The sequence below is a fragment of the Rhinatrema bivittatum genome, chromosome 8 (assembly GCF_901001135.1).
Source record: "Rhinatrema bivittatum chromosome 8, aRhiBiv1.1, whole genome shotgun sequence".
Classification (NCBI taxonomy): Eukaryota; Metazoa; Chordata; class Amphibia; order Gymnophiona; family Rhinatrematidae; genus Rhinatrema; species Rhinatrema bivittatum.
Genome location: NC_042622.1, coordinates 227053918 through 227195917, shown reverse-complemented (window position 1 = coordinate 227195917; position 142000 = coordinate 227053918). Strand labels below are relative to the sequence as shown.

Below are 142000 nucleotides of genomic sequence, written 5' to 3'. Positions count from 1 at the left end.
TGCATAGCCACACCCACTAGGTGTTTTGTTTGGGTTGATTGGCTCTTTAGTCGGGGTCTTTTGCATAGCCGCACGCACAAGGCGCTGAATGGAGAGCGCGGGGGCGGGAGAGGCGGGGCGGCCCCCTCGCTGCCCTCACCTGAGGGCGCGCTTCCTTTCACCTTTTGTCTGATCCGGGAGGAAAGAACGTGCAGGAGGCGGGGGCGGCAGATCCTTTCTTGGCCGCTGTAGTTCTGAATGGCCTTGCACAGTGACAATCCTCCTTCATCAGGCTGTTTGACTAGAGATACAGTACTACATATTATTGTTGCTCTTCTAAAGATCTTAAAACCGCTCTAGGTAAAATGAAAGTGCAGCGTCTGAGCCCTTTGGTGAGGATGGCCCCCTTCTTGGCCTTTTGGCTGAGATTGAGAATCTGCACAATATGTTGGGAGTGCGATTAATGCCCTACTTTCTGCCACTGCTGCCTATACTGTGATGAAAGGGCCAGGATTAAATCAGCTGCTTAACAAAAAAAAATCACCACCAAGAAACATCAATTTATGCACAATACTCATACTCTTCTAACTGTGGCTACTGTACATAAACCACTTAAGTAGATATCACAATAGTCACACTTCATCCTCAGCTGTGTCTTTTCTACACTATTTACAATCAGCAGCCCCTCATCTCCTCCTCCTTATCTATCAGTCATATTTCTTTTCATTGAGGAGCACACTTGGCAAAGTGGCCTCAGCAAGGTTCCACACCATGCAAGGGATGTTCTCAAGCAATGAGATACATTTTATAAATGTATAAATTTGAAAAATTTTGATAAACGAGATTAATTTGCATACATTGAGTCTCCATGACATGCAAATTATCTCATTCATATTCATTTTGGATATCCTGAAAACTCAACTGGTTGTGGGGTCCCCAGGACAGGTTTGAGAAGCCCTGCCTTAAATGTTTGGACACAATAAAACGTTTTCAGATCCTTCCTAAATTTTAAATAATTTTGCTCATGATGGCATGTTCTTGGAAGTTCGGTCCACAGAAAGGGAATGTCAAGGGAAAAGGCACAATTTTTATTCTGGATCCCCCTATAATCCTTAGACAAAAATTGGGACATAAGAGTAAAGCATGAATTGGAGTTTATCATTGAAAGGGAAACTACAATCTGTTGGGTAATTTTCAAAAGGATATATAGCAAGTTTCAAAAGCCCATTTACAAACTTACAGTGCACTTATGTGTGTAAAACTAGTGACAATTCAATAGCAGATATTGTAGCAATTTTCTAAAGTCCATTTATGCACATAAAACCCAGTTTTAAGTGCATAAATCCTTTTGAAAATGACCCCATGTGACAACATTCATCCATGCAACAAGACAACAGGATTATTATCTGAACAAGGTACAATTAGGTAAAGGCATAATGAGCACAGGGATACAGTAATTAAATATCTGAAATATAGCACTGAAAATTTAAGGCATAAAGATAGTTGAAATAATGGTGGGCAGTTCTGCTTTTTAGAGCCTGGGGGAGGGGAGAGTGGCTTGCAAAGATGACTCTATTGCAGCTTCCAGTCTGCATCAAAGAGCCATGTTTTTAGCAGTTTTCTGAAGACTTAGAAGGCTCAGGGCTAGTTTGATGTTTAGCGCCATTATGTACCATAAGCATTGGGACTGATCCCGAGAAGGTATTCCCTCCGGTGCTCGTAAGGCGCAGTTCCTTAGGTGTTGGCACCACTGGATGGGCTTGCGGCAAAGAAAACAGAGAGCGGGAAGGCAGTATGTTAATGTGAGTGAAGAAATTCCTTTTAAAATAATGAACATAGACAGGAGGGAGTCCCAGTCATTGTACAATGATGATACCTGGTGGTTGAATTCAGGACCCATGGTTGCAGTGGCTCTGAAAGGAGCCCTGGTGTGTGGCTCCTAGACTGTCACTGCAATGACCGGGATAAGCAAGTTAGTGTGAGAGGAAAATCTGTACATTCATTTTATTTTTCTTTGTGTCTTTATTTTTCTTAGCTCATTATACTGATGGCAAATTTCAATTAAAAGAAAGAAAAAAACTAGCAGAGCAGTACCACAGAATTCATATCAGTGTTAGTGGCTGAGCCAGAAAGCTTCTCCCAAACTATTAAACACCAGTAACACCTCATGAGTGAAACAAAACTTCAGAACAGGAAAGTATCTCACTAGCTTTTGTGGAAGGGCCGGGGGAGCCTGTCTCACTGGGCCCATGATAATATGGGCGCCAGCCGGGCTCCTCCGGTTGGATGCTGGAGGGAGGGGTGGGGGGGGCAAGGGGGAGAGCTGGGACGTGTGCCTTTGCGCTCTGCCCCCCTCCCCCCGGCGATGACGCGCCTGTGATGCAACGGGGCCGACATGGCCGACCTGAGGGCTGTAGTTGGTCAGCCTCGTTGTGTCACCGGGTTTTGAATGGGGCATAAAAAGGGGCGGAGCCGTTGGGCCCGCCCCTTTTTGATGCGAGCAGCCGGCCTGATCCCCTCCCTCCCTCCCCTGTTTTAGGTGTTATGGGGCTTGTTTGTCGCAGCTTGGGGGGGTTATGCGGAGTGACCTGAGCCAGGACTCAGTTGGGGTGGGGTTCAGAGCAAGGAACCTGCTAGGTGGTGGGCTTTCTTGTCTCTGGCTTCAGCTGCGTGTGACTGGGTTCAGTCTCATGTTGGGGACCCCTTGCTGGGGGCTGTGGTGGGGGTCCCGATTAGGGGCGGGATGCTGCTGGTTTGTGCAGGTTTGGTGGCCTGCGGAGGGATCATTGTGCTGGGATGCAGTAGATGACCCCGGGATGGGAATTTGGAGTGTTAAGTTGGTTCTGGTGGTTATTGTATCAATAAAGCTGCAGCCTTGTTTGAATTCCAGAAGGTTGTTTGAGTGTTATTTATATTATAAGATTGTAAGGAGCTGAGGGGAGGGGACCATCAGTGCTGGCTGCCCATATTATCTGTTGTAACAGCCAATCAAATTATCTCACATTTTGTGGCAAATATTACTGCTATAATTTCTGTCAGTGAAAAAAGCTCCATGTGCCCAAACCAGGAAACGTTCTTAGGCCTAGTGACATGCTCTTTGCATAAGAGGGCAGGATGAATTGTGTGGCCACATTTTTTGAAAGTAAAATAAATAGATTTGTTTTATGACGATCTTTGAGATTTGCTCCTGGGGGTTTTGTTTTTTTTTGTTTGTTTGTTTTGGTTTACTTTTTGCCTTTTGTGCTGCTAACTGGATTGATGGCACTGTCCATTAATTTTTGCTTGCGACGTAACTTCGTATGATTTCCGTGTTGGTTCACCTGAATGCATGGAAAGAAAGATCAATAAAGGTGATACGTTTTATTGGACTAATGTAATATATTTCTTGATTAATATTTAGGAATTAACACTCACTTTCCTGAGCTGATCTTTTACTCTGACCTGCTCATTCTGTTTGAAATAGATGATGGGTGGCATTAACTTCCGAAAGCTAGTCAAGAAATGTATCAAGTCAGTCCAATAAAAAGGACTCCCTGAGATTTTTCTGGTTATTGACCTTTATTCCCTGTGTGGTGAAAGTCTGTTATTTTTCCCTAGGAGAAATGTTGCAAGCATCTTATGGCCTAAAGAAATGGAGGCTATCTCCTCTGAGGCTGGTTCACATTTGCGGATCAGTGGCAAGTCTTCCAAGGGCCATTCTCCCTCTCTTGGTATATTTTTAGTGATCTTCTTGAAAGGCATCTCAAGAAAGGATGTCCGAGGCTCTGAATGGTAATGCAGCATAATAACATGGGCAGAGGAAGTTTTTGTGTTTGTCCAGTGAAAGATGCCTACAACAATAGCTCCTGGGGCTAATATTCTTATCTATTTATATTCTGCTTTTTGGCACTTCAAAGTGGATTCATTCAAGAACTGTAGGTATTTTCCTATCTCCAGAGGGTTTATAATCTAAGTTTGTACCTAAGGCAAAAGAGGGGAAAGTGACTTGCCAAAGGTCACAAGGAGTGACAGTGGGATTTAAAGCCTGGTCTCCCTGAGTTGTAGCTGCTGCGCTAAACACTAGGATACTCCTCCACATTCTCTGAGTGCCCTCTGGCTTTAGAAGCAGTTTTGCATTCCCGAGGAAGATCCAGTACTGTATCAAACACTTCATGTAAAGAAAGAAAAATGTATCATCTGTAACCTGTATTAGATCTATGTCTGACGTGTCAGTGACCTTCTCTGATCTCCCTGTGGTTTTAGATACAATTTTGCATTCACGATTAAGATGCAAATCAGGGCTGAAGTCTGAGCTGTGTGCAATGAAAGGCATGGCAGACTGTGACCCTTCCTAAATGCCCTGTATTTATAAATAAAATCACCGGTCTTGAAAATAAAATTTGTCTTCTCTGTATACCTGCTACTCAGACTTTCAGAAGCCTATTCCTCAGTAAGTCATCCTGGATTGTTTCAGAGCTTTAACAGTAAAGTCACTATTTTTGAACTTCTTTATCTTGTTTCCTTATATATTTCCTAAATTTTAGGAGGAGCTGTCCCTATTATCAAGAGATTTACAAGAACCTCACACTGGTGCCAGTGATTGGCCCATACTGGTAATGATGTCACAAACATCATCACACACATACTGCACCAACCAATCAGAGCCCCTTGCCATGGCATATACTGTAATTTTGGACACTGCTCCTCCAAACATGGTTGCTCCCAGGGGTCTGAAGGAACTGCAAAAGAGCGACTTGATGAATATACAAGATAACAACATGGCAGTAACAAATTTAATCAAAAGTGTGGATATTTTGATTTATTTATTTTGATTTATATTCTGTCTTTCAGGCATTTCAAGGTGGATTACATTCATTTCTCAGCCCAGAGGGCTCACAATCTAACAACGAGATTTATCAAATTGCTATAAATATAGCGGAAATAGCACCTGCGATTAAAAAAAAAAAAAATGGGCATGGTGAGGCTACTTTTCTGTCTACCGCATTGCATAGGCAAGTAATGCAAAGCACGTCGCGTCAGCCTGTCATTTTACATGGCTAGCATAGATTAGTGCGTGGCGAGTTATTTTTTCAGTTTATATATCCCGGCTTCCTGCAGCTGCCTCTTTGAGGGTGTGTCAGGTGTGGGAGAGAGAGGAGAGGAGGTGAGTTCTTAGATAGTGGTAGGAGTAGGAATTTAGCTAGTGATGTGTGAGTGCTGTGTCCTTTGTTTTGTTTTTCTCTGTTTCCCTGTTCCTTTTGCCTTTTTCTGTGTACAAAAGTTTTTGTTTGCCACGTTTGTCAGTATTTTTTGTGGAGGAGTGAGGAGGAGTGAGTGATGGTGGTAAAAGGAGTAGAGGAGTGGTAATGGTGGAGGAGTGAGGAGGCAGGAGGAAGAAGGGGATAGGCAGGCGAGGATGGAGGGAGGAGGACGGCAGGCTAAGGATAGAGAGGGCAGAGAGGAAGGGAGTTTGGAGGGCAGGAGGGGAGTGGGAGGGAGAGTGAGGAAAGAGAGGACACCTCTCTGGAAGCAGAAGTGGCACCTCCTTCTGGCAGCCAGGAAACAGGACAGGGCTCTGAAGTTCAGTGTGCAGGACAAGGAGACGGTGACTGCAGGGGTCCTGGAGCATTATGCTATGCTTCTTGGCAACCGTGCAGTCAAGACCTTGAAGGCAGCCAAGGGCCAGATCTGGCCCACCATAGCCCAGGCGATCTCCAGGTGCAGTGGTGTCCAATGCAGCAGGGAGCAGGTGGCCCGCAGGTATCGGGGCATCAAGGCGCAGTTGAAGGTAAAGGTGGTGAACCAAAATAAATACATACGCCAAACCGAAGGAGGAGCCCCTTGTCCCATCATCCTCACACCCATGGAGGGAGCACCTTGTGCAACAGCTGGGACCGGATGTGTTCAAGGGCATGGCTGAGCGGCTGGACACCACACGCGCCGTAGCTGGTAGGTCCATCTTACCTGTAAATGGCCAGGCTCCAGCGGTTATACATATCATTTGGCATATGATGCTCAGTGTGCCTCTGATGCCAAATGGAAAATGGCTACTTCCTGCCATTTGTACTTATGTCTTATTTTTTGTTTCCACAGCTCTCGCCCACGAAGTTGCCAGTCCCAGCCATCAAGCCCCAGGGACCAGCAGCACATAAGCCCTTCTGCAGAGGGCCTTGCTGATAGATGCCCAGACCCAGGTGAGCGAGGAGGAGAAGGAGGAGCATTAGCAACTACCTCAGGAGGCTATGCAGATCCTTGAACTCCTGGACTTAGCCAGCCCACTGAATGTGTTCCTGAACATCTTTGGCTTCATGGAGGAACCCAGCCTGGACTGGGAGCCAACTGATGCAGCACAACCTCAAGCCAGCACAGCATGGTGTCAGCCTGAAGCATCAGGCCCTTGGCAAGAGCAGCCTACCAAGTCCCTCATGCCACATTTGGAGGCCCAAATTTCAACACTCCACACTACCAGCAGAGCACTGCCAACAGCACCGGCACCAGCAACAGCACCAACAACATCCCCGTCACCAACAGAGGAGTCAATCCACGAGCAACTGGACCAGCTCGAAAAGAGGCACGGGGTATATCTCCACCAGATACAGGCCGAGCTAGTGCACCTCAGGAGGGCTATGAACAGGCAGAGCCAGGCCCTGTGGCATCAGACTGCCGCACACACAAGGTGTAACAATGCTGGCTACATCAATCAATACTATGACCAACATCCTCATGCAATCATTCAAAGGATGCCCGAGCCTCTACCCGTGTCTTCCTCAGCATCACAGGACTCCATGCCCCGGAACAGTCACTGGCTTCATAGATGCATGAGGGGTAGGCCCCCATAAGACATGCCCCTCCCAAGTGGCAAGCCATGCCGTGGCAAGGGGCCATAAGGCAGCAGAGGTGGTGGCATCAAATGCCAAATAAGAAGAGTTGTACCAACAAGCCTGGCCAGGCCTCTCTACAGAGTTCTTGTGCCAGCTAGATGCAAGAAGCCTGCTGGGCCCATTGTCCTTACTACAAAGTTCCTGTGCCGGCTAGATGGAAGAAGATTGCTGGGCCCATCCTCTCTACAGAGTTCTTGTGCCAGCTAGATGGAAGAAGCCTGCTAGGCCTGTCCTCACTACAGAGTTCCTGTGCTGGCTAGCAGAAGGATGGCCTACTGTCCGTCACTGTGGTCCTACTGCCTAGCTCTAAAGCCCTCCTAGATGCTCTGCCCATATTCCAGCCTCCTTGATGTAGCCTCCCATCACAGTTCAGCTGCTGCCTCTTCTCATCATGTCTCATCTCCTGCTTCTGATGCTGGTGCCTATCACATCTCATCTTAACTCAGCTCATGCTGCTGCTGCCTCCATGCTGCTGGGTCTTCTCTTCAGGCTCCTGCATCCATGCTGCTGTGACTTCACCTGGCCCTCTGTCTCCATGCTGCCCTTGCACATTCCAACTAGTCACTTATCTAGCAGACAAGACCATATGGGCTAGGCCCTTGGCCTGTGGACATTCTCTACCCTTGGCCCTTGGCCTGTGGACATTCTCTACACGACACTACTCCCTCACTCCTCCTCCTCAGTTGCCACACAGCAGCCGACACCTTGTTCCAGCAGTCAGCAAGTAAACAGCGGTGACGAATGGAAAGTTTGGTTAGTGGACAAGTGAAGCACAGAAAGTTTTAAGCTAATCCTGCCCCCTAGATTCTACAGCAGATATGTACCACCAGTAAACCTATTGAGCTACATATGAGAGAATGCAGGTAGCCCTACCCTGCCAGTGTATACAGATGGCAGAGTGAGTGACAAATGATGCAGCATTTATGTCAACTGTCCATGGTATGACCTACAGAGAGGAGGCTAAGGAGACCAGTGCCCGAAAAAAGGAAACCTCAACTAGGACTGTCGCCAGGACTCAGGCACCTGCCAGGCAAACCAATCCCCAAACTCCCTCCCCATACTGGGTATCTGCTACATGCTGGCACTCACCACTCCCTCAAACCATTTATCTGACTAACCCCAGCATACATGGCATTAGGGGGTCCTTGCCATTCGTGTTCCTGCCATCCCTGCATCCCCACATTCAGAGGACAGTTTCTAAAGACCCACAACCCCCCTCCCAAAACTGGAAACCCTCCCTGGCATCTGAAGCTCTGGGAACCATGCACACCCCCAATTAACTGGACTATTAGGCCTAGTCCAGGTACTAGGTGGAAAAGCCTCAGGGGTGTTCGATGACTCATAAGGCCTCATTGTACCTCATCTCTACAGGCATGTTGAGGATGGCAACGGGGGTGAGAAGCCAGGTACTGCAACCGTACCCAGAATCTCCTGCGACAGACAGATTTAGGGCATCAATCACAGCAAAGTCACTTGGAGATCTGGCTGGCAAACCACAGCATGCTATAAGATAGTAGAAGCTGGACTGTAGCTAAGCCTGAGCCTTAAAATCCTATTTCCCTACCCTAAGTGCCTGCCATGTTGTTCTGAGACAGTTTATGTTCAGGATAGCAATAGTCGAATCTAACTCAGATCTTCCGAACTTCTAAATCACGTCTGGGGGGATTCCAACAAATGCGTGCCGGGCCCTCACAACCAAGCTAAGGCTACTTGTTTGTAGCAGTAAGCAAACCTTGAAGCAGTACATAAGAGCTGCCCCACCTGTCCTAGCAGAAAAACCGCTACCTCCTGGTCTGATTGGGCAAGTCCCTGCCTGCTCTGCAATATGTCCTCCAGAGATACCAATTTTTGAGTCCTGACACAGGGAATATGCCTGGCCCCCAAAATGCCCAGGCCATTGCTTCTGGTCTAGCTGTATGACGGTCAAGACAAACTATGCCCAACATCCTGGCTGGCCCATGTGATCTGGCAGTACTAGCAGTGTGGACACTTCAAGCTTGTGATTAATCAGTGAGATTTCAACTGCTCTGAATGGGAGGATGGAAACAGGCCACTTTTGAAAGTGAACATGTAGAAAGTGTATGGTGCCTGCTCACATACCAAGCTTTATGGAAACTGCATTGTTTGCCCTCACAAGATTAGCAGGCCTCTGCAGCATGGGGAGAAAAAGGCAGGCCCTGGGGCAATGGCCTACAGACGTAAGTGTACAAGGCATTTGTCATGTCAGCGATGCTGTTACATCCCCTACAGCTCCCCCCATGTCCGTGCCGTTTGCCACAAACACATAGCCAGAGATGGAATAGAGAAAGAAGCATCTCTCTTACCTACGAAGCAACCGTCACCATACAGGCCGGCCTCAAAATGTTTACACAGGCCAAATAGCCTAAAGTATAAAGGAATCATGCGTGGCTCCCGGGTACCTGGCCACCACATCGAGGATGCACATTTGAGCGTCACAGACCACTTGCACATTGCTGGAGTGGAAGAGCTTTCTGTTGCGATACGTCTCCTCCCTCTCACGGGGGTAGGACAAGGGCCATGTGTGTGCAGTCGATAGCTCCCGGAACATTGGGAAAGTTCGCGAAGGCATAAAAGTCTCTCTTCAAGTCCATCAAGTCCTGCCTGTCCCGAGGAAATGCTATGTAGCCATTAATGTGGTCAGAGACAGCTGTGATGACCTGGTGCAGACAGTGGGAAAAAAGTGGCTTGGAACTTTCCCCCCACGACCCCTACTGTCGTTTGGAAGGATCCGGTTGCCATGAAACGCAAGGTGGGCAATAGTTTGGTGAGGCCCAGCACAGCGTGGGACCTTTCCGTGACTGGATCCAAATCCTCTCGGATTTCTTCATATAATTCCAGGATAGCTCGAGAACTGAGAGGATACCTGCTACCACGCAATCCTCTGGTATGCCCGGCAATGCGCCCCCCTGTATCTCCTCCACAATGGCCGCCTACACGCCAGGTGCTGCCATGGGCCCCAACCCTCTCCCTGCAGGGCCACTGGCTCGGCCTGTGGTGCAGGGACTTCCTCAGTGGAGGGGTTGGAACTACCCTTGCCTGTTCTTATGGCTGTTGTTGTTCCTCTTGTTGATATCTGTGGCGAACCTCCTGAAGCATCCAGTATCCCCCAACATGTAAACTTGCCACAAACATTATGGGGTTTAGGAAGACGGGGCAGGTAAGAACAGCTGTTTTTATTGGTCCAGGAGGGCCTGGTAAGTGTGTCTGACAGAATAACTCTTTTTATCGCTTGTGATCATCGCCGCAATAACAGTCGTGATAAAAGGGTCTAGTTATATCTGACGTTAAATCCCACGTTACTGTGCTTTACCACATTCCGTGCTAGCAGACCCTCATTTCCATTAACTCTTCCCTAACTCCTCCCGCTTGCATACTAAATGTAAAATTTACACACTAACAGGCACTGCGCTATTTATTGCCTGCGTTAGACCCACTTCACGTGCGTTCGGGTCCTTACGCATTTCGATGAATGGCCCGGCACGTTTGTTCCTATTTGGTGCTGTGGATCCTCGTGATATAGTGAGCGGCACATAAAGGCTATAATAATCTTTTAAAATAAGGGGTGGGGGAGGGTTGAAAATGTGGTGCTGAGCACTCACAGCCAAGACGGGCACTCAGAAAGGAGTGCATTTTGCACAAGGACCAGTGGTTCTCCAGGACTGGGTCCCATCTGCCTTAAGGACCGCCCACTCCCGTGCATTCCCAGAAGGAAACCTGCACATCACCAGTACAGTTGTTACTCCTCCAGCTGACTTCCATTTTGCATTCAGTGCTACACGCAGTGGTTTTGTAGCCATAGGGGAATTTGAACCTGGAACCTTCTGTTTCCAAACTACAGGCTCTACCGCTAAAGCAAAGCAGCTCTGCAGCCGAGCTGGTAGGAGAAACGTCTCCATTCACTCACGACATGCCCCCCCCTCCCTATTTAACAGTGCCTATGGTAGCAGATAAGGATTTAAGGCTCTTCTGGTCTGGTCAGTCTGCTCCTGTTTGCAGTGCAAGGAAAGCTAGAGTTGGTCTCTAGCTTTCCTTGCAGTTCCTGGCAGAGAGGGATTGCGACTTCCCCACAGCTTTAATTCCTGTGCAGGAGAAGCTCTGTTTTCTCTTCTTGTGCAATCGCCAAGGGGCATCCCTAGGAATTTCCCTCCGGGAGGGGAATGCTATGCTGTCATTTCAGAAGTCATATTAAAACCCCCTCTGTATGGTATTCATGACTTTTAGCAAAAATTGTGGCTTTTAAACAACAGATGGAACCTTTTATGTGACCCCCCTCCCCCATCATCCTCATCCCACATGAGAAATTACAATCTTAGAATGCCCCCTGTCCCCCAAGATCTTGCAAACAAAGTCTGAGCACAGAGGTTAAGTGGGGGAGAGGGGAATGCAAGAGAAAATTCCTGTGAGAAACCATGAGCTGCCATGAGAGTTACAAGACACACACATCTGACTTGAATGAGGGACAGGACAGAATCTGAAATCCTTCCTTTGATACATCAGAAGAAATTGGCCATTCTCCATCAAAACCGCGAGTGCTATCGACACATGTAACGTCCTAGTGAGGCAGCACCTGGACTGCAGGCTACAGTTCTGCACCTCCTGTGCTGAGACGAATAGCCAAACTAAAAAAGTTCTAGTGCGGAGAAGAGCAAGCAAGGGAAATATGGGGCTGGAAAGGTTTCCTCTCCAAGCAGGGACTAAGCTGTGATAAATGTGCAGCGGAAGCACCTGAAACACTCAAACCATGGGCCCAATTTTCAAAACAGCCTCTTCCTTTCCGTACCAAAGATAAAGATGCCCAGTATGATTACATCGAGTAACATGTAAAAGACAAGCAGCTTTAGATCTGAAACTAGGAAAAAAAAAAAATTGTGATTGCTGTGTTAGTCCACTTGGATATGGAGAATTAAGAGTCAACAAACATGTTGCAGGTGAGAACCTTTCACTGGACTAACTTAATAGCTACCTACAACTTATTTAAAATCATGAGAGGTCTAACACGGGTAAATGTAAATTGGTTATTTACTCTTTCAGATAATAGAAGGACTAGGGGGCATTCCATGAAGTTAGCAAGCAGCACATATAAAATTAATCGGAGAAAATTATTTTTCACTCAATGCACAATTAACCTCTGAAATTTGCTGCCAGAGGATGTGGTTAGTTGGGCTTAAAGGTTTGGATAAGTTCATGGAGGAAAAGTCCATTACCTGCTATTAATCAAGTTGACTTAGGGAATAGTCACTGCTATTACTGGCATCAGTAGCACAGGATATACTTAGGGCCGGATTTTAATAGCTACGCGCAGGCGTAGATTTGTGCGCGCAACCCGGCACGCACAAATCTACACCCGATTTTATAACATGCGTGCGCAGCCGCGCGCATGTTATAAAATCCAGGGTTGGCACGCAAGGGGGTGCACTGCACACTTGTGCACCTTGCGCGCGCCGAGCCCTAGGGGAGCCCCGATGGCTTTCCCTGTTCCCTCCGAGGCTGCTCCGAAATCGAAGCGGCCTCAGAGGGAACTTTCCTTTGGTGCCCCTCCACCTTCCCCTCCCGGCCCCTATCTAACCCACTCCCCAGCTCTACCTAAACCCCCCCCCCCCACCTTTATTTTATAAGTTGCACCTGACTCCGGGCAGGCGTAGGTTGCGTGCGCCGGCCGACAGCTGGTCTGCGATCCTGGGCTCAGCGGCAAATGGCCGCTGTGCCTGGAGGCTCCGGCTACGCCCCCGGACTGCCCCACCCCATCCACAGACTTCCCATTTTTTCAAGCCCCGGACTTACACACGTCCCGGGGCTTTACGCGCGCCACCGGACCTTTTGAAAATAGGCCCGGCGTGCGAATGCTTTGAAAATCTGCCCCTTACTGTTTGGGTACTTGCCAGGTACTTGTAGCCTGGATACTGGGTTTGATGGATCCTTGGTCTGACCCAGCATGGCAATTTCTTATGTTCTAACCCTTACTGAACAGTTTATGGATTTCTGTGGAATAGAAGCGTACTATATAAATAAATAAAACTAACTTGTTTGTTGATCCCTATTGCAATATAGGAAAAAAAAAAAAGGAAAATTCAGTTTAGTTTTAAAGAAGGAGATTACTGTTAGGGTGACTGCTTGTGGAATCTTCTGGCCTGTCAGTCTGTGTACTGAATCATCCTTCGACACTTGAAACGAAACTGAATAATTTCAAAAGCATTCATGGAGTATTAACAGAGAGAGATGCCACATCACTGACTACATACTATAAAAATCTAGTGTGATAATATTGCAAAAGCGTTTTATCGTATAGGAGTTTGAAACACAGAGATATGAAAAAGAGAGAGAGAGAGAGAGAGAGAGAGAGAGAGAGAGAGAGAGAGAGAGAGAGAGAGAGAGAGAGAGAGAGAGAGAGAGAGAGAGAGAGAGCACGAGAGAGTGTCCAATTGTCAGAATTAAGAAATTCAATGGGGACAGGCTGAGACCCCCTGGAGAGCCCCACTGTTTACTGCACTGAGATGGAACTCTGATGCAACATCCATCCTACAGTTACGTGATGGAGCAAGAAGGAGCTGAATACGAGACCAGGTGGGAGATCTGTACAGGAAGGGCTTGTTAGTTAATGGCTTGTAACTGAGAACAAACCCACAGCTAGAATTAATGATGGCATTGCTCTGGGAAGAGGGGAGGGGGGCCTTGCTGATGGGGGTAGGATAGCATTTATTCCCTTTTGGTTAGCAATCACACTGATGTTTCATCTGTCTCGAGAGTACTTCGTCAAAAATCGGGCCACAGCACTATCTGCCCCTCTGGTAGCAAAGCCTTTCTGTGCTGACATCAACCCATTCTGACCTTCTAATCTGAGCCAGCGTTCTCCAGCCATGCGCTCCTGGGCTCTAGAGAACTAGAAGGGAAGTGGCATGCTATTGTCCACCCTTTCAAGCCTGGCTCTAAACTAAACAACCCTTTTCACCAGAGGTGATATTAATCAGTCTTTGACTGCTGATGGACGATCATAATCAGCTTGCACCCCTTTAATTGCTGAGCCAATAACGAGGGGGATTTTATGAATATTTCCGAGAGAAAGACACTACTTCTAGGGTGAAATGGACCAGTTTTGATGTAATTTTGCAGGATTCTAGAGAGGCCTAAAGAAGGGAATGATGTAGGTAACAGGGAAAGGCTGCTTATAAATGATGGAGAAAGCAAGGAATTCTTTGGCTGAGGAAAGCTGGGAGTGCCTGCTGTGATTGCCCAAGGGAACAGCAGATTCCACTAGGGCACAAGATGGGAAAGCACTGGAAGTAAGAGCGAAGGAGTGTACTGAATGGCTTCTCCACCATCACTAGCAATAAGACATGCCCAGGTAAGTGGGACATATTTCCAGTCAAATTCTCCCCAAAGCTGTGTACAGTGCTACTGTCTGGCACACCGCACCATATTTTGAAAATTATCAATACTCTCTGCTATAACAATGTTCCTAATAAGCAGCTTCTTCTCTTACTTCCCACGCTGTACAAATCGGTCACAAAGCACCTGTTGCCTAAGTCCATCGATTAATGAATTGGTGAGTGCCGGCAACCCAGGTCCAGCAATCAGAAAGCACCCGCAGTCAATCAGCCAGCACCTGTAACTCCAGGCCCACAAATCAGGAAGCACCCGTAGTCCAGATTCACTAAACAGTAATGACAGCAAAAAAAAAAACAAACCAAGTGGTCCATCCAGTCTTCCCAGCAAGCTTCTTATGATAACATCTACCACACCATGTAGGTCACCCCCAAGCTTCTCTTAAGGGTAGTCCTAAGAGTTATCCCCAGTCCTTACGATAAGGGTAGTAATACTTACAATGAAAAATCAAGCAACTGTCAAACCGATAAAAAAAATTACTGCTAGCAACATTTTTACTGGGTGAGGAGCCTTCCTGAAAATTCCAGCAATGCTGACTTCGCTTTTTTTTGCATTTGGCGGTCCATGGGCTCTCCCCACAAACTGCCGCGCTTACCTCTCAGGCCGGGCCTCACCAGCTACTCCCCGATGCCACTGCACCTTTCTTCCCTCCCATGCAGCAGGGTGCCACTCCATGGCATGCTGGAATGCCGCCGAAAGTCTCCGTGGCGGGACACTGCTAAACCTTTGTTGGGCCTCCCTAAGGTGCATGCGCCCGACTTCCCTTCACTTAAAGGGCCTGTGGTGGGAAATGGCCACAGGCCCTTAAAGTGATGACCTCACAGGGAAGGGCCTATAAAAGGCCACTGCTGCATCCCTTCTTTGCCTTGGCAATAGGTCTACCTACTGCCCAGAAGTGTGAGTTACTTCAGCGTTCCTGTTTCTGCGTTCTCCAGTTCCTGAGTCCATGTCTTCAGTTCCAGCATCTTCATTTCCCTGTGGTCTTCATATAGTTTGTCAGTCCACAGGTTCAGTCTTCAGTTCTTCAGTGTGTTTTGCCTGCTGTGTTGTTCCTCGTCTTCCTGGCCTGCTTCTCCATCTCACCTTTCCCACTGATGGATACTCGATATTGTCTTTCTCCTTGGATACCACCTGCCACTGATTACTGCCTGACCACTGGATCTCCTAAATGCTGCCTGCCACTAACTGACCACTGGACCTCCTTGAACGCTGCCTGCCACTGACCATTGCCAGATTACTGGACCTCCTTGAACGCCACCTGCCACCAGCCCCAGCCTGCTTCTGATTTTGCCTGCACTATCCAGAGACCTTGACGGATCCTCTGACAATAGGAAGAGGCCTCCACCTAAGATCTGCTGGCCCAGGCAACCAAAGTCTCAATTTGAGGGGATTGTATAGGCAAAGCTCCACCTGGGCCTCTGCCTGCCAACGATGGGGACTTGTGGGGCTCCTCCCTGCAGGTTGCACCAACTCCACCTCAGTTCAAGGGTCCACATTTCCAATAGCTTTGCTTTTGGACTTGGCTGTAGAAGCAGTCCTGTGCTTTTTCCCCTATATCTGCATATCAGTACCCCCAGACCATAAAAGTTGGGGCCAGTGTTGGTTGCCATCTGAATCCAATTCACCTTTCCCCCCACCCCCTGCCGTCAAAGTGGAGAGTGATGTTGCAGTTGAAGTAAAAGTATCAAAGCTTATTGGTTGAGGGTAGTAATCCCTGTGTGTTATGAGTCCGGTACCAAATATGGACCCTTGGCCTGAGGCAGAGTTTGCGCTATCTAAGGAGGGAAAACCCCACACTGGTCTCCACCATCAGGAGGCGAGGCCGGAGAGGAGCAGGGGCCAGCTGGAGCTTCACCACTACCAGCCCACGTTCCCTGTGGGTTGAGCCCTTGGGTGCCGGGGTCGGCTGGACTTAGGTGGGTCCCTGTGAGGATGAGCCCGGAGGGCGAGGGTGGCAGGAGGTGAGGCAGTCTGATCTGAGGGTCAGAGGCAGGTGAAGGGAGGCAAGACGGAGTCTGGTCCAAAGGTCAGAGCCAGGCGGCAAGAGGCAAGGCGAAGTCCGGTCTAAAGGTCAGAGGCAGGTTGCAAGAGGCAAGGTGAAGTCCGGTGCTAAGGTCGGAGCCAGGGAGGTCCATCCGAAGAGAAGGAACAGGGGGCTGGAAGAGGAAGACAAAGGATGGATCAGAAATGCTGGTTCAGGAACATTGGAACCAACAATGAAGAGACCTGTTGTCAAGGCGTCCGCAGAGTGCCTGTCGCAGCCTTATATAGCGCAGGAGCCAAGACGTCATCCGAGGAGGCTGGCGGCGTTTTCCTGCCACAGGCCCATTAAATTCCAACTGAAGGTGCACGTGCATGCGTTGGAGAGGGCCTTGCTGAAGGAGCAATCGGTGGTGTCCAGTGGGCTGGTGGAGTTGGGACGGACCCGGCGGCGTGGGAGAGGATCCAACCGCAGCAGGAATAGCTGGGTGCTGTGGCCAGGAAGCCAGGCGCTGGTGCTGATGCTGGGAGGCATCTGAGGGTCAAAGACGCCAGCCGGGATGGCCCCCGGCTGTTAAGTGTAACAGTATCCTCTCTTTTAGGCCCCCTCCAGGGGGTTTAAGCTTGTTGGGATGGGTGGCATGGAACTGCTGTATCAGGTTTTTGTCTAGGATGTTGGCGGCGGGTTCCCAGGAATTCTCTTCTGGGCCAAAGCCTTCCCAGGTGAGCAGGTATTCCCATCTTTGGCCTCTTTTCCTGACATCCAACACATCGAGCACCTGGTAGGTGGTGTCATCTTTAGAAGCTAGTGGTTGTGGCTCCGGTAGCTTCTTGGAGGGCCAGGATAGTACTAGTGGCTTTAGAAGTGAGATGTGGAAGGAGCTGTGGATTTTTAGGGATGGTGGCAGATGCAGTTGGTAGGTCATGGGACCCAGTCGATGGAGCACCGGGAAGGGTCCAATGTAGAGTGGGGCCAAACGCACAGATGGGAGCTTGAGGCAAATGAAACGAGTGCTGAGCCAGACCCTTTCGCTGGGCCGGAATTACAGGGCCGCTCTCGGGTGGGCGTCTGTGGTTCTTTTGGCTTTGCACCCAGCCTCCTACAGTAGCTGCTGCGTACATTCCCAGAGCCGATGCAACGCTTGTGCTGTCAATTGCGCTGCTGGTGAGGGAACTGTCAGAGGTAGCAGCAGAAGAGGAAGCGGTTGCCTCCCATAGACTACTTGGAAGGGCGAGGAGTCCGTACTGGAGGATGGGTGAGAGTTGAGGGCGAACTCTGCCCAAGGAAGTAATGCGGCCCAGTCATTCTGTCAGACATTGACGTAGGCATGGAGAAATTGTTTTAATGTGCGGTTCTCTCCTCTTGACCATTTGCCTGTGGGTGGTAGGCGGTTGTGAAGTCCAGCGTGATGTCGAACTTCTTGCAGAGAGCTCTTCAAAATTTGGCCGTGAACTGGATTCCGCGGTCAGATACCAGATGTTTGAGGAGACTATGGAGGTGGAAGATGTGTTGGACGAAGAGTTGTGCTAGTTGAGGAGCAGAAGGGAGGCCCGGTAGCAGGACGAAATGTGCCATCTTGGAGAAGCGGTCAACTACTACCCAGATGGTGATCTTGCCTTCGGAGGGCTGTAGGTCCACAATGAAATTGGTGGAAATATATGTCCAGGGTTCTTTGGGTGCCGGTAGAGGCTGTAACAAGCCCCAAGGTCGGCCTGGCAGTGGTTTCTGCTGGGCACAAATGTGACACGTGTCCACGTGGAACTGGACATCTTTCCTCATGATGGGCCACCAGTAGAAGCGTTGGATGGAGGCTAAAGTGTGAATCTGCCCAGGGTGGCCCGCGATGTGGGAATTGTGGGCCCATCGGAGAACCTTGTCACAGAGTCTGTGTGGCACGACTGTCTTCCCAAGTAGAGTGGTCACGGTGGCGGTGAGGAAGACGTGTGCAGAGTCAATGATATGCCGTGGTGGCTTGAGAGAGTCGGGGATAAATGAATGTGAGAGGGTGTCAGCTTTGATGATCTTGGCCGCAGGTCAGTAGCGGAGGGTGAAGTCGAAGCGGGTGAAGAAGAGGGCCCATCGGGCCTGAAGTGGGTTCAGGTGCTGGGCTTGGTGCAAGTATTTGAGGTTTTTGTGGTGTGTACACGGTGATACAATGTTGCGCGCCCTTCAGCCAGGGGTGCCACTCTTCGAAGGTGAGTTTAATTGCCAGGAGTTCCTTGTTACCTGTCCCATAGTTTCTCTCTGCTGACGAGAATTGCTTCGAGAAGAAGGAGCAGGGGTGGAGAGTGCCGGCTCAGGATGGCTCCCAAGCCTTCGGAGGAGGCGTCAATCTCCACAATGAAGGGTCGTTGAAGGTCCGGATGCAAGGCTTGCAGAGGAATGCAGCCTTTAAGCATTGGAAAGCTGCTTGCGCTTCGGCCGGCCATTACTTGGGATTCATCCCCTTAAGGGTCAGGGCCATGAGGGGTGCAGTCAGGCTAGCGTAATTATGGATGAAGCTGCGGTAGTAATTGGCGAAGCTGAGAAATCCTTGTAGGGCCTTAAGGCCAAGCGGCTGTGGCCAATTTTGGTGTTTTTGAGTTTTTCTGGGTCCATCTGGAACCCCTGTCTGGAGACGATATAACCCAGGAAGGGCTGACTCTCCTTTTCAAAGGAACACTTCTCCAGCTTGGCAAATAACTGATGGTCCCGGAGGTGTTGGAGCACGTGGGCGACATCTCAGCGATGGGTCTCGATGTCCTTGGAGAAAACCAAGTATCGTCGAGGCAGACTTCGCAGTAGTACAGCATGTCTTGAAACACCTCGTTCATCATGTTTTGGAAGACGGCCGGCGCATTACAGAGTCCAAAGGGCATAAGCAGGTACTAGTAATGGCCATCTCGGGTGTTGAAGGCTGTCTTCCATTAGTCTTCCCAGATGCGAATCAGGTTGTAGGCCCCCTGAAGTTCTAACTTGGAGAAAATGCGGGCCCCCTGCAGGCGGTCAGAGTTCCGTGATGAGTGGCAATGGGTAGCGGTTCTTTTGGGTGATGGCGTTCAACCCCCGGTAGTTGATACATGGGCAAAGTGTCCCTTCCTTCTTCGCCACATAGAAGAAGCCCACCCCCGTGGAGGAGGTGGATCGGTGGATGAAGCCCTTGGCCAGGTTTTCTTGCACGTATTCAGACATGGCTCTGGTCTCAGACATCGATAAGGGGAGGCTCTGTGCGAGGCAGAAGGTTAATGGCACAGTCGTACTGGTGATGCAGTGGCAGAGTGTCTGCTCCCTTCTTTGAAAAGACGTAGTGGGGTGGAAGCCCAGGAGGGAGGGGCGCGGTGGCAAGATATGGTTGGCGACCGGCTTCAGGCAGGAAATGCGGCAGGACGGGCCCCATTGGGAGAGCTGCAGAGATGTCCAATCAAATTGATGGGAGTGCTGCTGGAACCAAGGCAGGCCAAGGACTATGGGTGAATGGCCTTGTCAATGATGTGGAAGGTCACGCTCTCCTCGTGGAGGGCGCCCGTGCGGAGCCTTACGGGAATGGTGGTATGGGTGACTTGGGCTGGTAAGGGCTCCCCTCGGATGGAAGAGAGCACGAGCGGCGCCGGAGAGAGGCAGGTGGGTATCTGGAGGTGCATTACTAGCTGCTTCATGATAAAGTTGCCCCCAGCTCTGGAGTCTATGAGAGCCAGGATATGAAAGTCCTGGTTCGTGCATCAGGAGGGTAATGGGAAGCGTGAGCAGGGGAGCTGGGAGAGTCAGGACTAGGGGCAATCCCCCACTGCGACCTAGGCCCGGGAGTTTACCGGCCGCACTGGACATTAGGCTAATACATGCCCAACCTCTCCACAGTATAGGCAGAGCCCCTAGTGTCGACACCGGAGGCGTTCCTCTGGGGATAGCTTGCCATGGCCCAGTTGCATGGGCTCCTCTGGAGTGGTCCTGGTTGGAGAAGAGCTCTGCTTGGGAGAGGGTGAACACCGGAGGTGCTGAGAAACAAATGAATGTCTCTTAGAAGACTATTCTTGAGACTGCTCCTGGAGGCGGCGATCTATGTTGGCGGCCAGGTCGATGAGGGCATCAAGAGAGGCAGGCAACTTGCGGGCAGCCAGCTTGTCCTTTATCTGGGCAGTTAGGCCATCAAGGAAGATGGAACATAAGCAATCTTCACCCCAATGAAGCTCCGAGGCCAGGGTCTGAAACTCGATAATGTAGTCTGCTAAGGAACGGGATCCCTGGCGTAGGTGAAGGAGAGAAGAGAACTATGTAGCCTGTCTCCCAGGATCGTCAAAGATGGTGCGGAAGAGGACTAGGAAGATGGCATGTCCCACAAGGGAGAGGGCCAGGCCAAGGCCTTGCCATTAAGGAGAGAGAGAGGATGTACGTAGTCTTGGTGATGTCGTCGGGGAAGAGTGAGGACTGGAGGCAGAAATGCATGTTGCACTGATTCAGGAAGCCCCAACAGTGCGCAGGGTCCCCAGAGAAGAGTGGAGGAGCCAGGAGTGGTATAACCAGCCGTGCCGCCGGTATGGGAGAGACGTAGCCCGGAGCCGATGGGCCAGCGGGAACTGAGGAATCCAGACAAGCGCCGAGCCGCTCTACTGCCGAAGCACTGGCCTGCAGGGCAGATGCCTCTGCTGGGTCCATGGACTAGGCAATCTGTTACAAGCCCGATGCCGAATGTGGACCCTTGGCCCGAGGCGGAGTTTGCACTACCTCAGGAGGGAAAACCTCCAACAGGTCTCCACCATCGGGAGGCAAGGCCGGAGAGAAGCAGGGGCCAGCTGGAGCTTTGCCACTACCAGCCAACGTTCCCTGCAGGTTGAGCCCTTGGGTACCAGGGCCGGCTGGACTTAGGTGGGCCCCTGAAAGGACAAGCCTGGAGGGCAAGGGTGGCAGGAGGTGATGTCCGGTCTGAGGGTCAGAGGCAGGCGGAGGGAGGCAAGACGGAGTCTGGTCCAAAGGTCAGAGCCAGGCGGCAAGAGGCAAGGCAAAGTCCGGTCCCAAAGGTCAGGGGCAGGGAGGTCTGTCCGAAGAGGAGAAGGAATAGGGGGCTGGAAGAGGAAGAGAAAGGCTGGATCAGGAACGCTGGAACCAACAATGAAGAGACCTGTTGCCAAGTCGTCCGCAGAGTGCCCGTCGCAGCCTTATACAGGGCAGGAGCCAAGACGTCATGCGAGGGGGCCGGTGGCGTTTTCCCGCTGCGGGCCCTTTAAATTCCTGCTGGAGGTGCGCGCGCACGTAGGACAGGGCCTTGTTGAAGGAGCAGTCGGCAGTGTCCCGTGTGCTGGCGGAGTCGGGACGGACCTAGCAGTGTGGGAGAGGAGCCGACCGCAGCGGGAGGAGCTGGGTGCTGCGGCCAGGGAGCCAGGCGCCGGTGCTGACGCTGGGAGGCGTCGGAGTGTCAGAGAGGCCAGCCAGGACGGCCCACGGCCGGTAAGTGTAACACTGTTGCATTGAGTAGGTTACCCTCATGCACTCTTTACTTCATTTCTGCCCTCTAGCCTTTAAGGACCCACAGTGTTTATTCCATACCCTTTAAATTCTTCCATTGTTTTTGCCTTCACCACCAACTCCCTCTCTGTGAAGAAATACTTCCTGACATTGGTTCTGAGTCGTCCCCTCTGGAGTGTAATTTTGTGGCCCCAGTTCTACTGTTCCTTTCCAATGGAAAAGATTAAAAGCACGTACATAGTTAAAACCTTTCAGGGTATCTGAAGGTCTGTATCATATCTCCCCTGCACCTCCTCTCTTCCTGGATAGATACATATTCAGCCTCTCCTCATAGGTCTTCCAATACAAACCCCACACCATTTTGGCCGCCCTTCTCTGGACCGCCTCCATCCTGTCTGTCCTTTTTGAGATACGGGCTCCAGAACTGAAGACAGTACTCCCAGGTGAGGCCTCATCATCTCCTTTTTCTTACTGGTGATTCCTCTCTCTATGCAGCTCAGCATTCTTCTGGCTTTAGCTATCGCCTTGTCACATTGCTTCGCTGTCTTTAGATTGCTAGACACTATCACCCCAAGGTCCCTCTCTTGATCTGTGCACAACAGTCTTTCACTAATCAGAAGGCCGTCCATATTTGCAGCTGTATTTTGGTCAGTTCACAGTTTTCCTTACTGAGGAGTGAGTAGCAGGAGAGAGAACAGAATATGTGACTCATTTCTTTTTTCTGTTGCACATTAGTTGTTTTTTTTTTTTTCCCCAATATATGAAAGACTCCTTTGAAGCAACATAATACAGTTACAGACCTTTAGCGAGTTTAACAAAAACAGCTAAGAAATGTGAACTTTCGCTTAAGAGAAAGGTGCATTCGAGTGTGCATGGATAAAAAAGCTAATCCCCAGTCACTATTCACTTCAGGAGATATTCTGTTTTGATCTGAAGAGAATCTATGAAGTCTAATTATCAGTAAGGTAATTAGCATTGCTCCTAATCCTGATCATTGAGAGCAAGGCGGACGAAGCTCAGCCTAGAGCAAATTCCAGTCAGCACTGAAAACTCTATTGTCTCTGTTTGCAAAATATCATCCTTCCACCTGCCCTCAGATACCTTTGGTGCCATGAAACCTGAAGGAAGGTGGTGGCAGTCACCCACAGTAGCTCTGTCCTCAGAGACAGCACTTGCACTTCATTAAAATGTGTGTCCTTGCAGCCTCTCTTTTCTGCACTATTGTTGGAAGAGTGGGATGGCCCAGATAAATAGAAGTGAGACTAGAAATAAGCTTTTACCTTTGATCTGTGAAATAATTCTGCCTCTCCCCATTCTGTCACCCCTTGCTGCCATCAGAACTGAAACTTTTCTGCCATGACTGTGCCTTGTTACTATTAGAGTTGACATTATGTAGTCAACACACTGGAAAACTCATGGAGCTTGTCACCTTTAACAGGTGTTTAGGTCACTTTATTTAACCAACACAGCATTATGGCTAAAACACATCCTACATCTCTCCTGTTGCGAGGGTGCCTGCAGGAAAACCATGTAATCCCATTTTGCATAAGAGAGACCTGAATCTCTGCTGCCTTTAGCACCTGCTTTCTACATTTTGCTGCTTCTATGCTTTGCCAGGATCTCCCTCACATGTCGCATCTGAGTGCGTTTATGTACCTGAGCCCCCGTGACATTCTCCTAAAATTCTTCCGTTATAGCACTGCTAGTTCTTGACAACTAAAATCTTTTACTGAACATCGTGCCTCTGGGAGAAACGCTGGATACATCGGGTCCTTCAGCCGAGTGTGATCCTTAGGGGACGCCATAAACCTGAGCCCCCAGCACTACTGAGTATGATAGCACATCACGTGGCACAGTCTGGTTAAATAAGCCTTGTCTTCCAGCCAAAATCATTTCCTCTCTTTTTTCATATTGAACACCAATTAGCACAAGCACTAATGTATTTCAGTCAATGCACAGGGGACTCATTTGTTTATTTATTTATTTCAACCAAGTTCCCCACAATAATGCTGAAAAAAGTCTTTATTTTCCCCCCCTCAACCTCACTGCCATACATGTACCTTTCGAGATTCTGTGAATGAGGATTTTTTTTTCCACCTGTGTCTATAGAACCATAACTAGGCATTCAGCATTTGGGGCAGGCAAACACATTTGTGTTCTCCAGGGCTGGACTTAGGGGTCCATGTCCTCTGTCTTAGAAGGGGCCCTGGTGACCCCAGTGTTCTGCTGAGGTTGGGGGAGGGTTGCTTTCCTCTTCTGGCCATGGAGGGCACTATTGTTGGTGCTCCGACGGGGCGCTTTTTCCCTATTTGCATTAGAAGCCAAAACATTTGGTATCAAAATACTATGAAAACAATTATGCAGAGTGTTTTCATTAACCTACAATAAAAACCAGCAAGGGCCAAGAAGAGATCAAAACTATGTAAATAACAACATTTTGAAGTTTAAGTACTTTTTTTTTTTTTTTTTTTAATGCTAAAAGACCCTTCTACTGTTCTTGGTAGGTTGTACAGAGAGTCCACTCAATCACGTTTTCCAGTACTGGCATTGAAATCCAAAATGTATATACAAAGAGATACAGTATCCCTGCAGCTTACAGCATGATATCCTTGAAGCTTAGCAGTAAAGTTGCATTTGACTGGAAATACAGGCTATGATGGCGGAAAGTGAGCACTAAGCCCAGCTTTCCACCCATTTCCAACTGAAGCACTGCAGAGACCACTCGTTCTTCAGCTCTGCCCTCACTAAGGATCCTTGGCATTCATCCCTTTTTCAAAAAAGCACTGTGAGCCCGATATTCAAAACGGTACTTAGCTGGATAGGTTCTACGTATCCAGCTGGGGTTAGCAGCTGGCACTTAGCCAGATAAGTCAGGGGCAGGTAATGGGTAGAATGGGGAGGGGTTACTCGGCTAACTCCAATATTCAAAGTTACCCGGATAACTTATCCCCTAACTCCGGGCAGGCCAAAGAGCTGTCTTAAAATTAGTTGGATAAGCTTATTTGGCTAACTTTAAGCTAGTCAAGTATATTCGGTGGCACTGCTGCGCAACTGAAATATCCCGGCAACTGGCCAAGCTGTACAGTGCTTGAATATGGATCTCCATCTGTCTCTGCTCACACTGCTGCACTTTTAACAGATCAGATACCCTGTGCTTGAACAGTGATTTTAAGCAAGGAACTGAACACGGCGGAATTCTGTCTGGGGGTCTCGGGGCAGATGTTTGCAAACCTGCTGGTCATTTTTGGGCAGCCTTGAATTTCCTCTTCCAGCACCTCCAGGATGACAGAGACACATTATAAACCATTAGCTATCTGATCCCTCTCATTAAAAAGGCGGGCTGGGTCTGCCACTTTCACTGAAGGACTAGAGAGGAGCTGGCTTCTGATCGTTAACGTGGGGAGAAGATCCCCATCCGTCCGACCTTGGCCTAGTCCCTGTGCCTCGGTCCAGCCAGCTATCATGGGCTAATCCCAATAACCAGGCTATTTTCCCTCTTGAGGCACTGGTAATGTGTACCCAAGCCCTCCCACCGCAGAAGTGACCAAGCACCCTTGTGTTTCAAAAATATGTTGGGATGAAAGTAGTGCAGAAATTCCAAGGATTATTCCTTTTACTACTTTTGCCTTTATGCCTAATAATAAGGATCCTGTTTCCTACTTGTTGCAAGACTGACAGACTGGTTACTGGTGGATTTTCTGTTGGAAAGCTTTTGGCTCCCTCTTGAGGACTTCCTCATAATATTTGTTTCCATTTTTGCCCCTCATCGGGGCGATGCAAAACTGAGAGTTAAAACTTTGCCCTGAAATTTAGTGCAGTTTAACATACAAGCTAAAAATGTTTAACTTCCAATGCAACAAGCTAATGGTATGCTAATGCATCTAGAGTTAAAAAGTGCACACAAATAGAAAAATGTGTGCATAGAAAAGGCTTAGGGCACAGAAACATGATTTGTGCACATAAACTGTGTTTTCTGCACAGTCAATTTGATTTATGAGCATAGATCATGCATTTTATGTGCAGAAACTTTTTTTTTTTTTTTTTTTACATAAAGTATGTTTTCTGTGTAGAAAAGCAAGTTTGCTTACTGTAAACGGTGTTTCCGTAGATAGCAGGATGAATTAGCCATGCTGTCCGGGAAGCATCGCAACCCGAAGTAGGCGGAGTCTCCTCAGCTAGTAACAGAGCTTTCACTCTCTGCGGCTGCGTGGTGGTGTTCCCGCGCAGTTCCCTCTTCTCAGTTTCTTTGTAGCCAAGCGAGAAGTAAGGTAGGTTAGTGTGTCCTGTAGTTGACTGTCTAGGGAGGAGGGAGAGAATGCATGCCTAATTCATCCTGCTATCTACGGAAACACCGTTTATGGTAAGCAAACTTGCTTTCCCCCCCCCCCATCGATAGCAGGGTCGAATTAGCCATGCTGTCTGGGAGTCCCAAGCTCCCTGGTTGTGTCCATGTGTAATTTTTTTTTTTTGAAGGTTTGGACAGCAACCCTTGAAGTGGTAGACAGCCTCATAGCTTTTGTATAGTTGATAAGACTGCTGTACCTAGTGCTGCATCAGAGGTCATTTGTTGTTGAAGGGAATAATGAGACGTAAAAGTGTGAATGGAGGACCATGTTGCTGCCTTGCAGATATCCAATAGTGGAACATTGTTCAAGTGAGCAACTGATGCTGCTATGGCACGTATCTGATGCGCTTTTGATCTACTGTCAAGTTTGATAGAACGTTTATTGTAGCAAAATAGAATGCATTGCGATAACCAACTGGCTTGGCTATAGTCCTTTTCGAGACGGGTTGGCCCGGATCGTTGGGGTTAAAGGAAAGGAATAGCTGAGTGTGCCTAGAAGTGGACTGAGTCCTCTGTTTGTAGTAGGCTAGAGCTCTTATACAGTCCAGAGTATGTAGAAGTTTTTCCCGGTCATTGGCATGCGGCTTTGGCATAAAAATGGGGAGAGTGATGGTTTGATTGAGATGAAAAGAGGAAACCATCTTAGGGAGAAAGGTAGGGTGAGGTCGGAGAGTCACTTTGTCATGGTAAAACTCTAGGTAAGGGGAGTAGTGAACCAATGCCTGGAGCTCACTGACCCTCCGTGCTGATGTAGGACTCCCGAATACAACATTAAGACCACTTCAAAATACAGCAGCTAGAATACTAACCGGAAAAAGGAGGAGGGACCATATAACAAACCCTGGCGGAACTACATTGGTTACCTATTGAACACAGAATTAAATACAAAACCCTATGTACCATACACAAACTAATACATGATGAGAAATCGGACTGGCTAAACACAGCATTACAGGTACATGTCCCACACAGAAACCTTCGATCAGCAAATAAAAGCACTCTTAACCATTCCTTCAGTAAAAACGGCAAGACTAACCCAAGTGAGAGAAAGGGCCTTATTAGCAGGCCCCACAATTTGGAACACAATGCCTCTAGAGATCAGATTACAAAGAGATCTCAAAACATTTAAGAAAAGTTTAAAAACATGGCTTTTTAAACAAGCATTTTATAAAGAGACAGGAGAATAGGAAATATTCAGGAATAGGCAGAAGAGCTCCAACATTCAGCACTTAGGAATGTGCAGTAGTCTATGAACTCTACATTATAAACATAATTGTAACCCTGTGTATAATGAATTTTACCTGTGAACAGTGCCTTATTGGTACACTCTGTCATGACCTACTTCACTAAACAATTGATTGTCTTTAATGATATATTGTAACTGAACCTTTGGCGGCACCTACATTTTACCTACATTAATTATGTGCATACATGTAAACCGTTGCGATGGTACAGAAACGATTTTGAATAAAATAAATAAATAAATAAATAAATGTAATAGCCACTAGAAAAACTGTTTTCCATGTCACATATTTTATGTGGCTGGTCTCTAATGGTTCAAAGGGTGATATCATGAGCTGTTCAAAAACTACGTTGAGATCCCATGGTACCGGTGGTTTGGTCACTGGCAGGCGAAGACGTAACATGCCTTTCATGAACCTAGATATTAGTGGGTGATTTGATATAGGCAGATCATTATATTGTTCATGAAACGCTGCTATAGCGCTAATGTGTACTCAGACTGAAGTGGTAGCTAAACTCGCTTCGTACGGTGTGTGTAGATATTGTAGTAATTGTGAGGCAGTAGCAGAGAAAGGATTTATGTTCCTAAGAGTGCACCAGGTTAGGTAGCGATGCCATTTGCCTGTATAGTTATGTCCGGTGGAAGGTTTCCTGGATGCAATGAGGATGTCTTCCACATTTGTGGGTAAATTAAGATGATTCAATACATGCCGTTCAATCTCCATGCTGTGAGATGAAGCGATTGATTCACTGGCTGAAGAAGAGAGCCTCTTTCTTGTGTTAGTAGATGTGGGCGTATGGAAAGCGCATCAGATACATATACCATGGCTGCCTTGGCCATGCTGGAGCGATGAGTATCATGTCTGCCACATCCTGTATACACTTTTGAACTGTCCGAGAAATTAGTGGAATGGGAGGATAAGCATACATCAAGCCTGTCGCCCATGGAATGAGGAAGGCATCGGGGGGCGAACCGTATGCTGCTGGGATAAATGGAGCAGGTGGTTTGAACTTGTCTGTTGCTTTCTGTGGCAAAAAGATCTATTGACGGAAAACCCCATTGCTGAGGAATGTTTTCCGCTACCTCTGGATTTAGGGTCTACTCGTGTGGATGAAAAACTTGGCTTAGACGATCTGCTGTGATATTGTCTAGGCCCGGAAGGTAAGTGGCTTGGAGTGAGATTTGAAACTTGAGAGTCCAAAGAAGTATTCGAAGTGCTTCCCGACACAGAATCCAAGAACCGGACCCTCTTTCTTTGTTTATATAGAACATTGCTACTTGGTTGTCTGTATACACCATGAGGTTTGAGTGTTGGATTTGAGTGGAGAAGGTTTGAAGTGCTTTCCAGATTGCCTGAAGCTCTAAGAGATTGATCTGGTACATAGACTCTTGGGGAGTCCAGAGACCTTGTGTTTTTAGGTCGCCTAGGTGGGCTCCCCAACCTTTCCTGAATGCGTCTGTAGTGAGCGTGAGCTGATGTGGAGGTAGACGAAAGGGGGCTCCCATTGATAGGTTGGAAGGAGAGATCCACCATCGAATGTCCTCCTTCATCGTGTTGGTAATGTGAATCTTGGAGTTGAGCGGTTGCCGAAACTGAGACCACTGTGTCTTTAGTCCCCACTGTAAGCGGCGCATGTGCAGTCTGGTGTGGGGAACTACATAAATGGCTTCCGCCATATGCCCTAGAAGTTAAAGAATTTAGCATGCAGATGCTTGATGTTTGTTGAGTAGGCTGTACGCTAAGGTCATAATAGTGCGCATCCTGTCTGATGGAAGATAGGCCCTCTCTATCGTATTGATGAGAGCTCCTATAAACTGAAGTATCTGTGTAGGTTGGAGTTGGGATTGACCTGAAATCCCAACGTTTGAAGGCAATTGATCGTACGTAATGTGTGCATCTTGAGAGTGGACGGATCAGAAGCTACTATTAACCAATCGTCCAGATAAGGAAATATTTGGATCAATAGTTTCCTGAGGTGAGCCACCACCACTGCTAGACATTTTGTGAATACCCTTGGGGCTGAAGACAGACCAAAAGGGGAGTACCTTGTATTGGTAGTGTGAACTCTGAACTTGAAAGCAGAGGTATTGCCAAAAGGAAGGGTGAATTGGTATATGGGAATAAGCATCCTTCAGGTTGATGGAACATAGCCAATCTTGGGGTTGTATCAGAGGTAGGATATTTTTGAGAGAGGTCATTTTGAACTTCTCTTTCTAAATATGTTGATTCAGGAGGCAGAGATCCAGTGTAGGCTGGAGGCCTCCCAGTTTCTTTGGAATGAGAAAATATGGGGAATAAAATCCCTGATTCTGATGTTGAAGAGGAATTGTTTGAATAGAATTCTGAAGTAGGAGGTTGGATATCTCCGCATGGAGGGATGATGAATGGGTAGGTGCATCTCGTGTTGGAGATAGATGAGGAAGGGGTGGAATTCCTTTGAAATTGAGATGATCAACATCATCAGGGAAAGTTATCACCCAATTGTCTGAAGTGATGGATTCCCAGTGGTTTAGAAAAAATTGGAGACACCCTCCTATGAAGTCTGGAGGTGGCGGTGGCTTGATGGTACTCAAAAAGACGATTGCTGTTTTTGCTGCGGCATCGTTGTTTGCTTCTGTTGTATTTGTTGTCTGGGTTTTCCCTTGGGTGTAGTCTGGGGCGTGGACCTTGGAGGTACATACGGATGTGGCCTATATTGTTTGTATGGTCTAGAATATGACCTTGGGTAATACCGACGATGGTAAGGTTGAAAATATCTCTGCTGAGATTTGTGAGATTCTGAGGGGAAGGTAAGAGATTGTACCACTGCACTTTGTTCTTTCAAACGGGAGACCGTATCTGTGAACTGGTCACCAAAAAGATTGTCTCCTCCGCATGGAATGTCTGCCAGCTTGTCATGGACATTGGTGCGAATAGTGCTTGCTTTAAGCCAAGCCAGATGCCTGGCGGCTATGGCTGAAGCGGAGGTTCTTGAAGAGGACTCAAATGACTCATAAACTGATCTGAGCAAATGTCTAAGTCCTTCCTCTAAATCCAGGAATGGTTGTGGAAGAATATCTTGTGAAAAACAAAGTGGGTGAAGTTTTTGAAGAGTCTCAAATAAGTATTGTGTATTATAAAATTGATGGTGTTGAATCCTAGATGTCAACATGGATGAGTGATAAACCTTCTTTGCGAAGTCGTCCAAACATTTATGTTCTTTGTTTGGAGGGGTGTTGGAGTGTAGTTTTGAGCATTTTGCAAGAGCTGACTCTACTACCACCGACTGATGAAGTTGAGGAGATTCGTAGATTGAAGAGTTACGAATCTTATATTTAATGTCAATCTTCCTAGAGGTTGCGGTCGTGGAAAATGGGGTTTTCCAATTTTTTAAAAGGAGGTTTTCCAATACCGAATGCAGTGGTAGGGCAGTTGGTTCAGCCGGGTTTTCAAAAATTTTTAGAATGCCCATCATTTCAGTTCTAGGATCTGGGATTTGTCCTGTTGGAACTTGGATGAGGGTACCTACTTTCTCAATGAATTTGGAATAGGTTAAGTCCTCAGGAGGAGAATAAGGCGCCTGTGCTCCCTCTGGTGGGTCCAATGGTAATCCGGTAGAAGAGTTGGACGAAACCGTAGAAACCTGTGAAACAGGGCTCGCTGGGTGGTGCTCGGGTTCTGAGCTGATGTCCCCTGGAAGAGGATCCGGTGAAGGGGGTGATGAAGTATGTGGAGAGACCACTAGTGGAACCTGTTTTCCTTGTTCTAGATCTTGAAAAAAATGGAGGATAGTACTTCTGATATTTTTGACATTGCAGATGCTGCAAGGGTTCCTTGCAGAGGGATGTGCAATTTTTGCCTTTTGTGTGGAGGATAGATGGTATGTAGTGATGTATCCTCCTGTGAAGTGTTCCCACTGTAAATGTTGGTAGTTGCGTGAACTTGCTTTGGTGTAGGCAGTGCTGATCCTGCTGAGAGGAGAATGCTGTGAGAGAACTGATTCTGCGGAGAGAAGTTCCACTTCAATTTCCCGGCTAGATGTGGAGGAAGTAGGAGAGTGTTCCAGATGCTTCCTCTTTGCTGTTCTTTTGGAAGGAGTATGTTCCATAGGTGTTTTCTTGGTGGCTGTTTCAAGTGTTGATGAAGGTCTTGAGCATATGGCCTGTTTTGCACCATGAGTCAAAGAGGTGTCGTCTTCTAACTGTATGGTGTGCTTTGTGATGGAGCATTGCATTGTAGCAACGTCCTGCTTCGAGGCGGCGCCGTGTGTCGTCGCTCCGTGCATCGTATCGGCGCTCTGCACATGTGCCAGATTTTGCATCATAGACGCTTGTTTTTTCAGCGCAGAAAAGTGAGGTTCAATTGGCTTTGATAGTCTAGAACTCTTTTCGACGCATCTCCCTTTTCTCGATTCTTTTCCGGAGCCCTGGTATGGATCGAGGGTAGCTGGGGCTTTTGAAACCCCGAGATAGAGCGTGGCTTGGTTCTTCCCATTTCGGAGGGGCCCAGGGAGGAAGCCCATTTTGTATGGGCCTTACCTGTCTTTGCTGGTCCCGGCAAAGAATGGGCCGATGTTGGTGGGGCATAGAAGCCCATCTTCAGACGCTCTATTTTTCCTGCTCAGTGGCTTTGGGCCCAAGGAGACATGCGGCCGCAGTCTTGACACGACATTTGGTTGTGATCTGGTAACGAACATAATTTTGCCACATTGGCAATATTTAAATCCTGACGGCTTGGGAGCCATCTGGAATTGAAAAAGATGAAAAAACCGGCGAAATTTGCTGAAAAACATTCTGTGTGGAGAAAAATTGTGAGGAGAGAAAAACCCCACGTGCAATCGGCTCGCGGAAAAAAAGAAACTGAGGAGAAGAGGGAACTGCGCAGGAACACCACTGTGCAGATGCACAGAGTCAAAGCTCTGTTACTAGCTGAGGAGACTCCACCTACTTTGGGTCGCGTTGCTTCCCGGACAGCTTGGCTAATTCAGCCCTGCTATCGATGGGAAAAATCCTGTCCATAGGTCCTGGCACTGGAACTCCAGCTTCCAGTGGTAGACTAATATTAGCATTGGAAACTTTACTCCACCTCTAACCAGGAGTATAATTTCCAGCTAAGAAAACATGTGATAAGTCAACGCACCTCTCTGCATTGGGGGTTTTAGCTAATGTCTTCATTAGCATGGGATTTCCATGTGAGCGCACAGTTTTATGTGAAAGACTCCTTACTGCATTGAAAAAACATAGTAACAGTATTGTTGGCAGAGAAAGACCAAATGGCCCATCCAGTCTGCCCAGCAAGCTTCCCACTGCAGCAACTGCTGCTCTGTGAAGGTTACCCCCAATTGTCCATCAAGGGTCGTAACTGCCACTCCGTGCAGGTTACCCCCATGCCTTATGCTAAGGATAATAATACTTATAAACAAAACCAAGCAACTGTCAAACTCATAACAAAATTACTGCAACATTTTTTACATGGTGAGCAGCCTTCCTGATAATTCAGACAATGCTGCTTGAACGCTCTTTGCTTTTGCACTTGGCCGTAGAAGCCTTATTGCCAATGTCAGTGTATCAGTACCCCAGACTGTAAAAGTCGGGGCCCACCGTTGGCTGTCTTCAGAATCCAAAACCCTTTTTTCCCTGCCCCACCGTCAAAGCAGAGAGCGATGTTGTAGTTGTGTCATAATCCTCAAGCCTAATTGGTCAAGGGTAGCAATTCCCCAAGCCTTCTGGTTAAGGATACTAACTGCTGGTCTGTGCAGGTTACTCCTATGCACCCTTCCTTATCTTTATTTAAGTGTTTTTATATACTGGGATACGTTGGGAACATCATCTCGGTTCACAGATAACTAAAATTGCAACAGGCTTTATCATCCTTAAGCCTTTAGGGATCCTCAGTGTTTATCCCATGCCCCTTTGAATTCATTTACTGTTTTCGCCCTTACCACCTCTTCTGGAAGGGCACGCCAGGCCTCTACCACCCTTCCGTGAAAAAAAACCATTTCCTTACGTCGGTTCTGAGTCTTTCCCCTGGGTTTTCATTTTGTGATCCCTAGTTCTACTGTTTCCTTTCCAACGGAAAAGGTTCAAAGTTTGCGCATCGTTAAATCCTTTCAGGTACCTGAAGGTCTGTATCATATCTCCCCTGAACCTCTTCTGTTATAGTATATATATATATTCAGTTTGTGCACAGAAAAAAGTGTGTACACAACTGCAGGTAAAACTGTGCATTCTCCTGAGCAACCTTTTTACATCAGGCCTCATGTGAGGGCAAACTGGAAGCCAAAAAAAAAGAGTCCCTAAGAAGATGTAAGCTTTCTGTCTGACCATTAGCAATAATCCAGCGCTCAAGTGGATCAGAACACACAGCAGATCCAGAGGGAAAACCATTACTGAAACAAAGAGTAAAGTCATGTTGTTCCTGTCTTACTTGTCTACTTGTGTTTGTAGAAATAAATGTTAACAAGCAAGCTGTAGGCATGATCTTTTAACAGTTTGTGACTGAGGGAAACTCCCTCAGAACACTACAGCTTTCTGGTCCGGTCCTTCCTAAGGACCAGCTCCACAATGGATTCTAGGTGAAGGGTGGCTCCCTGCAGAGAAAGGAAAAAGCCAGGGCCCAGCAGCAGCTGAGGGAGGGAAAGGCTGGGATGTGGGAAGGCACTGCCAGACACTAGGAGAGGGTCTAGTACAGGATTAACTTCTGGGAAAGACTGCCTGTGGGACAAGCTGGAGGGAGAGCAGACTGGTTCTGAGGACAGGGCGATCCTGAACTGCCAAGGTGTTTGGTGGCTGTACTGCATGAACTTTCTGTTACTGTCTACAATAAAGCACTCTAGTTAAGAGGGGTTTTGTGTCCAGCTGCTTCTGTTCCTGGCTCATGTTCACAGCCAGCCCGTCAGGTCTGTCACAGGGACGAGTTCTTAAGCTGTACTCCCTTTTGTTAGATCAGTGGATAGACCCTGACGGGTCTGTGTGGGAGCCATGAGAAATTCCTGCCTTCCACTAGTCCTGGGTCCCTGTCACCCAAAAGCTCCCTTATCAGAGATACAGTTTCCCTATTTTCATTTCCTTTATACCCTGGTTAGAGTGTATTTTTCTTCTGGTTTATGTGTGTTCTTTCAGTTGGACAAATATTATCCAATCTTAGTTAAAGATTGATTCTATGTGGTCCGCTTGGGATGAGGAGGGCCAATAGTGGTTTTCATGAGGCTGAGGCCACCTTTCCAGACCCCACAGCCTATTTTCAGCCTTAAACGAAGCAGATTGATTCTTACAAATAAATGCTCAAAGGCAGAGAAGCAAGTATTCCCTGCAGCTAGGAAAGCAGAACTGTCTGTAGGATTTAAATATGGGACTGGTCTTAATAAAAGCAAGAACATTATATGATCGACTGTTGCATTAGTCATATCCATCTGTTTCACAAGCGAGAGGAGTTGCAGAGTTCCGTTACCACTGCGGATGTCTTCTGCTCAGAAATAGTCAAGGATGAAGAACCTCAACAAAGACCACAGGCACTGCATCCTTCTGCTAGGATAGAAAAATCAAAGAGGGAAAGGTCAAGGTGACTACTCAAGTCAACAGCCAGAAGAAAATGAGACAGAGGCCGAGAGAGAAGGCAACTCATTGGCCATAGGCTCAAATGCTATCATGTGTCAGGGATGCCTAGGCTGAGAGACATGCAGCCACCATGGAAGGGGATCCCTGAGGCTCACTGCTGGCTTGTGCACTTAGTTTATTCTTTGCTACACCTTTATGGTGAACAGCCCAAGGCAAAAACAAGGTAGATAAGGTCAAGAAGGTTCAATTAGGTTCTTACCTGCTAACTGGCTTTCCTGTAGCCCTGACAGACCAGTCTGTACAAGTGGCTATAGACTGGTCTGGCAAGACAATCAGGAATCACAAAGTCCACAAAACAAGGCATAGGATCTCATGGCAAACAAGGTCTGATGCCGGGCTCCAGGAACTTAGGAGACAGGCAACAGAGCAACCATGGAATAAGCAATGAACCAGCAGGGAACACAGCCTTAGATGGAGCAGAAATATGCCAGCCAATATAAGCTGGTCTGTGCTAGGCCCATTAGAAGAGAGCAAAATGCTGCACATACACAAACCATAGTAACCAGGCTGCACAGCAATCCTCAGGAAGGCCTGCAGCTCCACCAGGTCAAGGCTGGCCCATGCCTGACACCATGTTGAAGAAGACTACAGATTATACAAGTTAACCCCAGTTCCTAAGGCAACCTCTTCAAAGAAGGTTCTCCAAGCTTAAAGCACTGAGAGATGCCCAGTTTGACAGCTTTGCAGTCCTTGACTCTTGGTGTAAACACTGCTGGCTTTTCTGAAGGCCGTCATTATGTTTAGCAAAGAGGTTTCAGTGAGTGTAGAAAATCCAACTGCCAGGCAGACCTCAAGCAAACATTTGGGGGGGCAGGAGCAAATGCATTTCTGCAGCTTTTACCCAGACAGCACGGTCAGCAAATTTCCTTGGGAATCTGTGGGCCAGGTTAGTGGATACTTACATCACTGACCGATAAGAAGGAAGATACTTTTGTTATTATATGTGTGCATTATTACAGAGCTTTTATTCAAAGTACTCTGCCATGTTTAACTAGAAATATACAACAAAGATTCACAATTTGTATCTGAGCCTAGTTAGGCAGTAGCTGACAGGGGAAAGCCTATTTCCTATCAGACACTTCTGGCCACCTTTGCTTCGCACAGCAAAAACCTCCTTGTTTTCATAAAATTATTTGTCAAGAGACTGCCCTCCATTTTCCCCAGCCCTACAGGTAGACGTTTACCGGCCGGGCTGTACTAAATGAGCTGGAATTTAGCAAAGATACTGGCATAAGCATCTCTATTTTAACAAAAAGTGCCTTGGGATCTTCACTGTCCACTTTTGCAAGACTGATTCAGCAGCACACAACCATGCAAGAACACTGCGTCAGAGTCGCTCGAAGAGAACAGTGACCCCCTACTGAATACCATCCAACCTTTCCAGGACATCTCAGGCAATTACTGATCAACACTAATCCCACATAGCTTCTGATCTCTCAGGACCAGAATCCAGTGCAATACTGATACAGGCATACAAAACAAATAACCCATCCCACTGGCCAGACAAAAACAGACTTAAAAGCCAAAAACGCTTGCTAGAAAGTAACCAAACATTAGGAGGACAATTTTCAAACAGTCCGTGTAAGTACCAGCAGACCTTCGTCAGAATTTTCAAACCAACTTATGCAAGTAAGACTGCCTTGAAGATTCCCGGGTTGTGCCAGAACACGCGGACACACGCACAGGAAGTTACACGTGCCCAATATACGCGTGCTCTTTCCAAAGTATGTGCATAAATACTTTCTCTCTGACTCCGCTTTCTGCAATACTTGCTGTGGGTGTGGGGAAAGCTAACACGTGTCACTTTCACCTGCACAATTCCTTTGTCGATTTCCAAAAGGCGATTTCCCGGGGTTTGTGCACACAAATCCCTCTGAAAATTAACAGTGTAGCTGGGTAATAGGGGCTGGGTCAAATTGCCCGCCCTTTACTTAGCTGGAAGCACCTGCAGGCCTCTGTGGCACAAGTACTTTTTAGTCATTCCCAGAGGCGAGCTTTGAGCAGGATTAGGAAACGGCACACATAGGTCGCGTTTTTTTTTGTCGAGTTTTATATACAGTCATTCGGTATCGCCATCACAACGGTCTACAAGCTTCGATCGGTATAGGATGTGTTACATATGCGAAGCATGGTTATAATGGTTTACAAGCTTCGTTCGTTATCGGATGGATTACGTACGAACGGTGTAGGGCGAGTTTACACATGAGAAATGTGATCATAGAGGTTTACAACATTCAATCGGTATAGGACGGGTTACATAAGCGGCGTATGTATTGTAACAGAGTCAATCGTATGTTGATGAATATATACATTAGGAGGAGGCTACATTCCGGGGTATAGACATAGTTGGGTAACAGAACGATATCTTGTTTGTGTTGCAGGTTGTTCATGTCAAGTGGTCTTGTTGTTGGTTGTTTGAGTGATGTGGGTTTGCTTGGGTTTAGTTCTGAGATCTGTTGTGATTTGGTTGTTTCGTTTAGTGAGTGTCATTATAGGCTTTGTAGAACAGCCATGTTTTTAGATCCTTCTTGAATGTTTTTAGGTTGGGTTGCATTCTTAATTCTTTCAAAAGGGTGTTCCAGATTTTGGGGCTGGCAATGGAGAATGCCCTTTCCCTGATTGTGCATCTGTGATGAGGTGGGGGTGGGGGTGGGGGGTTTCAAATGTACGCGTGTTATTTCCCAGCCAAATTTAGCCCGTACAGAATTCAGGTGCAAAGTTCACAGGCCACTTTCCAAGGGAAGGTAAGAGTGGCCCTTCATGCTGAAAATGTGTAAAGTCTGCAGGCTCTTCTCACAATCGCCCCCCCCCCCCGAAATATTAGAACCTCATGCAATTTACAGCAGGACTTAATTACAGAAATGACCTCTAATCCTGCAGCAGGAAGCAATTCCTAGTTAATAAGTAACCTGTGGAGGGCAAAGGCGGAATGCCATACAGCCTTCCAAACACATTTTGCTGGGTAATAATGATGTTTATTAACAGTTATCGAGTATCTCCTGGGCATAACTCTTCACCTGTCGAGCTCCTGCTGAGGGAGATTATGACTTTCTATAACCAGAGTGGAGTAATCCTAACGCTGATGAAGGGGATGCCATTAACAATTGTGGAGACGAATGAAGTGAGGCAGGCTACTACCACTACAGCTTCCCATCTCTACGGTGCTGCTAGATGCATGCACCGACACTCGCGAGAGACAGTAAAGCATGGAGGAGGAGTGGGAGAATAGAAAAAAGTTACCACAGAGAAGCCCCCCCTTTTTTTTTTTTTTAAACAGATCCTGCTTCACCAAGTAATTCTGCATTTAGAACAATGAAAAATGACAGAGACTGAAAAGCCTCGTGGAGGAAGATTGTGTGTGAAGTGTGTTGAGGCAGGGACCTCTAAAGGAGGAGGATGGTGATAGAAATGTTATCAGTTCTGGCCCAAAAAACCCGGAGATCCCTCCCCATCAACGGAGAGAGTACCGGCGCCTCTGCTACCCTTTAAGACCAGCATTCTTTTGGTACTAAACAGCACCCACTGACACCACAAGGGCCTCTCAGATATGCGAGTGCTGAGGCCCATCCATAAGAGGTATGCTAATCAGCCAGACCCAAGGCCCTTGGTAAACCAGACTCATTTTCCCACAGTGTGGGAAGTCAGGATAATCTGGGTTTCCATGGGAACAGTGGGAAAATAATGAAATTCCTAAGAGAGGCTTAACGGCAGCAGAAGAGCCTCGGAGAGAATCCGGGGGAAACAGGGTTTGAGAGAACAATGCTGGGCCTTTCTCAGAGGCTCTGGGCATGGAGTATACCAAGGCCTTAAACCAGCACTGCACCCACCTGCTCAGACTGGACTGCTAGCAGCTCAGTTTCTCTGTTTCCAAAATGATTGCCTATGGAGAGGTGGCCGGGGGACTCTAGGATTGTATCTGCTTAACACAAGATAAGGATTTTCACCATTTGTGCCTCAATGCCTGATGCCATGCAACCAAACAAAATGCAACTTCTCCATCCATGAACGAAGACTCATAATACAAAAATTATAACTAAAACTGGCTATCAATTATAACATTCAAAACATAAACAAAAAAGAATATATGAATATATTACAAAAATGTTATTAATTACATTCCACTATAAATACAAAATTGCAATCATCATCATAGGAGCAATACAAGAAACACATACAAACATGTAGACATTAACAACATACATGGCCTTATCTTTTTTTAAGGAAAAAGATACCAACAATGTGGCTCTCGTATGAACATTGTCCATGGAGTCCTCTAAAAAAGTGGAAACTCCAGGACTATTTAATAATAAGGACGTATTTTTCTCAAAGTACTTCCAAACTAAGGACTTTATTTTTTGCGGGCAAAAAATTCAAATATTTCCAGATGTTTCACGCGCCAAGCAAGCGCGTAGGAAACAATTTCTAAATTAAAAAAAAACAGGTTCTCGATCTGGGAACCAGTTATTTCTTAAAGTTTCCCTGCAAATGTCAAGTAACTTTTCAGAATAATAAGTTTATTTTCACTGATCCCTCTCACTTGGAGCAATTCTTGAAAGACAAGACTCCTAAATAGTAGGAAAAAATTAAGTTAAAGGAGTTAGGGTTGTATTAAATGTTAAAGACATGCATCAGTTAGGAAACTCCTCCTGTACCCCTAGATGTGGGCTAGGAAATGAAATGTTATGTATGTATAATTTGAATTGTTAAAAGTTTTTCTGATAATTCTTGATTACATTTGTAATTAAATGTTATAACTCAATAAAATAAAAACAAACAAACAAAAAAACCCAACAACAACATACATGGAAACTACTAGCATGCCTTCCACTTACAGCCATTGGTCACTGCCGGTGCTTGCCCTTTTGGGATTTTACATACATGTTGCTAATATCTATATGTTTTAAGTGTTTCTTATATGGTGATATTTGCAATTTTGTTTTTATAGTGGAATCTAATTATTAAAATGTTTTATAATATGTTCATAATACAAGACGACATCTGAATTAAACAAAAACCCCTTCCTCAGGAATCCAGTGTCTCTTTCTTTTCATGGCCTCTTGCTACTGACTCCAACTTCTTCCATTCTAATCAGAGACCCATCATGCGTGTCCTCAAATATTGCTTCCTCCCATGTTCTCATCCAAACACAGGCCCAACGCTTGCAGTGACCTCCTAAGGCGAACAGCAGCTACTTCAAATGCTGTTCTTTAGTCCACCACTAGATGTCACTATAAGGGCAGTACTTGGTTTTCCCTCCACATCACATCCTGGACACAGCCTAAAATGACTTGCTTTTTAGGCATGGTCTTTTTTCTTTATTTTCTGTGTGTTAAATTCCACTTGGAAAAAAAAAGATTTTCTTTTTGCTGTTTATTGCAAAAAAAAAAAAAAAAAAAAGTGCAACCATGCTTGTATATTTCCATTGGAATTGTATTCATCTCTTTCTCCAAGCACACATGTCGTTCAAGCATAGCGCTGACATTTGAGCCAGCCTGAAATGTATTGAACCTGTTTGCGGCAACAGATAAGAAACTGGCAGTTCTTTCAGGTTTGACAGTCCGGTTTTTGAAACCGTACGGCTGAGATACATACTTACAGGTACCAGGCCCACAGCTTTTAGGAAGCCTCCATCCTCTATTCCTACACTTCTGTCTGTTTGTTCACTCGCCTTGCACAGAGCTGGAGCCGCACTTGGTACATCGGTTTCTTCTTCATCTTGGGCAGGGTTTTTCCTGCTGGCTCATTCCTTGGGGGATGACCTGCAGCTCGGCCCCAGACCTTGTTTGCCTCAGAACCAAAAGTAGTACGGCCTAATGTGCCCAAAGGGAAGGGAAACTACTGAGAACGGAGAAGACTTCGGAGAACCTGCATTTGGACGCTTTGTTCTTCTAAATAAATCAATAAAAACATTTTTTTTATTTAAATCAGAGGGCAGAAGGATCTGACTGCTAACGTTGTTCCTTAAACTTTTTGGGGAAAAAAACAAAACAAAACTTTGCGAATATTTCTAAATGTGGATATATAAGGTTTTTGACTTTTGTACAACTTATAACATAACTGAACACTTGCCATGTGTGGCGGGGTCCTAGTAAGGCAGGAGAGCTTTCCCTCCCACGCCATGGAACAATAGCCAAGCAGCAGGGACCCGCCCGCTCCTCCCCTCCCCCAGGAGTCACATGTCCGCTAAGAGATGCCGGCCGTTACCAGGAAAGATGTCTCCGGCCCCCTCCCTTCCCTCGGTCTGCCACGGACGAACGTGGGAAGCAAAGTTTTGAAAAGTGCCCCGGGTGCACGCGCCGGCGCGAGGTAAGGCCCCCCGGAGAGGAACGCGGCCCCCGCCTCGCGAGCCGCCAGCCATGCCTTCCACCTACAGCCAGCGCTCCCTCACCGTGCTCGCCCTGCTGGGGATTTTGGCCGCGGTGCTGGCCGTGCTCTCCGTTACCCTCATCTTCCAGATCCAGGGGGGCCAGCTGCTGCTGAGACAGGGCTCCTCGCCGGCGGGCTTCTCGGCGGCTGTGGCCGGCGTCCTGCTGCCCGTGTCGGCGGTGCTGGCAGCCCTTTGCCTGTCCCTGAACGTCTGCTGCCTGATCCTCTGCCTCCTGCACAGCTACTTCATCACCGATGTCTGCAGGGGAGATTCAGACCCTGACAGGTGAGGGCTTGTAACTTCATTGCCAGGGACCTTAAATCACACTATAGGACTTCAAAGCTGCCAGGATCGGGGTGGGGCAATTAGTGATAGAACTGATGGATAAATAAACTGAGTCTGGATTTAAGGAATGAAAAAAAAGATGCTCGGTATCTAGAAAACTGATCACTGCATTTATGATAAACTCATTGTGGGGAGAGGAGCAGAGGTACTTTAATAGCAGGTGTGTCTGATTTTTCATTTCTGTTTCCCTACATTTACATTACAAATATCTTGGAAGAGTTGAAATGTCAAATGAGAGACTCAAATGATGTTGGCTAGGGAAAAATTAATTGGCAGCCCCGAAAGAAACATTTAATATTCCTAGCAGTGTATTTTATTACTCTCCAGGTTAGTGTAGTTAATGCATGCCCCTCCCCATCTGTCCATTCACTTACCTACATGGCAAACTTTCACCAGAAAGGGGTAAATGAATCATAGCCCTGCCTCAGTTTCCTTGTATCAGTCATTTCTGTTGTCATGTGCATTTTTATTTATATGCCCCATGCACTGAAAGGCAGGAAGTGTGCTTTTAGTGTTTTCACACATCTATAAAGCGTTTATACAGTGGTTGGTTCAATCTGTCCACAACACAAGTGGTACCAATTAGGGCCAAACTTTGTGTGAAGGTTGACCCAGAACCTGCACTTATCCTAGAGAAAATCATCAGAACTTGATCAGTGACCATTACAAAACATGCAAAGGTTTGCTGCCGAAAGCCCATGATCACTGCTCGGCCTCCCCCGTTTTATATTAAAAACAAAGGGGAAAAGTTGAAAAGCACTGAAGCGGGTACTAAGTCCCCCTTCTTTGGAACCAGCAAATTCTGAAACTGCCATGCTTGCCCTCTGAAATGCAACACTGCATGTTCTCAGCACAAAACTCTAGGTGAGTTTTGCATCTAAAATTTAGACCTCAAACCAAGTCTCTGCTGACACCGTGACTTGTGCTCTGTGCTGCTCAACCAGATGACTGACCCTCCACTAAATCTATAATGGCATTGCTGAGAACATGTAGCACCATCTCGAGGGAGTAACAGAGGCATTCTTGACGTACACCAGGCCCTGAATCACCTAAAATCTTATTTACTCCATTTTCTTATGCATAGCACTATACCGTAGCACTATATTTCTTCAGGAAACATTTTCAACAAGTGTTAGCAACATTGAAATGCCTTTAATTCTTTAAATGCCATTTCCAGCCCAAAACAGAGCACTGGCACTCTCTCCTAGTGAAATTAGGAACAGAAATATTTATGATTCTCATTTCTGTCCTACTTATGAAACACTCCTTTTAAACCTACAGAGATATCCCGTGTCAGGTAGTCTCATTATTATAGAAAGAAAGCGCTCCAAAGCCAAACACATCAAGGGCACAGTAGGATCTAGTTTGGAAAGTGAGCAAAACAAATCTTTAAGCAGTTGGCCAAGTTGTAAACTTATCTTGGACACTTGGAACTCCAGGATTTTGGGAAGTGCACAGTTTTATTAGTCCACGCATGCCTGTTTGAATTCATAATATTGCACGTATCCAGAAAGCAAGCATGCATATGGCCTAGCTAAGCAGACCATTGCCCCTGTGCTTTTGTTTACCTCGCTTTTGAAAGCAGAGCCCAATGCCCTGCATTTGTAAAAGTGAATTTTCTTTGGAACACCTTCCCCGATTGTATTTCCAGCTGGGTGCAGCTCCATGTTGTCACCAGGTACGCCACTGGTCAGTACCCCAAGCAATGAGCTGGCAATTGCTGGTGCTGAGGTATTTTATAGTACACACCCCTAGAAGCAGGGGGGAGGGGGAAAAAAGGGACTGGATGAAGTCAGTTTTTATCATCAGTCAGTCAGTGGCTGTTTTCCTGCTGTTTCACTCTCAGTGGATTCCACCACTAAACAATCTCAGCAAAGTCTCTCATTAGTAAATATCGATTGGTATTGGCAAAAAAGTGCTGAATGTCTTTTAATTTGTTTTGGGTGTGGGACTTTGTAATATTTTTCTATAACTATTCAGTATGAAGCTCTAGCATAGGCCCTTCCAGTTTCCACCATTGTTCTAGCTGTTTACTATGGGCACTGGCAGTGACCCTGGGTACAGCGAAATTATACAAATGGTTCCCAAAAGAAAATCCCTCAAATTCAAACACCCATGAATGTGACGCTTGGAAGAACTCCACAGTAAGACAGCTGTTCTGCAGGCAGTACCTCCTACTGTAACAAAAGTTAGTCTGTGCCAGGATTGCAGAGATATACGGCCTCCATCACTAGATACATCAGGCTGCTGAGAGAATATATCATTTGGTGTTTATTTAGAATTCTGCAATGTCACTTTCAATAAAGTGTATAATATAAACCAGGCATGCAAAATAGTTTCAGTGTCCCTCCTTTTTTCCCCTGTCCCAGACAAAATTCTGCTAAACTGTTTTACAGCAGCCAAGATCACGTAATGGTGGATAAATAAATACTAAAATTATCCATGATGATTGGTTCAAAGACTCATTGCTCTTTATTGCTCGTGAATCTCAGCCCAGCCTCAATCTGCTGGCGAGAGCTTGTACAGTTAAATGATTGTTAAAATTGTAAATCACAGGGCTAAAAAAAAAAAAGTAGCCTCATTTTTTTCTAAGTTGCCCAGTTACTGAAAAAAAATAATTAAAAGTTAATCTATGCAGACAAATGGCCATTATATAATTGAAGCACTGAGAAAGGAAACTCTGTAAATGGTCTCTGGTGAGAAAGTAGCACCCAGAAAAAGCCCACAGTGATGAGCTCTGGGTTGCAAATCGTCTTTATAAATGGCTGAATGCAGGATACCCAGCGCTATAACAAGATAATTCTGACAGTTTCCCTGTGCCAAAGCTCTACGGCTGGGCACAGGAAGGTGAGGGTGTGGGAATTATGAGCTTTGCCGGCAGGCCATGTCAGGGCACTTGTTCCAGGTCCCAGGCTGGGAGCCGAGAAAACTCCACAGTCCAGGACCCTGCCCATTGGCCAGTGTAAGAAGTTAGGATTTTGCTACCCCCCCCAAGGGTCTATGGCAGGGCAGCAGAGGGCCTGCTCTCTGCTGAATGAGACTCGGCAGAGCTGGAAGGCAGCAAAGCTCGGCCAGCCTGCCGCCCCAGGCACAGGCATAATGGGTGCCTACGGACAAATCCAGGGCTGGTAGGGACCAGTCGCAGGGGTCTATGTCACTTGCACTGAAGGGGGTTTCTGCTACAATGATTGGCCTCTGAATGGGATGCAGGGAAAAAAAAAGTCCATAGTATTACAGCCACCATCAGCAGCTGTGGAAGGAGTCTGAACCAGTTTCTAACTGGGCGTGAGCCCCCAAGAAGTGTCAGCAGATCACGGGGATAGCACCTGAATAGGGAACACATGGAATGATATTTATTTATGGGGGTCTTTCAAATGAAGTTTCTCACCTGACTTGAGGAACGTGAGTAGAAATATTCCTCCAGCTTAATGAACCGTTTAAACGTTCTCCCTCCCCTAATCTGCAGTGATTTTTCCTTTGCCACCTTATGACCCGGCCCGAGTGGCTACCAGACCTCTAGCTGCTTCAGCTTGCAAGGCATTTGGCTTCTCGCCCTGCACTCCCTGCTCCAGCAAGCAGAGGATCACCATGCCACCGCTTCATTAAGCTCCCCCTTCACGTAGCATCAATCTTTCCCACGTCTGTGGCTGTCACGCTGAATTACTGTCCCAGATTTTAGCTATGTGCTGAGCGCAGATCCAGACAAAAGTCCCTCATCCTTTTAATTATAAAACAAGACAGGCGGGGGGAGTCTCTCCCTGCTCCTGGCTGAATGAGTGGTCGCAAAAGCCCCAGTGCTCTCAATTCCTCCCTGAAAGGTTGAGCTTATGATTTTTTGCCTGGTGTAAACTTTACAAAAGCATTTAGGATGCCATCTTTCTCTCACCGCACACCTCTTTAAACTGCTAGGCTTCAGTTGTTTGTTTTGTTTTTTTTTATGCCAAAGTGGTTCACAGCTGTCCTGCTTTCCTACTGCTGGCCCATCTGTCTCACCATACCCCAGCACAGCTGGACAAAGAATAAAAAATGGAATCTTAAGTGGTTAGGCTTCTTTATTCTTGGATTTATATGAGGTGGTGGTGCAGTAATGTTTCTCTCGCTGCTCCTGCTAGGGAGCTGCACATTTCTAGCTGTCACCATTTGAGTTAAGGACATGGGCTCAACCTTTATCTTTGTGGAATAGGTGGGCTGGCAGCATGGGGTGCTCAGCACAAGGCCTTACTCACACCTGACCTCTGCATGCAGAGAGGGAGTAGGAGAGGCAGACAATGAGCTTTACACTGATGGGGAAAGAGTGACTGACAAATATATTTAGAAGCATTCGGGTAGATTTATCAAAAAGTTGCACGCCTGAAAAACAAGGTTTCACGTGGGACTGGGCCTTGTGCACGCATTTTCAAACAACCCAGCCACACGTGTAACCCCTGGTATGCACAGAACTGTCGAGAAGGGGCAGGCCGGCACGGCGTCATTCACTGCTGTCCTGCCTGCTGGCGGGCGCAACTTACTTCATATCAGGCCCTGAAATATTTGGGGGGGGGGGGGGGGTAGGCAAGTTCCCAATTGAGAGAACTGGGAGGGAACTGGGGTAGGCCAGGAGGCATTGCAGCGTGGAAATTGCATAATTCCTCCCCACTAGCACGCACATGAGCGCGTGGATTATAAAATTCAGCACGCATGGGAATGTGGCCCCCAGATTTTATAACATAAAATTGGTGCATCCATGTGCGCACGCTGGGAAGTGCACACGCATCGGTTTAAGAAGCTACGCCATTGAGAGCAGGAAAAGACCATTACAGTCTAGGTGGTCTTCCCATCCCTACCAACTATATGTCCCAAAGGTGCAGGCTTAGGCTGTTTTCCACCTAAAACAAAATTACACGGCCCTATTTGCTTTTTTGAGATCATTCCCAAGAATTCAGACTGTGCCATCTCAACCACTGCCTGACTCTATTAACTACGGCTTCTTAGGGGAAACCATCAACCCAAACCCAATTAACAAAAGGCACTCACTCCTAGCTGGTGAATGCACTAACTCTGGCCCTCCCCTCACTCACTCAATGCTGTTGTAAACGCAACCACCCGCGTTGCTTGGCTTTTCCTTGAAAGCGCCTGTCATTTTTCTTGTCTGTTTTTCAGAGGCGACTGGTTCTTACTGGACAGCCGGATCATCCGTCACGTGGCCATCGGCTTGTTCTGTTTCGGAGTCTCGGTGTATCTGGCAGGTAGCGACCGGTTCTCGACATGAGTTTAATAAGGCTGCAATTAATGACAGAGGAAGGTGGGGGAGGAGGGGAATACCTTGCACACAGGAGAAATCATACATTCAGCTCCAAGCACACAGAAAAACACAAAGCCATGATTTTGGGTCCCTGCTGGGGTTAAATGCTGCCTACAGACAAGCAGTTTTCCCCTCCCCATCTTGTCTTTTTTTTTTTTTCACCTTTCAAGCCTTTACCCACTACTTCCCTCCATAACCTGCTATAAGTCTTGTCTTCTGCCATTTCAGGCCTTCTCATCTTTAACAAGCATTCTTACAAGACCCATATTTAATCCAGCACCTCGGCCCTGTCCACCATTAAAGCACAGGCCCTCTCTGCACCCCCCCCCCCCCCCCCCTGGTTCCTGGCCCTCCTCTCTTACATTAGGGAGCCTCTGTGCTTATTATGCCAGGCTTTTTCAAAGGCTGTTCTGTTTTATTCCATCACTTCCTCTTGGCCTCTATTTCATGCAGACATCACCCTTTCCCCGTGTAGAAATATTTTTTCTGATGTTACTCCTAAATCCCTTGCAGCCTCATACTGTGATCTCTGAAAAAATGTTTGAGTCTTGTCTCTGAATTATACATTTGAGGTATTTCAAGTCTTCTAGCATAGTCCCGTCTCTTCTTTCCTCTAAAGTGTACCGATTTAGGTCCATAAGGCTCAGACCCTGCACCATGCAGGTAACTTTTCTCTGGCCCACCTCCAGTTTCTAGCTTTTTGGCCTCAATCTTTTAGTTGTGGTCTCATCAGGGACCTGTACAAAGGCATTATCACCTCTTTTTTTTTCTGCTGCGAATGCACCTTAGCATCGTGCTGGCTTTAGCCACAACCTTATCCTACAGTTTTACTACCTTGAGGTCATTAGACACTATTAGCCCAAGGTCTGTCTGCCGGGCAGTGAATATGAGCTTCTCACCTACCATTATATATTGCACCCTTGGATTTCTAAACCCCCAAGTACAGGATTCTATACTTTTTTTTTTTTTTACATTGAATCCTAACTACCAACATTTAGAACGCTTCTCAGATCCCTCTCATTTTGCCTGTTCCCTCAAGGGTCTCCAGTGTTATCTGCAAAAAATAAACTTTTTCCTTCTACTCCCTCTGTCATATCACTCACAAAGCCCAAGGGCAGTTCCCTGAGAAACTCCATTAATCACCTTTCTTTCTTCCACTTATCACAACTCTCTGTTTTCTATCCCTCAACCCGTTTCCAAAATAGTCCAGCACCTTGGCTCTCATCTCTAGGCTGCTCAGTTTATAAGTCTCTCATGTGGGACTGAAGCTTTGCTGGAATTCAGATAAACCGCAGCCCATGCCTGCCCTTGATCTAATTCTCCAGTCACCTAATTGCATAAATCAATCAGATTTGTGGGCTGTGATCTGCCTCTGGTAAAACCATGCTGCCTTGGGTCCTGCAAGCTGCTGGATTCTAGATACTTCACCGCCATTTCCTTCAGGGGTGCCTCCCTTCATTTTTCCAAACCACCAAGAGTAACACGCCTGTAATTTGCAGCCACCTCTCCTTTGCCACTTTCCTAAGGGACACAGGCCCTTCTCCAGTCCCACAGGGCCACGCCTGTCCCCACAGAGCTATTGCACATGTTTTTCAGCAGTCCCAGCCAGCACCATGGCTTTGTCCACATTCAGTTTTACTAGCTCCATCCACACCCTTCTCTCAACCACTTTCCCATATGTACCACTACCAACGCATGGCTCTTCTCCGCTCTCCTCTTCCAAGGATACCAAACAGAAGTATGTTTTGGATGTCTGCTTTTTTTTCCCTGTCCCCCTCCACACATCTCTTTTCATCTCTCAGTCTAACAATCTAACCCGAATGGGTGCTACAAGGGTTGCACTGCGTGAATCATTTGCTGGGGATGTCGCCTTTAATTCTGTCACCATGGCAACTGGCTACAATCTCCCACCACACTGCCACTTCACAGGGTCCTAGAGAGAGGAATGAGCCCTCGTACAAGCCCCTATACCCATGAGATATGCGCCTTCCATGGTACAAGAGCCCAGGCCTCCTCTGAATGCACAGAAACGTCAAATTATTTTTTATATTATACAGAAGGAAACCATACAAAAGAGGGCACAATTTAATGAGTGTTAATTCTAAATTCCTGCCAAAAATGAGTAAGCATCCCCTAAACAGCCATAAAATAATCATCATAAATCAAGAAATCACATTATCTTATAATTAAGTGATAAAAATACTGGCTTTTTTCTCACTGCAGAAATTGCTGAGCACAGACTGTTAGAAGTCTGCTGTACAAGATTCATGATTGATTATCCTTTGTCATATCTTCTGTTCACTCTTAAAACATAAGAGCTACAGCACATTAAGATTTTCACAGATAAGGGCTAATATAGCAGAATGGAAGAGGCTTGCTGCAGGGCGGGCATGACGTGCACTGGCAGAGCAGCGAGGGAGGGTTTCAGGAGTGGAATAAGTGTGCTGCATGGCAGAGCGGTGGGATGAGGGTTTCGTACTGGAATAGCAGAGGGTGATGCAGGGATGCAATGGGTGGGAGGCTTCATACTGGAATAGGAGCTGGGTACAGCTTGGAGTACTCTATAAAATGTTTAACAGTAGTAGGTGCTGCCTGGCAGGAGTGAGTGGCACTGGGCACAGCCCATCTGTAGTTACTACTTTACCTCCAAGCACCGCCAGATGCCTCACCCCCTCCAGCAGTGAAATAATGCAATTCAGACACACCAGGAGGCACTAGCCAAAATCTACAAATCTCTTCCCCCGTGAAAGTCTACCAAAATTTGTACAAAACCAAAAATCAGCAAAGCAGCTATATTCACTACTGTTCAGTGATTTTGAAAAACATGTTTAAAGACTGACAAAGGCCCACACTGCTGCAGTCAGCAGAGTCAGGAAAACATTTGCTAACTTATTACATCCATGAAACCACCAATGAATGGATTCCAAGTACTGGTGGAAACCTTTACCAAGGGCATGCAACAGCTGCAAGCCAGTCTTCTCACTATTTACTGTTTTCTATGGCGTGAATTTTTATTTAGAAACTAAGTGGTTACCTTGTGCCAGTACAATACTGAAATACATTAAAAAAAAAAAGTATTTAAAAAAAAAAAATCCTCCCAAAATAATAAATGTTCACAAAAATGCAAGCATGGAAAAAACACACACAAAAAAGGGAGTTACCATTTTGTGTCTTGAGGAAAGCTCTGTAAAAACCCAAGATGCTTGGGACTTTCCAGCAAAATAAACATCAATCAATCAAGTGGAAATAAGTCACAGCTCGGTCACTGATAATTTGTCAGCTGCAACATCCAAAGTTATGATGGCTTCTTTTTATTACGACTCCACCACACGACTGTTCAACGATAACTTATCTTCTCAGTGCGCATGACATGATCCTCCGTGACAAGGATGGGTGGCTTTCTCCGTTTTACTGGATGCAGCGTCCAGTGCTACAAGAGAACAGAAGTAAATAAAAAAAAAAATAAAAACCTTTCATTGGGAGCACTGATGATGGGATAAATAAGCATCAGCCTCTCTTTCTCTCTCACCAAACATTTAGCAGAGCTCACTGGGGGGTTGAGGCATTAAAACAAATCTTCGACACTGGAAGAGATCCAGCTCACGTCTACTCACTTTCAGGCCGATACAGTAAGGACGCGGTAGAAAAAGTGCGGCAGTGCCGGGCGCCCGCTCGTTTGCCGCGCTTATTTTGGATCACTTACCGCTCGATACAGTATTTTAATGGCATGCAAATGCAAGCCGCGTCCAAGAAGCGCAATCCATTTTACTGTATAGAGCGCTATACAGCGCCTATGCAGTATCCTGGGTGCACTGGTACCTGTCATTTCAAATGACAGGTACCAGGAAGTGGATCCCAACTTTAAGCAAAAGAAAAGGATCAGAGAAGTATCAGCCGGCCATTAACAGCAAGGGTCATGATTTAGCAAGACAATTCCCCTAGGGGAAAAAAATACAATCAAATCAGACCAAAAGAAAAACGTATTAGGAAGGACCTGTTGCTTCCAAGCATAACCTAAACTCTTGCCTGCCCAACCTAAAATCCAATGCACCGGGAAAGCCACTCTTCAGATCGCGACTAATCCCATCACTGGAAGGACGAAAGATTTATTTTAAGCATCCCAGTTCCTCTCTCCACTATGTCAATGCATTCTCCTTTCCACTGCAATGCGAACAGTATTCTGAAAAATAACTTTCAAACCCAGGCTGGTGAAGCATTGTTGTGCTTGATAAAACCTGCACTCAACAGGATCGGGCAAACTTTCCCCCAGCCCCCGCTCACCTGCCCTGGTCACATCCATGGGTGCCGGTCTCCGGAACAGCCCCAGTCCTCTCTCCCCTCCTCCCGGGGGCAGCCGGCGGCGAGAGCGGCTTCAGCAGCCCAGGGAGGATCGGGCACTCCCCATGCGAGGCGGCTTCCAGCAACGCACGCCGTGACCTGAGCGCCCGGCTGGACGTCCGAGGTCACGGTGTGCGCTCATTCACCATCGCCGTCGGGGGCTGCTGGAAGCCACCTCGCATGGGGAGTGCCCGATCCGCCCCGGGCTGCTGAAGCCACTCTCGCTGCCGGCTGCCCCCGGGAGGAGGGGAGAGAGGACTGGGGCTGTTCCGGAGACCGGCACCCATGGATGTGACCAGGGCAGGTGAGCGGGGGCTGGAGGAAAGTTTGCCCGATCCTGTTCGCATTGCAGTGGAAAGGAGAATGCATTGAAATAGCGGAGAGAGGAACTGGGACGCTTAAAAAAAATCTTTCGTCCTTCCAGTGATGGGATTAGTTGCGATCTGAAGAGTGGCTTTCCTGGTGCGTTGGATTTTAGGTTGGGCAGGCAAGAGTTTAGGTTATGCTTGGAAAAAACAGGTCCTTCCTTCCTGCTCCGGAGCTGTCAGCGCGCCCGCACGGGAGACCGGCACCCATGGACGCGGCCAGGGCAGGTGAGCCGGGGCTGGGGGAAAGTTTGCCCGATCCTGGCTCCTCTAAAGGTCTTGTCTCGGGGGGTGAGGGGGTCATTTGCCCTTGAAATTTCGTCTCTCTGACCTGACGCTCCACACTAACGCAGGGGTAAGGGTAGGCGGTAAGTTAGCAGGTTAAACGTGTGGCAAAACTGCAGGTTAAAAAGGCGATAGTCGGGGCGCACATGCTGTATGGGAGGGAATAGCTAATCGGATCGTTTACATATCATATACATGCTGCGGGCGGAAAGGGTTACCCGTTGATTTAAAGAGGCGGTAAGGATGGGTTAAAAGGGATAGCGAATCGCGGGTTGGACTTACGCGGCCAAATTGTGGGTACAAAGCGGGTTAGAAACGGTAACCGTGGCCGCGCTTTACCGTATCGGCCTGTTTATTAGTAAAACATACTGTTTCCTGCTCCAGAAAAACAGATTACATTTAATCATTGTAGCCCCTTTCGGGTCTAGCACACTGGAGGACACATGCACACAGCGAACAAAGTGGCCTTCAAACTCCACCTGCACAAGCTGTGCCGCCAGTTTAGGTTTGGCTCCATGTGGGGGGGGATCTGGCCTCCAGACTAAACCCTCTTCTGTTTCTTGGGATCACATGGTGTGGGGAGTGCAAACTAGAGAGCTACTGCGTTGTTAATATTTACTAACACTTCTTCCATTCTCTCTCCTCTCCCCCCCCCCAGCACTGTCCATCTACATGCTGCTCCTGTTTGACGTCGAGACAGGGATAACAAGTGCCTGCATCCTCTCCTCTGGCATCCTGGTGCTCCTGATCACCGTCACTCACTCCCTCCTCAAGGCCTCGCAGGCCACCCAGCGGACCCGGGCCGAGCTCACCCATACCATGTTTGAAAACGACCCTGCCCATGGAGGGGATGCCCCTGTCAACGATCTTAACAACTGCAAGGAGGCGGCCAGGCAAAAGCCACGGCCCGAGATCCACAGGGAGTTCTCCTATCCTCCCTACGTGGAGCAGAAAAAGCTGTCCCTTTCTCCAGCCATTAGCAACTTAATGTCAACAGCCAAATGCGGCACTGGAGTAAGTACAGCCACGGAGAAGGAAGACTTCAACATTCCCAGGATGCACAGGACCCTGTCCGCAGAGTCAGGGTTATTACAGTTGCACAGCAAGCCATGGAACGGAGTTACCCAGGAGATGAGGACTATTTTGGCACGGAAACCAGGAACTGCTGGAAAAGACTCAACTCTGGTATAATGCTGGATGGGGGAGAGCTGCTTCCTGGAACAGATCCTGATGTGCTGGCCAGATGTTTTGTGTCTATTCCCTGTTCCTTTGCAGCAATAAACAGTTGTAAAGTGGGAAGCCGCCTTTCGGCCACCACCAATTCTTAAATGAATGTGGACATCCAAGACATCCGGCACCTTACGTGCCACTGCAATCTCAGAACTGCCTTTGCAAAGGCAAGGCCCAAAGACAGTAAAAAGAGGTCAAGATCCAGAAAACTGGACAGTGGCAAGTTGATCCGGATGAAGCCGTGTGCGCAGCTTTTCCTGGATATTCAGCAGTCTCCCGCTGAGTACATGCGGATCAAGTTAGGACTGTGAGTTTTCAGACCAGACTTAGCTGTGTAACTTTAGTTGCAGCTCACTCGATGTGTGACTCACTGCACCCCCGAATGCCTGCACTGCTGCCTTTTTTTGGATTGGATACATTTTGTGCACACAAAATTATGTGCACCAAATTCATGCGGTCAGCAAGGAGAAAATGAAACATTTGGGGTTTTTTTTTTGTGTGGATAACTCAATTTATTACTGTACAAAGGCTTTAAATAAAGCCAAGGAGAAGTGAAACACAGGTGTCAAGAGCAGGAAGAAGGAAGCAAGTGGACCACATGGGGATTAGCATGAAGAAGAGTTAGGAATTTTGAAAGCGTTACTGCGATCCTACCAGAAATGCATCTTTCATAAGCACTGCTAGACTTGAGTGTCAAATCTCTCTACATAATAGATTTTATATCTTAAACTTAGAGAGATTCAGGCAAAATCCCACAATCCTTTAAAGTAGACCCAGAGTTCACACAGCAGGCAACACTCAACTTGATGACATTAGATTCATATTTTTCATAATGTGGCCAAAAATCAATGACTGATATCTGGTTAGAGGGATGTAGATTTGTTTTAAAATTAATGGAAATCTGAACCAAAGCAGGCATTTTCATTGTGGGTTGTTTTACCCCCACAAATCCCTAAAATTTTTAAATTCATTCATTTTGGAAAACAGCATGCATTATTTTCTAAAATGAATAAAAATAAAAACAAACAAGAAAACACAATACAAAGAAAAAAAAAATCAAATAAATGATCCAAAACAAGAAAAATGTCCCTGCACATCTCTATCAGATTAAGGCCCATAGTTGTCAAAGAAAGAAGCAATAAACTACTTGGTCTTACAATGATCACAGATTTGTACCTGTGGGGGATCATCTATTCCCATTCTTTTATTCACCCTCCCTCTTCACAAAGGGTTTGCCCTCCCTTCCACAGTCAGGAACTTACCCATCTGTTCCTAAGAGAATTAACAATACAGATTACTAGAGCTCTGTAGTATGAATTTTTATCCTTAAAATGGCACTAGTGCGGTTTTTATTGGCTAGCATTGATGTTGTATTTGCACATAATACACTGCTTTGGGCAGTGTTTACAGGCTAGGTTGGGGGTATCTGATTCGATCTGTTGATCTACAAGATTTTAAATTAATTAGCAAACACCAACAGTAATAGCAAGAGTAAAACAAAAACAATGGAATTTAATGTTAGTGGCTACAAATCATGCAGAAATAATCCAGAGAATATGCTAAAAATATTCTCTACCGTCCAATAATTCAAGAACTATTTTCTTTCTGGAAAACCAGGAGTTGATGCCCGCCACTCTGATACTCATTTCTTCCCAAAGAACGCCCTGGTTTGCCTGTTTGGTGCCAGTGATGAAAAACAGCACTGCCACTGAAGATGCAGGACAGGGAGAAATAGCAAGCGGAGAAAAAAAAAAAGGGGGTCATGTTAGGTGAAAGGATAGATTCTTAATTAAGCTTGGAGTTCAGTTTTTTACCTCTGCATTCAACCAAAGCCACCACTGACCTGAGGTGGACGGGCAGAGCACCAGCTATCGCGTCGGCTGTCAGGTGGAGGGTGGAGTGCACGGGGCCTGCAGGGCTAGCGTGCTGCAATAGACACTCGCGTCACATCTCATGCACCAAATAAATAACAATAGCTGAATTAAAACACATAGGGAAAGGTGAACCCGGCCTTCTCTCCTTAAGATGCTTATGCTTGAAAGAGATGTGCTAACTGAATTATCCCTGTGGCATACAATCGAATAAAACTCCAAGCTGTGAACCTAGAGATCCTAGTATGATTCCGTCACTCAGCAAAGAACCATGGGAAAGTCATGCAACCCACCCTTGTGTTTCCGGGCAGGGTCATGGTAGCCAATGTGAATTATCTTGTAGAGTGCTATGTACAATGTAGCATCATGTAAATAATAAAAGTTATTGTTCTATTACATCTAATCCTAAAACCTTAAGCACTGTCAATTCCTCAGAACACCACCACTAGGTCAAGATCCTAAGCTCAATGTTATGGGTTAAGGACACGCTGGGAATACCTTCTATTGCTGATCAGAGTGATCTTAAAAGAGCAAGCCCTCAAGCTGCATTAGTAAGACATCCCAATCAACCTTAACCTTGCTAGTCCCTATTCTAACCCAAATAACCTTTCACGTCACATTAAAAAAAAAAAAAAAAAAAAAAGAGGCAAGGAACATCACTGGTGGCCTGACAGCAAATTTTCAAGGCTTGTCACACAAGCTAATCGGTAAAGCTTTGTGTGAAGGCGTTTGTACTTTTGACAATATAAAACTGAAGCATACAGCAAAAGTCCTTATTCTGTTCGAAAAAAGTAGCTCCATCTAACATGTGCCATGAAAACACTGTCTTGATAGGAGGATGAATTGCTCGTCATTAAATTTACCTCTGGCATGCCCTGTACTCTCCAGGAAGGAGGTCATTTATTTTAAAAAAATATGTATGAGGCTTGCAGACCCATGGACCCGCATTTTTCAAAAGGAAAACCTCCCTGTGAAAATAATTCCAGAGCCGATGGCATTATGGGTGTTTTACTACTTGCAGACTTTACAGGTGTGAAGCCCATTCTGTAAAGCATGCAAGGGGATTTCAAAACAAAATCTCTGCATATTCCTTGTCAGCCCACTTTTCCCCTGACTCGAACCCCGTTGTGGCATTGGCAACAGTACCCACACTGCACTTTTACCTGCAGAGGAGAGCGGCAATTTTCAGCCCCGATTTTATCTGGGCAACGGTTTAATTACTCAGGTAAAATCTTTTGAAAATTTCCCTCAAAATACCTTGGCGAGGTTATTCAAAAAATTACTCGTACCCAGGTTTCTAAATACATTCTGAGAGTTAGGTTCTCAATTTTTTTTTTTTTTCGCAGGCAAAGAAGGTGAAATTTAAGCGTACCTGGTAATTTCCTTTCCTTGAGTCCTGACAGATCAGTCCAGATGAATGGGTTATCTGTTAAGGTACAGAAAGGGGCGATCAACACGATAAAGGGGATGGAACCATTCCCCTATGAGGAAAGGCTAAAGAGGTTAGGGCACTTCAGCTTAGAGAAGAGACGGCTGAGAAGAGATATGATAGAGGTTTATAAAATAATGAGTGGATTGGATAAGTGCAAATCAGTTTACTCTTTCAAAAAGTACAAAGATTTAGGGCCTTGCAATGAAGTAGTACATTTAACACAAATAAGAGAATTTTTTTTTTTTTCACTCAATGCATAATTAAGCTCTGGAACTCATTGTAGAGGATATGATAATGGAGAAATTACTTACCTGATAATTTTGTTTTTATTAGTGTAAATAGAAGGACTTAGGACCAATGGGTTATGCTCCCCTGCCAGCAAATGGAGAGTCAGATTTCAAAGCTGACGTCACCCTAGATCAGGGGTTAGGAACCTTTTTGGCTGAGAGAGCCATAAACGCCACATATTTTAAAATGTAATTCCATGAGAGCCATACAATATGTTTAAAACTAAATACAAGTAAATGTGTGCATTTTATGTAAGATCACACTTTTAAAGTACAATAAGTCTCTGAAAATATTACACCAGGCCTTAAGACACCAATACATCTCCTATTAGGAAAACGGACCAAGTCAGGCTGCTATAGAGTCCTACACAGAAACTACACGCCAGCAGAAAACCTCACCTGAATCACGTGCTGACCCTCACCTAACAGAATAAAGAGACCAAAACGCATAACTAGAAGCATGCAGAAAAAACTGAATTGGAAACTGCAACAAGCCAGAGTCTCTGTATGCAGTGTAACAAAGGAAAAAAGAAACATCACCCATCCTTATAAAACAAATCAAGAAATATAAAATCATCAGCAGTAAAACTGTACTAACAAAAAGAACATATTTCGAAACAGCTGATGAGTGGAATATCCAATAATTAAAAACTCATATAAAACATTTCCAGATACCAACAAAATATTTCAAAATAGCAGACACAAAGACCCAGTAATGAAAAATAAGGATACAAAAATTTTTTTGCTCTGCATACCTGGGAACGTTTGATATCAGGTGTCCTGAGATTGTTCTGAATTAGCAGGAGGTGGGGTGGTTTGCTTGGAACTTTCTCCTCTCTCAGTCACATACCAGCGCTCTCTCTCACACTGGCTCTCAATGACACACCTATACACACATGCTCTCAGTACTCACATATACCCATGTTTTTTCTCTCTCACTTCTCTCACTTATATAGGTTCTTAATTATGCATTTACACACATGCTATCTTTTCACGCTTACACACACAGGCTTTCAATCACATAAATACATGCTGTCTTTTTCTCTCACACACAGACTCTCATTCACATGCTTACAAACATGTCCTCTCTTTCTCTCATTTACACACAGGCTCTCAATCACATACTCACATGCTCCCTCACCTAAATCAGCTCTCAGTCACACACAGACACACATGATCTCTCTCTTACTTATACACACAGGCTCTTAATCATACATACACATGATTTCTCTCACACACAAAGGATCTCAATCATACACACATACTCTTTCACACAAACAGGTTTCAATCACAAACTTACACATACAGGTTCCCAATGGTAAACTTACATTCATGCTCTCTCTCTCTCTCACAGGCAGGATCTCAATCACAGACATACTCTCTTTCACATGTACAGGCTCTCAATCATTCACATACATGCAATCTCTCTCTCACACACACAGGGCCCCCCCCCCCGCGGCCCGGAAGAGGAAGTGGAGAGTATCGGGTGCGTGCGCAGCAAGAAGAGGCCACGCTAGTGCGCTCGGCATCGGCCCGAAGAAAAGAAGACTGCAGCGCGGCTCGGAGGAAAATGAAGAGCTTCAACCGCGGCCGATGGGACGACTCCTCCGCGAGGGCTGAAAATGAAGAGGTTAGCGTTGGGAGGAGGCTGCTGCTGCCGCGAGTTCCCGGGGTGGGGGAGAGAGAGAGTGAATGAGCGAGCAAGCATGTGTGTTTGCTCGCTCATTCACTCTCTCTCTCCCCCACTCCCACCCCGGGAACTCGCGGCAGCAGCAGCCTCCTCCCAACGCTAACCTCTTCATTTTCAGCCCTCGCGGAGGCGGAGTCCCATCGGCCTCGGTTGAAGCTCTTCATTTTCCTCCGAGCCGCGCTGCAGTCTTCTTTTCTTCGGGCCGATGCCGAGCGCACTAGCGTGGCCTCTTCTTGCTGCGCACGCACCCGATACTCTCCACTTCCTCTTCCGGGCCGCGGGGGGGCGGGAAGAAGAGAGCAGCCGGTGCCGCTGACTCCAGCTGTCCTGCCGCGTTCCGCCCGGGCTGACAGCATTTTAAGCCCGGGCGGAGGAGGACCGGGGAGCAGCTGGGTCAGCGGGAAAGTGTGGCGACACTTGTCTGCGAGCTAGATGCAGCCCTCAAAAGAGCCATATCTGGCTCGCGAGCCATGGGTTCCCGACCCCTGCCCTAGATACACTCCTGCAGTGACCTCAGCCCTTCAGTATTCTCTTCAAAAGCCACTGTGGACCCACTAATGAAAAAACTTGATTAAAAATATGATTAAAAACAGATAACCGTAACTGTACCCAACCAACCATAAACACTGAACCCCAGTAAGAATATTGGTGCCCTGATCTAGGGTCTGGATGATGGCTTACTCATAATCTCTTGGAATCAATACCCACTCCACGGGAAAATCCTTGGCACCATTCTTGGGCAGCGTGGGTGGGATGCTGAGTCCATCTATCTACACTAAGGAAAACAAAATTATCAGGTAAGTAATTTCTCCATTTCCTAGCGGGTAGCCAGATGGACTCAGGACTAATGGCATGTACAAAAAGCTACTCCCGATCAGGGTGGGAAGCTGTCTGCAGTCTGGTTAACACCGCCTTGCAAAGGCTGCATCTTCCCTGTACATCCAGGCGATAGAACCTGGAGAAGGTGTGCAAGGAGGACCACGTCGCTGCTCAGCAGATATCAACAGGAGACAGCAGTCTAGCTTCGCCATGAGACTGCCTGAGCCCTAGTGGAATGAGCTTTAATCTAAGAAGGCTTTGGCTTTCCTGCCTCCACATAGGCTCCTGTGACCACCTCCTTAATCCAGCGAGCTACGGTAGCTCATGAAGCTGGTGTGCCCTGCTTCCTTCCACTGTGAAGGACAAACAGGCGGTCCATCTTTCGGACTGGTTCTGAAACTTCCAGATATTGCACAAAAAGTCTACTGACATTCAAATGATGGAGGAGGTGGTATTCTTCTGCGTTCTTGTACTTATCTAGGGATAAGCAATGAAATGGACTGATTCAAATAAAACTCCAAGACTACCTTGAGCAAGAAGGATGGAATGGTACAAAGCTTTAACACTCCTGGAGTCATAAGGAGGAATAGTTCCCAACACGACAACACCTGCAGTTCAGAGATGCGACGTGCCAAGCATACAGCCACCAGGAACACCATTTTCAAGGTTATTAAATGCAAGGAAAGACAGCACCGAGGCTGAAAGGAGGGCCCTGCCAAAAATTCCAATACTAGATTAAGATTCCACAAGGGAACCGGCCACCGTAGGGGTAGCTGGAGCTGCTTCACCCCTTTCAGAAAACAGGCTACGTCTGGATGAGTCAACAGGTGGGTTCCATTCACCTTGTCCCTGAAAGAGGAGAGAATTGCTACCTGGACTTTCAAGGAGTTAAGGGTCAAACCTTTATTCAAGCTATCCTGCAAAAATTCCAGAATTAGTGGGATTTTGACTGCCTGGGGGGGGGGGGGGGGAACGGGACGGGGACATCACGTTCCACACACTAGGCCTCAAATACTCTCCAGACCCACACATACGTTAGGGATGTAGAGAACTTCAGAGCGCGGAGTAAGGTGGAAATCACTGCCACAGAATATCCTTGCTTCATCAGGCGAGCCCTCTCAAGGGCCAGACAGAAGACAGAATCTAGTTGGATTCTTGTGAAGGACTGGTCCCTGCTGTAGAAGGCCCCTGTGTAGTGGGAAGCAAGGGGGGGTCTCCACATGTCTGCATACCATGGACACCTGGGCCAATCTGGAGCTACTAGTAGGACTAATCCCCTGTGGTGCTCGATTCTGCAAATGACCCTGCCCAGCAGGGGCCATGGAGGGAAGGCATTTAGTAACCCTTCTTCCGGCCAGGTCTGAACGAAAGCGTTGATCCCCAGGGACCACTGATCTCTTCTGTGATTGAAGAAAATCGGGGAATGGAAATTGTCATAATGCCTCTATATCGCTCCATGGTGAGACCACACCTTGAATACTGTGTACAAATCTGGTCGCCGCATCTCAAAAAAGATATAGTTGCGATGGAGAAGGTACAGAGAAGGGCAACCAAAATGATAAAGGGGATGGAACAGCTCCCCTATGAGGAAAGGCTGAAGAGGTTAGGGCTGTTCAGCTTGGAGAAGAGATGGCTGAGGGGGGATATGATAGAGGTCTTTAAGATCATGAGAGGTCTTGAACGAGTAGATGTGACTTGGTTATTTACACTTTTGAATAATAGAAGGACTAGGGGGCATTCCATGAAGTTAGCAAGTAACACATTTAAGACTAATCGGAGAAAATTCTTTTTCACTCAACACACAATAAAGCTCTGGAATTTGTTGCCAGAGGATGTGGTTAGTGCAGTTAGTGTAGCTGGGTTCAAAAAAAGTTTGGATAAGTTCTTGGAGGAGAAGTCCATTAATGGCTATTAATCAAGTTTACTTAGGGAATAGCCACTGCTATTAATTGCATCAGTAGCCTGGGATCTTCTTAGTGTTTGGGTAATTGCCAGGTTCTTGTGGCCTGGTTTTGGCCTCTGTTGGAAACAGGATGCTGGGCTTGACGGACCCTTGCTCTGACCCAGCATGGCAATTTCTTATGTTCTTATGAACCTTCGCATTGTGGGATGTGGCCAGCAGGTAAATGGATGGGAGACCCTAGCCATCTACTATTAGCTGAAAGGCTTTGGCTGACAATGCCCACTCTCCCTGCTTAGAAAGTCTACTCTGACATCTCTTCCTGCAATGTGGGAGGCCGAGAACATCTGTAGATGTATTTCCGCCCATTCCATATCTCCTGTGACACTTGCTAGCTCTTGGTTCCAACCTTGATGGCTGATGTAGCTACCGTCATTGCGATGTCACGACATCACGCGGACTGCTTGACCCTAGAGTCTGGCTGAATTGTAGACACATGCTAATCTGACTGCCCAGGCTTCCAGGCGGTTGATGTTCCAGGAGGGCCTCTTCCTCGATCTAATGTCCCTGGGCCGTCAGTTCCTGATAGTGAGCTTCCCCAGCCCCGGAGGCTCACGTCTGTTGTGAGGACCAGCCAGTTCGGGGAGGATAGAGGTTCACCCCTGCTTAGATGAGCTTCCTGCAGTCACCACTGGACCAGAAAGCATACACCCATGGGTAAGTGGAGGCAAATCGAATAGTCTTGAGACTTTGGATTCCAACGTGACAGTGAATGTTGAAGTGGTGGCAATGTGTGCCCTCGCCCACAGCACTACTTCCAGGGTTGCCGCCAAACAGAGAACTTGGAGATGAGCTCCACTCTGGCATATAATACTCATCAACTGACGCACTTAGGACATCAACTTCCATAACTGTGTGGTTGGAAGGAAGACCTTGCCTTGCTTGGTGCTGAACTGGACTCCCAGATATTCCAAGGACTGGGAGGGCTTGAGACTGCTTTTATCCAGGTTTACAACACAGCTGAGTTCCTGAAGCAAGGAAGTCACCCTGATGGTCCCTAGAAGACTCTTCCACGGACTTGGCACGGATCAACCAGTCATCCAAGTACAGGTGCACCAGGATTCCCTCTTTTCTCAATGCTGCCACTACCACCACCATAATCTTGGAAAATGTTCTGGGGGCTGTGGCTAGGCCAAAGGGTAGTGCCCGGAACTGATAATGACGACCCAGTATCGCAAAGCGTAGGAAACATTGGTGTTCTTGACGGATTGGAATATGTAGGTAGGCCTCAGATAGGCCCAGGGAGGTTACAACTCTCCTGATTGTACAGCCATTATCATGGAGCATAGGGTTTCCATGCGGAAATGATTCACTCAGACGTCGGTTGATGTTCTTGAGGTCCAGGATGGGGCGAAAGGAACCTTCCTTCTTGGGTACAATGAAATAGATAGAATAACATATTTTCCTGGGGCACAGGTACTGGGATTATAGCCCTCAAGCTAAGGAGCTTTAAAAGAATAGTCTCCACTGCCTGTTTCTTGTGCTGGGAGTGGCAAGGAGACATCTTGAATATATCCCGAGGAGTACTGTGAAATTCCAGCTCTTATCCTTCTCGTATGACCTCCAGTACCCATTTGTCTGAAGTGATCTCAACCCACTGCTGGTAGAAGAGGGACAGTCAACCCCCTATCTCCTTGTTCAGAGGGTGGGTTGGCAAAATTTCACTTGGGGGGGGGGGGGGGGCGCAGGGGTCGGGACGAACATGAACCCAAGCCTGCCCCTCTCTTGGACTGTCGACTTCAAAAGGACTGAGACCTACCAAAGGACTGAGACCTTTGAAATGTTGAGTTTCTGTAGGGGCGAAAGCATTGGGAGCTCCTAGATCAACCCCTCAAAGGTGAGGGGTGCTGTAACTGCTCTCTCATTTTCTGGTAGTCAGGGAACTGGAGATTCGCCCCATTTACTGGCCAGCTTTTCCAATTCGCTTCCAAAAAGGAGTGATCCTTTAAAGGGCTTCTTTGTAAGATTTCCCTTGACGGTTGTGTCTGCTGACCAATTCCGCAGCCATAGCTGTCTTCTGGCTGCCACCACTGAGGCCCTCCTCTGGCAGAAGTATGGACTAGATCCGAGCCCATGTCAGCTAAAAAGGCAGCTGCAGGTTCCATAACCACTCTGGAATTCACCCCCGAGTCATCAACTTTCTGAGAGAGGAGTAGGCATGCTACTGCATCAAAAGCCTGTTTAAGGATGGACTCCATCCGTCTATCGTGTGCATCCTTTAAGGATGCTCCTTCCTCTACTGGGATAGTTGTTCGCATAGAGATGGCACAGACCAGCGCATCCACTTTAGGGAAAAGCAAACGCTCTCTCAGTGCTGAATCCAGTAGGTATAGAGCTTCTAACGCTTGCCCCCTTTTAAAACTTGCTTCTGGGGCATCCATTCCAGGTCAATCAACTCCTGAATGGCTTCCAGTACTAGAAAGTAGCAAGAGGCTTTCTGTGGGGAAATCAGAATGGGATTCTTCTTTGGTTCCGTCATAGGGTCCGCCCCAGGAACTCCCAGCATCTTCAGGGTCTGGGAAATAAGGGCCGGCAATTCATCTAAATGGAAAAACCGTAATATGGCCAGATATGGTTCAAAGCCAGGAGGAATTTTCACATCTTCTAAGGAATCCGTATCCTCTTCATTTGTGCCATCTAGTTGCCTGCCAGGGATGCCCTTGGTGAGGTGGAGCATGCCTCAAGTTCTGCCGATAGGACTGGTAAAGGGAGGGCTTACCAGCTGAGGTTCTGTCTGGACAGGGGCAAGTGTGGTAGCAGATTGCACCTGTACGAAGGCTCTGGAAAAATTCCACCCAAGAGAAGGCAGCCGGGACCATGCCTAGCCCAAGAGGGGGTTAGGTGCCACTGAATTTCCCTCTCCCACGGATGACCCAGTTATGGGGGTAGACAGATCCGGGGTACTTCCAGTTAAGACTGTGGCTAGCCTATCCTCTGAATTGGAGGAACCGAGCTTAGTAAAGTCCGGGGAGGCCAACTCTCCCTGGCTTCCTCACAGTGCTGACATAATTGGAATCCAGATCAGACTGTGAACTCCTAATAAGACAAGCCGCGCAGAGAGAAAGGCGCTTCTGTTTCTTGGCTGCTGGAGCTATTGGTGGTAGTAACTGTGTATTCTGTCTGCTCACACTTAAAATTTTATGCGTACAGATTTCAGGTGCCTAGGCGGACGCAACGAGGCACACGCACAGCCCCAGTGTACCCGGCTTTATCTGTATTCTGTGCGTGTGTACGTGTGTGACATTATGCATGCAGAGCGGGGAGCTGATGCACTGAATGATGGCAAGATGGTGCCGCTGCATCCCGATCACAGAATCTTTACACAAAACCCTGATCCACTGGAAAAGCTGCCTTCAATCAATTAACCTTCTTCTCACCAGCCTTAACCTAGTCCTCAACACCAACAAGACGGAGATTCTTATCTCCCAGGAGGATAACACTCCTCAACTCACCAATCTCCTCTCAATTCACTAATTTGAATTTAAATCACTCCCCTTATGTGAGAGATTTAGGAGTTCTTCTGGACAACCAGTTAAACTTAAAAAAATTTGTAAATAACACCACAAAGGAAGGTTTTGTCAAACTGCAAGTCCTAAAAAAGCTGAAACCACTCCTACACTTCCATGACTTCCGAATGGTGCTTCAATCTATCATCCTTTCAAAAATTGACTATTGTAACTCTCTTCTCCTCTGTCTTCCTGCAAACTCCATCAAACCTCTACAGATGTTGCAGAACTCTGCCGCCAGGATTCTAACCAACACTAACAAAAGAGAACACATGACACCCATCCTTCAGAACCTCCACTGGCTGCCCATCAAATTCAGAATCCTCTTTAAAGTCCTCACGATAATCCACAAAGCCTTGCACAACCTCACCCCCTTCAGCTAAGTTTCCAACTGCGTCCTCACACCTCCTCCAGACCTGTGAGAAGTGCATATAAAGACACACTGTACGCCCCTCCAGCTAAATCATCTTTAAGGAAACGTGCATTATCTACAGCAGGTCCCCCACAATGTAACTCTCTTCCCCCGGACCTCCGCCAAGAACCATACCCACTGTCATTTAAAAAAAACCTCAAAACGTGGCTCTTCAGCCAAGCATTCCCCGAAACATGACTCTCGCTAATGGCACGAATGTCAGTTCCTTTCCTTTCTTACGCCCCTGCCTCCTTATCTCAACGTTGATCCTACCCAGATTAAATTTTTTGCAGATCTTCTTCCTTTGAGAACACTTGCCTACAAGCATATTCAGTTCATTCTGTTCTAGTCTTTAGTTCAAGCCACAATGGAAATTTGATGTTAACCATCATCCATTTTACTTGCTTTCTTTCTGATGTGTCTTATTTTAATTTAATATGTTTCTGTTGTTATGGAGTTTTACTGTACCCCAGTTATTTGCATCCTCGGTTCCATGTAACGCTCCTATGTGACTTTTTGTTTCATTGTAAACCGGTGTGATTTGTATTTTTTGTACATGAACGTTGGTATAAAAAAGTGGAAAATAAATAAATATTACGCAGTGTGCCGACCAAGCCCATAGCAGAGCCTAGCTCACCGGGGGTCCGGTCAACCCGCTCAGAAACCCACTTCCCCTTACCTCAACAGGATCGGGAATGATGTCAGTATAGCGCGCCAAACAAGGAGACCAGAGGAAATCTTACTGAAAATCCTCCAATGTCTCTGAATTGGAAGGTAAATCTTTTTCTTTTTGTTTTTTTCCTTCTTAAATTTATCTGGGCTCAGCGCTTACTGGTTGAATACAGAGACTGTCTCCAGCTGTGGGGGGAGAGCTCTTTGGCTGTCACCGACGCACTCGGCTTCCTGCACCTGCTGCCTTCCAGCTGCTTAAGCAGCAAAGTCCACGCCGGGAACCGGCTACTGGATTAAGGCACATCTCTGAGGGATCTCGGAAATCGCCTCAGGAATTCTCAACTGAGGGAGGGACCATTAGGTATCACCACAGTAGAGCGGGGCTCAATTTTTTCCTCCAATTTAAATGTAGAATTTCTCCTTCCAAAAGTACAGCAATCCCCATAGGGAGAGGTACGTCCACATTCTACTGGAGACTGAGAAATACTGAAGGGCTGAGGTCACTGCAGGGGTGTAAGTAGGGTGACGTCCACTTTGAAATCTGACTCCATCTCCTGGAAGGGGAGCATAACCCATTTGTCCTGAGTCCATCTGGCTACACGCTAGAAAAAAAGCTGTTAGTGCAGCTGAATTTAAAAAAAGGATTGGAAAATTCCTAGAAAAAAGTTCTTAAATCATTACTAAAGTGGACTTGAGTAAGCAGCATAGAATCAATCTTTTAGGATTCTGCCAGGTACTTGTGACCTGGACTGGCCATTGTTGGGAATAGCATATTGGGCTTGATTGACCTTTGGTATGACCTCACATGGCAAATCTTAAGTTCTCACTTGCCAGCAGGTGTATGCAGAGAACATAAAGCCTTTTTTACATCATATTCCCTTATATAGCTGGGTGTAGCAGGAAAGGTTGTCAGTAGTTTCTTGACCTAGCCTTTGTCTAACCTACAAATATTTTTTCATCTCCATTCTACCCCAAATATCTAAACAAAAATTATATATATCTACTCGTCCGAGTGTCAGAAAGACTCCCCTGTTGTTCATTCTCTGGAGACTTTCTCCTCTCCTTGCCTGTATGCTTATACCAGGGGGTTTTCTAAACATTTCTGAACAAGAACCAAATGGAAAAAGAACAAGAGAACGTTGCTATGGTCACCTTGGGTGGTTTCTGGATTGGTCTGTCAGGACTAAAGGAAAGAAAAATAACAGGCATGCTTAAATTTTACCTCTCTTATCGCTCTTTCAGACCAGACATATGCCCGAGCAGTACCTAACCTGGGGAGGGCAAGTCCATCACGGCCTCCAGGATTCTTGTCTCAAATCCAGAGTCCTCCTTGGCTTGAGCACTTCTTAACTTGTAATGCTTGAGAAATGAATATAAAGCAACCCATGTACCTGCCTTGCACATGTCTTATGGAGAGATTAGTTTTTGCTCTGCTCACAAGGTCTGTGCCTTTGTAGTGTGCATGCTCAGATTCTCTGGAACTCTTACCTTTTTACAATATAAGCTGAGAAGAATGGCTCTTATCCACCTTCCAAAGGATGCTTTTGAGGCCGCCTTCCCTTTCGCCATCCTCCAAAGAAGATGAACAGCCTAATCTAACCTCTGGAAGGCATTCATAACTGTCAAAGTACCTAAGTAGTGCCCTACGAATATCCTGAAAATGTAAGGTCTCCCTTGACCCTATACACTCCCATCTCCTGTATGTAGGCAATGATATTGCCCGATTTAGATAGAATTCTGACACCATCTTCGGTAAAAAGGAAGGTATTGGTTGAATAGTGATCAGATCCTTCAAACACACCAAATAGTCCTCTTATTAGACTGGTCTCAAACAGCCAACCACTACACACTATTCTTGGCCTCTCTTAGTATAGGGAGTGTCTAATCGTAGTTCTGCCTTTGAGGAGGCTATTGAGAGACTAAGGCTCTCTGCAGGGGGAGCATGTGGGCACCATATCTATGGCTGCTACCATTGACCTAATACCTGTAGGTACAGTCTTACCCGAGACGCTCTAGAAGTCAACACTTTCCCTAATTTCATGTCAAACCAACCTCTCAGGTAAACTATGGACTGAGCTGGGTGAAGCTGGCTTTTTCCCCTCTATTGACTACCCAACCTAGGGCTTGCAGGAACCATGGCCTTCCAACTCTCAAATCATCCAGACAGAGGTGAACGAATATTGCCTCTTTCTACAGGAATGCCTGCACCTTGTTAAAGGTTCACGGAGTGGTGGCCAAGCCAAAAGACATGGCTCTGAACTGGTAGTGTTGCCCCAATATCACAATCCTCAAATCTCTGATGTTCTTCCCTGATTTGGATACAAAGATGTGCTTTGGAAAGAACTAAGGAGGTGAGAAACTTTCCCTTCTCTTACCACTAACATTACCGATCTTAAAGTTTCCTTTCGAAAGTGAGGCACTTGAAGTGCCCTGTTGACATGCTTTAAGTCCAAGACTAGCCAAAGCATGCCCTCCTCCTTGGAGCAAAAGGAAAATTGGGTTTTATCTGCTAATTTTCGTTCCCATAATACCACAGATCAGTCCAGACCAGTGGGTTATTCATCTCTTCCAGCAGATGGAGTCAGAGAACAAAGTTTTGAGGCACTGCTACTTAACTGAGTGCCACCTGCAGGACCTCAGTATTGACATATACCCAAGCCAAGATACTTTAGAAACCCCTTCACACAGACATAGGGAACTAAAGGCTGGATATTATAAACCTTGTTTGTCAAGAACAAAACAAGACAAGGAAGTGAATCCTGTAACTGCCCTCTAAGAAAAAAATTCTTTACTAAACAGAAAATTTCTGTACTAAGCAGCAAAACCTAAAATCAGTCTTTTGCAATAAACGGGAGGGCCTCTGGAATGATCTGTGCTATTACAGGAATGAAAATTAGTGGTAAGAACCAAATTTTCCTTTCCTGAACATACCCAGATCAGTCCAGACCAATGGAATGTACCCAAGCACCCTAAACCGGGCGGGCCCCTGAAAGACCCGCCCACAGGACACTCTCCCCAAAGGACGGCTCATCCTGCGCCCTGACATCCAGACGATAATGCCTGGTAAAGGCATGAATTAAGGACCATACTGCTGCCCTACAAATCTCTTGTGGCGAGAGAAGTTGACATTCAGCCCAGGAAGCAGCCTCCACCCTAGTGGAATGCGCTCGCAAACAGACAGGAATTTGTCATTCCTTACAGATGTAAGCTGAACAAATGGCCTCCCTAAGCCAACAAGATATGGAAGCCTAAGAGGCTTTATCCCCTTTTATTCAGTCCACTGAAGAGGACAAAACAGATGATCTGAGCAACGAAAAGCATTAGTAACCTCCAAATACCGAAGTAGCGTCCGCCGCACATCCAGAAGATGTAATTCTCTATCCTGAGGAGAATCTTTCAACCACTCTGGAAACCCCAGAAGATCTACCATCTGATTAACATGAAAGGCAGACACCACCTTAGGAACAAAGGAAGGCACTGTTCTCAATGAGATTCCATTCCCGGAAATCTGCAAAAAATGGATCCCTACATGACAGAGCCTGAAATTCCGAAATCTTTCGAACTGAACAAATAGCTACTAAAAAGACCTATTTCAGAGTCAAATCCTTCAGGGTAGCCCTTTTCAAGGGTTCAAAGGGGGGTCTGCAAAGGACACAAAGTACTAAGTTGAGTCTCCAATTCGGGCAGATCATTCGCACCGGAGGACGTAACAGCTTAGCCCCTTTGAGGAACCTTACCACATCCGGATGAACAGAGTTCTACCCTGAAACCTGCCTCTAAGCGCACCTAAGGCAACCACCTGCACACAAAGCGAGTTGTAAGCCAAACCCTTGGACAACACCTACTGCAGAAAATCCAGCACATGCAACACTACATTTATGTAGATGATATTGAAATAATTCTACCAATCGAGGACACAATTGAGAAAACGTTAAACCTAGCTAACATGTACCTAGACATTATAAAACAACTGCTAAACCAAATGGAACTTGTGATTAATATTGATAAAACAGAATTTCTACACTTAGAACGAAAAAATATCAAAATCATTCAAACACCAATAATACTCAAAAACAATCAGAAAATTGAACTAGCTGAAAAAGTACAGAATCTTGGAATAATAATGGACCCCGAAATCAACACATATCGCTAAAAGTAAAAGAAGGCTATGCAAAACTCATGATCCTCAAGACTAAAACCACTACTAACACCAGCTGATTTCAGAACAATACTTCAGGCACTAGTTTTCTACAGCACTGATTACTGTAATGCACTTTTACTAGGACTCCCGAATACAACATTAAGGCCACTTCAAATACTTCAAAACACAGCAGCTAGAATACTAACCGGAAAAAGGAGGAGGGACCATATAACCGAAACCCTAGCTGAACTGCATTGACTACCTATTGAACATAGAATAAAATACAAAGCCTTAGGTACCATACATAAACTAATACATGAAGAAAAAAGAGGAATGGCTAAACACAGCACTACGAGTACACGTCCCACACAGAAACCTTCGTTCAGCGAACAAAGCACTTCTAACCATTCCTTCAGTAAAGACAACAAAGCACTTCTAACCATTCCTTCAGTAAAGACAGCAAAACTAACCCAAGTGAGAGAAAGGGCCTTATCATTAGCAGGCCTCACACTTTGGGAACACAATGCCTCTAGAGATCAGATTACAAAGGGATCTCAAAACCTTTAAGAAAAGTTTAAAAACATGGCTTTTTAAACAAGCTTTTTATAAAGAGACCGGAGAATAGAAAATATACAAGAATAGGCAGAAAAGCACCAGCACACAGCACTTTTCTCAGAATGTACATTAAAATAGTCTAACAACTAGTTCACAACAAACGTAATTGTAAAACACAAAGAATATGTATTTTATCTGCGAATAGTACCTTACAGGCACACCTGGTCATGACCATTTCACTAAACAATCGATTGTATTATATAATGTATTGTAACTGAACCTATTGTGGCACCTGTTAGAATGTACTATAGTACGCACTCACCTACCTTAATTTATGTGCCTACATGTAAACCATTGCGATGGTATATAACTTAGCGACGGTATAGAAAAGATTTTAAATAAATAAAATAAATAAACAACCACCTCCACCATCAGAGGATCTAGATGACACTGAAGACACCAAACTTCAAACAGTTTCAGACCCTAATACACACCATAGAGGTTGCCGGTCTTCTGAATTGAAGAAGAGTGGAGACGACTTGTTCGGAATAACCCTTCAATCAAAGTCTCCGCCTCTCAAAAGCCAAGCCGCGAGACAAAAGCGATCCTCCCGATCCAAAAATATGGGACCCTGACGCAACAGGTCTGGAAGATAAGTCAGACTGAGAGGACCTTCCATCGCAAATTGCATCAAATCTGCGAACCATGGTCTCTGCGGCCACTCCAGTGCCACTAGAACCATGGTCCCACCAGAGCACAGGACTACACAAGAAACGAGGCACAGCAGTTCCCTCCCAGCACTAGTGTCACAATCGACTGCGAAGCCCCGGGATAACAATTAGGCAACCGTCACTCAGTCCTGTATCTCCCAGCCCTGGCTGACAGCTCCTGCTGACTAGGCCCTCCCCGCCGAAGTTCCTGCTAAGCTCTGCTCTTCTGCTTCTCGTACGCTGTTTTATTTATTTAATTTTTAAAACAAGGAACTTAAAGAAGCTTTATTAAGTGGGTACTTCCCTGTCCAAAGGAAGAAGGGCGAGGGTGCCTCAGTGGGTCGAGGGAGCCAGGACCCCTGGCTATCGGACCATCCAGTATGCTGTGGGCAAACCCAGTCAGGGGTATCCAACACCCTGGCGGCCCGGCTCCACCTGAGGGATGGCCCATGAAAATGCCTAATACCTCAGAGAGCGTTCATGATCTGGAATCTAAAACTACTATAAAAACAAAAAAAATCTCTTTTTCCTTTTTGCAAACTATCAGCCTGCAGGTGTAGCTCTACCATCTGTTGGAGTCAGATAAATACTGAGGTCCTGCAGTTGGCACCCTCAGTTAAGCAGCAGTGCCTCAAAGTTTTGTTCTCCGACTCCATCTGCTGGAAGGGATGAATAACCCACTGGTCTGGGTATGTTCAGGAAAAGTAAATGGACCATAGAAACGACGGCAGAAGACGACAAAATGGCCCATCCAGTCTGCCCAGCAAGTTTCTCACCTTTTTTTTTCTCATTCTTATCTGTTACTTTTGGCCTTTAGTAACCTTTTGCTTCTATTTCCCTTCCACCCCCACCGTTAATGAAACCTTTGGTTCTATTTCCCTTCCACCCCCGCTGTTAATGTAACCTTTTGGTTCTATTTCCCTTCCACCCCCGCCATTAATGTAACCTTTTGGTTCTATTTCCCTTCCACCCCCGCCATTAATGTAACCTTTTGGTTCTATTTCCCTTCCACCCCCGCCATTAATGTAACTTTTTGGTTCTATTTCTCTTCCACCCCTGCCATTAATGTAACCTTTTGGTTCTATTTCCCTTCCACCCCTGCCATTAATGTAAAGAGCAGTGCTGGAGCTGCTTCTAAGTGAAGAATCTAGTTTAATTGGTTAGGGGTAGTAACCGCCGCAATAAGCAAGCTACTCCCACATTTATTTGTTTGCCCAGCCTGTGCCATTCAGTAATTTGTTGGTTGTTTTCTGACCATAAATCCACTTTTCTTCATTCCCCCCTGCCATTGAAGCAGTGAGCTGCGCTGGATATGCATTGAAAGTGAAGCATCAGGCTTAATTGATTCAGGGTAGTAACCGCCGCAATAAGCAAGCCACATCCATGCTTGTTTACCCAGACTGTGGAATTCAGTCCTTGTTGGTTGTTGTCTGAATATAAAATCATCTTTTCTTCTTTCCCCCTGCCGTTGAAGCAGAGAGCAACACTGGATATGCATTGAAAGTGAAGCATCAGGCTTGTTTGGATTGGGGTAGTAACCGCCATAACAAGCAAGCTACTCCCCTCTTTTTTGTGAATGGAAATCCTTTTTTCACATTTCCTCTTGCTGTTGAAGCATAGAGCACTGTCAGAGTCGCATTTACAGTGTGTATGTCTATTGAAGAAGGGTATTATCTCCATGTAGTAGCAGTCTTCCCTGCAAGCCTCCCTCTCTTCCTTCACATCCTCTAGACTTTATGGATCCACAGTGTTTATCCCACGCCCCTTTGAAGTCCTTCACAGTTTTGGTCTTCACCACTTCCTCCGGAAGGGCATTCCAGGCATCCACCACCCTCTCCGTGAAGAAATACTTCCTGACATTGATTCTGAGTCTTTCTCCTTGGAGCTTCAAATAGTGACCCCTGGTTCTGCTGATTTTTTTCCAACGGAAAAGGTTTGTCATTGTCTTTGGATCATTAAAACCTTTCAGTATCTGAAAGTCTGTATCATATCACCTCTGTTCCTCCTTTCCTCCAGGGTGCACATATTTAGATTCTTCAATCTCTCCTCATAAGTCATTTGATGAAGACCATCCACCTTTCTGGTCGCCTTTCTCTGGACCGCCTCCATCCTGTTTCTTCGGAGTTACGGTCTCCAAAACTGAGCACAGTACTCCAGGTGAGGCCTCCCCAAGGCCCTGTATAAGGGGATAATCACTTCCCTTTTTTTTTTTCACTCGATATCCCTCTCTCTATGCAGCCCAGCATTCTTCTGGCTTTAGCTATCGCCTTGTCACATTGCTTCCCCGACTTCAGATCGTTTGACACTATCACCATCTTCTTTCTTGATCTCCCTCTTGTGAACTGGCATTATAGCCTCCAGCTCGAGCAGTTGGTGTAACGATCCTTGGTTGGCTGGCTTCCTTGAATCTGAAAGGAGACTGGACAAACTCTGGAATAGCCAATTCAAGGTCATAACCCCCACAATAAAGTGGGGGCACTTTATTGTGTATTAGAGGAGAGTTAGGTGAGGATTAACACACTATGATACATTGTAACATTTAGTGTGTTACATTGTTTCTTGATGTTTATTTTTAATGGTGTGGATGAAGTGAGTGAATGTGACTAGTTAGTTTTAACTCTGTCTAGTGAGAGTCATGATTTTATATTAATAAAAAGATGTTTTGTATGATATGATTGTATTCTGTAGTAGATTCTCTCATTGTGTATATTGTTAAATAATCTCCAGAACCATCTATCTGTACAACTGCCTGTCCACACCTCATAAAGCTATGCAAAACATCCATTGACAGGTGGAGGCATAGCCCCTTGTATCATCATTTTGAGCTTTGAATCCCTGAGGAACCCCAAGCTCCTCCTCCTCAACTTCCTCTTTGGCTCCCCTGAAAGGAGTGGAGTGATATCTGTAGCCTAACTTTCTGAGGAGTGATATACAGTATCTCCTGGGTCTATACTGCCTGACCTCCCGATAATGAGCACAAGAGCCTCTCATCATGCACCTGCCCCTGTCATCCTACAGCAGTGGTTCTCAACCCTGTCCTGGAGAACCCCCCAGCCAGTCGGGTTTTCAGGATATCAACAATGAAAATGCATGAGAGAAAATTTGCATACACTGCCTCCATAACATGCAAATTTTTTCTCATGCATATTCATTGTCCTACAGTATCTGAGGCCTGGACTCCCGGGTCCTTGATGAAACACCACCTCTCTTTGAAGGGTAGTCTGCACAGATGAGCTTTGAAGGCCAAATCTGTTGTCCAGTTCCTCAGCCACAGCAATCTCCTAGCCGATACCGCCATCATTACATGTTTAGCCAATGTCCTGATTAAGTCCAGGGAGGAAGACTCAGAACCAATGTCAGGAAGTATTTCTTCACGGAGAGGGTGGTAGATGCCTGGAATGCCCTTCCGGAGGAAATGGTGAAGACCAGAACTGTGAAGGACTTCAAAGGGGCGTGGGATAAACACTGTGGATCCATAAAGTCTACAGGACGTAAATGAATGTGGGAAAAAAAAAAAAGATTTGCATTCACAAAAAAGCAGGGAGTAGCTTGATTTTTATGGCAGTTACTATCCCAAACCAAATAAGCTTAATACTTCACTTTCAATGCATATCCAGCAGAGCTCTCTGCTTCAACGGCAGGGGAGAAAGTCTGACACTTCAACCATATAGGAAAATTAGGTTCTTACCTTTGCTAATTTTCGTTCCCGTAGTACCATGGATCAGTCCAGACAGCTGGGTTATGCCTCCCCTCCAGCAGATGGAGTCAGAGAGAAAACTGAAAGCATCCCCTAGATATACTGGTGTGCCTCCTGCGGTCCTTCAGTATATGTGATATCAAAGCAGAAGGAATGACTTAAGCACTACATACCGAGTCCCCCCACAAAAAACTTTTTTTTTTTTTTTTTTTGAACCAGTGACTAGATCAAGTAGCCACATCCTTGAAAACAGGTAAAAACCAGAACAACAAACAGGACACCACAAATGTACAACAAGAACACCACAAAATGGCAACCGGCCACCTGACACTGTGGCGACCGACACAAGACAAAAAACTGCACTGTAAAACAACAGAATACGAGCGGACTCCCAGAAGCACCAAGGGCGGGCGTCTGGACTGATCCATGGGTACTACGGGAACGAAAATTAGCAAAGGTAAGAACCTAATTTTCCTTTCCCAGTACGTACCAGGATCAGTCCAGACAGCTGGGATGTACCCGAGCCGCCTTAACTGGGGTGGGACCCTGAGAGTCCCGCTCGAATCACACTGCTCCCAAAGGACTCTGTAAGAGGGCCACGGACATCAAGTCGATAATGCCTGGAAAAAGTATGCCAGGATTTCCACGTGGCCGCCCTGCAAATCTCTTGACAAGAGACCAAGTAATTCTCCGCCCACGAAGTAGCCTGAGAACGCAGAGAATGAGCCTTGAGCCCAGTGGGAACCGGCTTACCACAGGCAACATACGTAGACGCAATAGCCTCCTTTAACCAGCGTGCAATGGTAGCCTTGGAAGCTGGGAGCCCCTTCCTGGGACCGTTCCACAACACGAAAAGGTGATCCGACTTTCGAAACTCGTTGGTAACTTCCAAATAGCGCAAAAGAATCCGTCGAACATCGAGACGTCTCAAATCCCTACCTTGAGAAGACTGGAGGTCCTCGTCCGAAAAGGAAGGCAATTCCACCGTCTGGTTGACATGAAACGTGGAGACCACCTTCGGCAAGAAGGAAGGGACAGTCCGTAGAGAAACTCCCGACGCCGAGATGCGCAAAAAAGGTTCCCTACAAGAGAGAGCCTGAAGCTCCGAAACCCGGCGAGCCGAAGAAATGGCCACAAGAAAAATCGTCTTGAGAGTCAGATCCTTTAAGGAAGCCGCCTTGATAGGTTCAAACGGCGCCGCACACAAACCACGGAGTACCAAGTTCAAGTTCCAACAAGATGGACAGGGAAGCCTGACGGGAGGACGCAAGTTTCTAACCCCTCGCAGAAACCGTGCCACATCTGGATGACTCGCAAGGGACAAGCCTTCGACCTTACCCCTCAAGCAGCCCAGAGCCGCCACCTGAACTCGCAGCGAATTATACGCTAAGCCCTTCTTCAGGCCATCCTGTAAAAACATAAGGATATCCGCCACGGACGAACGTCTGGTCGAGATACCCGCCGTGTCACACCAATCATGGAAGACCTTCCAAACCCTCGCGTAAGCGAGTGTAGTGGAAGACCGACGCGCCCGAAGGAGAGTAGACACCACCGCATCCGAATAACCTCTCTTCTTCAACCGCTTCCTTTCATAAGCCAAGCCGCCAGACAAAAATGATCCGCCAGATCGAAAAATACTGGACCCTGGCGAAGAAGATTGGGAAGATGCCCGAGACGCAGTGGGCCGTCGACCGCCAAGTTGACCAGATCCGCGAACCACGGACGCCGCGGCCATTCCGGAGCCACGAGAATCACCGGACTGTGATGTGACTCTATGCGCCTTAACACTTTCCCTACCAGGGGCCACGGAGGGAACACATAAAGAAGAATGTGACGTGGCCACGGAAGGACCAGTGCGTCCACCCCTTCTGACATGTGCTCTCTCCTCCGGCTGAAGAAGCGCACCGCCTTTGCATTTAGACGGGTCGCCATGAGGTCCAAGCGCGGGGTCCCCCAACGCCGCGTGATGAGAGCCATCGCCTCCGACGAGAGCTCCCATTCTCCTGGATCTAGGTGCTGCCGGCTGAGGTAATCCGCCTGAACATTGTCCACGCCGGCAATGTGGGTGGCCGCGAGACGCTCTATGTGCCGTTCCGCCCAGGACATCAACAGCGCCGCCTCAGTCGCTACTGCTTGGCTTTTCGTGCCGCCTTGTCGATTTATGTACGCCACCGTGGTCGCATTGTCCGACAGAACTCGGACTGCTCGTCCGCGTACCAGTGGTAGGAGGCAACGCAAGGCCAGGCGGACCGCTCTGGTCTCCAATCGGTTGATGGACCAAGTTGCTTGGAGTGCTGACCAGGTGCCCTGGACTGCACGGGACTGGCAGACCGCTCCCCAGCCCGACAGGCTGTCATCCGTTGTCACCACCAACCAGGACGGGGGTTCGAGGTCCACCCCCTGCAATAGATTGTCTGGAGTCAACCACCAAGAGAGACTGGAGCAAGCCGGCTCCAGCAACGGCAATTCGATCCCGTACTCCTCCAATCGGGGATCCCACCGAGACAGAAGCGCTCTTTGTAACGGACGCATATGCGCAAAAGCCCATTGTACCATCTCCATAGTAGACACCATATGACCAATGACTTGTAAATAATCCCAGACCGTGGGAATCTCGAGCTCCAACAGGCGCCGTACCTGAGTCATGAGATTGAGCATGCGTTGCTGCGGAAGAAAAACCTTGCCCACCAAGGTGTCGAACCGAGCTCCCAGGAACTCCAGGCGTTGGGTCGGCTCGAGTCTGCTCTTCGCAAAGTTGACTACCCAACCCAACTCCTGCAGCTGGTGAACCACTAAGGAGACCGCTCGGGTGCAAGCCGCATGCGACTTCGCTCGGATGAGCCAATCGTCGAGATAAGGATGCACAAGGACGCCTTGGCGGCGGAGGGAAGCCGCTACCATCACGAGAACTTTGGTGAACACCCTCGGCGCGGTGGCCAACCCGAAGGGGAGGGCGCAAAACTGATAGTGGTCCCCCATCACCATGAACCTCAAGTACCTTTGATGCCGTTCTCTTATGCCGATGTGTAGATAGGCCTCTGTCAAGTCCAAAGAAGCCAAAAATTCTCCCTTGTGGACGGCCGCAATAACAGACCGGAGGGTCTCCATTCGGAAGCGAGGCACCCGCAACGCCTTGTTTACTCCTTTGAGATCCAAGATGGGCCGGAAGGTGCCCTCCTTCTTGGGAACCAGGAAGTATATGGAATACCGACCCGTCCGAAGCTGGTCCCGCGGAACCGGAACCACCGCCCCCAGAGCCTGTAGATGAGCGACCGTTTGGGCTATAGCTACTTGTTTTTCCACCGGGCCGCACGGCGACACCATAAAGAGATCCCGGAGGGGACGTACAAAATCCAACTCGTAGCCGTACCGAACCACGTCGAGGACCCATTGATCCGAAGTAATTTTGACCCACTCCTCCCAGAACCGGGACAGCCGGCCCCCGATAACGGGAACGGAGGAGTGGGCCCGCGCACCTTCATTGTGCGGGCTTGATGGCAGCAAAACCTTGGGAGGAGCCTCCGCGTAGAGGCCTCCTGCCACGAAAGGAAGAAGAAGACCAGGCCTGGGATCTCGTCGCCTGCTGCCGCTGGGAAAAGGAACCCCCTCTTCCCCCACGGAAACGTCTTTGGCCCCGAAAACGAGCCCTGGCGTTACCAAACGACCGAGGCTGCCGAGGCTTATCCTCCTGCAGCTTGTAAACCTTGTTGTCACCCAGGTCCTTAATGAGCTGATCCAGCTCCTCGCCAAACAGCAATTGCCCTTAAAAGGAAAGGAACCTAACCTCGCCTTAGATGTGGCATCCGCCGACCAACGACGGAGCCACAGCAATCTCCTGGCTGAAACCGCCGAGGACATAATGCGAGCCGATGTGCGCAACAAGTCATACAAGGCATCCGCTGTATAAGCGACCGCTGCCTCCACACAATTTGCCTGCTCAGCCTCGCCCGGAGGGAGCTCCTGCATGGTCAGCAGCTGCTGAACCCAGCGGAGGTTGGCCCTCTGCACAAGGCTGCTGCAAGCCGCCGCTCGGACCCCCAGTGCCGCCACATCAAAAATACGCTTTAATAAGACCTCAAGCTTGCGGTCTTGGAGGTCCTTCAACGCTATGCCCCCCGTCACGGGGATAGTCGTATGCTTGACCACAGCCGTGACAGCCGAATCTACCGCGGGTGTCTTCAACAGTTCCAAAGAATCCTTAGGTAAGGGATATAACTTTTCCATGGCTCGATTCACACGCAGGGAAGCCTCTGGCAGTTCCCATTCCTTCGAGACAATCTGCAAGACCTTGTGATGGAAAGGAAAAGTCTGAGGGGGGGCCCGAAGCCCTGCCATCGCGATATCCCCTGTGGACGAGTCCGCCTCCTGAGGCGGTGTCGTTAATTCTAGCTCCTGCAGCACATGGAGAATAAGGGCACTTAACTCCTCCTTAGCAAACAAACGGAGCACCTGAGGGTCATCCCCCTCTATGGACCCCTGCTCGTCCGCCGTTAGCAAATCCGGAGCCCCCGGGGACTCTGGAGCGGCCCCTGCATCGCTCAGGCCCTCAGTGCCTCCCCCCCGCGGGCGGGGAGCCGAAGCCCCGGCCGACCCTACTCCCGGCGGACTCCCCCGGGGCAAGGAAGTCGTTTTGGGCACCTTCGGGGGAGGGGGCACCTCCGGCTCCCAGCCGGATTCTGCTTGTAAAAACGCCTTGTGCATTAAAAGCACAAAATCCGACGAAAAAGGCACTGACCTTTTTAATCCTGTCTTCGGGGCATTCGCTGCGAGGGGTCCCCGAGGAGACCCCACATCGGGCTGAGAGCGCGGGCTGCGTGCGTCCGGCGAGGGAGGAGGGGAGGTCTCCTCCTCCGAAGCTGAAAATTCATCCTGCCACGTGGCCAAGATGGCCGCCGCACTCCTCCCCGAGGGAGGAGGGGCCGAAGACCGGCTGCCGGAGGCACTGCTGTGCCGCGACGCAGAGGGGCTAGGAGAGCGGCTGCGGGCAGCGCTCGGCCCCCCCGAGGGTCCCTCACCCCCTGGAATACATCGGGGGCAGAGACCCTCGCGGGAAAGACGCGCCCCCGCCTCCCCACATGTCCGGCAAGCCGAGGATCGCGGCATCTGAAGAAGGAGCCCTGCACTGACGGCGAAAAAAGGCGCCAAAAACCAGTGAGGCGAAAATTTTGCCAGCAAACGCGCGCCGGGTGAACTAGCCACCCCCTCCGGGGTCCGAAAGGCACGGGCAGGCTGTTTTGGTCGGGGTAAAGCAGGGGAGCTCACTGCCTGTCCCCAACAGGTCTTAAATGACTCTTTAGTTGAACTTTTTTTTTTTTTTTTTTTTTTTTTTTTAAACCCCCTTCAGGGTCAGATCCCTGGTATTGAGGGGGGGGAGGGTGACCGGCCCACCGGTAAGCTCTCCCCCAGCCACACGGACACTCTATCCCGGGAATAAGAGGAGGGTATTACCCTCCGAGCCTGCCCCACACTGAACTACAGCCTCGCAGCGCAAGACAAACTAACAAAGACAAACAGGCAGACAGAGGACAGAAAGATGTACTAATTGATCTTGTCCCTTGTCTCCCCCTTTTTTTTTTTTTTTTCTATTTCCCAGTACCGAGAAACTGACCAGACCAGAACCGCAGGTTATGCCTCTCAATCTGCTGGAGTCAGAGAATATACTGAAGGACCGCAGGAGACACACCAGTATATCTAGGGGGTGCTTTCAGTTTTCTCTCTGACTCCATCTGCCGGAGGGGAGGCATAACCCAGCTGTCTGGACTGATCCTGGTACGTACTGGGAACCAGCATACCTCTCTGCTTCAACGGCAGGGGAGAAAGTCTGACACTTCAACCATATCCAGCATAGCTCCCTGCTTCAACTGCAGGGGGAATGAAGAAAAGTGGATCTATATACAGACAACCAACAAGGATTGAATTACATAGTCTGGGTAAACAAATAAGCATGGGTGTAGCTTGCTTATTGCAGCGGTTACTACCCCTAACTAATTAAGCTAGATATTTCACTTAGATGCAGCTCCAACACTGCTCTCTACATTAATGGTGGGGGTGGAAGGGAAATAGAACCAAAAGGTTACTAAGAGCCAAGAGAAACAGATAAGTATGAAAAAAAAAAAAGTGCGAAACTTGCTGGGCAGACTGGATGGGCCGTTTGGTCTTCTTCTGCCGTCATTTCTATGTTTCTAAGTCATACAAACTGTCCACTAAGCAGGCCACTCCCAATTCCAGCTTAGTCACCTCTCTATCCCAGACGTCTGAGGCTCCCCTGCTTTCAGTTGTAGCTGCTGGCCTCACCAAAATCAATGATCAAGCCACATACCCTCCACAGATGTTGCCTGTAGGGACAAACTGGCAATTTCAAAGCATATTTTCAGAGCCACTTCAATCTTCCTATTTTGGGGGTCTTTCAAGGCCATGCCCTCTTTCCACTGGAATTGTTCTCTTTTGTGTGACTGTGGCCACTGGTGCATCTACCTTTGGCATGCAAAACAGCAGTCCCCTTCTGTCTGTTGGATTGGGTAGAGTAGCGGCATGGTTCTCCTGGTCCTAAGGGAGGAAGCTGGGGTCTCCCATTCTGCCATAATCATCCCCTTTAGAAGGATGCTGGTAATACGGAAGTAATGATGATTATGTTTCAGAGATGGAACAGGTGGGTGGTAATGTGGAGGTGGTGAGATTATTATATTTTGCTGGGTTCTATAGTCATTTTATTGTTTACTGACTTTAAGTTATGTATATCGCTTTGGAAATTATTATTGTAAAAACTGGAAGGTGTTTACATTTTTATAAATAAAACAAAAATAAATAAAACTGGATCTTCTCATGGGGCTGCTTCCCTATGGTTCAGAGATTGGATTACTTGGTATACAAGTGTCCAAAATTCAGCCTTCCTAAAGAGTCTGAGTGTGTCCTCACCTCCACAGCGTATGTCATCTCTGCTTCTTTGGAACCTTCCCACCAACTCCTGCATCTCTCGACCTCCATCCCATGAGCGACAGTGGATGATGGGGGAAGGTCCACGAGTGGTCCTGAGAAAGACCTTTATCTGGTTCTATCCAGGGTCTCTTTACATCTAGAGACTGTTTCTCTCCAGGCTTGGCCGGGGATGGCCCCCTTTCTTCATTGCACAGTAAGCCTCGTGCATAACCAGGACAAACTCTGTGCTCAATCCCTGTTCTGCCATGGAGTCCTGGAGAAGCCCTCCCTGGAGCCCCGGGGTCTGACGCTGCTTAGGGCCCCAGTATTCTCTCTCCCCTACTGCTTCCCAGATGTGCCGATGCTACCCCCCACCTGACGCTCTTCTCTTCTCCCACGATGCCTGATGAAATATTAAATTCCTGCACAAGGAACCTGAGACTGTACTTTGCTGCTGCAGAGCAGACATCTCCCTTCCCCTCTCTATTGGCCTCCTGCAGCTGAGGGGAAGCATGGGAGAAATCGAGCTCTTCCCACCACAGGAATCTGTAGCTGTACTGATGTTTTGCATAACTTCATGCTCACACTACTGGGTGCAGGGCCTTCTCAGACAAGACCCAAATGGGAACTGGATTTGTTTTTTTCCCCCCAGGGAAGGAAAAGCAACCAATCATGGACATCATTCCCCTTTTTCAGCTTGGTTTAAGCTGTCCCAGGAAGATCGACCTGCTGGGCAGTTGTCCTAGGAGCTAAAAAAAAAAAAAAGTCCTTCCTGCTGCACAGTCTGCCCTCTGGTGGAGGTAGAGAACGACTGACACAGCCTTTCCTGCTGCATCCAGCTATATAGGGCAGCCTAACGCCAGAAACGGCTTGTGTTCTCTGCCTCCACCTACCGGTGAGTGAGGATAACCCATTCATCTGGATTTATCTGGCAGGAAAACAAGGAATGAAATTTCCTCTGCACAGAATCTTTATGTAAAACACACACAATTGCATGTAATGCAAGGAATGTACAGTACACTTGACTTTCACGGGAAATGTTCCTATTCTGGTGACATTTTCTTAGCAAATAATCTGTCTATAATAATTCAAAATGGGTTTTTAAGCAAAATTAATTCAGCTGCTTCATTTCCGTAAAGCCAATGTGCAGAAACACTCTGTAGGGACTGCACTGAGTGACAGCTCACGGCACACAATGTCACGCCAGAAATTGTTAATAGTAGTCCCAGGTAAGTCTGAGAATTGTAAACGGCTTTGGGCAGTTTATCTGGTGAGGTGGTATACAAACGTTTTCAACAAACAAATAAAACATGTTTGGTGGCTCTGGCTGGTCAACTCTCCTCTGTTACCTGTGTCCTGGTGCTGAGCTCATCTGATTCTTGGTGTTGATGGTCTGTCTGAGTAGCCCCTCAATGCTCTTGAAATATTCACTACTGTAGGTCATACTCCGGATGGCGCTGGTACAAAATAAAAGAGTGAAAGGAATGCAGTTACACTGAGGCTACCCTTTTCGTAACAGACTATAACAAACTACAGACATCTCTCCAACGGTAATCTGTGTATGGGATTTGTTAAAGCAGTTACAATCTGCTAACACAGATGCTCTTGGCAACAAATGTCTCTCCCCATTGGTTACAAAGAGAGAACCCTGCACCAAAAAAATTACATTGCACTCCACAACCAATCGCATAACCACTTGGTCCATCCTACCACATGAACAAATATTTAGCCAATTTGCATACAAGCATAATGCTCCAACTGCTCCACTATACACGATGGAAGACAGCAATGCTTAAGAAGCATATTTAAAAATAGACATATGCTGCCATCTCTAGGGTCACAGCTGAAAAAGTGAAATCACTTATTACCTGATAATTTCCTTTCCTTGAGTTCAGACAGAGCAGTCCAGACAAATGGGTTATGCAAACCAACCAGCAGATGGAGACAGATCAACAGGCTCGCTGATACCAGCCTGCCAGTAATTCTAAAACAAGCTGTGGACAACTTATACAAACCAATCAACAATTTAACCATATTACTTTTATTTTAACCAGTGGACTATTAGAAGTATAAGGAAGTAGAAGTGAAGAGAGGTTTACCATACACTAGAAACACACATCTGCAGCTAAGTATAATCATCCATTATACTTCATAATTCAGCTTATTCATAGAAACATAGAAATGACGGCAGGAAAAGACCAATCAGTCCCATCCAGTCTGCCCAGCAAGCTCCCACACTTATTTTCCCATACGTATCTGTTTCACCAACCACCAATTTCAGGGCCCTTGTTGGTAACTGTTTGATTCAAGTTTCCTGCCATCCCCTTTCATTGATGCAGAGAGTCTTGTTGGAGTTGCATCAAAGGTGAGCATAAGGCTTAATGGTTAAGGGTAGTAACCGCCGCATCAAGCAAGTTACCCCAATGCTTGTTTACCCAGACTGCACAGATCATCGCCTTGTTGGATATTGTCTGAATGTAAATCCTGTTTTCCACATTTCCCCCTGCCTTTGAAGCAGAGAACAACGTTATATATGCATTCAAAGTGATGTATCAGGCTAATTGGTTTAGGGTAGTAACCGCCATACTAAGCAAGCTACCCCCACGCTTATTTGTTTACCCCGATTGTGAAGTTCAGTTGGTTGTTTTCTGAATGCAAATCCTCTTTTCCACATTTCCCCTTGCCGTAGAAGCAGAGAGCAATGTTGGAGTTGCATTAACCTTGCGAAGGCTTATTGAGTAAGGGTAGTAATCACCAGGTAGTAGCCTCCACTCCAGTAATCCACCCCCATGGCTCTTCACTTCATTCCCATCCTCTAGCCTTTATGGATCCACAGTGTTTATCCCATACCCCTTTGAAATACTTCACAGTTTTAGTCTTCACCACTTTCTCCGGAAGGGCATTCCAGGCATCAACCACCCTTCTCCGTGAAGAAAAACTTCTTGACATTGGTTCTGAGTCTTCCTCACTGGAGCTTCAAGTTGTGGCCCCTAGTTCTACTGATTTTTTTCCAATGGAATAGGTTTGTTGACGACCATGGATCATTAAAACCTTTCAAGTATCTGAAAGTCTGTATCATATCACCCCTGCTCCTCCTCTCCTCCAGGGTATACCTATTTAGGTTTTTCAATCTCTCCTCATAAGTCATTTTATGAAGACCATCCACCTTTTTGGTTGTCCTTGTCTGGACCGCCTCCATCCTGTCCCTTTGGAAATACAGTCTCCAGAACTGAACACAGTATTCCAGGTGAGGCCTCACCAAGGCCCTGTACAAGGGGATCATCTCTTCCTTTCTCTTACTGGTTATTCCTCTCTCTATGCAGCCCAGCATTCTTCTGACTTTAGCCTTCGCCTTGTCATATTGTTTCACCGACTTTAGATCGAAAGACACTATCACCCCAAGGTCTCTTTCCTGCTCTGTGCAAATCAGCTCGTCACCCCCTTCAAATACAGTTCTTTCGGATTTCCACATCCCATATGCATGACTCTGGACTTCTTGGCATTGAATCTCAGCTGCCATATCTTTGACCACTCTTCCAGCTTCATTAAATCCAGTCTCATTCTCTCCACTCCTTCCGGCGTGTCCACTCTGTTGCAGATCTTAGTATCATCCGCAAAAAGACAAACCTTACCTTCTATCCCGTCTGCAATGTCGCTCACAAAGATATTGAACAGGACCGGTTCCAACACCGATCCTTGTGGCACTCTGCTTAACACCGCTCTCTCTTCAGAGTAAGTTCCATTTACCATCACACATTGTCAACCAGTTTGCAATCCAGGCCACCATCTCGGCACTCACTCCTAAGCTTCTCATTTTATTCACCAGTCTCCTGTGCGGAACCGTATCAAAAGCTTTGCTGAAATCCAAGTAGATGACATCGAGCGCTCTTCCTTGATCTAATTCCTTAGTCACCCAATCAAAAAAGTCAATCTTGTTTTCTGACAGGACCTTCCCCTGGTGAATCCATGCTGCCTCTGGTCCAGCAATTCTGACTGTAGATAGTTCACTATTCTTTTTTTCAGCAGCGACTCCATTACTTTTCCTACCACCCAGGTGAGGCTAACTGGCCTGTAGTTTCCAGCCTCCTCTCTGCTCCCACTCTTGTGAAGCGGGACCACCACCGCTCTTCTCCAAACACTCGGCACCACTCCCGTTTCTAGGGATCTATTGAACAGGTCGCGCAGCAGACCTGCCAGCACATTTCTGAGCTCCTTCAGTATCCTGGGATGAATCTCATCAGGTCCCATGGCTTTGTCCACTTTCAGTTTTCCTAGCTCTTCCCATACATTCTCTTCTGTAAACGGAGTTACATCTACTCCACTCCCCTCCGGTTTCTTGTTAACTAGCAACGGTCCTTCTTCAGGGTCCTCTTTAGTGAATACCGAACTGAAGTATTCGTTTAATATTTCTGCCATTTCTTCATCTCTCTCCACACATTGATCCTTTTCACCTTTCAATTTCACTATACCACTTTGAACTTTTCTCCTTTCTCGGATGTATCTGAAAAATGTTTTGTCACCTCGCTTTACCTCTGGCAATCCTTTCTTCCGCTTGACTCTTTGCTTGATTACTTTCTTTGTCTCCCTCAGTTCCACCAGATATTCTTCCTTGTGCTCCTCTCTTCGGGATCCTTTATATTTCTTGAACACTGTTCTTTTAGCTTTTATTTTTTCAGCCACCTCCTTTGAGTACCAGATAGGTTTCATTTTTCTCTTGCTTTTTCTTTACTTTTCTAACATACAGATTTGTTGCCTTGGTTATTGCTCCTTTTAGTTTGGCCCACTGTTCCACATCTCTCATGTTCTCCCAGCCTTCTAGGTCTTCCTCCAGGTACTTCCCCATTTCATCAAAGTCTGTGTTTTTGAACTGCAAAACTCGGGGCTTTGTGCTTCTTCTTTGTATCCTGTTTGTGATATTAAACCATACCTTTGATGATCACTGGTGCTGAGGTGGGCACCGATCTGGACATTAGAGACATTATCTCCATTGGTGAGCACTAATTCGAGTATAGCTCCCTCCCTCGTGGGTTCCATTACCATTTGTTTGAACAAAGCCCCTTGCAGGGCATCCACTATCTCTCTACTACTGTTAGATTCTGCAGAAGGGATTCTCCAGTCTACATCCGGCAGATTAAAATCTCCAACAATCACCACTTCTCCCTTTTCCATCTTTTGGATGTCTTCAACCAGATCTCTGTCAAGCTCTTCCATTTGATTTGGAGGCCTGTAAACCACTCCAATAAAAACGGAAACTCCATCTTTTTTTAGGTCGGCCCATAGTGCTTCTTTCTTTGCCCCATCTTCCTTGCAGCTCAGATGCTTGGATATTGTTTCTGACATAAAGAGCCACTCAGTTGCAGAACATCTTCTGCATTGCAGAGTGTGAATGAAAAGCAAATAGCAGTACTGAACTAGTCTGACTGGACTCAAGGAAAGGAAATTATGAGGTAACAAGCAATTTCACCTTCTCCTTTCATCCAGTCAGACCAGTCCAGATAAGTGGAATGTATACAAGCTATTCCTAATAGGGTGGGAGCTGCCCAAGGCCCTTGCAAAACTGTCAAGGCAAAGGAGGCTTCTCTTTAAACCCAGCATCAAGTAGCAATGCTTAGAAAAGACATGCTGCTTTACATATCTCCAAAGGAGAGACAAATCACAACTCTGCTCATGAAGTAGCCTGCACCCTTCTGGAATAAGTTTGTAGTTGCTTTGGTAATCAAGTACCAGAGTCCACATAAGCTGCTGTAATCACCTCTTTAATCCAGTACGCCACAGTACTCTAGAGCAGGGCTGCTCAAAAACAATTCTATGCCCCCCCCCAGCCTGTTGGGTTTTCAGGATATCCCTAATGAATATGCATGAGATGTATCTGCATGCACTTATATGCAAATATATGTCATGCATATTCATGTTTTCAGAGTGGCTGAAAACATCCCAAGTTAGTGGGGAGAAGGACAGCCACAGAGATTCATCACCTTCCCTGCCCTGACAAGAGCCAGGAATAAATCCGCCATCCCACCTTGCCCGAACAGAGGAACTCTAGGCCAGAGGGAGTGCCTTTGCAGGGTTAACCCCTTTTCTGCAATGGCGTGCAGAAATAACTATGGGAGGATAGGATGGATGAGCTGTGGCCTAGTGGATTAGCTGGATCCCTATCCTTGGTATTGCTCTGTCCCCCGGGTCTGCATGCTGTCTGCGGAGTGTGCTGGAGGCTGTACCCTGAGCAACCAAACCCTCTGCATATCATCCCCTGCCAGCAAGAAGCAGCTCCATGTAGCTGTTCCGCATGGTGGTGCTTCTGGTTCCTATCCCTGTCAGCAAGAAGCAGCTCCGTGTGGCTGTCCCATGTGGTGATCCCATGTTGGTGCGCTCTAGTAGGGTTCACATCACCTGCCAACAAGAAGAGGCCCCAAGAATCAGTGGGTCCGATGGTGACCCACCAGTGGGCTTCCAGTTCCTAGCCTGCATGTATAAGAACGAAGAAGATGTCCTGGGGAGGAGGGTTGAGTCCTGGCAGTAGTAACTGAAAGGAAAGGGAATGAAACAGGGGTAGTGAATGACAGGGAGGGAGAAGGTGAGTGATTGAGAGGGAAGAGAGGGGTGAGAATAAGGGAATGGAAGGGGGTGTGGAAATAAGAAAATGACAGGAAAGGGAAGGTGGCCAAGAGTGAATGACAGACGAAAGGGAGAGGAATGATGGGAGGGGTGATTACGATGTGAGCAGGAGTGAGGTGATGAGTGAAAAGAAATGGAAGGGGGTGAGAATGAGTGAACGAAAGGGGTAAGTGACAAGAGGGAAAGGAAAGGAGAGTGAGTGACTGAAGACAGGGGGCGAGAATGAGGGAACAGAATAGGGAAAGCAGGGATGAGAAACAATGAAGGAGATTGAGTGGGAGGGTGAGTGATGGAGGGAGAGAGTGAGGGGAGGGAGAGAGTGAGAGAAGGGTAAGAAAGAGTGAGGAGTGAGTGACAGGGAAGGGATGAGGATGAGAGAACTGAAGGGGGCAGCTGGAGTGAAGGCATGAGTGACAGAAGGGAATGGGATGGAGTTGGCATGATGAGAGATTAGGGAAAAGATGTAAGGAGTGACTAAGAGGGAAGGGGACTGAGTGGGAGTGTGTGATGAGGGAGGGATTGACAGAGGTGGGGTAAATGGGAAGCAAATGAGTGAGAGAGGGCAGGGGTGAGTGAAAGGGGTGAGAGAAAAGGGAGTGAATAGGATCGAGTGGGAGTGTGAATGACAGAGGGGGGAGTGACTGAGCAGCAAGGGGTGGAAGTGAGTGAGGGGAGGACATAGAAGAGGGGCATGAAGAAGAGAGGCTAGTAGGCTGCATGAGTGTTTGTGAGTGAGTGAGAGAAGGAAGCTTGTGCGTTCCCTCCTCTTTCACCCTACAATCTCAGTGAGACTGGAAATGAAACGTTTCCAAGTATGGAGAGGGGGGGGGGATTTTATTTAACCTTATTAATTTTAATTATTGCGTGTTTGATATGTCTGCTGTTTTGAAAAATTTGAATGATTTTTGGGAAATGTTTAATGTATTTTAATCCTTCTTAATGCTTAGATGATGTTCTATTTGTCATCTGTTTTGAAATATAGGAAAATTGGTTCTTACCTGCTAATTTTCGTTCTTGAAGTACCACAGATCTGACCAGACAAGTGGGTTTGCATCCCTACCAGCAGATGGAGGCAGAGAACTAAAAACTTTGAGGCACTGCTACATAAGCTAGAGTGCCACCTGCAGTCCCTCAGTATTGACCTGTACCCAAGCCAAGATGTATACCTTAACAGACCCCAATAAACCATGGGCGAACAGAGAATTAAAAGTTGGAGCCCCCTGAAAACTAGGCCATCTTAATACAAAGCACATACCAAGCTATGTACACTTTTCCCTTAATCTGAGATTTTAATACCAGCTCAGCAACATCCAGAAGCGAGGAAGTCTTTCAAAAGATGGGGACGGGTCTCTGGACTGATCTATGATACTTCAGGAATGAACATTAGCATGTAAGAGCCAATTTTCCTTTCCTATTCGTACCCTGGATCAGTCCAGACAAGTGGGATGTACCCAAGGCCTATCTATTCTGGGCAGAAACTCAAAAGACCCACGTGCAACACACTTTACCCAAAAGTCATCTCTTCTGGCGCCCGCACATCCAAGCGGTAATGTTTGGTAAAAGTGTGAAAAGAAGACCACGTTATTGCTTGAGAAATCTCCTGCGGAGAAAACAGCTGACACTTCACCCACGAGGTTGCCTGAGCCTTAGTGAATGTGCTCTCAACCCCTCCGGTACTGACTGGCCCTTACAGATGTAAGCAGACGCTATCGACTTGTTCAACCATTCACAATAGTGCCCTTGGAAGCCTTATTACCCTTCCTTGCACCACTGAACAAGACAAACAGATGATCAGATCTCTGAAAGGTATTCGTCATCTTAAGATATCACAAAAGAATCTGATGCACATCCAATAAGTGAAGCTCCCTTGCCATCGAAGCGTCGGCTGCCAAATTCGGAAAGGCCGGTAGCTCAACAACCTGGATAAGGTGAAAGGAGGACACCTTAGGCATAAAGGAAGGAACCGTATGTAAAGAAACCCCATTCATCCTCCTGTTGTGCAGGAAAGGGTCCCTACACGACAATGCTTGCAGTTCAGACATCCTTTTAGCTGAACAGCCTTCAGGGTTAAATCCTTTAAAGAAGCCCTTCTAACTGGTTCTAAAGGAGGACCAACAGCACCCGAAGAACCAAATTCAGATTCCATGCTGGACAAATCTTCCGGACCGGAGGACAAAGATGTTTTGCCCCCTGGAAACGAACCACACCTGGAGGAGACACTAACGATCTTCCTTTAAATCTACCTTGAAGGGACCCTAAAGCTGCCACCTGCACTCAAAGGGAATTATAGGCCAAACCCTCAGTCAAGCCGCTTTGCAAAAAGGCCAGAATCTGCAGAACATCCACCTTCAAAGGCTTCACCCTATTCTGCAAACACTACAACTCAAAAACCCTCCATACTCGGACATAAGTCGATGACGTGGAAGGCCTCCTTGCCTGAAGCAAAGTCGCAATCACAGGCTCAGAATAACCCTTCAAGCAGAGCTGCTGCCTCTCAAAAGCCAGGCCACTAGACAGAAGTGATCTTCCCGATCGGAAAATACAGGCCCCTGTCACAACAGCCCTGGCAGATGGGCCAAGCGAACGGGACCGTCCACCGCTAGATGAAGCCACCGGAAAGGAGCGGACCAGCCCGCCTTCAGTGGTCAATCTTATTTACGCCCCCTCCCTGGGACCTACCATCCCTCAGAGGTCTGCCTTGGGCTTGAAAGGACTGCTCCTTGCTTGAATTCTATCTTTGCATCGCCGGCCCAGGGCTCCTAACAGCGTGAAACGTCCTCGCCTCTCGGAAGTGAGCTCGCGGAGGAAAAGGAAAATTGGTTCTTACCTGCTAATTTTCGTTCCTGTAGTACCACGGATCAGTCCAGACAGTGGGTTGAGCCTCCTGTCCAGCAGATGGAGACAGAGAAAAACTCAAAGGGTGTCCTATATCAGGACTGTGCGCACCCTGTGTCCCTTCAGTATAAACGTTATCAAAGCAGAGAAATGTAAAGTTAACCAGAGTAAGATCAAGCAAGTAGATAAACATGTAACAACCAAACTGTAATTTGAAACTGAAAACACTGCAAAGAACTGCTCTTAGATATATATCTATCTAGTAGATACTTCTGGTGCCTTATAGTTCTGATATGAAGTAGATATTTCCAAAATCTGTGAGTGGAAACAACTTCAAGCGGACATGTGAAAGGTAGAATGCAGCCAGGGCGGGCATCTGGACTGATCCGTGGTACTACAGGAACAAAAGTTAGCAGGTAAGAACCAATTTTACTTTCCCTGTATGTACTCGGATCAGTCCAGACAGTGGGATGTACCAAAGCTTCCCTAAGTAGGGTGGGACCGAGATAGTCCCGCGCGAAGTACCTGTCTGCCGAAGGAACCAAAAACTGGTGCCTGTCCTCTGGCAATCTATTCCCCTTGGACTCCCCCAGGACCTTTATAAACTGATCCAGGTCCACTCCAAAAGGAAAATTGGTTCTTACCTGCTAATTTTCATTCCTGTAGTACCACGGATCAGTCCAGAATGCTGGGTTATGCCTCCCTTCCAGCAGATGGAGACAGAGAAAAACTTGAAGGGCATCCCCTCTTAGTTTGGTGTGCCACCTGCAATCCTTCAGTATAATCAATACCATAGCAGAATGAACAAAATTCCAGAACCACTGGCTAGATCAAAAACAGTACAACTTGAACTTCGAAAATTATCTACATGTAAGGAGTAGTCTTTGGTTATCTTTGTTATACTCTGCAGAAAACAGCTGTTAATGAAAAAGGAAAAAATTGTCCAAGTGAACTCTCCAGACAAGAATACCCTCCTGAATGGGCGGGCGTCTGGACTGATCAGTGGTACTACAGGAACAAAAATTAGCAGGTAAGAACCAATTTTCTTTTCCATGTACGTGCCCAGATCAGTCCAAACTGCTGGACTGTACCCGAGCTGCCCTACATGGGGTGGGACCTGGAGAGTCCTGCTCGAAGAACACTGCTGCCAAAACAGTCAACATCTGAGGCCCGGACGTCCAAATGGTAATGCTTAGCAAAGGTGTGTAGCGACTTCCAAGTAGCCGCTCTGCAGATCTCCTGCGGCGAAACCAACTGACTCTCCACCCAAGATGCCACCTGAGACCTGATCGAATGAGCTTTTAAACCCTCCAGCATTGCACGTCCATGACATATATATGCCGAAGCTATAGCTTCCTTCAACCATCGGGCAATGTTAGCTTTGGATGCCTTATGTCCTTTCCTAGGACCGCTCCCATAGGACAAATAGATGGTCCAAAAATCTGAAACCATTAGTAACTTCCAAATATCGAAGGAGAACCCGGACATCCAACTTCCGCAAATCGCGAGCCTGAGGGGACTCACGATCCAAATCCGGAAAAGCCGGCAACTCCACCAACTGATTTAATTGAAAAGCTGACACGATGGTACTGTTCTAAGAGACACTCCTGAATCCGAAAACCAAAGAAAAGGTTCCCTACAGGACAGCGCCAAGCATATGGCCACTAGGAAGACTGTCTTGAGTGTTGGGACTTTCAAAGTGGCCCGTTTGAGGGGCTCAAAAGGAAGTCCACACAACCCAAGGAGAACCAAGTTCAGACTCCAAGAAGGACACACCGCTTGAACTGGGGGGTTCAAATGCTTAGCACTCCTCAGGAAACATGCTACATCAGGATGGACTGCAAGGGATGCTCCCTCAATCTTACCCCTTAAACAGCCCAGAGCTGCAACCTGGACTCTGAGAGAACTGTACATCAGCCCTTTTTTCCACCCTTCCTGTAAGAAGGCAAGTATATGAACAATGGTGGTGCGGCGCGGGGGAAACATCCAAACCACTATTCCAGGAATTGAAACCCTTCTAGACCCGAACATATGTGAGAGAAGTAGATGTCTTCCATGCCTGTCAGAGGGTGGAAATGACTGAGTCAGGATAACTCTTCTTTCTTAACTGCTTCCTTTCATAAGCCAGGCCGCTAGACAAAAGCGAGCCGCCTGGTCTAAAAATACTGGACCTTGCCGAAGAAGATTCGGAAGATGACTGAGACAAAGCGGGCCGTCCACCGCCAGGTTGACCAGTTCTGTGAACCACGGCCTCAGTGGCCATTCCGGAGCTTCAAGGATGACCGACCCTGGGTGGGTCTCTATTCTTCTTACGACCTTGTCCACCAGGGAGGAAAGATATAGAGCAGAATGCTGCGGGGCCACGGAATGACTAGAGCATCCGCTCTTTCCGCCCCGTGCTCCCTTCTGCGACTGAAGAAACGAGCCGCCTTCATGTTCAGCCAAGTCGCCATCAAATCCAGATGAGGAACTCCCCACCGATGAGTTAAGGGCCTCAGCGCTTCCTCAGATAGCTCCCACTGTCCGGGGTCTAACCGTTGTCGGCTGAGAAAATCCGCCTGAATGTTGTCTACCCCGGTTATGTGAGAGGCCTCCAACGGGGTGAGATTGTTTTCTGTCCAGATCATCAGCTTGTCCATCTCCCAGGCTACTGGACGGCTTCTGGTTCCCCTTTGACGATTGATGTACGCCACCGTCGTCGCATTGTCGGACAAAATCCGTACAGACTGATACCACTTGAGAGGAAGAAAGCTGCGAAGCGTCAGGCGTACTGCTCTTGTTTCTAAGCGATTTATGGACCACTTCGCCTCCTGACATGTCCATTGACTTTGCGCAGACTGTGATTGGCAAACTGCCCCCCCAAAAGGAAAGGCTGGCATCCGCTGTTACAATTAACTACTGGGGCCCCTGCAGGTCCACTCCGTGCTGCATGTGCTCGGGGACCAACCACCAACTGAGACTGGCTCTGGCGGGGTCCAGTAGCGGTAAGGGTAACTGGAATTCTTCTGATTTGGGATCCCAGTGGGAAAGCAACTCTCTCTGTAAAGGCCTCATATGAACAAATACCCAGGGGACTATCTCCAAAGTAGAGGCCAAAGAACCAAGCACCTGCAAGTAATCTCATGCCTTGGGTACCGGCAGGGGCAACAGATGCCAAATCTGAGACATCAGCTTGTCGATCCTCTCCTGCATGAGAAAAACCTTGCAGACAGCCATGTCAAACCGGGCTCCCAAGTAGTCCAGGACCTGGGACGGGACAAAATGGCTTTTGGAAAAATTGACGACCCATCCGAGAGAGTGAAGACTATGCAAAACCGTGCGAACCGCTACCTTGCAAAGTTCTTCCGACTTCGCTCAATGAGCCAATCGTCCAAGTATGGATGAACCAAGATCCCTTCCTGTCTGAGAGCCGCCGCCACTACCACCATCACCTTGGTGAAGATGTGGGGTGCGGTCGCCAAACCGAATGGGAGCGCTTGGAATTGATAATGCTCGCCTGGGACCATAAACCGCAGGAACCTTTGATTGTGCTCGCGGATCTCTATGTGTAGATAAGCCTCCGTCAGGATCCAGTGAGGCCAAACACTCTCCTGTGTGGACGGCAGCAATGACTGACTGCAGAGTTTCCATCCGAAAGTGGGGTACCCGAAGCGCTCTGTTCACTTTCTTCAGGTCTAATATCGGGTAGAAGGAGCCTTCCTTCTTGGGAACCACGAAATACATTGAGTACCTGCCGGTCCTGCATTTGGCTGGAGGAACCGGAACAATGACTCCAAGGTCTTTCAACCGACACAGGGTTTGGTTCACCACGTTGCTTTGCCTGAGACCCGCAGGGAGACACCAAAAACAGGTCTCGTAGCGGGCGAGCAAAATCTAAAGCATAGCCATGTTCTATGATGCTTAGAACCCACTGGTCCAAAGTAATCTTGACCCATTCCTCAAAAAACAGGGAGAAACAACCTCCTATCACTGGAATGGAGGAGTGGGTCGGTGCACCTTCATTGGGAAGACTTACTGCCGGAAGATCCCCGAGGGACTGTTGCGGGGAGACCAATGGCCACAAAAGGAATGAGCCCAAGACTGGGATCTCGCCGAAGGCTGCCGCGGAGCAAAAGAAGGAATTCTGCCCTGATGAAAACGGCACTGACCCCGAAATCGGGAACGAGATGGACCAAAGGACCTAGAAATCCTAGGCTTGTCCTCCGGAAGCTTGTACACTTTGTCTCCTAGGAACTTAATGAGATGTTCGAGATAGTCTCCAAAGAAAAAAAAAATTCCTTTCCCTTGAAAGGAAGCGCCCCCAACTGAGACTTGGAAGAGACATCAGCGGACCAGTTGTGGAGCCATAGAAGCCTCCTGGCCGAGACTGCGGAGAACATTGTGCGCAAGAAAGTATGGCGCTCGCCGGGTAGCGCACGTGCACATGTACGCCCGCACGCAACCTTTTAAAATTTACCCCACGGTTTTTACTAATTTTAGTTTTATTTAATGGCTGGGAAATCCCTGATTTGTCAGTTGAACCTGTGTTCATTCCACAAGCCCCTTGCAGGGGCACAGATGGAGTCATTTCTGTTCTAAGGGAGTATGTGCAAAGGAAAGCAGGGTCTCTAAAGTTCCAGGAGCAGGCAGGGCATTCATTACCTGCAGGCATATTCCACAGTGTAGATGGCCCCCTGGCTTTGTTCCTCCCAGTTCTGCATGTCAGCCTGAGAAGGAAAGCAAAAAAATACAGGATGTAACATTTTTGATGGGGGTCTCATGTTCCTCCATTCATCAGTCTTGCTCACTGCTTTACAGAAGCAATGAGCAAGACTCTTATTGATAAATGTTTTGGGAAAAGGGAGTAACAAGTGAAGTGATCAAATCTGCAGATGACAACATTATTCAAAGTTGCTAAAACATGAGAGATTGTGATGAGTTGCAGGAGAACCCTGTGAAACTGGGCATCTAAACAGCAGAGAAAATGCAAACGTAGACAAGTGCAAAATGATGCAAATGGGAAAAAAATAGTTCTAACTACAGGTAGCAATGCTGGTTTCTGTATTAGTAGTCACCTCCAGGAAAAGGACCTCCAAGTTCTTGTGGACAATGCATTTAAATCCTCAGCTCGATGTGTAGTGGCGATCAAAAAAGCAAATAGAACGTTAGGAATTATTCAGAAACGAATGGAGAATAAAACCGAGAATATCAGAATCCCTATGGTTGTATCCATGGTAAAAGCAGTGGCATAGCCAGAACTGAATTTTTTTGGGGGGGGCCTAAGATTAACATGGGTGGGCAGAGGCATACAGGTTTGAGCCCTACTAGTTGTACTCTTATCAAGAAATAATAGCTTAGAGTACACTTGACAATGGATTTCATCATGAATGACGCTTTAACATTTTGTTTCAAGCACTTACCAACATTAAAAATAGCTTACTGCTCTGTATTAATTTATTTAAGCAAGTTTGCTTACCGTAAACGGTGTTTCCGTAGATAGCAGGATGAATTAGCCTTGCTGTCATGGGTACTGTCCATTAGGGCCTGGGAGACGGAGCTTCAAAGTGATGTCAGAGCTTTGCTCTGAGACTGGTGCGTGGTTTCCAGCGCTGGAATCGACTCTCCTCAGTCTGTGATAAAGCGTGGTCGTGAAGGCGAAAGTCGACTGCTCAGGGAGGTGGGTGGGTCAGCATGACTAATTCATCCTATCTACGGAACACCGTTGCTCACCGTAAACTTGCTTTTTTCCGTCGATAGCAGGGCTGAATTAGCCATGCTGTCATGGGAGCCCTAAGCTCGATATCACGCTGAGTTAAAATGTATTAGTCTTTGTATGAATGAAGCGTGATGAAGATTAAGTGACAGTCGACTTAGTTGAATCGGTGGATAATGACTGTAGAAGTGTTCTGCCCAATTTGGCGTCTTCCGTCGTTTGCTGATCTAAGCAGTAATGGGAAGTGAATATATGAAGAGAGGCCCACGTGGCCGCTTTGCAAATATCCAATGGTGGCACTTGTCCGAGATGAGCCAGTGAGGCCGCTACTGCACGCACTTGAAGCGCAGTAGGGTGAGAAGACAGTTTGGACTGACGTTTGTCATAGCAGAATTGTATACATTGAGTAATCCAGCTAGAAATGGTGCATTTAGCTACTGGACGTCCCGGAGCATTCGGGTTGAAGTACACAAAGAGTTGCGACACCCTGGTAGGCGAGTGGGTTCGCTGCTTATAATATGCCAATGCTCTCTTGCAGTCTAATGTATGCAGAAGTTTCTCTCTTTCGTTTTGATGTGGTTTGGGACAAAATGTTGGCAGTTCAATTGATTGGTTAAGGTGAAATTGGGATATCACCTTTGGTAGAAACGACGGGTGAGTGCGTAGGAGTTTATAATGATAAAATTGGAGATAAGGGCTATAGTGTACTAATGCCTGTAATTCGCTTACCTGGCGAGCTGAAGTAACTGCTGTCGGGAAGACAACCTTCCAGGTAAGAAATTTGATACTCGCAGAGTCCATTGGTACTATCAATTGCTCCAGAACCAGGTTCAGTTTCAGGGTACTGGAGGCTTGGAGACCAGAGGTCGAAGATGCGTTAGTCCTCGGACAAATCAAGAAACCATTGGCTATCGCACTGAGGTGAACTCGGACTGAAGCTGTAGCCAGACCTGCGACGTATAAGGTGTGCAGATAATCTAATGACATGTCCGGTGCACATGTGAGCGGGTCAATACCCTTGGACTCGCACCATGTTGCGTACCGTTTCCATTTGAATTGATAATTTTTATTTTTTATTTTATTTTATTTTTATATACCGACATTCTTTCTCAATCGAGATATCACACCGGTTAACATTCAGGTACTGTAGGTATTTCTCTATCCCCAGAGGGCTTACAATCTAAATTTTTGTACCTGAGGCAATGGAGGGTAAAGTGACTTGCCCAAGGTCACAAGGAGCAACAGCAGGACTTGAACCCTGGTCTCCTGGTTCATAGTCCACTGCTCTAACCACTAGGCTATTTCTCCTCCTGTCTCGTGAATGGTTTCCGAGATGCCAATATTACTTCTTGTACCGTGATGGAGAAACCTTGTTCTGATAGAAGGAGCCGTTCAACCTCCAAGCTGTGAGATGTAGAGAGGCATGTAGCGGGTGCAAGAAGGTTCCCTGCTCCTGTGATAGAAGATCTTCTCGATCTGGTAACCGAAACGGTGTTTCTGTGGACAGCTGAAGAAGGTGTGTGTACCATGGTTGACGAGGCCAGGCCGGCGCCACAAGTACAAGTTGAGTCGCGTCCTGCATGCATTTTTGTAGTGTTCGTGTGATGAGCAGAATTGGAGGAAACTCATACATTAGTAGTTCCGTTCAGGGTATGAGAAACGCATCCTGGGCGTCCCTGCATAGGTTTGGCCACACAGAGCAGAAGCGAGTCACTTTCCTGTTGGATTCGGTGGCGAAAAGGTCTATCGATGGCCTTCCCCACTTGTGGAAGATGGTCTCTGCTACCTCATGATGGAGGGACCGTTCGTGTGGATGAAAAACACAACTTAGCCTGTCCACTTGAGTGTTGGCTATGCCTGTTAGGTAAGTTGCCTGAAACTGAATTGAGTGACGGTTGGCCCATAGTAAGATGGTGAGAGCTTCCCGGCAAAGAATCCATGAGTCCGACCCTCCTTGTTTGTTGATATAAAACATGGCCACTTGATTGTCAGTGTAAACCATGATGCGGTGACCTTGGAGATGGGAGACAAAGGTTCGCAATGCGTAATTTATCGCACGTAGCTCTAGGAAATTGATCTGATATGACTGTTCCTGCCGGGTCCAGAGGCCTTGCATCTGGAATTGGTTGAGATGAGCCCCTCATTCCTTGCGGGAGGTGTCTGTGGGGAGGACTGCATTGTGTGGCAACAGAGTGAATGGAGCTCCCTTGGTGAGTGTCGGCCATTGTAACCACCAATCCAACTCTCTGGTCATGGCTGCTATTAATTATATTTTCCATGTTAACGGTTGAGAATGCTGTTTCCATTGTTGCTTGAGATCCCATTGGATGTGTCGCATGTGTAGTCTTGTGTTGGACACCACGTGAATCGATGCCACCATATGCCCCAAGACTGTTAAGACCTGGCGAGCGGTCGGCGACTTGGTGGTTTTGAGTTGCCTGAAGAGCTGGCGCATGGTGTGTCTTCTGTTGTGCGGCAGGAAGACTCTGTTTGGTTGGGTCCAGAGAGGCCCCGATAAATTGGATCTTTTGGGTAGGCTGTAGGTTGGATTTTTGGTAACTGACAACCAGTCCTAATTGGTTGAGGCAATCGACTGTGTCATGGAGATGTTGTCCCAGTGTGTTTGGGGTAGACGCCACAATCAGCCAATCATCAAGGTAGGGAAAAATGATGAATCCCTGTTGACAGAGAAATGCCACCACCACTGCCATTCACTTGGTGAACACCCTGGGTGCTGTCGATAGACCAAATGGAAGTACTTTGTATTGAAAGTGCTGGCCGTTGACTTGGAACGACAGGTATTGCCAGGAGGAAGGATGCATCGGGATATGAGTGTATGCATCCTTGAGATCTATGGAGCACATCCAAGTGTTGGGTTGGATCAGGGGTAAAATGGATTTGAGAGAGATCATCTTGAATTTTTCCTTGACTATAAATTTGTTGAGGTCTCGGAGATCCAAGATAGGACGGAGATTCCCAGACTTCTTGGGTATGAGGAAATAGGGGGGAGTAGAAATCTGTATTCTGTGTGGATGGAGGGAGGCGGCAAATTGCTTGTTGCTGTAATAAGGAAGTCACCTCCTCCTCCAACAGGGTAAGGTTTGACCTGTTCCCTCTGGATATTAGGTGAAGGAGGTGCGGCAGGCACAGGAATGGAATTACATATCCTTGGCAGACAATGTCCAGCACCCACTGATCCGATGTGATGTTCTCCCATTGCTGGATGTGTGAAGCTATACCCCCCACTAATACCAGTTGTGATGGCTATTTTTTAAAAAGACGAATTAGGTTTAGTTGAAGTCGTCGGTTGTTGAGTTTGGGGACGTTGAGATCGCCGACGTCCCCTGCGGGTCTGGTTTTGTTGGGTTTGCTGACGTGGCGGAGGGCGATACAAAGCACAAGGTTGAAATGCCAGTCGTGGGAAAGGTTGCCGCCTGGGTGGGGCATAATATCTGCGCGACGAAGTGTAAGATTAGGGAGTGGTGAGAGATTGTACTGCTATGGATTGCTCCTTGAGCTGGGCCACAGTCTCCTGAAATCTGGTACTGAACAAATTGTCACCTCTACAGGGTAAGTTGGCCAATTTGTCGTGTACATCTTCCCTGATTGAACTTGCCTGAAGCCATGCCACTCGTCGTGCTGCAATTACAGCTGCAGACGCCCGTGAGGAAGTCTCGAACCCCTCAGACGGTGCGTAGCAGATGTCGTATGGCTTCTTCAATGTCTTGAATCGGGTTAGTACCCGGGGAAGTCTGGTCCAGGAATTGTGAATTGTCCTTGATCCATTGAACACATTCAAAGAGATATTGGACAACGTAGAATTGATGGTGGTTAATGCGGGCTGCCAGCATGGTCGCCTGGAAGGCACGCTTCGCAAATTCGTCTAAAGAACCAAGGTCTCTACCCAGGGGAGTCGCAGAATGTAGCCTGGACTTTTTCACCCTAGTCATCGCTGATTTGACGACTATAGAAGCATGAGGTAATTGTGGTGGAGTGTAATAAGGAGATTTTTGCATCTTATATTTGAGGTCGGTTTTCCTCGAGATTGCTGGGAGCGTGAAGGGGGTCTCCCAGGATTTTTCGAGGACTATGTCAAGCACTGAGTGCACCAGCAGTGAGGTCAGTTCCGCTGGAAGGTCAAAGATCTTCAATAATCCTAGGGTTTCAGCCCTAGGGTCTGATACCTTCTGAATATTGAGATTAAGCACCTTACCCATTTTCTTCAAAAATTTGGGATACGTGAGATCTTCCGGCGGGGAATAAGGTTCTGCGGGTTCCTCTGCCGGGTCGGAAGGATATCCGGTGGAGGAATCAGGAGATGTCTGATGAACCTCCGGAGAAACCGGCTGAGGCAGGTGGTCTGGAGATTGTGGCACCTGTATTGGTAAAGCAGACGGGACTGGTGGTGAAGGTGACCTCGGGCGTGTTGTTGATGAGTGCACAGATGGTTGTGGAGATGCTGCCTCACTACTAGGGGAGGAGGCAGGAAGCTGGAATGAAGCCTGCATGACCTCAAAGAAGCCTGATAAAGCTTGTGACAGGTTGGAGAAAGCCTCCTGTGTCTGAGGAGTCATGGGTGGTCGAGGCAGTGCTCTCAGACGGTTTGTTGGCACCACCGCCAGCAGGATATCTGAGTCTGGTGCAGGTCTGTGATGTTTAGGTGTGTGTGATACCTTGGACAACTTCCATTTCTTAGAGAGTTGCCCTTGAAGTACATCTCCTGTGGAACGGTGCTTAGAGGCCGAGGACAAGTCCGAGAACACTCAGAGCAATGAAGAGGATGACGAGGGGGAATGGAAGTCATCAGTGGGACCCTTTCCTCTTTAGATTTTGACGAGTAGTCTGGTGACCCCAGTCCCAGAGACAAAGGAGGTGTCCCCGTGAGATGAGTTGGGCTGGTCTAGTGGGAGACCTATGGATCGGTTGCTCCCTGTCACCCTTTGTGTTCTTTGCGGGCGGTAAAGGAGATTGCATCGATGGGTCTCGACGAGGCAGTGTGAGGCGTCAGCAAATGCGTCTGCGTCGGGTCCTAGCCCCGTGTAGATGCAGTATGCGTCGTTGAGCGACATGGCGTCTGTGCCAGGGTTTTGTGCCTAGATGGTGGCTCTGGCTGAGTTGCTGGAGCATGCGTCGGAAGGCGTGTTGGTGCCGTGGTCGACGCACGGAGTTTTTGCTTTGGCTCCGAAGGTTTTGGCTTGTGCGCAGTGTGCGAAGGTGCCCCGATTGGCGCCATCTGCGAATGAGGTGGTGCGTCGTGCGTTGGGGACTTTGGCGCATTGGTTTTTCATGAGCGTGCACTCCCGTGTTTGGTCTCTCTGACGCATTCAAGGCTTCCCGGCTATGGTGCGCTTTGCGGGTAGGGTCTCGACCCCGGGGCATCTCTGGCTTGTTCTTCCGCCGGCGCTCACCTCCAGGCCTGGAGGTAGAGAGTTCCACGGAGGATGCTAGATGCTTCGGCGGTGGCGTTGGGACGGTAGGCCCTGGGGAAGAGCAGGCTTCAGATGGTGGGGCATACGATCCCCCTCGCGCCACTTTCAAAGCCAATATCTGGTCCGCCCATTGCCGGAGCGCCCTGGGGGACATCCGTCCGCACTGCAGGCATGTTTTCATCGGGTAGTCTGGGCCCAGACACCGATAACAGCGGTCATGTCCATCTGTAATGGACATCACCTTACCACAAATGCAGGGTTTGAACCTTGAAGGTCGGGGACCCTCTTTCCTACCGTGTTCCTTCATGTTTAGCTCTTTTTTTTTTTTTTTTTTAAAACGTTTTCTCTTCAGGTAGGTGGTGATGCTGAGGAGGTCTGAAGCTCCGCGTGCAATCCCACGCGTGGAAAAACAGACTGAGGAGAGTCGATTCCAGCGCAGTCTCAGAGCAAAGCGCTGACATCACTTTGAAGCTCCGCCTCTCTGGCCCTGATGGACAGTTCCCATGACAGCATGGCTAATTCAGCCCTGCTATCGACGGGAAATATATGTATTGCCCTCTTTTGTGATTTGTAAGCCAGCGGTAGTCACATTGGATTCGCTGTGGGATTTGATTGCCAGATTATCTCAGACATTTCAGGATCAGTTCCAGCGACTGGAGTCTGTTTTCTTGAAATTGGATTTGGTTGCTCATGATTACCAGCAAATTCTCCAGGAGCATTCAACATCTATTCAAGCCATGGGGAATGATATTAAAAGATTGCAAACTGTGAATGCTTCCATGGTTCATGAGTGTCTTTCTTCTCTTAGAAGATTGGCATCCTTGGAAAATTACTCAAGGCATTTAAATTTGTGAATTACTAACTTTCCTAAAATATTGGGTGAATTGCCGTTTCTTACCCTTAAGAGGTATTTCCTTGAAATCTTGAAAATCCCACGTTTAATAAATATGTTTCTTCCTTATAAGCAAAATCCTAATCAGATACTTCCACCTCAGAATGCAGAGGATTTTTCTAACTTGTCAGCCTTTTTCGAAAACTCAACTGTGAAAGTGACTAAGAGGGCTACATTGCTGATTTTCTTTTTTATTTTGGAACAGGACTTAAGTTTGGTGATGAAGTTTTATTTAAAAAATGTAAATATGGTTCCTTTCATGGTGGTTTCGTCAGGATTTTTCCTGACCTAGCCAAAGCTACACAAGAAAGGTATAGAACTTTTTTTTAGAGTTACGTTCTGAAGCTCAGGCTCTTGGTGCGAGCTTCTTGTTGTGCTACCTGTGCAAATGTGTAATCGAGTTGAATGCTACTACATTTATGTATTTATTTATTTTTTAGTCCAGACCAACTGCAGGACTTCCTCAAAGTGCTTAAGTGGGCATCTACCTCAGAGACTTCCTAAGGTTTATCGGAGGTGTTGAAAGGGGTTGAGACTCTATGCCGTTTATAGTTTAAATATGCATAATTCATGCTAGAATTTCCTATTGTTCTCCTCTTTGATTTCCACTCCCCCCTTCTTTTATGTTTCAAGCTTGAGAGAATGATTAATTGTATATCTTTATTGATATTTTGGTTTTTCTTTTTTTCATTTATGTTTCTTATAATATTTCTCTCATATTACTGTGCAAAGTTGATTTTGTTTTTTTTACTTTGTATAACTGCAAAAATCAATAAACAAAGTTAAAAAAAAATGATATAGGGGATGGAATGGCTTCCTCATATAGACGGGCTAAACAGGTTAGGGCTCTTCAGCTTGGACAATAGATGACTGAGAAAGGATATGACAGAGGTTTGTAAAATAACGAGCTTGGTGAAACAGATAAATAGGGAATAATTATTTACCCTTTCAAATAGTATTAATACTGGGGGACTGTTCTTGAAACTAAAAGTTAGTTTTACAACAAATCTGAAAAATTATTTTTCCTTTCGGCATACAATCAAGCTGAGGATTTTATTGCCAGAGGATGGCAACTAGCCTAGCAGAATTTAAAAGGGGTTCAGACATATCCTTGGAGGAAAGTTCATAAAGCATTCTTAACCAAGTAGACTTGGGAAAGCTACCAATCATCCCTGGGAATAAGCAATAAGGAATGGATCTACTTTCTGGGATATGCTTACTACATGTGACTCAGACTGGTCATCGGACAAGATGCTGGGTTTGATGGATCTTTGGTCTAATGCCCAAATGGCACATTTTATGTTCAATGACCCTCCTTCACCACTTCTTGCTATCAAATTCTAGGGACAGTCACTGAAAATAAACTGGTTCTTTCTGGTCAAATGCCAGTATAACCTCCCCACACCCCCACTACAAAAAAAAGGTTTGTTGATAAGCCAGCTTAAAGATCCCTTTCTTAGCTCTTGGGTGCAGCCATTTTCTGACCAGCAACATGCCCCCAACTACACTTGTGAAAATTTTGTGTAGTGCCACATGAAGGAGGCTATGCTAACTTTCCCTTAAAACAACTTATGGCTTTGTGGCTACGAGCATTTGTGGGCATAGCTTTCCAGCTACTGTTCCTTTTCTGATAAAGTATGATCTGAATTTTTCACTTAGCATTCTCTTTCCTGTCACAGCCAAATGTAGGACATCCCTACCATATAACCTTTTACTGTTCCATACATGGCCCCAGCCTCCGATGTATCCAAAACCACTTTCTTTATGCCAATCATATTTATATTTAATATATATATTGTATAAGTGATATAAATATAAGTATTACAATTATATATATCAAATCTTTATATCAATTGCACTAGTTAATTAGCAGGTGTAAAACTGCATTTTATTTTATTTATTTTATTTAATACATTTCTATACCGTTTCACCATTACATGAATGACCGAAGCGGTTCACAAAATTTTCCAAAAAAATAAACTCTTAAAAAAAACCAAAAAACTGGTTTAAATAAAAAAATATAAAATAAAATATAAAAATGACATAATAAAAAGCTGAAAATATACATTAACATCTTGATCAATAAAACAAAATACTAAAAATAGACAACTGTTAACCGTTACCTTATAAATAAGAAAAAGAAACATATCGAAATTAAATTAGAATAAAAGCATAACTCTGTATGACTATAACTGGCTAACCTTTGTATCACAGCCTGTCTAATTTTAAGTAGAGTCAGAGTTCCCAAACGCTTCCTTAAAGAAGTAAGTTTTTAGGGCTTTTTTAAATTCTTTCCTATTAGGTATTTGTCTTAGGGGATCAGGCAAACTATTCCACATAATAGGGCCCGCTACTGAGAAGGCCCTTTGTCTAGTTATGTTTAATGTTGCTTTTTTCACTGTGGGAACTTCTAGCAGACTTTTTTCTGCTGATCTAAGGTTCCTTGGAGGTTTATACAGTCTTAATTCAGAACAAAGCCAGGTTGTATCCGTATTATTTAGTAAAGAATGGATTAGGGTAAGAATTTTATATTTTATTTGAAACTTGACCGGCAACCAATGTAGATTCTGTAAAATAGGTGTAATATGATGTCTCATCGGTGTTGCTGTCATGCTGCTTAATGTATTTACGTAAATTTCTTATAAAATAGCAACTTTTGCATGTACCCCTTGGTCCTGCCCCGGAAAGTCCCATTTTTGCACAGGTAAATGTGCATGTGAAACAAAAAATACATAAGAACATGTCCATCAAGCCCAGCATCCTGTCTCCAACAGTGGCCAATCCAGGCCATAAGAACCTGGCAAGTTCCCAAAAACTAAGTCTATCCCATGTTACTGTTGCTAGTAATAGCAGTGGCTATTTTCTAAATCAACTTAATTAATAGCAGGTAATTGACTTCTCCTCCAAGAACTTATCCAATGGAGAAATTACTTACCTGATAATTTTGTTTTCCTTAGTGTAGACAGATGGACTCAGGACCAATGGGTATTGTGCTCTCCTGATAGCAGATGGGAGACGGAGTCAAGATTTCAAAGCTGACGTCAACCTACATATACCCAGGCAGCAAGCTTGGCTCTTCAGTATTCTCTTCGAAAAGCCAGTGTGGATAAGTTTTGCTTAATACTTGATTATCCTTGAACTGGTTCAACTGAGATATATATATATATAAAAAAAATTTGTTTTAACTGGAGACCGCCAGTGCACTTAAAACAATAAACGCTGACACCAGACAACTAAGGGTGGTAGGGGTAGGCCATGGCTTACCCGTATTTGCTTAGTCTCTAGATTTGTTATCCGAGGTTCCCGATTTCTGGAGCAGCCGTGGGTGGGATGCTGAGTCCAACCGTCTACACTAAGGAAAACGAAATTATCAGGTAAGTAATTTCTCCATTTCCTAGTGTGTAGCCAGATGGACTCAGGACCAATGGGATGTACAAAAGCTACTCCCCTACAGGATGGGAGGCTGCCCGTGGCCCACTTAGTACTGCCCTTTCGAAAGCTGTATCCTCCCTGGCCTTAACACCCAGGCAGTAGAACCTGGAGGGAGGGAGGACCATGTTGGCGTCCGACAGATCTCGGCTGATGAAAGCAGCTTGGTTTCAGCCCAGGAGACTGCCTGGGCCCTTGTAGAATGCGCCTTGACCTGTAGAGGTAATGGTTTTCCTGCCTCTATGTAGGCTGACTTGATTACTTCTTTGATCCAGCAGGCTATGATTGCCCTTGATGCTGCTTCCCCTTGTTTCTTCCCACTGTGAAGAACAGGTGATCTGTTTTGCGCAAGGGTTCTGATCTTTTCATATACTGGACTAGGATTCTGCCGACATTCAGGTGGCGAAGGAGCCGTGAGTCTTCCGAATCCTTGTGCTCATCTGGAGATGGTAAGGATATGGTTTGGTTCATATGGAACTGGGAAACCACTTTCGGTAGGAAGGATGGTACCGTATGTTGCTGTATGGTGCCCAGGATGAACCTGAGGAACAGTTCCCGACAGGATAGTGCTTGAAGTTTGGAGATGCACCGAGCTGAGCATATTGTGACCAAAAATGCCGTCTTTAAGGTCAGGAGACGTAGAGACAGACTGCGTGTTGGTCTGAAGGAATCCCCTGCTAGGAAGTCTAGTACTAGGTTGAGGTTCCATAGAGGTACTGGCCATTTTAGGGGCAGTCGGAGTTGCTTAACTCCTTTCAGGAAGCGAGACACATCAGAATGAGTTGATAGTCTGATACCGTTCCCTTCGGACCCGAAGCAGGCCAGTGCTGCAACTTGGACCTTGAAGGAGTTGAGAGAACCCCTTCTTCATGGCATCAATTCCAGGATTGTGGGAATCTTGGCCATCCTCAGGAGGAGACCGCTGTTTTACACCAGGCTTTGAATACTCTCCAGATCCGTATGCAAGACAGAGATGTGGAGAACTTGCATGCCCGGAGCAGGGTGTCAATCACTGCTTTTGAATAGCTGCGCTTCTTTAGGCTAGTCCTGTCAAGGGCCATACCGTAAGAGAGAATCGAGCCGGGTCGTCGTGGGAGATCGGGCCCTGCTGAAGTCGGTCCCTGTGTGGCGGAAGACACAGAGGATTCCCCGCCAGTAGTCTTCGCATGTCTGCGTACCATGGTCTTCTTGGCTAGTCTGGGGCGACTAGCAGAACTAGCCCCATGTGGTGCTCTATCTTGTGGATGATCCTGCCCAGTAATGGCCAGGCGTACGGAAGGTCTTCTTCTGGCCAGTTCTGGACAAAAGCGTCGATTCCCTGAGATTGTGGTTCTCGTCTGCAGCTGAAGAACCTGGGGACTTGGGCATTGAGACGAGTTGCCAGTAGGTCGATGACTGGGAGACCCCATCGATTTACTATCAGCTGAAAGGCCGTGTCCACCAGCAACCATTCCCCCGGGTCTAGGCTCTCCCTGCTGAGGTGGTCCGCTGAGACGTTGCCTTTTCCCTCGATGTGGAAGGCCGAAATCCCTTGCAGATTTATTTCCGCCCATGCCATGAGGGGGTCTATTTCCAGAGACACCTGCTCAGTTCCTCCCTGGTGGTTGATGTAGGCAACGGTTGTCACGTTGTCCAATATGACTGACAGACTCACCTCAGAGTCTGTGGCTGAATCGTAGGCAGGCTAGTCTGACCGCTCGAGCTTCCAGGCGGTGTATGTTCCATCCCGCCTCTTCTTTGTTCCATCGTCCCTGACAGTGGGCTCCCCACCCTCGCAGGCTTGCGTCCATGTGCAGCAGGAAGCAATCTGTAGCATCACTGCTGATACTTCAAAGGACTGCTTAAGGATGGCTTCCAGCCTTCTGTCCTGGGTGTCCTTCAGTGCCGCTCCTCCCTTCACAGGGATTGTAGTGTGCTTTGAGACTGCACAGATCATAGCGTCCATTTTAGGGAAGCATAGGAGTTCCTTAGCCGTGGGTTCCAGTGGGTATAGGGCTTCTAGGGCCCACCCCCCTTTGAAGCGGCCTCTGGAGCAATCCATGTCAATCAGTTCCTTGATGGGTTCCAACATAGGAAAATAGCATGAGGCCTTACGGAGGTACACCAAAATGGTGTTCTTCTTTGGTTCCGTTATAGGATACGTGCCTAGAAGACCCAGTGTCTTCAGAGTCTGGGACACGAGGGCTGGTAATTCGTCCTTGTGGAAGAATCGGAGCATGGTTCGGTATGGCTCAATCCCTGGGGGAATTTCTCCTTCTTCCAGGGAGTCAGTTTCGTCTTCTGAGGTGTCTGGATCCCCATCAGGGAGGCTCTTGGTTAGGAGAGGATTGTCTCGAGGAACTCGGGAGGTGCTGGGAAGGGCTTGTGCTTCCGGCAGGGGTTGAGTCGGGTGCACAGCAGGGGCTGGTTGTGCCTGGACAAACGTTTGCATCCCTTTAAAAAATTTCACCCAGGAGAAAGTTCCTGGGTCCATGTTGATCCGAGGAGGGGTTGTAGTGGAAGCCGGGGTGCCATCATCAGTGGTTCCGGATCCCTCTCCTGGCTGTAGGAGGTCTTGTTTTGGTTCCCCTTGAGCCTGTTCACACTGCTGGCCTAGGAGGGTATCTAATTCCGGTTGTGCGGTTCTTAAGTGGCAGGCTGGGCAAAGGAAGTGTCCCTTGGCCTTCTTGGATGGCGGTGCCATCTTTGCGCACATGTAGAGCTTCAAACTCGTCCGTGCATGGAGGCATGCGCGCGGATGCGCTTAGTTGTGCACGCCGGATGCACAGATGTTATGCGCACAGTCTACAGACTTTATGCGCACCCGACTCCGATGTGCGTGTTGTGCACACTGCAGTTATGCGTGCAGATTTATTTATTTATTTATTTTTAATTTTTATATACCGGAATTCCTGTATGCAATACAAATCAATCCGGTTTACAAGTAACAAAAAGGTTGCCCTGGTCTGGGAGGTTAGACCGGGGTTTTTTACATAGAACATTGAACAATAACAATCAACCAATGAACATTATTACAAGGAACAGTGAAATATCAATAATATTTAACAAATAATAAATAACCTTGTTTGTGTTTTGAATAGTATGTGTGTGTTCCCCTTTTTACAATGGACTTTAGTAGCGTATATCGACTGCAACGGTTATATAATATGTCCTCTGTTAAATGACTGTTAAGTAGGCAATTTTAAATAGTTAAATGTTAAATGTGCGTGTAACTTTAATTTTAAAGTTTAATTTTAAATAGTTAAATGTTAGATGTGCGTGTAACACAGTTGTGCGCGCCACTGTGCACACAGCTCAGATGTGCGCACAGCTAAGCGTGTGCCTTTACGGGCGCGCTCAAGTTAGGCGCCTCGGCCCTCCGGCCTGCCCCATGCGTACCGTCAGTCAAGGGGGGAAAATGGTGCAGATGACCCCAATGGCAAGATGGCGACACCCCCCCCCCCCCCCCCCCGGAGGGTCTCCACGTGTGTGGACCCTCGTACCAAATTGGGGCCTAGCCAAATAAGGGCTGCTCACCCCGATTTTAAAACCTCGTCGGGAGGAAGATCGGTATGGCTATTCCAGCCTTGGAGACTGGAGACTTAAAAGTAAAGGTTTCTACCTTACCTGGTCTCGGCGCTTACCGGTCGCATGCCAGGCGGTCGCCAGCTGCAGGGGGAGAGGGGAATACCTTCACCACCACGCTCGAATCTGCACCTACTGCTTTTCAAACTCCCTGGGGGCTAAGTCCACACCGGGAATCAGCTGCTGGTCCAAGGCTCACCTCTGAGGGATATCGAGAATCACCTCAGGAAAGTCTCGACTGTGGGAGGGACCCTTAGGTTTCACCGCAGGAGAAGCAGGGCTCTCTTCTTAAAAGGTACATTTTTTCTTCTTTCTTGTAAATGTTACACTATTCTCTTTTGGATAGTGTCCGCATCTGCTATGGAGACTGAGAAATACTGAAGAGCTAAGCTTGCTGCACGGGTATATGTAGGGTGATGTCAGTTTTAAAATCTGACTCCATCTCCCATCTGCTATCAGGAAAGCACAATACCCATTGGTCCTGAGTCCATCTGGCTAAACGCTAGGAAATCCTTTTTTTAAACACAGCTACACTAACTAAACTAACCACATCCCCTGGCAACAAAATCCAGAGTTTAATTGTGCGCAGAGTGAAAAAGAACTTTCTCCAATTAGTTTTAAATGTGCCACATGCTAACTTCATGGAATGCCCCCTAATCCTTCTATTATCCACATGTTTAAAAAAGAGCATGTATGCTAATACAAGCTGCTTATGCAGTTTGTAACTTTACACGTGTAACTACTTTGAAAATTTACTCATTAGGGAATGCCCATCACTTCCAGACTCACCTTGTGTTGTGCTAACTCAGGGAGTGACCTTCTCACATGTTCCTGCAACCGGTACAATGCCACAGAGGGCTCATTTGCTAGCACATACATGCTCTCTGTCAACTTGTCTGTAACTGAATAGCAAAACATACACATTATTGCAAGTCTTCTACTCAGGACAACATAGAACCAAAGCGGAAGAAAATAAAATGACTTGGATAAAGAGCAATATCCTACATGTGGTTATCCTCTATGGCTGGCAGCTGCCATATATCCTTAGCGGTGTGGGCAGAAATAACTGGGTAGCCTAAATGGCCCAACTGATCTTTTTTCTACCGTCATCTATTCATTCACTATGTATATGGCCATTGTTATTGTCATAAAACACCATATATTCTATAAACAGAATAGCTGCTTTTCTGCTGACCAGATGGAGCCAGTCCTATTTTTTTTTTTACCGAAAAAACCTCCCTAAACACAGGAACACATCCATGCGGGGTGAGCTCAGCAAAACCGGCTGAAATGAAGCCAGTTGGCAATGATGATAATAACGTAGTTGATTTGGCGGTCTAACTGTTCGGCGTCCATCCTTATTTCCAGCCCCACACTCACCCTTTTTCACCTTCAGCTGTATCTCCTGCTCCTCCATGGCCGGTGGGGGGCGGGTAGAGGCTCCGTCGCCCCGGTTCATTCGCCAAGCCGCGCCAGGGTGCAGCGCGCAAAGCCATCCGGGTGCACACACGTGGCTGGAAATAAAGTTCCGCCCCTCTCCCTTCTCTTCAGCTGCCAACGAGAAGGCCAAGGGCAAACATACAACCCACGTGCCCTCTCCTGGCCCCCATCCCCACCCCTGAGAGCTATATCATCACATACTCGTTCCTCAACCGCCCTTCCCACGAATGCTCCTATAGGATATCACTTGGGCCGTAAACTCTTCATGGAAGGAGCTATCTGTTCATCTGCTTGTTACCTGTATGACCTGTCTGAATCATTCGTGCTAATCCTGCACCGAGGCACCCAAACTGACCTCGCGCACGCCAAGCTCTAACTCGCAACGTAGTCTACTCCCTGGAGTTAAAAGGGGGAAGCGAGGCTAGGGCAGAAACATTTAAAGAGCTGACAGGCTTCCACAATAGTAGCATGAGACATTTTCCATAGCAATAAGCCCTGCGTGTTGTGCCCCTATGCTGAAGATACATCAGGCGGATTTCACATACAGAAAGCAGTCTCCCACGGCACTTTGTTCTGCTTGCCGGCCACCTACACCTGCTTCCTTGACCGTCATTCTTAGACACCACAGGAAAAAGAAACGCAAATACAAGGGGCCATGATAGGAAGTAGGAGGGCCTGGGAAGGTCTTCTTTACAGAAAGGGGGCCTGTAATCACAGAAATTTGGGGCAGATTCAAGAGAGGTTCCGTCGAGAAATGTTGACTAATAGATGCAGATCGCTGTCCGCGCTCCACCTTACAATTTAATGAAGGCGGGGCGCGGGAAATAGGGATCAATCAGGGTAGAGGGCTTATTGGACCAATCCAGGCGTCTTGCAAACGTGGCCAATCAGGAGGCAGTTTACAATTGCGGACTTTCCGGAAGTGGCATGCTGGGTGTGAGCTCCTGATGTAGTGCAATGACAGCTTGGAGCTTGTCTGAGCGCTCTGTGGGTTGCTGAGTCCGGGGTATGCAATGAGTCTTTCTCTGCTCTGATAACTTGGAGCTGGTGAGAGAGAACACCTAAACTTTCTTGGTAGGTACCTGGCGCTCTGGTGAAACGCCTCTGCATCCAGTGGCTTGCTCAGAAGTGAGGCTAGATGCCGTCAGGGTGGGAATGTGAAAACTGCTAACATTTTGAAAAAAAAAAAGATATTTTACAGCTGTGGTGCAGCAACAGCAGCAAGATTTGCAGATTGAAGCTGTGCGATTAGCCCATCCTGTTGACATTTCTGGTAGGGCTGTTGCTGAATTTCTCTGGCTTCAGTTTGCCTATTTCTGCTTCAGCAAGATGGTTATAAACCAATGTCAGCCACTGCGATGTGGCACGTGAAGTGGGGGCAAGAAGTAAGAACATAAAATAGGTAGCATTTATTAGAAAAGTTCAAGTTTTAATTGGACTATCCCTGATAGTGTTCTTTCTTTCTTTATTTTTTATCTTCCACCTTCCGGCATTTCAAGGATTACATTCTGGTACTTTGAAGTGTTAGCGTCTCTCGTGATATAAGAAAACTTGGGAAACCGATGCAGTACGAGTTCTATTCTCAAAAAGAAATATCCTGGATTGCAATATTATAGTATTTGTAGAATGCTGTTAGTGTGCACTCTCTTAAAGAAGATAACCCTCTTCCATCGTTCTCTGATTCGTTTCCCTCTCTGCCAGAAATTACAGCAATGGAAGATAAAGAGTTCGGTGTGCTTCAACCTGAGCAGGGTCTCATGGACAGTGGCAGCAGTGGGGAGCTGACTGAAGACCTCCGCAGTGAAGATGAGCGGAGCACTGTGATTCTCCATCTGTACCCGTGCACTCAGGACGAAGTAACTCCAGACCTGGAGCAGGGCATGCCTGTACACAGTGGTAAACCATGACATGAGGGGAAATCATAAAGTCTGGTTTTCACAAGCAAGCACATCGTGAAATACGAGTATTTCAAAAGCTCAGACAAATAAGAAGTAATATTTACCTAAAGCTGGCTAAACATATTCCATTATAAATTGTTTTAAATTTAAGTCCTGGTGATATTTTTTTCTTCCTGCTTGGAAATGAATCTCAAATGACTTCTGCTTGTTGGTATTGGCTTGGTTCATTCATGGTTGTGATATCATAGTCAATATATTTTTCTGTAATAGGCATCAGAGAGATACCACCTGACTCAGTTTTAGGAGTGAGATTTTAGGTCAGCCCTGTATTTCTAACACCACCCCACCCTGCAATCCTGTTGCATTATGGTACCTGCAGGCTGATTTTACATGGAAGCTGCATGCATTATAAATCTTACCATGCAGCGGGATGTAAGTTCAAAACCCAGGCCTAGCAAAAAGTCTTCTTCGTGGAACTTATTCACTGGGCAGCTCTTAGGTGTTCAGAGTGCTTCTACTATAAATGGTTTACCTATAATGGTAATTTTGCCCTGTGAAATACAGACAGAAGAAAGCAGATGCTGAGAAGAATCTTCCTGTTACTTTATAAAGTATCTTCACTATGTTTACTTGTTAACAGTGTTTCTGCTTATCAACCCAAGTTACAGCTTAAATTAAGTTTAATGGTGGTGTTTCTGTTTTTAAAAAAAGTTGGCAGTTCATTGAAGCACTCCACCTTGACCAACAGGCAGCGAAAGAACGAGATCTCCGCTCTACCGGCTACCGTCGACTGTAAGTATCCTTGAGCCTGCTGACCAGCACAGTTTGGGTGGCAAGAGTGAACAAGGAAGGGGCTCGAGAGACCTACGGGCAGGTGATCTGCAAATACCTGCAGGAGAAAGGCAGTCTTTATTGCGTGGCACTGTCCCATGTTTGTCAGGTTCATTGGAAATCTGCAGAAAACAGGTGTTTCACTAGACCCATTTCTTGCAAATTTCCCCTGGGGAATGTCTTTTGCTTCAGGAATTGCTTCCCTGGAGCTGGAATTGCTACCCTGGAGCTCTTCTAGAGAAATACAGGAAAATGGAAGAACAACCTGAAAATGCTAACTTCATTGCCCCAGTGGTCCCTTTGTTGGCTACTAGCCTATATGCCACTGCCTTGTTTGCTGTTAGCTTCTTTGGCAGAGAGCTGAGAAGAGCTGATGATTTCATATTCTGAAATTACTACATTTTTCTCACTAAGGGCCAGATATACTAAAGAATTTATCATGTTTTTTCTGTAGGGAAATTGCTTAGTGCTGCTGGCTTATTAAGAGGTAATTCTGCAACATCGTGTTTGTCAGTTGGCAAAAGACAGCTTTGAAAATTATCCCAGCAAAAACTACACACGTGCATAATTACTGCTGCTATTTGATGTGCATAGTTTGCTGAAAGAATGTACATGCATACTTTTTAAAATAAAGTTTTCGTGGAAGTCCCAACCCTGGCCCAGACTCCATCCCATGCATGCACTGGTTGCACAATATTTTGAAAGGGCTGTTTGTGAAAGTAAAACGCTACCTTTGAAAATTGCCCTGCCTAGGTTTGGATTCATTTCCAGTGCAGGAGCACTTATGATTGTTTCCAGGTCTGGTACTGTTTTTGATTAACACCTCTTAAAAAAAAAAGTCCGATCCAATTTTACATTCTATACAAGTGCTGGAGGTACACATGGTCAAATCAGATGCCTGCATACTAGATAAATGTTTCAAGTGATTTCTGAAAATGTACATTTTGATTTTTATTTTAAAACACGGAAATCACTATCTAGTCAGCAGTTGAAAAAAAAAAAAAAAGTAACAAATGTGTAGGTTATTTTTTATTTTTTTTACCCACCTATTGTTTTCCTGTTTTCCTCAGAAGTAAAAAAATTCCTTAATCTGCTGGAAAATGCTATTGATGGCAATCTGAAAAAACAAGGTTTACAAAATCATGAAAGGACTTGAACAAGTTAATGTAAATCAGTTATTTACTCTCTCAGATAATAGAAGGACCAGGGAGCACTCCATGAAGTTAGCAAGTAGCTCATTTAAAACAAATTGAAGAAAATTATTTTTCACTCAGTGCATAGTTAAGCTCTGGAATTCATTGCCAGAGGAGGTGGTTACAGAAGTTAGTGTAACTGGGTTTAAAAAAGGTTTGGATAAGTTCCTAGAGGAAAATTCCATAAACTGCTATTAATTAATAAGCAATAGTAGCTTGAGATTTATTTAATGTTTGGGTACTTGCCAGGTACTTGTGACTTGGATTGGCCACTGCTGGAAACAGGATGCTGGGCTTGATGGACCCTTGGTCTGACCTAGTGTGGCATAGCTTATGTTCTTATGTTCAATATAATACTAAAAGAAATGATCTGTTTATTGAAGCTCTCTACAGCTACTGCTTTACTGAACAGGATAAAATGTTTCTAAAATGGTTTTTCTCTTCAACCAGTGAGACCAGTTCAGATGAATCAGTTATGACCACCAACGAGTAGATAGAGACTGAGATCCAAGAGGCTTGCTAATGTCACTCCTTATATAGGCACCTGTGCTGACACCAGTTTGCCAGTATTGTGTGTCTCTAGCAAATGGTAGGCTAGCGTCCCGTGCTGGGGGCTACAGACTAGTAGGCTGAAATTTGATTGAGGCTCCCGAGGTGAAAGATTTTCCTTCCCTGTGCAGGGTTCTTGACAACCTAAAAAAAAAGAAATAAGTGGAATTGGCTTCTGGGGAGACAGCCCTTGTGCTCCCTCCCTCAGTTGAACGAGGCAGAACTACAGGGCTTCCTGGGGGGCTACTTTTTCCTTCCACATAACAGACATAAAAATAACTGCAGAAAATGACCAAAGGATCCATCCAGTCTGCCCAGCAAGCTTATGCCAGTATCAGCTGCCCTGTGCAGGTTACCCCCATGCTTATCAGTTTACCAGACCCTAAAAGTCAGGGCGGTCGGATGCTGTTTGAATCCAATTTTCCTTAACCATTTCCGTGAGAGCAGAGAGCAATGTTCCCCCCCCCCCCCCCCCCACACACTCTTGCTGTCTCCCAGGCTGTTCCTGCATTTTCAGGTGCTGCCACTTTAAGTCAGAATTGTAAAGTAAAAAAGCAGAACAGGTAGATTGAGGAAGGGAGTCTTTAGCGACCACAGGACTGGATGGGGGAACTTCTTTGCTTTATTTTGGAGGTTGAGCCCTGGGTGAGTAGGGGAAACATTTTAAGTTGGTTTTTTTTCCCCTACAGAGTCCACAAGTCACATGCATCATTTGTAATAGTGGCTGAGTGCAGGAAATGCGCCGCATTGTGCAGTGCTTGCATCCTTAGAAATATGCAAACAGAGGCCAATGCCAAACATTGCTGTAAGTGTCAGAAGGCACGGGGGGGGGGGCGGGGGGGGAACACGACCTCCGGAGTGCCGAATTCATAGGCGTGGGGGGGTGGGGGTCCGCAGCTGGTGATACTGCATCACGTTTCTTTGCCCCTGTGGCTGAATGGCGTGCCGGTGGCCATTTTAGGAGTGAAGGGAAATTTGGACCCCCTTTCCTTAAGCCCTGTTGGAAATAAATGTGAGTGTACTTTCTCAATCAGCTGTACCACAGACTGTTGCACTGTTGTTTCTTCATTATCCTCGACAGCCATTTAATGTGAATTTTTTAAGGGGCACCAGGCCTTCTGTATGGGGTAGGGAACAGGGCCGGGACTTGCCCCTGAACACCCGTTGCCTACAGCTTCTGCCGCTGTAGGCAACGGGTGTTCAGGCTCAGGGTGAAGGAGAACAGGGAGGTAGAAAAGGATGTCTGTTATTTGGAGGATTCCCTAGAGGACTTTCATAGGCTGTCTCTTGGGAATAGTGAAGATGAGCGTTTGACAAAGTCCCTCATGAGAGGCTTCTTCGTAAACTAAAAAGTCATGGGATAGGAGGCGATGTCCTTTCGTGGATTACAAGCTGGTTAAAAGACAGGAAACAGAGAGTAGGATTAAATGGTCCATTTTCTCAGTGGAAAAGGGTAAACAGTGGAGTGCCTCAGGGATCTGTACTTGGACCGGTGCTTTTCAATATATTTATAAATGATCTGGAAAGGAATACGACGAGTGAGGTTATCAAATTTGCAGATGATACAAAATTATTTAGAGTAGTTAAATCACAAGCAGACTGTGATACATTGCAGGAGGACCTTGCAAGACTTGAAGATTGGGCATCCAAATGGCAGATGAAATTTAATGTGGACAAGTGCAAGGTGTTGCATATAGGGAAAAATAACCGTTGCTGTAGTTACACAATGTTAGGTTCCATATTAGGAGCTACCACCCAGGAAAAAGATCTAGGCATCATAGTGGATAATACTTTAAAATCGTCAGCTCAGTGTGCTGCAGCAGTCAAAAAAGCAAACAGAATGTTAGGAATTATTAGGAAGGGAATGGTTAATAAAACGGAAAATGTCATAATGCCTCTGTATTGCTCCATGGTGAGACCGCACCTGGAATACTGTGTACAATTCTGGTCGCCGCATCTCAAAAAAGATATAGTTGCGATGGAGAAGGTACAGAGAAGGGCAACCAAAATGATAAAGGGGATGGAACAGCTTCCTTATGAGGATAGGCTGAAGAGATTAGGGCTGTTCAGCTTGGAGAAGAGACGGCTGAGGGGGGATATGATAGAGGTCTTTAAGATCATGAGAGGTCTTGAACGAGTAGATGTGACTCGGTTATTTTCACTTTCGAATAATAGGACGACTAGGGGGCATTCCATGAAGTTAGCAAGTAGCACATTTAAGACTAATCAGAGAAAATTATTTTTCACTCAACGCACAATAAAGCTCTGGAATTTGTTGCCAGAGGATGTGGTTAGTGCAGTTAGTGTAGCTGGGTTCAAAAAAGGTTTGAATAAGTTCTTGGAGGAGAAGTCCATTAATGGCTATTAATCAATTTTACTTAGGGAATAGACACTGCTATTAATTGCATCAGTAGCATGGGATCTTCTTAGTGTTTGGGTAATTGCCAGGTTCTTGTGGCCTGGTTTTGGCCTCTGTTGGAAACAGGATGTTGGGCTTGATGGACCCTTAGTCTGACCCAGCATGGCAATTTCTTATGTTCTTAGGAAAGAGAATGGCCTCCTGAGATTGTAGATGGAACTTCAGTGTTCCTATTCATACCCAGATCAGTCCAGACAAGTGGGTTTTGCATCCCTACCAGCAGATGGAGACAGAGAACAAAACTTTTGAGGCACCGCTACATATCCGAGAGTGTCACCTGCAGTCCCTCAGTATTTCTCTGTCTCCAGCAGATGGTAGAGATGCAAACCTGAAGTTCTGACAGGGTTTTTAGTTTATTTAGGTTTTTGGATTCGAGATGCTCCCCGAGGTGCTAGGTACCTTTGTGGACTATCCCTCGGGTTGAGCCAGGCGTCCAGGGTGGTTGGGAACCCCAGACTGTTGTATAGCCTGCTGCTTCCTAATGTCTTGATAGTCAGGGGACTGACTCCCTTTCTTCCTCTGAGGTCCCCTCCTGTGAGCCTCTGTTTTCCGAATAGGGAAGTACTTTGTGTGTTTTCTAAATTAAGTTTAAAAAAAAAAGAGAAAGATGTCCTTGCTTGGAGATTGCCTGAGGCTCGGCGATGGGGGCATTCAGCAGGCGGGAGCTGCTGGGGTCAGCAGGCAGGGGAGCAAGCAGAGCTCACATCTTATTTTCCCGGCGGGGACATTCTTGCAGTGTGAGGGCTGCCATGTGCCTCTTGGGCCTACGTGACTGCGTGGCTCAGCGGGGCAGCCACGTGTGGCCTACTTCAGTGTTGGCAAGTTTGGGCTGTGTTTTTTGCTGAGTGACCGCGTTTGACCGTGTATACAATGGCACCTAAGTCACGCACGACCGTATGCAGGGCGTGTGGACTCTGGTGCGCCCGGTTTGATTCCCGATCTGTTGCATTGGCTGAGTGTCGGGGGGTGGGGAAAGAGGAGAACCACTGTGGGAGGATCGCAGGAAAGGAGGGCGTCCCGTTCTGCGGGGTTGCGGCTGTGGTCCCAGGAGGGTCCACTGTTTCGGCTGTGCCCGCGGGGGATCGCTTCCAGGGCCCTCCAGCTGGTAGGGAGGTCAGAGATTCCCTTCCTCCGCTATCTCCTGTGGTGCAGGTGGCTGAGGAGGAACAGGGTGGGGGAGCGATCTCTGACAGGCTGCTTCCTCTGGGAGCTGAGGATCTGGAGGAGGTTTCTCTGGAATTTGTCCTGCTAATGCATAGAGCCTTGCTGGCCAGGAAGGAAAATGGGAGGTGAGAGATCCAGAGAGCGGCATTCTGGTGCCCCTTACCAAGAGGCCAAGGATGGTTTTGGCGGGAGGTTCTGTAGATTTCCTGAGGCGCTGGGTCTTTATTGTGTGGAAGCTGAGGATGACCCCAGGGATTTGGATGACTCCGATATGCAGAACGATGCGGTGTCCCCGCTGGGGGTGGACCGAGACATGGACCCGGATGGTAATTCTGAATGCTGATCCAGATACAAGCAAGGATGTCCCTGATCTGGATGAGGGTCCGGTGAAGGAAGGGGGATTACCCTCGTATGGTCTGCCTGTTTACAAAGGTGGAGCTGCATCCACTCATTCCTCAAGCGTTGAAGGAATTAGGAGTTAAGATTCAGGAAGAGTCGGATAATGGAGTGAATCCAGTCCTGGATGGGCTGCGGTTTCCTCCTAGTGCCTTCTTGTTGCCTAAGATTATTCAGAAGCTGATTAGCCAGGAGTGTGACTTCCCAGAAGCAGGCTTGAAAGTCGGTAGGGCTATGGTAAAGCTTTATCCATTGATGGAGGAGGCTCTGGATCCCTAAGGTGGATGCAGAAAAGAGGAGAATTTCTTGACAGAGATCAATGCTGTGGTTCAAGTCTGGCCGATAGATGGTCTACTGTACTTGTTTCCTCTGTGGACCGTGATGGGCAGCATTCTTCCGAGAATAGTGGAGCATCCAGTTCTGGTGATCCTAGTTGTGCTGTATTGGCCAAGGTGTCCCTTGTTTGGGACTATATGATTACTTTGAGGAAAGCCCTTGAGGTTTCCATTCGATCTGGGTTTACTAGCACAGGGCCTGGTACTTCATGAGGATCCAGATCGATTTTGTATTACAGCTTGGCCCTTGAGAGGGCGAGATTAATAAAGGGAATATATTCTCAGGTAGTAGTGGCTTACCCTCTTGTGGGCCAGAATGTTTTCTACTTCCTTGGCTTATCAGAGGGTGTGGAGAACGTTTGAGCATTGGTGATCTGAAAAGCAGTGCGTTCTTGGTAAAATTTCAGTATCGCAGATTCTGGGTTTTTTGTAGGAGGGTCTGTCTAAAGGTTTAGCTCTCAGTTCATTGAAGGTACAGGTGCCAGCTCTTCCGTGTTAGAGGTCAAAGTTTAGGTAGACCCTTGTCTTCACATCCTGATGTATCGTGATTTCTGAGAGGCATTAAGCATATCAAACCTCTGCTTAAATCTCCTGTACCTTCTCGGGTTCTGAATTTAGTTTTGACCTTTTTGGTGGGTACTCAATTTTGGCCTCTTAAATGGCTTTCTCTGAAACTATTTACCCTGAAAACTGTCTTTCTTGAGGTGATCTGTTCTGTTCATGGAGTTTGGGAGTTACAGGTGCTTTCTTGCAGAAAGCCAATTTTGTTAACTAAGGATGTGGTCAGGATACATTCAGTCCCTTCCTTTCTGCTGAAGATGTTTTTGGCCTTCCATGTGAACCAGGCAGTGTGTCTACCCTCTTTCAGTGATCTTACTAACGTAGTGGAATATAAATTGCTTCATATGTCAGACATTTGAAGGATTCTTTTGTGTTATCTTAAGGTCACTAATGCTTTCAGGAGGTCTGATCATCCGTCTTGTATTCTAGAGTGCACAAAGGTGAGGGAGCTACTAAATCTACAATAGCTCGCTGGATTAAGTTAGTTATCACAGCAGCTTGTGTGGATTCATATTTTCCTCTTCCCAGGCAGGATAGGGCTCATTCCATGTGTCATGGTTCTGCCTGCTATGCAGCTTCCCCACCAGCAGAGGTCATCAGTGACCCTCCTTAACTCAGCCTGTCCATTCCCACCTTCCCTTTGAGTCACTGTGGCTCCTTGACCTGGCCATCTGTGTTTCCTTGCCTTGCTTTCCTGCTTTGTGGCCTATCTTGGCCTCCTGCCTTGCTCTGTGGCCTCCCTGTTCTGCTTTGCGGCCTTTGGGCTTCTAGGTTTGCCTAGCCAGCCTTGTGCTTTGTTTAGGCCTTATTTATTGTTGCCTGTTCTAATCCTGCCCTTGTCTAATCCTTTCCTTTCCTTGTCTAGTCTTGTCCGGTCTGACCTGGCCCTGCCCAGTCCAGGCTTAGTCTTGTCCAGTCCCTTGTCTGATATCCCAGACACTACCCTTGTTTTCTGTCTCAGGCCTTGTCTTCTGGTCCAAGCCTGTCCTTGTTCCCAGTGTTCCTTCTTCCAGCTCCCGGCTGATACCTTGATTCAGTTCCCAGCCTGTGAAATGTTCCAGCTTCAGCCATGCACTCTGCTCATCCAGCTCCAGATAAATCCTGCTGGCCACCAGAACCCAAGGACTCAGCCTGTGGGGGAGGTAGCTAGTATAGGCAGAAGACCCAGTCTGGCCCTATTCCTCCTGGGGGAAATCCCAGCCCTCCTGACCCGTGACACCACGAGAGCTCAGGCTACATCTGGGCTGAAATGCAGGTGGCGTCTCTGTCCGATATTTGTAAGATGGCAACCTGATCCTTATTTCCTTTTCCAAGCATTACCACCTGGATATGGCGGTCAGGAAGGAGGCATCCTTTGCCTCTGAGGTGTTGAGAGCAGGTTAGGCAGTGTCCTGACCTAATGAATAGCTTTCCAGGACCCTCCCTGTTCTGCCAAACTTCACATTTCTGTAACTTCTCTGCAGTCTTTGAGGATGCTGAAGAGCCATATGACTCGTACTGCTGCTGTGTAGGCATGGGTTCTCTAGTTTTCATTGTCTGTCTTTTTCCATCTTTAGCTTCTGTGTTCTGCTGGAAGTTTATTGGTGGGAAAAAAAGGTTGGTATATAAAGTTATGCAGTTTCAGATATTAATTTGAATTCAGCCTGTCCACAGTTAGCTTGTTACAGGCAGGATGGTGTCAGCATGTGTGTCTTATAGGAGTGAAACTCTAATATAGTCCAAAGGATGAAGAACAAAATAACTCAAATTACTTAGAGCAGGTCCTTTATAAGGTAAGCAATTTTTTGTTTTTATTTGCTTTGGTGGCTCTATATCAGAGTTAATTGTTCAGGAGGAGTTACTATTTGAGTGCCTATAAAGAGTAAGCCTGTTGCTCTCTGTCTCCATCTGCTGGTTGATGGGCATAACCCATTCATCTGGATTGATCTATTGATCTAAATGAAAGGAAATTATCAGGTAAGGACTAATTTCACCTTTCTGATTTTTCATGTTAGCTTTATCCATCCATCAGCTGGCAGCACAAGGGGAGCTAACTCTGTTGGAAGGTCACCTACGAAAAGGTTGGTTGAATTTTGCATGACTCTCCCTTCCATGCCCTTGTCTAAACCACAGATGCTAGGAGCCCCTTATTCAGTTATTTTATAACCAAGATTGTCTCACCCAATGAAGTTAAGCTAGTGAAAGCCCCTTTTATAAAGAAACAGGTAACAGATCACTGGTCTAAACAAGTGCTGAGTAGCCTGTGTGAACTCACAACCCCTCTTGTTGTTCAGCCAAACATCTGATATGCTGATGAGTGCCAGGGCTATTGGAAACCTGTAGTGTTGCTAACTTGGCTTCCTGTTGTCCCATCCTGCCTTTCTAACTCTTAGCACAATGCATTATGGGCCTCTCCTTTAATACTGGTTTTATGTACATTTGGTGATGACTGAAGACCAGTTTGTGTTGTGGTTGAAAACCTTGGGTTCCAAATTGATTGCTCAGGAAGGTAAAACTTAGACTAGAGCGCTGTGGGGGTTGGGATGTAGGGGAAAGCAAGGATTGAACAGTGATCTGGGTGGGGGATCAGGGCTTCATAAAAGCTCCTTGGGGGGGAGCTATGTCTCTTGCTTAAGTGCATGAGGAAGCCTGAATATTCAGTTCTCTATTGCTACCTTGGAACCAGCTCAGTTCTTGAAACCCTCCCTCAGGTCCGATTAACCAACAGATGTCTGTTTACTCAGTTCTCATTCCGCATGGATGCAGAGATGGCTCATGTGCATTCATTGTGGAGATCCTGAAGAATAGCCTTAGTGATATTCCCCAGGACTGGGTTTGGGGAAACCCTTGGGATCAGTGCATGTGAGATTACCTGAAGATTTGTTTTATTTGTGATTTTTTTTATTTTCAGACAACAGCCTGATCAATGCAGCTGACGAGCGAGGGTTCACGTGTCTCATGTGGGCAGCAGCGTTTGGGGAGATTGAAACTGTCCGTTCTTTGCTGGAATTGGTAAGGCAGCTGGAACAACATGTGGCCCTTCTCATAACTAGGCAGTGCAGAAGGGCTACTAAGAGCCTGGTTTTGGCTGTCATGGGGCCTGGAACTGAAGTCCGACTGCTGCAACCTCCAAGAAGAGGCTGAAGGAGTTAGGTTTGTTTAGCCAGAAAAAGTAAAGACTGAAGATGACTTGAGAGTAGTCTTTACATAACAGAAATGGAGGTTATAGTAAACAGTTCTGTATCTCTGTGAGGGGAAGGACAAGTAGCAATGGGTTTACGTGACAGCAGGGGAGATTTAAATTAGATATTGGGTAGAACTTTTTTTTAGTGTACAGGTAGTCAAGCACTGAAACAATTTTATCTGGAGAGGTGGTGAAATCTCCATCACTGGACAAGGGCAGGTCAGACACCCATGGTATAGGGGATGGACCAGGCAACCTATTCTATGATGCTTTGACCTTGGATCTGAGCTCATCTCAGGGGGGAAGCCCCTATGAGTCCTCACATTTTGGATTTGGAACATAATGGTTTTTCTTTTCTGTCTTATTTTTTATTTTAAGGGCGCTGATCCTCACATCCTGGCAAAGGAGCGAGAGAGCGCACTGTCCCTGGCCAGCATGGGCGGCTACACGGAGATCGTGGTCATGCTGTTGGAAAAAGATGTGGACATTGACATCTATGACTGGGTAAAAGAAGCAAAACTAGATGATGGGGGTTTGAGGCACTGAAGCGGCCTTAAAAAGGCACACACTCAACTTTCTGAGGTGGGGTAGGGGGAAAAGGAAAAAGGGTAAAGAGTTTTAATAGGGAGCTGAACAGAAACTGGCTGCGAGGCTCATCCAGCCCCCATTACTGACCATTAACTAAGTCAATTAAGAATACTTTTTATCTGGAACTATCTGCCTGTGGCATCTGGACAGGCAGCTACCTGTCTAGATTTGTGGATAGGAAAAAAAAAAGCAGGACTATGTCCACATAAGTGAATAAGAGAAATAGAGATACAGACAAGGCTTTGGGTGATTTTTAATCAGTAGATACATTCTTTTAAATAAGTAAGGCCAAAGCTGTAGAATATAAAATGGCAGAGAGCCAAGAGAAACTGTTGCTATCGGTAAGTGAACTAATGGTATCAGCAGTAGGGATGGGTAGAATATTAGAAGCTAAATTTGACAAAATACTGTTAGTTAATTTTGCCATATAATAACATTTTTTTAAAAAAATGCAAGAAATAAAGCACAGAGACTAATACCTGGAGGATGATAGACATGGGGTAGCAGAAGTGATTAAGGTACTTCAAGAAACAATGAAATAAATATGGAGAAGAAATTGAGGACTTATAGAAAGCCACTCCCATAGAAACAAGTTGCTATTCATTGGCCTTCCTGAAACCTGGGTAAGATGCTGTACTAGTGAGGTTTCTAACCTCCCTAACATGTGACCCCCCCTTGGTGTAGCGAGTGTGCAGTGTTTGGCGTGAAAGAGGAGAAGTCAGAATGCCTGAGTGTCTGCAAACGTGGCCAGCTTTGCTTCTAAAATGGTGATCCAGTGAGCGTTCTAGAGGAATTGGACATTTAAGCTATGAGATTGCAAGATTCTTAATTGTCAAGATCTTGCAGGTGTTTCACAGAAATGGAGAGAGGTCTCTGTGATAGCTGGAAGCCTACTTAAAAAATTTTTTTGATTTACACTGCAATACCCAGCTAAACCGAAAATCCTTACTTGAAGGCAAAACACTGGTTGCAAAATAACTTCTTACGGAGAGAGGAAGATAGAGATTGCACAGATTGTTTGACTCACCGAGGGTTTGGAAGTTAATTAGAACTTGACACAATTAGTTTGATAAGATAAAATGGTCTGGCATTTTTAACCACGGATATTCAGAACTCAAGAGCAGCACGAATATATCAAACAATGAATTAATCAAATAAAAGCGGCCTCGTTTACCAAGGGCCCTGTTTTACAAAGCTTTTTTTTTTCCCCCCCCATAAACATAAAATGGGAGAAAAGCCTTAGTAAACCCGGCCCTAAGTTCGAAGGGAGAGGAGAGACCTGTTTTACTCGAGCATCAAGGAACGCTGAAGCTGGTTCCAGGGGGGCAAGCAATGTAGTAACCAGAAGCAGAGACTAGAGCCAGCTTATTCGAGGATAGCATTTCCTAATAGAATCTAAGCCCCAGACTAAATTAATTATAATTGTAGAAGGCCCTGAACCAAAGGCTGAGGTAGACTGCTGGGTTGGGAGTGGGAGGAGGACTGAATAATAGGGCCTGCAGCAGTTATGCCTTGCTTACTCGTCGTCCTGTCAGGAACAAACCCTGCAGGGTTTGTTATGCGTTAAAGTGAATTTAATGCGGTCTATGTACAGAACATTTATGTACCACAGATCAAAACTCTATGCGGTGTACAATAAACCTTCATAAAATCTATAAGATGTATGATAGCACTGAGTCCACATTCTTCTCTTGCAATGTAACGAAATACCTGCCTTCTCCAGAGCATTCGCCCATTAGTCCTTACCCACCTATTATCTCCTAGCCTTCATATTACTATGGATAAGAGGACTTGCATTTGTTTCCACACTGACACCCACCAGGGGCTGGGTGAGGCCCCCAGCCCGTGTTCTGACTGGTGAAGTGGAACCGACACTGGTGCCGTACTCCTAGCTGTCCACAAAATGAATGGCACAAGGATGTTCTGAATAAGACCATCGGTCATGGAGAGGGGTGTTCAGTATCCCCTGGGAAAAAGATGAACGGCAGTCACTTTTTTTTTTTTTTTTTATAGTGGAAAAGCGGTAGACTCTGTTCATACTGTTTATGTAGTTCAACATCTCTGTAACGTTTGCAGCTGGATCTGATAGTTGGGATGTTTTTTTCATAGGTTACTACTGTCACCCGTGGTCCATATTGCCAGAACCAGTGTTGGGGCAGCTGTTGATTTTTTTTGCTGTATTCCTTAAAATGAAAGGTTTATGGGTTTCAACCACTCTCTACCTTTCACCTGTTTTTTTACGCTTAAGTGCACCTTCCTGACAGGATGGAGGATGCCCGGAATAGGCAACGGACTTTGTGGGTTGGCAGGAGGGAGGGAGGGAGGGGGCCGAGCAGAGATGGATCTGGGCCTGCGGTGGCAGAGTGGAGGAGCATTACTGTGCATGTGATTCTTCTGTTTCAGAATGGAGGAACACCTTTGCTGTATGCAGTGCGTGCTAATCATGTGAAATGTGTGGAGGCTTTACTAGGTAAACAAAGGATTTGAGGCTGGGGGGGGGGGGATGGGTGGTATTGGGGTAGGAGAGTAACTTTCTCCTAGTTTCTCTTAACTCTTGTACCAGGCAATTGGAGATCTCCTAAGACCTGGATTTGGGCATAGGATCCTGAGACTTAACCAGTGGTCCATTTTCAAGACAGTAAGCATGGGATAGGTTGGCATAAATTGGGCAAAGAACCTGATCAACCTGCATACTTTGTTACCCTGAAAATCAAACCGTTTTGCAGAGGGGGGGGAAGGACCGGTAAGAGTGGTTTGAGAGAAAAATTTCTAGGCTCTCCAGTAGGTTTCCAGCCCTGCCAGGGTCGCATTACATCACCTCCAAGATAGTTTCAGACAGCAAAATGGTACCCGAGTCTGCACTACTCCCACGTGACCACAATTTTAAGAGCTGCATCTTATTAAAACAGGTACCTAACGTCTATACCCGTAATATTTTATTTTGTATTTCAGAAGCTGCTTGTAAACAATGATAAAGTTCTAATAAAATAATAGGCAATTTAAGGGAAGATGGGAAATACCAAACATCTGTAAAAAGTAAAATCCAAGCCCTGTGTTATTTACATTCAGATGATTTTTTTTCTGTTTCTAGTGTGTTCTGGTAATTATACCCTAGGAGTGAAAAAAGCCCTTGAGAAAACCAGGGCTAGGAGACCCGGGATCCCTAGAGTGGGAGGTAGAAACCCTGACTACAACGCCCTGGGTTTTCTGACAGCTGCAATTTCATTTCATAAACTTTAAAGAGTAGGACTGGAGCACTTGTGCCCGCCGGCTTAAGGCTTCATTCCGGACGCGAGGACTTCCGGAATATTTACTTTGCTTAATCTATCCTCTACATGGCGTGTTCCTGGGTGACTTGTAGGCCAGAGAGCTGCAGCTGCTTGTGTCTCTTGCTGCTCTCCACCTACTCAGCCGCTGCAGCTTCTAACAATTTTTCTGTTCTGTTTCAGCTCGAGGTGCCGATTTAACCACAGAAGCAGATTCCGGTTACACGCCAATGGATCTGGCGGTGGCTTTGGGGCATAAAAAAGGCAATTATTAGTCATACTTTCCTTCTTTGTAACATTTATGTCAGAGGCTTTGGCTGCCTGCAATATTGCTGCTACAGAGAGCTCAGGAGATGCATGCATCCCTTTCCAGGGAGGCGGCTTCGGTGCTATTTGTACCGGTTACCATTTCTACTTGCTTCGGTGCCTGAGCAAAACTCCGTTTTCACAGTGAAGATGAATTATTAAAATTTTAGGAAGGTTCTCTCAGGAGCTGCCTCTTGCCAGCCTTTTCCTATGCTGTGCTTTCAAAGAACATGCTGTGATGGGAGTAACTATTAGAAAGTTTGACCTGTTTTGCACTGCTGCCCTTGCTCCAGAGTTTCCTTATTTTCCATTTTCTTTTCCCAATCTGCAGTCCAACAGGTTATCGAAAACCACATCCTGAAACTGTTCCAAAACAAGGCGTGAGATCCAAAGACTTCACCGGCGTGAGGAGGAACATGACTGGCATGATGGAAAGGCTTGCTGCTCTTGTAGCCAGGGTCTGTGCGTTCAAAGCCAAGGGATTTATTTCCAACATGTGACAAATCCCAGCTGCTACGGGAGGACCTTGCAAGAGCCACACAGCTCGCCCCCTTTGTAAAAAAATCCCATGAAACTATGCACATTCTGCTGGGAAAGGACTGCAGATCTAATGGCCTTATTTCATATTTCCACCGAGGAAGAACTATACAAAAAAAAGCCCTCACCTCAATGTGTAATTATACAAAAATGGCTGAAACCGTTCCCCTCTTCTGCATTTTCTCCTGCTGCCTTAGCTGTGGTTCAGTCTTGTGTGATCGCAGACGCTGCGGCAGACATAAAAACCAGACATTATTAGTTTTAGAGTTGCAGGGCTTGGATTGAAAAGGAAGGGACAGACCATGTAAATGTTTGTACAGTTTCAGTTTAAATCAAGTTGGTGGGTGTTAACCAAAGCTGTATGGTATAACAATTAGTGGAAAAGGAGAAATTACTAGTTACCCCGTACATACCGGATCAGTTCAGACAGCTGGGTTTTGCCTTCCTTCCAGCAGATGGAGACAGAGAGAAAAACTTTGAGAGCGTCCTCTTAACCTGGTGTGCCACCTACTGCTCCTCAGTATTTCTCTCCAGCCGATTAAGGTGGTGCAAAACCTCTGGGTCTGAGCCAAGCTTAAAAAAAAAAAAAAAAAAAAAAAGAACAAATTCTTGGATCGCAGCAGCCTCCCAGGGAGTTTGTTAGGTCCTGGTGGGACCATCCTCCCCGGTCGCAGGCAAGGAATGAGCAGGGGTTGGGAACCCCATTGTTAGCTCCTTGGGGTGCAGGGGGTGTTCCCTGTATGTACCTAGATCAGTCCAGACCATGGGTTGTGCCTCCCTTCCAGCAGGTGGAGACATAGAAAAACTTGAAAGGCACCCTCACTTAATCTGGTGTGCCTCCTGCATCCCTTCAGTATTTCTCTGTCTCCAGCAGACGGAGGAGGTGCAAACCCTGCAGTCTTGTCCTGTTTCTGGGGTGTAGGCTATCCCTTGAAATAATTGAGTGAACTAGCTATATAAAGTTGTGAATCAAGCAAGCTTAAAAAAACAAAACAAAGAAATCTTCTGCAGCAGGGAGTGTTTCCCAATCCTCCCAGGGGGTTGATAGATCCTGCTGGGTCATACCCTCTGGTGGCAGGTTATTGGAGCTGGGGTTGGTAACCCTGCGGGGCTCGAGTCAGGTCAGGAGCTGGGGAAGAGATTACCGGTGGTTCGGTCCCTCTATTACCTCGTGCCAAGCCTCAGCGTTTGGAGAAAAAAAAATCAAAATTTTTGAAAAATTCTTTTTTGGTGGGCTGCAATCTAGGACCTCTCCCCATCCGAATTGCCGAGTTCTGGGCTGTTTTTCCCCCTTCACGAGGCCGCGGCCATCTTTGTGTGTGTGTGTGTGTGTCATGTGGAGAATTGTCCATGCGGCTTTCTCGGGCCGGTATTTGATCCTGCTGCCTTCTGGGAGGGGAAGGCAGCTCCCTTTCTGGGTCTGCAGCATCAGCTAAGCCCCAGGGGGGGCTCAAAAATGATTGGCTCCACGGGACCCTCGGGCTGACCCGTTTCCCCTCAGTGCAGGGATGGCAGCCATCTTAAATACATTTGCTGCAGCTCAGGCAAGGGGGATGGGGAGCTTCCCCCTGCGCTGTCACTGGTTCCTGCCAGTCCTGATAATCCTTTTGATCAGGAGGACCCTCATGTCCCGGGGGGGGGGGTGGGGGGGGATGATGATGATTCTGATTCCTTTTCTTTAGATTTTGGCCTCCTTATGCATAAAGCCTTTCTGGCTTCCAGGTCTCCGCAAGGTGGTGCTTTGCCGGTGAGACTGCGCAGGGACCGGCCCCCAAGGTAGCTAAGCGCACGGATGCGCCTGCGTTGCTACAGGTCACGAAGCTAAAAGGCTCCTTGGCTTCAGGAGGAGCAGCCGCTCCGGTGGTTCTGGGCAGTGTGGCTACAGCTGCTGTGAACTGTCCTTTCTCCCCGGCTGGGGCAGGGTTGGACGATGAGCAGGGGAAGCAGAGCCCCCTGGATGGTGATGATCCTAAAGTGGCTCGTCTGTTCCAGAGGGAGGAATTACAACCTCTCATTGCTGCAGTTCTTTCTGAGCTCGGGGTGGAGCTCCCTCCCCATGCTCCGCCGCAGGACTTGGTGGACCCAGTCCTGGCGGGATTGAGAACGCTGACCCGAGCTTTTCTTTTCCATCCCATGCTTCAGCAGCTTATGACCAGGGAGTGGGACGCTTCGGATGCTGGTCTGAGGGTCGGTCGGGCCATGGATAAGCTGTATCTGTTGCTGGATGAATCTCTGGAGCTCCTGCGGTCCCCCAAAGTGGACGCTTCAGTTTCGGCTGTGGTTAAAGCGAACCACCATTCCAGTTGCAGATTTGGGCGCTATCAAAGACCTTCAGGATTGCAAGCTGGAAATACTACTTAAGCGCATTTTTGAGGTGTCAGCCGGGCGGTGGTGTGTAGCAGTTAAATGCTGCATGCGAGCCTGCGCTGGGTCCAGCAATTGCTGACGTCTAGAGATCTTCCTCCGGGAGAATCAGAGCAGGCAGAACATTTGGAAGCTGCGGTGGCATATGGAGCGGACGCAATGTATGACCTGCTCTGCACAATGTCGTTGGCAGTGTCAGCAAGGCGGCTTTTGTGGCTCTGAAACTGGTCCGTGGATGTTTCCTCCAAGGCTCAGCTTGGGGATATTCCATTTAAAGGTGGTTTTTTAATCGGTGAGGATTTGGAGCAGTTGATAAGTCCCTGGGAGAGAACAAAGTTCACAAGTTGCCATAGGACAGACCGAAGCCCTCCAGAGGATTTCCATCATCCCGCTCTCATTTTCGAGGGCAACGTAGGTTTTGGCAGAGCAGGCCGCAAGTGCTCGACAGAGACAACCAGTGGCCAGAAACCAAGCCTGGTCCTCATCCTTTTGAGGCTACAGAACCTCCCGAGAAGGTGGTTCTTCCTCATCTCTCGCCTCCAAGACTACACAATGAGATGGAGCCGGCCCATCCCTTGGTTCCTCAGGTTGGGGGTTGCCTATCCCGGTTTTACGAGGCGTGGGCCAGGATTACTTCAGATCAGGGGTGCTAAGCATAATAGAATGAGGCTACACTTTGGAATTGGAATTTGCTCGCCCTCTCTGAGATTTCTACTTAATATCTCCATGCGGTCCCCAGGTAAAACGGCAGATTGTACGTCAGATTCTTGAACATCTCCTAGCTCTCGGGGCTGTGAAACTGGTTCCTCCAGAACACTGGAGGACAGGGAGGTACTCAATTTACTTTGTAGTTCCAAAGGAGGAGGGATCCTTCCGACCAATTTTGGATCTGAAGAAGGTAAACAAGGCTCTCAAGGTGCCGCACTTTCGAATGGAAACACTGCATTCCGTAATTGCAGTGTTGCATCCGTTGGTCGCAGATGGCTGCAACCGCTCTGCCTCACCTCTTTTTTTTGCCCTTCTCCTCCTCGATGGGTAAGATGGCTGCCTCCAGGGCCGAGTGCCGAAACCCTCGGCGTCTTCAACTCAGCATGGGCATCCCCGTCCGCCATGCTCCTTCCTGCGGTCTCCTAGGGTGTGCACGCTCACGCTGCCTACGCTTATCTACACGTCATGGTGGGAACCTCGCGGGCGTCCCCACCGCATGACGTTAATACCTCCGGGTATTTAAGCCTCCGCTCTGCTCCTAACGAACGAGTTAGCAAGGACTTTGGTTTAGCTACTCTGACCGCTTCTAAGTTGCACGCTAAGATTCCTCGCTACCCTCCGGGGTATCTCGCTCCTGAAGAAGCTCTGGGCACCTGCTCCTCGGGGGGGCCTCTCGTTTCCAACTACCCTTTGGGATTTCTACTACTAACTCAGACAACTGCTCCTCGGGGGTCTCTCTTCTCATTTCAGGATTATCTGTGCTCCCAGATACTCGCTTCTTGAGGGCCTACCCAGCTCAGAGTATCTTGCACCACGGACCTCTGGTCCCACCTTCATCATCTACCAGGAGGATTCCTGCACTACTCTTCAGTGAGTACCTCTATGTTCCAGCTCTCCATTTCTACCCACCAGCTTCGGCATATCCCGCTCTGCGGAACACTACCAACTTTGTACATCTACCATCTTTGTACACCTGGGTGAGACTTCTACATCTGAGACTATCCTAGCGTATTGGCATCTTGCTGGACTTCAGTGCCATTCCTTCCTGCACAATTACCATCTATCTACAGCAGTACAATAAAGCTTTCCATCTCCAGTGTCTGCTCTCTGGTCTAGCCTATCGCTGTGGTTCCCCACAGGGCCCCTCCCCACTGCGATTAAGAGTCCTCACTATGCCACAAACCCAATACGTGACAGTTCGCAAGGGAGAATTTCTGGCTCTCTGGATCTGATGAAGGGCATATTTACACATTCCCATTCGCGAGGATCAGCAGAAGTTCCTTCATTTTATGGTCCTGGGCATGCATTATCAATTTTGCGCTCTGCCGTTTCGACGTTCACCAAGGTCATGGTGGTTGTGGCGGCGTCTCTCCAGGGACAAGGCCTTCTCATTCATCCCTACCTGGACGATTGGCTCATCAGGGCAAAGTTGAGAGAATGTTGTCTGGAAGCGATCCACAAGGCTACTGCTCTCTTGGAATCCCTCGAATGGGTAATCAATCAGGCCAAGAGCAACTTGATTCCTTCTCAAACATTGGAGTTTCTGGGGGCTCGGTTTGACACTACGGTCAGGAATGTTTTTCTCCTGACGGACTGAACGCACAAGCTGATGGGGCAAGTTCGTCGCTTTTTGGCTCTTTTACTACCCAAGGCCTGGGACTACCTTCAAGTTCTCGGCTCAATGGCATCTACTCTGGAGGTGGTTCCCTGGGATTTTGCTCATATGAGACCTTTGCAGTGAGCGTTACTTTCCCGATGGGATCCCAAGTCAGAGAATTTTCAATTCCCGCTGCCGCTCACTGATCACACCAGGTCCAGTCTTGGGTGTGACGGCTTTGCCCTCACAACCTGTCTCGAGGGGTGGATTTGGAAATCCCGAACTTGATAGTGGTGACCACAGAAGCCAGTCTCAGGCTGGGGATCTCTTTGCCGGTATCTTTCAGTGCAGGGCAGCTGGTCCCCGGAGGAGTCCGGATGGTCGATCAAGCGCCTGGTTCGCTTGGCCCTGCAACACTTTCTTCCCCAGTTATCCACCAGACAGTTCGCATCTTATCTGACAATACAACGACGGTGGCCTATATCAACTGTCAAGGAGGCACCAGAAGTCAAGCCATAGCTGACGAGGTGGAGCTGCTCATGGCTTGGGCGGAGCAAAATCTGGCAATGATTGCGGCATCTCACATTGCAGGGAAGGACAACATACAAGCGGACTTTCTAAGTCACAGGCGCATAGATCCCGGAGAATGGGAGCTCTCAGACTGAGCAATGGATCTCATTTCTCGCAGGTGGGGGACCCCCCCCATATGGACTTGATGGCAACGCGAGACAATACCAAGGCTCCTCGCTTCTTCAGTCACAGAAGAGATCACTGCGCAGAGTGGGGTCGATGCGCTAGTATTATCCTGGCCAACGTCTTCTCCTTTACGTGTTTCCTCCTTGGCTTCTGGTGGGCAAGGTGCTTCGCAGGATAGAAGTCCACCCAGGGTGGCTCCCAAATGACCCCGATGCCCGTGGTTTGCGGACTTGTTCAATCTGGCTGTGGACGGGCCTCTACTACTCGGCCATCTGCCACATCTTCTTCATCAAGGGCCTATATATTTCGACTAGGCAGATTGCTTTTGTCTAGTGGCCTGGCTTTCGAAAGGAGGAGATTAAGGAAGAAAGGATAATCTGAGGAGGTTATCACTACACTGCTTCAAGCCAGAAAGACATCTAGCTCTCTCTCATATATTAGGGTGAGGAGAGTTTTTGAGATGTGGTGTCGTGAGCGAGATATTCTTCCCCCACATGCTATGATTGCTCAGATCGTAGCCTTTTTGAAAAAATGGTTTAGCCAAGGGCTTGTCATTTAACTCCCTCTGGGTACAGGTGGCGGTCCTAGGCACTTTGGTTGGTAGCTCTGTGGCATCTCATCCCGATGTGGTGCGTTTCCTCAGAGGAGTAAGGCATTTGAAGCCCCCTCTACATCTGGTTTGCCTGTCGTGGAGTCTTAATTTGGTTCTTCGCATATTGTGTGATCTGCCGTTTGAACCCCTTAAAATGGTGGTAACGTTGAAGGATCTTACCTTGAAGACTGTTTTTGATGGCTATATACTCAGCTCGCAGAATTTCTGAGTTACAGGCTCTCTCTTGTAGGGAATCTTTTTTGAGGATCTCTGATTCGGGGGTGTCTCTTTGAACTGTCCCATCTTTTCTGCCTAAAGTGGTATCTTCTTTTCATTTAAATCAATCAGTTGAGCTTCTGGCTTTTCCTAATTTATTGAACGATGTACAACACGCACGAGAGCTTCGTCAGTTAGATGTTCGGCGATCCTTGTTATGTTATTTGGAAGTCACAAACTCTTTCAGATTCTCAGATCATTTGTCCTATGGAGTGGTCCCAGGAAGGGCCATAAGGCATCTAAAATGACAATTGCAAGATGGTTGGGAGAGAAGTCATTTCCTCTGCATGCATTTGCAAAGAGAGACCTGTTCCTGAGGGCCTGAAGGCCCATTCTAGTCCCTCTCAGGCAACTTCGTGGGCTGAATGCCAGTTGGTATCGCCTCAGGAGATTTGCAGAGTGGCTACTTGGAAGACGCTCCATACATTTGCTCGCCACTACCGGTTGGACATTCAGGCTCCCGGGGATTTTGGCGGTGGCGTACTGCATGCGGGACTCGCATGGTCCCACCCAATTTAGGGAAACCTTGGTACATCCCATGGTCTGGACTGATCCGTGTACGTACAGGGAAAAGAAAATTGGTTCTTACCTGATAATTTTTGTTCCTGTAGTACTACGGATCAGTCCAGACACCTGTCCAAGGATTAGGAGTGGGTAACATGGAGATCTGTATTTCAAAAGTCTGCATGCGCATATTCAGGTTATGTTATTGCAGCATAGTAAGAAAGAAAGTTACATGTTTGTTCGTTCTTGCAGTTCTGTTCTTGCTTGATTCATTGCTAGTATTATTCTGCTTTGATACTTTGTATACTGAAGGGATGCAGGAGGCACACCAGATTAAGTGAGGGTGCCTTTCAAGTTTTTCTCTGTCTTCACCTGCTGGAAGGGAGGCATAACCCATGGTCTGGACTAATCCGTGGTACTACAGGAACGAAAATTATCAGGTAAGAACCAATTTTCTTATATCTGGTGGTCCAGTTCACTCTCACCCGCCGTCCCTTGTGGCCTCTGCCTTTCTTAAATAACAAACAAACAAAAAACCCCCAGAGAGCGCTGTCTCTTTAATTGTTCTGCCTGAACTTGTTAAAAAAAAAAGGCGCACAGTGCAGCAGTCGGAGCGGGTGGAAGTGTTTGCTCGCAGGAGGTCGGCTGTGAGTCTCCAGTCAGCAGTGAGTGTTGCCGGGCGCCTTCCCCATTCTCCCGCATTTGCACACGAGGCTCCTCCGGCAACATGCCCCACTCGAGCTGTTGCTCACGCTGCTGGGTGCGATTTTCAGGCTGAGAGTCTGACTGCTGCACTCGTTGCCTCCCTGGTGGGGAGCCTTTCTCGGGCAGGTCTGCGCTGCCTTCCTCAGGCTCTGGCACAGCTGTAACAGCCGAGGAGTTGCAGGCCGATCCGTTCCCTCTCAGTGTGGGAACGGTGGCCATTTTGGATACCTTTCGCATGGCAGAGGCTGGTGCATTAGAGGGAGGGGATTTTCCTACGGCACTTTCTCCTGCCGATGTTAGCCCCGATGAGGCCCAGGGGGGGGCGTTCTGAGGGGGCCCCAGTACCAAGGGAGGGGCCTCTAGGGAGCCAATCCTTTTTTTTTCCCCCAGAATTTATTCTTTTAATGCACCAGGCTTTTTTGGCCAATGGTGCCCAGAAGAGAGGATTTTGCAGGGATCATTTTCCTGAGGGCCCACCTGGGAAGATGGCTAGGAAGGAGGATCTGCCGGTGGCGACGCAAATCCGGATGGTTTATACTCCCGCGGGCCGTGGAACTTCCCAGGAGGCTGAGACGAATGAGTCCAATCAGGAACAGAGTCAGAAGGATCCTCCTCCGCCTTCCAACAGCCCAGACCCCAGATGTGAGGCTTGCATTCTCCCCTCAGTTGAGGGTGACGACCTGAAGGTGGTCAGCCTATTCCGTCGGGAGGAGTTGGCTCCCCTTATCCCACACATTCTGCAAGAATTGGGGATTATGACAGCTTCTGTGGACCCAGCCCCGGACAAAGTGGATCCCGTCTAAGCGGGACTGCGGGGCCCCATGCAAACTTTTCTTCTCCACTCCATGTTGCAGCAAATGATGGCACGGGAGTGGGACACGCTGGAGACTGGGCTTAAGGTTGGCAGAGCAATGGATAAACTCTACCCTCTTCCGGAAGACATTTTGGATCTCTTATGGGTTCCAAAAGTGGATGCATCCATTTCGGCAGTCACGAAGTGGACTACGATCCCGGTGGGCTGGAGTGGCAGTGAAAGATCTCCAGGATTGTAAGCTGGAAGGTCACCTCAAGAGGATTTCCGAAGTTTCTGCCCTGGGTATTCGGTCTGCAGTAGCAGGATTCCGCTGTGTGAAGCAATTGCTCAGCGCCAAGGATTTGGAGCCCCCAGAGGCTAAGCAGGTGGAACGTCTCGAAACTGCTGTCACTTATGGTGCGGACGCCTTGTATGACCTGCTTCACACCTCGTTGCGTGCAATGATGTCAGCAGTCTCTGCCAGGAGGCTCCGTAACTGAGCTGCGGATGTATCTTCAAAGACTCAGTTCGGTGCTCTTCCTTTCAAAGGCAGGCTGCTCTTCGGAGATGACGTGGAGCAGTTAATAAAGCAGCTGGGTGATAAGATGTATAAGCTCCCAGAGGATAGGCCAAAGGGGCAGAAGATTTTGTCCCTCTGATCGCCCTCATTTTCGTGGCCAAAGGCATTTCCGGCAGAGCGGAGTGCAGGGCGCAGGACAAAGCCAGACCTCTGCGAGGTTCCGGTCTTGGTCGCAGGCCTACCGTGGGCGTAGATCACTTCGTGAGGTTTCCGGGCAGGGACCCAGCGGGAATAAAGGTGCCCAATGAGTTCTGGCCGGCCCACTCCTCGGAGCTGGTCCTAGGGGGGTCGGCTGACTTTTTTTTTTTTTTTTTTTTTTTTTTTACGAGGAGTGGGCCACAATCACTTCGGACCAGTGGGTTCTCAGTGTGAAAAGACACGGCTACACATTAGAGTTTGCTTGGCCACTATGCAACCTATTTCTAGTGTCCCCTTGTGGGTCCCCAGAAAAAGTGGTTATCGTTCGTCAGACCTTGGAGCGCCTCCAAAGTCTGGGGGCCATTGTGCTGGTTCTCCATTTACTTCGTGGTCCCCAAGAAGGAAGGGACTTTTCACCCCATCCTGGACTTGAAGAAGGTGGATCTCAAAGTACCGTGTTTCTGGATGGAGATGCTCCGCTCGGTCATCGCGGCTGTACGAAAGGGCGAATTTCTGGCGGCATTGGATTTGACGGAAGCCTATCTCTACATCAGGATTCGCCAGGACCATCAGAGGTACCTCAGGTTTATGGTTCTCTGTCAACATTTTCAATTTTGTGCTCTACCGTTTGGCCTCGCCAAGGCTCCATGAACCTTCACCAAAGCCATGGTGGTAGCGGCAGCCCTGAGGAAGGAAGGAGTTCTGGTGCATCCCTATCTGGATGACTGGCTCATCGGCAAAGTCGGCAGACCAATGCTCAATGGCGGTAGATGTCGTTCTCCACCACCTGAGGTCTATAGGCTGGGTGGTCAACCTCACCAAGAACCATCTAACCCCATCCCAGGTCCTGAATTTTTTGGGAGCATGCTTTGATACCCGAGTGGGCAAGGTGTTCCTCTCAGAGGACAGAATACTCAAATTGCGCAGCCAGGTCCAACCTCTTTTGCAAGCCTTGGTGCCCAGGGTCTGGGATTACCTGCAGGTTCTTGGTTCCATGGCTTCAACCTTGGAACTGGTCCCGTGGGCTTTTGTGTATGAGACCGCTTCAAGCTGCATTGCTGTCACGCTGGAAACCGTTGTCGGAACAATTCCACCTCCCGCTTCCACTTGCAGGCGTTGCCAGATCCAGTCTTTTGTGGTGGCTTGCCCAGGAAAATTTGGAGCACGGGATGAATCTGGAGATACCCCCAGTGGATGGTGGTAACAACATATGCCAGTCTCTCTGGCTGGGGAGCAGTATGCCAAACTCGATTGGTTCAGGGTTGGTGGCCTCCGGTGGAAGTATCCTGGTCGATTAATCGTCTCGAGACGAGAGCCGTCCGGCTGGCTCTGCAGAGCTTCCTACCCCTCCTGCGCAATCGCGCACTCAGAATCGTGTCTGACAATGCGATGACCGTAGCCTCTATCAACTGAGTCAAATGAAACCCCAAATCTACTTTTGGCAAAAATAGAGGGCACAGTCCAAATATGAACGGCTCTCGGAGTCATACGCAGAAAAAGCTCCTGGCAAGAAAGAGCGTGCAGTTCTAGGATCTGACGTGCCGAACAAATTTCTACCAGAAGAATTATCTTCAAGGTAAGCAGATGCAAGGAAAGAGCATGCAGCAGCCAAAAGGTTGGTCTTACGAAGAACTCCAGAATCAAATCAAGGTCCCAAGGAAACCGTAAAGGGGGGCGAAGATGCTTAACTCCCTTCAAGAAATGGGACATGTTGGGATGGGAAGACAAAGGCCCTCCATTGACTCTCCCCCTATAGCAAGCAAGAGCTGCAACTTGAACTCTCAAGGTGTTAAGGGCCAAGCCCGTATGCAAGCCATCCTGTAAGAATTCCAAAATCAAAGGAATATCCATCTTGAGAGGTCAGGAACCTTGCTCAGAACACTAGGCTCTAACTCTCTAAACTCTAATATAGGCTAAAGTAGAAAAAAATGTCCTGGCCGCAGTAAGGTGGAAATCACAGCAGGCGACAACCCTGCTTCAGCAACAGAGCCCTTTCAATGGCTAAATAGTAAGATAAAATCAACACGTATCCTTGTGAAGAATGGGCCCCAACACCAAAAGATCTTTCTGAGACGGAAGCCTGAAGGGACTGCCTAACAGCGGTTGCTGGAGATTGGCATAGTACAGCCTCTGAGCCCAGGCCAGAGCCACTAAAATGATGGCTTCACTTGCAATCTTAGACAATCCTGCCTATCAGAGGCCAGGGCAGAGGGGCATACAACAGGGTGCTGCAAGACCACTCCTGAACGAGAGCGTAGATGACCAATGCTTTTGTGTCATGTCTGTGACAAAGTGCAGAACCTTCGTGTTGTTGAAGATCGTCAACTAGTCTAGGTCTGGTAGGCCCCAGCGGTTCACAAGGAACTGGAAGTCTTTGTCCTTCAGCTCCCACTCTCCTGGTTCCAAGATTCTCCTGCTGAGGAAGTCTGTTCTGATATTGACCTTTCTGGCAACATGAGAGTAGGATTTCTAGAGGTGATGGCTACACTGAATGACGGTATACAAAAACCGACAAATAAAATGATGTTGCTCCGCCCACACAATGAGCGCATCTATCTTCTTTGACACCTGTTAACTCTTGGTTCCACCCTGATGCTTGATGTAAGCCACTGTTGTTGCACTGTCAGACATTACCTGGACCTCCCGAGCCTCTAGGTACTCGGTGAACCTCAAGCACACTAACCGAACTGCTGGTGCTTCCATGGTTGTAAGGCACGCAGACAGGTATAGGCACGCGCCCAGCTGGACGCACAAAAAAATACAGTCAGGCACCCACACCTAAAAGGGATGCACGTATAGTACGTTAGCCCAAAATAGATGCCCAAACTGGCATTTGGGTATACACATGTCTAAGGAACACCCAAGATAGTCGCCCAAGTTGTGCATCCAAAAGGCTTGGATGCTTAAATTTTTGGACGCACAGTTGGCAATGAACGTACAATAGGAACATGCAGGCATGCGCCGACGGAGCATAGAGAAAAGCATGCAAAATCAAACTCATGGTCTACCTTGCACCAAAACAGGGAGAAAGCGGGGACTAACCAAAAGCTGCTCAACCTGCCATGCCTGAACTACCTCCACACTTCACAGCACTCCCCAGAGACGTGAGCCGGAAGGCTGAACACCGAAGAAACAGACCCAGAAGGAAAACTCCTCTCTTCCTTCTCCTGTTTTGTTTTTTTTTTTAAGTAAAAACATTTACCTGAGCTTAGCCCTCCCTGGCTGAGAGCAGGAATGGTTCACCGCCGAGTTTCTCTCAGCGGTGAATTTTAAGTACACGGCACCCAAGGCTACTGGACTAAAGGCATTCTACTGAGGGGAAAGTCCGAACTGTATCACCTCAGGAGGCAAGCAGTGCTATATAGATATCTTTTCTTCCTTTCTGTCTTTACTTTCTTGCTCACAGGCAATTCCCCGCATGTCCATTTGCTGGATACTGAGAATACTGGCGGGCTGTCAGGGCAGGACTATAGAGCCATGACGTCAGCTTTTGCTCAGTCTCAGTCTGCTGGTAGAGGTGCATAATCCACTGGTGGGGATTAACCTGCCAGAATGAAGTGGAATGCAATATTGGGAATTGGGCAATATTCCGTTCAGAAAATCGTTTTGGCAAAAAGCAATGAATTCATGCAGTGAACACTTGAGGTGCCAAACTAGGGTACAATCTGAGAACTGCTACTCGCTCCATTGCTGTGACTTACACTTGAAGCCAGAAATATTCAATTTTGCCTAAAGACATGGGAGTTCGTGGGGAGGAGTTGAGTAAGATGGGAGAGAGACTGGACCCAGTGCATACCGCAGCATATTTCTGATGCCCGTAGCATTTGGAAGGGGGCGGTGCAATCTGGCATTGAAGGTGATGGGCTCTTCCTCCTTTAACCATTCTAAGCCATGGAACCCTGTTCTACAAAGCCTGCAAATACTGTGTTGTAAAACTGCCTTAGAAACAGCAAGTGCTGGCATCAATCACATCTGGGGGAAGCTCTCAGGAGTACTTATACTAACGTATCATGGATAAGGATAGTTTGTAGAAATAGTGCCTTGTGTTAGGACGTTGCCTTCTGTCACTCTACGTAAATATTCATTGTACATTGCACATGGTCTGATCCACTCATTTAACCCGTAGGTACAAGCCGGGGGGGGGGCAGGCGGAGCCTTTTTTTTCTAAACTTTAAAGTTTAAAAAAGGGTTCATTGTAAAGCTGTTATGCTCCTACTAGAGCAGAT

General features: G+C 47.1%; 3 protein-coding genes across 7 annotated transcripts; 2 read left to right on the top strand and 1 right to left on the bottom strand.

The window, feature by feature from the left end:
* The first annotated feature begins 40943 nt into the window (after nucleotides 1-40943).
* On the top strand, nucleotides 40944-55566 carry TMEM221 (transmembrane protein 221). The gene is made up of 3 exons (XM_029613839.1): nucleotides 40944-41493; nucleotides 46693-46778; nucleotides 52481-55566. Exons 1-3 carry the CDS (start codon nucleotides 41198-41200, stop codon nucleotides 53011-53013), a joined length of 915 nt encoding a protein of 304 aa, XP_029469699.1. The 5' UTR covers nucleotides 40944-41197; the 3' UTR covers nucleotides 53014-55566.
* On the bottom strand, nucleotides 48863-111778 carry BORCS8 (BLOC-1 related complex subunit 8). 5 transcript variants are annotated; one of them, XR_003858335.1, is made up of 6 exons: nucleotides 111556-111778; nucleotides 110965-111077; nucleotides 95811-95875; nucleotides 83069-83176; nucleotides 54867-55002; nucleotides 48863-50264 (listed from the first exon to the last, which is right to left on the bottom strand). XR_003858335.1 is itself a non-coding variant. In XM_029613841.1 (6 exons), the coding sequence occupies exons 1-5, from the start codon at nucleotides 111632-111634 to the stop codon at nucleotides 54936-54938; spliced, it is 432 nt and encodes a 143-aa protein (XP_029469701.1). In that variant the 5' UTR covers nucleotides 111635-111776; the 3' UTR covers nucleotides 48863-50264; nucleotides 54896-54935. The 5 variants fall into 5 exon arrangements, 3 of the variants coding, with proteins under 3 accessions (XP_029469701.1, XP_029469702.1, XP_029469703.1); XR_003858336.1 differs by having other exon boundaries at nucleotides 54867-54978; nucleotides 111556-111770; XM_029613841.1 differs by having other exon boundaries at nucleotides 54896-55002; nucleotides 111556-111776.
* Nucleotides 111779-112455: 677 nt separating this feature from the next.
* On the top strand, nucleotides 112456-129438 carry RFXANK (regulatory factor X associated ankyrin containing protein). The gene is made up of 9 exons (XM_029613840.1): nucleotides 112456-112689; nucleotides 113317-113511; nucleotides 114225-114305; nucleotides 122956-123021; nucleotides 123852-123952; nucleotides 124503-124628; nucleotides 127116-127182; nucleotides 128162-128242; nucleotides 128616-129438. The coding sequence occupies exons 2-9, from the start codon at nucleotides 113328-113330 to the stop codon at nucleotides 128666-128668; spliced, it is 759 nt and encodes a 252-aa protein (XP_029469700.1). The 5' UTR covers nucleotides 112456-112689; nucleotides 113317-113327; the 3' UTR covers nucleotides 128669-129438.
* Nucleotides 129439-142000: the final 12562 nt, after the last annotated feature.

Excerpts from the sequence above, each read along its gene's own strand:
- RFXANK (XM_029613840.1), top strand. The coding sequence starts at position 113,328 with ATGGAAGATAAAGAGTTCGGTGTGCTTCAACCTGAGCAGGGTCTCATG. Across the intron at positions 113,512-114,224 it reads GGGCATGCCTGTACACAGTG|TTGGCAGTTCATTGAAGCAC; the intron begins GTAAACCATGAC and ends TTTTAAAAAAAG. Across the intron at positions 127,183-128,161 it reads ATGTGTGGAGGCTTTACTAG|CTCGAGGTGCCGATTTAACC; the intron begins GTAAACAAAGGA and ends GTTCTGTTTCAG.
- TMEM221 (XM_029613839.1), top strand. The coding sequence starts at position 41,198 with ATGCCTTCCACCTACAGCCAGCGCTCCCTCACCGTGCTCGCCCTGCTG. Across the intron at positions 41,494-46,692 it reads GGAGATTCAGACCCTGACAG|AGGCGACTGGTTCTTACTGG; the intron begins GTGAGGGCTTGT and ends TCTGTTTTTCAG. Across the intron at positions 46,779-52,480 it reads AGTCTCGGTGTATCTGGCAG|CACTGTCCATCTACATGCTG; the intron begins GTAGCGACCGGT and ends CCCCCCCCCCAG.
- BORCS8 (XM_029613841.1), bottom strand. The coding sequence starts at position 111,634 with ATGAACCGGGGCGACGGAGCCTCTACCCGCCCCCCACCGGCCATGGAG. Across the intron at positions 95,876-110,964 it reads CTGAGTTAGCACAACACAAG|GCTGACATGCAGAACTGGGA; the intron begins GTGAGTCTGGAA and ends TTTCCTTCTCAG. Across the intron at positions 83,177-95,810 it reads ACTGTGGAATATGCCTGCAG|CGCCATCCGGAGTATGACCT; the intron begins GTAATGAATGCC and ends ATTTTGTACCAG.